The sequence below is a fragment of the Triticum urartu genome, chromosome 5 (assembly GCF_003073215.2).
Source record: "Triticum urartu cultivar G1812 chromosome 5, Tu2.1, whole genome shotgun sequence".
NCBI lineage: Eukaryota > Viridiplantae > Streptophyta > Magnoliopsida > Poales > Poaceae > Triticum > Triticum urartu.
Window position 1 is genome coordinate 249684204 of NC_053026.1, and position 144179 is coordinate 249828382.

A 144179-nucleotide genomic window follows, 5' to 3' on the forward strand; every position below is an offset into this window, starting at 1 on the left:
ACGGAGGGCTTCTACATCATCATCCAAGCCCCTTCGATGAAGTGTGAGTAGTTTACTTCGGACCTACGGGTCCATAGCTAGTAGCTAGATGGCTTCTTCTCTCTTTTTGGATCTCAATACAATGTTCTCCCCCTCTCTCGTGGAGATCTATTCGATGTAATCTTCTTTTTGTGGTGTGTTTGTTGAGACCGATGAATTGTGGGTTTATGATCAAGTCTATCTATGAATAATATTTGAATATTCTCTGAATTCTTTTATGTATGATTGGTTATCTTTGCAAGTCTCTTCGAATTATCAGTTTGGTTTGGCCTACTAGATTGGTTGTTCTTGCCATGGGAGAAGTGCTTAGCTTTGGGTTCGATCTTGCGGTGTCCTTTCCCAGTGACAGAAGGGGAAGCAAGGCACATAATGTATCGTTGCCATCGAGGATAACAAGATGGGGTTTTATCATATTGCATGAAACTATCCCTCTACATCATGTCATCTTGCTCAAGGCGTTACTCTGTTTTTAACTTAATACTCTAGATGCATGCTGGATAGCGGTCGATGAGTGGAGTAATAGTGATGAGGACATGACTACCTTGGATACGACCAAAAATATTGCATACATGCATATTTGTCAGGTGATTTCTAATGCAAACTATTCAATAATTGTCTAATTGCAGGTGTATGGGACATTTGTACAATCCACATATGAAGACAAGGGAAAAGGAGAAGTTTAGGTTGTGTTCAAAAAGTCCTCTCACGTCACTTTTGGGCCAAGAGAAGATAGAGTCCAAGTCTCTCACGTTTTGGATTCAGATTCGGACTGCACAGACATACCTGACTCAAAACGCCAACAACCTTTTCATACGGACTCCGAATTGGGTGATTCTTTTTTTGTTGGAAACTAGATTTCGTGATCTTTCCAACCCAATTGGATTCACCTTCAAATTCATCCGGAGCGTTGAGTTACGGACGAAACAATCTGACGTTGCAGCAGAATCCGAGTCAAACTACAAGCCCAAAGGTGTTGCATCACCTCCACTTGGGCCCATGAGCCTTGTACGACCTAGGGTTAGTTTTAGGCTGCCTTGGGACGTCCTCCCACCTCCTTGGCCGCCACCCCTTGCTCCTATATAAGTAGATCCATCTAGTAGCTTTTTCCTTGGGTTTTGTTTAGATTAAAAGTTCGCCATAGCTGCAACTTCTCGTACTTCGTTTGTGTCCAACGACCAGACCAAGACCACTTACGGATCCCCACCATTATCAATACTTCATATATATTTGCGATATTCAGATTGATTTATCATATTCTTGCTCGTTCTTCGATTGCTTGCAGGAATAGACCTTCGTGGTCAGGCTGACCGTGCTTCCAGCATCGTCAGTAACCTCAGGAGATTGGTTTAGCGGTTGCTAAGGTGCAACGTCGTGCACGTTTGTAGTCGGATCGTCAAAGTCGTCTCCACCAAATCGATAGTTATCATCTCATCGAAAGATCGGGACCCTCGCCTCTATCAAATAGTAGTAGATGCAGAATCGTTTTGGGTACTTGTCTCGGACGTGATGCCTATATACATGATCATACCTAGATATTCTCATAACTATGCTCAATTCTGTCAATTGCTCAACAGTAATTTGTTCACCCACTGTAGAATACTTATGCTCTTGAGAGAAGCCACTAGTGAAACCTATGGCCCCCGGGTCTCTTTCTCATCATATCAATCTCCATCACTTTATTATTGCTTTGCTTTTACTTTGCTTTTACTTTATTTACTTTGCATCTCTATACCAAAAATACCAAAAATATTATTTATCATCTCTATCAGATCTCACTTTCGTAAGTGAACGTGAAGGGATTGACAACCCCTAAGCGCGTTGGTTGCGTTGAGCTTTTTTTTTGTGTAGGTACGAGGGACTCGAGCGTAGCCTCCTACTGGATTGATACCTTGGTTCTCAAAAACTTAGGGAAATACTTACGCTACTTTGCTGCATCATCCCTTCCTCTTCGGGGAAATCCAACGCAGTGCTCAAGAGGTAGCAAGAAGAATTTCTGGCGCCGTTGCCGGGGAGTCTGCGCAAAAGTCAACATACCAAGTACCCATCACAATCCCTATCTCCCGCATTACATTATTTGCCATTTGCCTCTCGTTTTCCTCTCCCCCACTTTACCCTTGCCGTTTTATTCACCCTCTCTCTCTCTCCTTCCTCCCTCTCTATTTTCCTCTTTTGCCCATTTGCTTTTTGTTTGCTTGTTTGTCGCGATGGCTCTACCTAGATTTGGTGATCTCACCTTAAAAGGTTAGAGGAGATCGAAAACAATGTCAGGAAGTTTATGGTTTTGCAATTTGAGCATAATAATTTCTTTAGAAATGAGCTTAAGGAACAAAAAAGTTTCACGAATTATATGAATAAAGAGCTCGATGATATGTCTAAAGAATTTGATGGTATAAGATCCCAAATTGCCCATCTTGAAAAATTAACTGCTGAAATTTCGGATATGCAAGCTACCTTAGTCAATAAGATGGCCGCTAAACTGGATTCCTATGAATATAATGATGAAGATCTAAAAGTTATTGATGTGTCCCCTATTAAATATTTGTTTTGCAATACGAATCTTGATAATGATGGGACTGATTATGATCCACCTTTACCTAGAAGGCGTTCTAAGAATTCAGAATTTGTTGATCTTGATGCTAAATTTGATAAAAGTGGGATTAAAGAAATTAAAACCCTAGATGTTGCTAAACCCACTATTATGGATTTCAAGGAATTTAACTATGAAAATTGCTCTTTGATTGATTGTATTTCCTTGTTTCAATCCATGCTAAAATCTCCTCACGCTTATAGCCAAAATAAAGCGTTTACTAAACATATCGTTGATGCCTTGATGCCATCTTATGAAGAAAAACTTGAATTGGAAGTTTCTATCCCTAGAAAACTTTATTATGAGTGGGAACCAACTATTAAAATTAAAATTAAAAATTATGATTTTTATGCTTTGTGTGATTTGGGTGCTAGTGTCTCTACTATTCCCAAAACTTTGTGTGATTTACTAGATTTCCGTGATTTTGATGATTGCTCTCTAAACTTGCATCTTGCGGATTCCACTATTAAGAAACCTATGGGATGAATTAATGATGTTCTTATTGTTTCAAATAGGAATTATGTGCCCGTATATTTTATCGTTCTTGATATAGATTGCAATCCTTCTTGCCCTATTATTCTTGGTAGACCTTTCCTTAGAACGGTTGGTGCAATTATTGATATGAAGGAAGGGAATATTAGATTTCAATTTACATTAAAAAAGGGCATGGAACACTTCCCTAGAAAGAAAATAAAATTACCATATGAATCTATCATGGGAGTCACTTATGGATTGCCTACCAAAGATGGCAATACCTAGATCTATTCTTGCTTGTTATGCCTAGGTAGGGGCGTTAAACGATAGCGTTTGTTGGGAGGCAACCCAATTTTATTTTTATTCCTTGCTTTTTGCTCCTGTTTAGTAATAAATAAATTATCTAGCCTCTGTTTTGGTTGTGTTTTTTGTGTTTAATTAGTGTTTGTGCCAAGTAGAAACGTTGGGAAGACTTGGGGAAAGTCTTGTTGAACTTGCTGTAAAAAACAGAAACTTTAGCGCTCACGAGAACTGCTGTAATTTTTATTTGGAAAGTGATATTTAGTTAATTATTTTTGAAGATGATTAAAAGATAAATTACTCACGTCCAGCAATTTATTTTAGAATTTTTGGGGTTCCATATCTTGCGCTAGCTACAGATTACTACAGACTGTTCTGTTTTTGACAGATTCTGTTTTTCGTGTGTTGTTTGCTTATTTTGATGAATCTATGGCTAGTAAAATAGTTTATAATACATAGAGAAGTTGGAATACTGTAGGTATAACACCAGTATAAATAAATAATGAGTTCATTACAGTACCTTGAAGTGGTCTTTTGTTTTCTTTCGCTAACGGAGCTCATGAGTTTTCTACTTTAAGTTTTGTGTTGTGAAGTTTTCAAGTTTTGGGTAAAGATTTGATGGATTATGGAACAAGGAGTGGCAAGAGCCTAAGCTTGGGGATGCCCATGTCACCCCCAAAATAATCTAAGGACACCTAAATGCCAAAGCTTGGGGATGCCCTGGAAGGCATCCCCTCTTTCGTCTACTTCTATCGGTAACTTTACTTGGAGCTATATTTTTATTCACCACATGATATGTGTTTTGCTTGGAGCGTATTTTATGATTTGAGTCTTTGCTTGTTAGTCTACCACAATCATCCTTGCTGCACACACCTTTTGAGAGAGCCATACATGATTTGGAATTTGATAGAATACTCTATGTGCTTCACTTATATCTTTTGAGCTTTATAGTTTAGCTCTAGTGCTTCACTTATATCTTTTAGAGCACAGTGGTGAATTTTTTTTATAGAAACTATTGATCTCTCATGCTTCACTTAGATTATTTTGATAGTCTTAATAGCTTGGTAATTTGCTTAAAATCCTAATATGCTTGGTATGCAAGATTAATAATAAAACTTTCGTATGAGTGTGTTGAATACTAAGAAAAGTTTGATGCTTGATGATTGTTTTGAGATATGGAGGTAAGAATATCAAAGTCATGCTAGTTGAGTAGTTGTGAAATTGAGAAATACTTGTGTTGAAGTTTGCAAGTCCCGTAGCATGCACGTATGGTAAACGTTATGCAACAAATTTGAAACATGAGGTGTTATTTGATTGTCTTCCTTATGAGTGGCGGTCGGGGACGAGCGATGGTCTTTTCCTACCAATCTATCCCCCTAGGAGCATGCGCGTAGTGCCGAGGTTTTTGATGACTTGTAGATTTTTGCAATAAGTATGTGAGTTCTTTATGACTTGAGTCCATGGATTATACGCACTCTCAGCCTTCCATCCTTGCTAGCCTCTTCGGTACCGTGCATTGCCCTTTCTCACATTGAGAGTTGGCGCAAACTTCGCCGGTGCATCGAAACCCCGTGATATGATACGCTCTTTCACACATAAACCTCCTTATATCTTCCTCAAAACAGCCACCATACCTACCTATTATGGCATTTCCATAGCCATTCCGAGATATATTGCCATGCAACTTTCCATCATTCCGTTCATCATGACACACTCATCATTGTCATATTGCTTAGCATGATCATGTAGTTGACATAGTATTTGTGGCGAAGCCACCGTTCATAATTCTTTCATACATGTCACTCTTGGTTCATTGCATATCCCGGTACACCGCCGGAGGCATTCATATAGAGTCATCTTTGTTCTAGTATCGAGTTGTAATCATTGAGTTGTAAATAAATAGAAGTGTGATGATCATCATTATTAGAGCATTGTCCCAAGTGAGGAATAAATAAAAAAAGAAAGGCCATAAAAAAGAGAAGGCCCCAAAAAATGAAAGGCCATAAAAAAAGAAGGCCCAAAAAAATGAGAGAAAAAGAGAGAAGGGACAATGTTACTATCCTTTTACCACACTTGTGCTTCAAAGTAGCACCATGATCTTCATAGTAGAGAGTCTCTCATGTTATTACTTTCACATACTAGTGGGAATTTTTCCTTATAGAACTTGGCTTGTATATTCCAACAATGGGCCTCCTCAAGTGCCCTAGGTCTTCGTGAGCAAGCAAGTTGGATGCACACCCACTAGTTTCTTTTGTTGAGCTTTCATACATTTATAGCTCTAGTGCATCCGTTGCATGGAAATCCCTGCTCCTTGCATTAACATCAATCGGTGGGCATCTCCATAGCCCATTGATTAGCCTCGTTGATGTGAGACTTTCTCCTTTTTGTCTTCTCCACATAACCCCCTCCATTATATTCTATTCCACCCATAGTGCGATGTCCATGGCTCGCGCTCATATATTGCGTGAAAGTTTATAGGTTTGAGATTACTAAAGTATGAAAAAATTTCTTGGCATGTCATCGGGGTTGTGCATGATGATAGCATTCTTGTGTGACGAAAATGAAACATGAGTAAACTATATGATTTTGTAGGGATGAACTTTCTTTGGCCATGTTATTTTGAGAAGACATAATTGCTTAGTTAGTATGCTTGAAGTATTATCATTTTTATGTCAATATGAACTTTTGTCTTGAATCTTTCGGATCTGAATATTCATACCACAATTAAGAAGAAATAGATTAAAATTATGCCAAGTAGCACTCCGCATCAAAAATTCTGTTTTTATCATTTACCTACTCGAGGACGAGCAGGAATTAAGCTTGGGGATGCTTGATACGTCTCCAACGTATCTATAATTTTTGATTGCTCCATGCTATATTATCTACTGTTTTAGATATTATTGGGCTTTATTATCCACTTTTATATTATTTTTGGGACTAACCTATTAACCGGAGGCCCAGCCCAAAATTGTTGTTTTTTGCCTGTTTTAGGGTTTCGAAGAAAAGGAATATCAAATGGAGTCCAAACGGAATGAAACCTTCGAAAATGTGATTTTCTCATCAGATAAGATCTAGGAGACTTGGACCCTCCGTCAAGAAAGCCACGAGGTGGTCACGAGGGTGGAGGGCCCCCCAGGGCGCGCCCCTGCCTCGTGGGCCCCTCGAAGCTCCACCGACGTACTTCTTCCTCCTATATATATCCATGTACCACCAAATGATCGGGGACGGAGCCAAAAACCTAATTCCACTGCCGCAACTTTCTGTATCCACGAGATCACATCTTGGGGCCTGTTCCGGAGCTCCGCCGGAGGGGGCATCGATCACGGAGGGCTTATACATCATCATCCAAGCCCCTCCGATGAAGTGTGAGTAGTTTACTTCAGACCTACGGGGCCATAGCTAGTAGCTAGATGGCTTCTTCTCTCTTTTTGGATCTCAATACAATGTTCTCCCCCTCTCTCGTGGAGATCTATTCGATGTAATCTTCTTTTTGCAGTGTGTTTGTTGAGACCGATGAATTGTGGGTTTATGATCAAGTCTATCTATGAATAATATTTGAATCTTCTCTGAATTCTTTTATGTATGATTGGTTATCTTTGCAAGTCTCTTCGAATTATCAGTTTGGTTTGGCCTACTAGATTGGTTGTTCTTGCCATGGGAGAAGTGCTTAGCTTTGGGTTCGATCTTGCGGTGTCCTTTCCCAGTGACAGAAGGGGCAGCAAGGCACGTATTGTATCGTTGCCATCGAGGATAACAAGATGGGGTTTTTATCATATTGCATGAATCTATCCCTCTACATCATGTCATCTTGCTTAAGGCGTTACTCTGTTTTTAACTTAATACTCTAAATGCATGCTGGATAGCGGTCGATGAGTGGAGTAATAGTAGTAGATGCAGAATCGTTTCGGTCTACTTGTCTCAGATGTGATGCCTATATACATGATCATACCTAGATATTCTCATAACTATGCTCAATTCTGTCAATTTCTCAGTAGTAATTTGTTCACCCACCGTAGAATACTTATGCTCTTGAGAGAAGCCACTAGTGAAACCTATGGCCCCCGAGTCTCTTTCTCATCATATCAATCTCCATCAATTTATTATTGCTTTGATTTTACTTTGCTTTTACTTTATTTACTTTGCATCTCTATACCAAAAATACCAAAAATATTATTTATCATCTCTATCAGATCTCACTTTCATAAGTGACCGTGAAGGGATTGACAACCCCTAAGCACGTTGGTTGCGTTGAGCTATCGTTTTTGTGTAGGTACGAGGGACTCGAGCGTAGCCTCCTACTGCATTGATACCTTGGTTCTCAAAAACTGAGGGAAATACTTACGCTACTTTGCTGCATCATCCCTTCCTCTTCGGGGAAATCCAACGCAGTGCTCAAGAGGTAGCACATCTCCACCGTGTTCTTCACGTGTAATAAGAGCCAAAGTCTCCTCATCATAGTCACTAGCGGACTCATACCCACCATCCTCAGTAGCAATCATCACATGCTGAGATTTGCATTCTCTCGCCAAATGTCCTCTTCCCTTACAACGATGACAAATAATATCACTTGTGTGCCCCGTTGATGCCATGGAAGAAGAAGAACTCTGTGCAGGCCCGATAGGTGTGCTCTTGGCAGATAATGGTGGTTGTGCCTACTTCCTTGTATCACGGCAGGAGGTAATTGCTGATGGAGGTGTCAGTGTAGTAGAATGTGTGGAAGTAGAGGATGCATGGGGTGTCCATGATGAAGGTTGACCTACAAAAAAGTTAGTCCGCGCCAATGCATGTCGATCCTGCACTTCACGTTAAGCTTTACTAGCAAGATGGAATAAACGAGTGATATTATTATACTACTTATACTCTAGAATGGTCTGAATCTCTCTATTTAATCCACCCATAAAACGTGCAAGCATAGCTTCATTCTCCTCAACAATACCACATCGAATCATGCCAGTTTGTAATTCTTGATAATATTCTTCTACATAATTTTTTCCTTGTCTTAAGCACTGCAATTTTTGAAGTAATTCACGTTGATAATATGGTGGAGCCCTACAAGTACGCATAGCAGTTTTCAAAGCAGCCCAAGTAGCTGAAATAGGATATAATCTACAATGTTCAGACCACCAAACACATGCAAAACTAGTGAAAGCACAAACAGCAGCAGGAACACGTCTCTCCTCAGGATATTGTAAACATGTAAAACGTTGTTCAGTTTCTAACTCCCAAGTAAGATATATATCAGGAACATATCTACCCTCAAATGGTGGAATATTCAATTTCAGTTTAGGAAAAAGGTCATGATCTCGTACCTCGGGTGGTGGTGCAGCCCTACCGTTGCGATGATATACCTAAGGATGACCTGGTGGTGGTGGTGCTGGTGGTTGCATGTATTTCTGATTTTGATCGACCTCATCCTCGTAATGGTCCTCCGCCTTTGCAGTAGTAGCAGGAGCTATAGAAGCATCAACAATGGCACCAGAATTTTGCCCAGGGTCAATGGGAACGTGATGTGCTCATCCCACTTGATTTGGAAGGCGAGGTTGTTGTTGTTGTTGTTGTTGTTGTTGTAGAGGTGCTACAGGTGCAGCCGGCGGTGGTGGTGGAAAACGCGAAAGCAATTCAGTAAACTTGTTATCGAGCTTTGTTTCGAACGTCTTCTCCATGCTATCTATCTTCTCCATGACCTCTTCAAATCTGTTTAGCACATCTTGCACATGTCCACTCCTCACTTGCTGAAACTTATCATGAAGCTCCTTGCTCGTCAAGTTGTCCCAGCCAATCTCGTCGGCTTGTGATCCTGCCATGGTTAGCAGCAATAGAAACATACAAGAATATGATCCTACATACTACTAACAAATGGTGGTGGTGGATGTCACAAATCTGTCAAGCAAATCTCAAATTCTTACCAGTTCTTACCCAGCAGCAGGCGGTGATCGGCAACTGATGTAGTCAAAACTCTCAAAGCTTGGATAGAGCGATTACCAGGGAGAGTGAAACGCACGACGTAGGTTTATGTGGAGCTAGGAAGGCTTATAACATGGTAGCAAAAAGATTAGCAATAATCAATTCAGAGATGCAAAGTTGAATAAACGCTCAACGACGGTACTGTGCTGGTCCTAGGCTAGACCATGCTAGAGACGCGAGCCTAGAACACTAACAAAATCACGGCGCTGCACATAAACAAGGGAAAAGCACACTCTGGAAAAAAAATTGCTCTGTTTTTTTGCGCTCCTCTTTTTTTCCAAAAAATCAGTATAATGGCGAGTGTCTCAAAACTCTTCCCAGGTCAAACTGATAGGATGGACACGAAATTGCTTTTTGACTTTTTTTTAGAAATTAGGGCAGCGACGATGAAAAAGTGTGACAAAAAATCACTATGATGGAACGTGGCTCAAAAGACTCTGAAAAGCCTAAAAATTGGATAGGGAAAAAATTTGCCTGCGAAAATTTTGGCCTAAAAACTGCCCGGGTGTCTCCAGACTTGTTTTTTTCGAAACCTACTTAGGCAACGAAACACGAATCGGAAATTAGACGGATCTCAAAAACAAATCTAATATGAAAGAAACTCGGATTGGTGTTGGATATATGGTGGTAGGATATGGCAGCGGTGGTGGTATATGGAACTGATTGGTGGTGGTATATGGATACGGATTGGTGATGGTATATGGAGACGCATCGGTGGCGGATAAGCGGTTGTGGTAGATGGCAGGGGCGATGATGATGGTGTGGCGGCGGCGTGACAACTTATGACCAGAACTCGAAACTCTAAAAGACTAGACTCTAAGACCAGCAACTAGACACGATGATGCAACCGCAAATTGAACAAAGCAAAAAACTGAAAAGACTATGCAAAGGCTCAGACTGGTTCGGATATGATGAACTAACCCTAATTTTTTTGGGTTTTTCGTGGACTGTAGGTATGAAGAACAGACTCGATCTAAACTACGAAAAACTGTAAAATCTCACCGAGCAACCTGGAAATCTGATACCACTTGATAGAGGCAAAGGTGTCCCATCTTTCGATGAGATGGTGCCTATCGTTTTTGAGGAAGTCGACTTTGACGATCCGACTACGAACGTGCGAAGACATCGTGCCTTAGCAATCACTAAACCAACTTCGAGAGGTTATTGACCACACCGGAGCACAATCAATCTGACCACGAAGGTCTGTTTCCCGCAGGCAAACAAATAACAAGCAAGAAACTAAGATTGTAATCTGGATATTGTGAATATAAGAGGAAAGCTTTATTGATCAAGGTGGGGTTCTGTGACGTCTTGGTCTGGTCGTTGAACACAAATGAAGTACGCGAAGTTGCAGCTATGGCGAACTTTTAATCTAAACAAAACCCAAAGTCTAAATGATGCCCTAAGGGTTGTATATATGGAGGAGAGAGGGGGGATTTTCGTGGCCCTTGGCGGAGGGGTCCGAAACCAACCCTAACTCTTCTTTCCCCACACATACGGACTCTAAAAACTTCCTATAATCAAGTATTTCGAAATTACATGGGCCTGGCCCAAAATAAGGTGACGCCGCACCTAGAATAGCCTCTGGACGAAATGTATGAAGTGGCATCTTGTATATTTCGTCCAAGGCTTCATGCACTCATTATGGTGGCTTCAAAGTCCTAGAATCATCACTTGTAACTCCGTTCTTATCCCCCTTGCGCATGCCATAATCTCCATGCTTGAACTTGCTCCAAGGTTCATCTTTCTTGTCCAAGCTAGGCCCTTCATTTGTAATCAAAACAAATGTATCCAATTTAGGCAACATCATATTCTCATGAACATTAGAATCGTTACCAAGAAATGAAAGTACCTGATAATTCAATTGGCGTCCGCGAGCTCTAGTAATTGGTCCAATATGTATAGCAGGAGGGGCTGTGGGTGTAACAATGGTATTGATGTCCTCGTCAGATGAAGTAGAGCAAGAGTAGCACCAGCATGACGATGTCGTGCTCCTCGAGGAAGATCGTCTCCGGGCTGTTGTACGTGTTGCATGCTAGCAGCAAGCCTTGTGCCACTATCATAGCCGCAAGATTCATGCCCGGAGCCTTGAGGAAGGCGACCTTGTCCTTAGGCACATTCAATCCACCAAGGGTTCAAACAAGTTGACGCCGAAGTGGGAAGGCCCTTACCGGGTAGTGCGAGTCACCAGACCTGGCGCAGTCCATCTAGAGACCGAAGATGGCACTAAAGTGCAAAACTCATGGAATATTCAGCATCTTCGTAAGTTCTACCCATAAGGTTCGCCTGCCGGGTTCAGTTCCCACCAGCCACCTTTTGTACAAGCCTTGTCGATGTGCATGTAACCCTGCGTACAAAGCCAGGCGCAGACCATGTGCAAAGATAATAAAACAAAGCGTTGGTGCCTAAAAACTTGCATGCATGATCATTTTAGCTTAACTCTACCATGATCATTTAGAAAAGGTCGCATACCACTGATTTTACTCTTATACTAACTATAGGGCCCCTGCCATTGATACGATCACAAGGAAGAGAAGTAAGAATGAGCCTGCATTTCGATCCTCGACAATGCAAAACCGATAGTTCTCTTTAACATACCCATAGTGTGCCTCTGTGATCGAAAAATTTGTGCGTAGAAAAACCTTGTCGCCTTCACCACATTTGTGCTCCCATCCTTCGATTCGAAGTTTACTTCGGTCAGGACGGTCGCAGCTGCATCTGGAAAGAGAGGGTATGACAAGGGGCTAGTTTCCTTCCACACTCTTAAGCCCGCCAGGCCAAGCCTCGCGGCAACGATGGAAGGAACTGGCAAGATAGGTTGCCGGAAGAACTTGTTTACTTGAAAGTATAGAGGAGTCATTCCTCTACATGGATATGATACATGCACAACTACCTAAGAAACATATCTTCTTTTCATTAATATGCGAATAAACAAGTACAAACCATATAGAGTACAAAAATGGATAAAAAGATTACATATTCAAGACTAAAGTTTGACAAATGCCTACATGTTTTGGATTGAAAAAACAATAAGTGCCCCATAATCCTTTCTTGTCCCTCTCCTCATAGGGGCTACCATAGGAGGTGAAGAAGGCAAAAGGAGTGCCTGGACAGAAGCCCAACCTAACCCCTTCAGGGTCCGCAGGATGCAACCTGACAAGATCGGGAGGGGCGAGGGCAAAGACGACGGACAAAGAGAGTGGCTAGGCGATGCCCTTATCACCACCGCCAGGACCAGTGGGACACGGCAGGATGGACACCGGCAAGGTGGACGAAGCCGGAGCCCGCGAGGAAGCCCGCCGAGGCCCAGCTAGAAAACTGTTGGAGGAGGCAAAGGCATCCACGCCCAACACCCCGGCAAATCGCTCTGCCGGGGGAAGAAGACGCAGGTGCAGATGGTAGTGCCGCCAGCCCCTTGCTGATGGTGACCGTGCGACCAGCATTCAGCTGGAGTCTGAACCACCGTCCTCCAGCTCAGCAACATCGTCTTCATCGACACTGTCCTCTTCGTCGCTGTCGCTTGAGGAGGAGCTTTTGTTGTCGGTCGAGCTCTCCACGCAGCAACCTAAGCGAGCACCTGTACGCCCAAAGACCTTGACGGAGAGTAGGATGGCATCCATTAATTTGAAATGGAGAATCTGCCGCACCACCAAGCTATGGGTACGAGCAAAAGTTTTCCATCCGCGCCGGAGAACCATAACATGAGGTGCGGGGAACTCTACGTCCACCCGCATGCTGCCATTACAACAGCCCCTCATGTGCAGCCTCAATCCTGGCGGCTGTTCTATCTCCATCACCCTTGCGAAAGATGTGGGAAGCCGAAGACGGCTACGCGGAGGCATATGCATCGTGACGGTGAACTCCAACGGCTGGTCCCCAACATGGCCCTCCATCAGAGCCAAGGCGACCGGAGGAGGGGCAACCAGAGCGCTGCCGAGTCCTCCTCAGCTCCTGGCACAACGGCGACCACGCCCACGTCCTTTAGTGCCACCTTGCGCGCTGGACTCCGCCCCTGCATCCTCTGTAGGGGGAGGGAGGCGTTGCCAAGAAGAGACCCTCGTCGCCACAGCTGCAGTTCGACCACGACCTCTTCCCCTAACCATGGTGGAAGAGGGATGCAAGGAGAAGAAGAAGGATGATATGTGTGTGGGAAGCCCTCCATACATGCCCTCTTTTATAGGGAGGCATGGCCGAGGGCTGGCTCCTCACCACCCAGAGGGCAACCGCCCCGGGGGCTGACAATGTGCCGAATTGAGACTGCCCACTTGCGCCTATCCACAGTGGCTAGCTTTCTGCCATGGCACTCTTTCCTGCGCCTCGCGCATCCACCACCAAACCTGCGCAATGCATGCAGTGTACGTGGCAGAAACGGTAGGAGTGGTGGGAGGAGTAAAATGGCAGTTACCCCCAGGTAAACATGGGCAACCCGTGACCCACGACATGGATTGCCCCAGGCCGTTCCACACAACTCACGGAAAAACTAAAAATTGACTCAACCACAGGTTAATGAAGAAGCAAGGAGAAACATCAAGAGAGACTTGGATCCCTTAGTGGCATGGATCAGGTGCTCGCTTGTGTAGTTGTTGGGGCCTACCCCAACGATGCTCGGCAACACGTATGGGCCAGGCCCGGGGGCTCCTGTCGGTACAATAAACATTTACGATTGTTGCCCTGACTTATACTCAGATGTGATGGCATTAGATAGTTACACCAACATCCAAAGGAAAGCCAAGCCAGAGAAGTAGCTCTTAGTGAGATCAAAGAGCATATCAAGAAGACCAAGACAAGACAAGACAAGACAGAAGAGCATCACCTTGGGAAGGCCTCCCTTGCTGGGCAGGAGAGCCTGCCGGTTCGAGACCATCCCAGGGACAAGTCCAAGATTTCTCCGGCAAGCTTGCCGGGTCCACCGAGGGCGAATCACCCCGCCAAGGTGCCACCGCTCCACTACACCACAACGCAAATCAGTTGTCAATGTAGTGTCGAGCCCCCAAGTGATTAAGTGGCTTCCACTAGGCACGTGGCAGCCATTTGGAAGACAGATTACCTTCATATGACACCCGTCCAGAGGCGTATCAAGTAGATAAGCAAAAGATGATTAAGCGGCACGGGAGGCTTGCCGGGCTGCATCCTCAGCATGACACCTAGCGATGCATTTAACGCACTTTGTCCTAATTGCCAGAGTTAGGTATGATAGCATTGTTAGATATCTAATCATTAGATAAAGACTGTTTTGCCACTATGGTCACCCCTTAAGCTATAAAAGGAGGTCCAAGGCAACCAAGCAAAGAATTCGGACCCTTGCATCCTCTACTTCCACACATTCTACCACACTGACACCTCCATCGACTGTTACCTCCAGCTGTGATACAAGGAAGCAGGCACAACCACCATTATCTTCCAAGAGCACACCTATCGGGCCTGCACAGAGTTCTTCTTCTTCCATGGTATCAATAGGGCACACAAGTGATATTATTTGTCATCGTTGTAAGGGAAGAGGACATTTGGCGAGAGAATGCAAATATCATCATGTGATGATTGCTACTGAGGATGGTGGGTATGAGTCCGCCAGTGACTATGATGAGGAGACTTTGGCTCTTATTACATGTGAAGAACACAGTGGAGATGATTCTGATCATGAGACGCAATACATTGCTCCTGAAGATGCTGAAAGGTATGAATGTTTAGTTGCTCAATGTGTTTTGAGTGTGCAGGTCACACAAGCTGAGCAAAATCAGAGGTATAATTTGTTCCATACAAGGGGAGTTGTGAAGGAACGTTCTGTTTGCGTCATCATAGATGGAGGGAGCTGCAACAACTTGGCTAGCATGGAGATGGTGGAGAAGCTACCTCTCACCACAAGACCACATCCACATCCTTACTATATCCAATGGTTCAACAACAACGGCAAGGTTAAGGTAACACGTACTGTTCGTGTGCATTTTAGTATCTGTACATATGCTGATTATGTTGACTGTGATGTGGTACCCATGCAAGAATGTTCCTTATTACTTGGTGGACCATGGAAATTTGATAAAAATTATGTACACCATGGTAGAAATAATCAGTATACTCTTGTTCATAAGCATAGCCATATTACTATGCTTCCTAGGACTCCTGATTCCATTTTGAAAGATGATATTAATAGAGATAATAAAGCAAAACAGGAGAAAAATAAGAGTGAAAATCAGATTGTGGCAAAAGAATTTGAGCAACAAATGAAGCCTAATAATAAACCATCTAGTGTTGCTTCTAAAATTAAATTGAAAAGTGCATGTTTACTTGCCACAAAATCTGATATTGATGAGCTCGATTTTAGCAAATCTGTTTGCTATGCTTTTGTGTGCAAAGAGGCATTATTATCATTCAAGGACGTGCCTTCCTCTTTGCCCCCTGCTGTCACTAACATTTTGCAGGAGTTCGCTGACGTCTTCCCACAAGATGTGCCATCGGGATTACCACCTATTCGAGGGATTGAGCATCAAATTGACTTAATTCACGGTGCATCGCTACCCAACCGTGCACCATACCGTACCAATCGAGAGGAGACAAAGGAGATTATGTGTCAAGTACAGGAGCTACTTGATAAAGGTTATATACGCGAATCTCTTAGTCCTTGTGTTGTTCCTATACTAGTGCCAAAAAGGATGGTATGTCGTGTATGTGTGTTGATTGTAGAGGCATTAATAATATTACAATTCGTTATCGTCATCCTATTCCTAGGCTAGATGATATGCTTAATGAATTGAGTGGCTCTACAATATTCTCCAAAGTTGATTTGTGTAGTGGATATCATCAAATTCGTATGAAATTGGGAGATGAATGGAAACAACATTTAAAACTAAGTTTGGATTATATGAGTGGTTAGTCATGCCTTTTGGGTTAACTAATGCACCTAGTACTTTCATGAGACTAATGAATGAAGTTTTACGTGCTTTCATTGGACGATTTGTGGTGGTCTATTTTGATGACATACTGATTTATAGCAAATCTTTAGCAGGACATTTGGAACATTTACGTGTTGTTTTTATTGCTCTACGGGATGCACGTTTGTTTGGTAAACTTGGGAAGTGCACCTTTTGCACCGACCGAGTATCTTTTATTGGCTATGTTGTTACTCCATGGGGAATTGAAGTTGATAAAGCCAAGATTGAAGCTATTGAGAGTTGGTCGCAGCCCAAAACGGTCACACAAGTTAGGAGTTTTCTTGGCCTCACTGGATTCTATAGGCGTTTTGTGAGAGATTTCGGCACCATTGCTTCACCTCTCAATGAGCTTACAAAGAAGGATGTGCCTTTTGTTTGGGGTACCGCACAGGAACAAGCCTTCACGGTATTGAAAGATAAGTTGACACATGCTCCTTTACTCCAACTTGCTGATTTTAATCAGACTTTTGAGCTTGAATAAGATGCTAGTGGAATTGGATTAGGAGGTGTGTTATTACAAGATGGCAAACATGTTGCATACTTTTCTGAAAAATTGAGTGGGCCTAGTCTGAATTATTATACTTATGATAAAGAATTATATGCTCTTGTTCGAACTTTAGAGACATGCCAACATTATTTATGGCCCAAAGAATTTGTTATACATTCTGATCATGAATCTTTGAAACATATTAAATGTCAAGCTAAACTAAATCGTAGACATGTTAAATGGGTTGAATTCATTGAGACTTTCCCTTATGTTATTAAACACAAGAAGGGTAAAGAAAATGTTATTGCTGATGCATTGTGTCGTCGCTATACTATGATTTCACAACTTGACTTCAAAATATTTGGTTTGGAGAACATCAAAGATCAATATGTATATGATGATGATTTTAAAGATGTAATGCATAATTGTAAAGAAGGAAGAACATGGAATAAGTTCGTTGCTAATGATGGATTTGTGTTTCGTGCTAACAAGCTATGCATTCCAGCTAGCTATGTTCGTCTTTTGTTATTGCAGGAGGCGCATGAAGGAGGACGAATGGGACACTTTGGCATGAAGAAGACGAAGGACGTACTTGATACACATTTCTTTTGGCCAAAGATGAGACGGGATGTTGAGCGGTTTGTTGCTCGCTGCACTACATGTCAAAAAGCTAAGTCACGACTCAATCCTCATGGTTTATATATGCCTTTGCCTGTACCTAGTGTTCCTGGGGAGGATATATCTATGGACTTTGTTTTTGGTTTACCTCGAAAAAAGAAGGGGAGGGATAGCATATTTGTTGTCGTGGATAGATTCTAGAAAATGGCGCAATTTATACCATGTCATAAAAGCGATGATGCTGTTAATGTTGCTGATTTGTTCTTTCGTGAAATTATTTGCTTGCATGGTGAGCCAAATACTATTGTTTCAGATCGTGATACTAAATTTCTTAGCCACTTTTGGAGATGTTTATGGGCTAAGTTGGGGACTAAACTACTTTTTAGTACTACTTGTCACCCCAAACTAATGGACAAACAGAAGTAGTCAATAGAACATTGTCTACTATGCATAGGGCTATTTTAAAGAATAATAAGAAAATGTGGGAAGAATGCTAGCCTCATATTGAATTTGCTTATAATCGTTCATTGCATTCTACTACTAAGATGCACCCTTTTGAAATTGTCTATGGTTTCCTACCTCGTGCACCTATTGATTTGTTGCCTCTTCCATCTTCGGAGAAGGTTAATTTTGATGCTAAAGAACGTGTTGACTTGATTTTAAAAATGCATGAGTTAACTAAGGAAAACATTGAGCGTATGAATGTTAAATATAAACTTGCTGGAGATAAGGGTAGAAAACATGTTGTGTTTGCACCTGGAAATCTTGTTTGGTTACATTTGCGTAAGGATAGATTTCCTAATTTGCGCAAATCAAAGATAATGCCATGTGTTGATGGTCCTTTTAAGGTGTTAGAGAAAATAAATGATAATGCATATAAACTTGAGCTGCCTGCAGATTTTTGGGGTTAGTCCCACTTTTAACATTGTAGATTTGAAGCCTTATTTGGGCGAAGAAGATGAGCTTCCATCGTGGACGACTTCATTTCAAGAAGGGGAGGATGATGAGGACATCAATACCATTCTTACACCCACGGCCACTACTGCTACATATACTGGACCAATTACTAGAGCTCGCGCACGCCAATTAAATTATCAGGTACTTTTGTTTCTTGGTAATGATTCTAATATTCATGAGAATATGATGCTGCCTAAATTGGATACATTTGTTTTGCTTACAAATGAAAAACCTGGCATGGATAAGAGGGATGAACACTGGAGCAAGACCAAGCATGGAGATGATGGCATGCGCAAGGGGAACAAGAACGGAGTTGCAAGTGATGATTTCAGGACTTTGAAGCCACCATAAGGAGTGCATGAAGCCTTCGATGAAATATACAAGATGCCACTTCATAAATTTCGTCCAGAGGCTATTCTAGGTGCTGCGTCACCTTATTATTGGGCCAGGCCCATGTAATTTCGAAATACTTAAGTGTAGGCTATTTTTAGAGTCTGTATGTGTGGGGAAACAAGAGTTAGGGTTGGTTTCGAATCCCTCCTACAAGGGCCATGAAATTCCCCCCCTCTTCCTCCATATATACAACAATTAGGGCGTCGTTTAGACTTTGGGTTTTGTTTAGATTAAAAGTTCATCATAGCTGCAACTTCGCATACTTCGTTTGTGTCCAACGACCAGACCAAGACGTCACAGAACCCCACGTTGATCAATAAAGCTTTCATCTTATATGCGCAATATCCAGATTGCAATCTCAGTTTCTTTCTTGTTCTTCATCTGCTCGCAGGAAACAGACCCTCGTGGTCAGGTTGATCGTGCTCCGATGTGGTCAATAACCCCTCGGAAGTTGGTTTAGAGATTGCTAAGGCGTGACGTCTTGCACGTTCGTAGTCGGATCGTCAAGGTCGACTCCCATAGAAAACAATAGCCACCATCTCAACGAAACATCGGGACCTGATAGAGGCAAAGGTGTCCCGATGTTCCGATGAGATAGATATCGTTTTTTGTGGGAGTCGACTTTGACGATCCGACTACGAACGTGCGAAGACGTCGCGCCTTAGCAATCGCTAAACCAACTTCCAAGGGTTATTGACCACGCCGGAGCATGATCAACCTGACCACGAGGGTCTATTTCCTACAAGCAAACGAAGAACAAGCAAGAAACTGAGATTGCAATCTGGATATTGCGAATTAAAGAGGAAAACTTTATTAATGAAGGTGGTGTTCTGTGATGTCTTGGTCTGGTCGTTGGACACAAACGAAGTACGCGAAGTTGCAGCTATGGCGAACTTTTAATCTAAACAAAACCCAAAGTCTAAACGACGCCCTAAGGGTTGTATATATGGAGGAAGAGGGGGGAGATTTCGTGGCCCTTGGAGGAGGGGTCCGAAACCAACCCTAACTCTTGTTTTGCCACACATACGGACTCTAAAAATAGCCTACACTTAAGTATTTCGAAAATACATGGGCCTGGCCCAATAATAAGGTGACGCAGCACCTAGACTAGCCACTGGCCGAAATTTATGAAGTGACATCTTGTATATTTCGTCCAAGGCTTGATGCACTCCTTATGGTGGCTTCAAAGTCCTGAAATCATCACTTGTAACTCCATTCATGATCCCCTTGTGCATGCCATCATCTCCATGCTTGGTCTTGCTCCAGTGTTCATCCCTCTTATCCATGCCAGGCCCTTCATTTGTAAGCAAAACAAATGTATCCAAGTTAGGCAGCATCATATTTTCATGAACATTAGAATCATTACCAAGAAACGAAAGTACCTGATAATTTAATTAGCGTGGGCGAGCTCTAGTAATTGGTCCAGTATGTATAGCAGCAGGGGCTGTGGGTGTAACAATGGTATTGATGTCCTCATCATCCTGCCCTTCTTGAAATGAAGTCGTCCTCGACGGAAGCACATCTTCCTCACCCAAATAAGGCTTCAAATCTGCAATGTTAAAAGTGGGACTAACCCCAAAATCTGCAGACAACTCAAGTTTATATGCATTATCATTTATTTTCTCTAACACCTTAAAAGGACCATCAGCAAGTGGCATTAGCTTTGATTTGCGTAAATTAGGAAATCTATCCTTACGCAAATGTAACCAAACAAGATCTCCAGGTGCAAACACAACATGATTTCTACCCTTATCTCCAGCAAGTTTATATTTAGCATTCATACGCTCAATGTTTTCCTTAGTTAACTCATGCATTTTTAAAATCAATTCAGCACGTTCTTTAGCATCAAAATTAACCTTCTCCGAAGATGGAAGAGGCAACAAATCAATAGGTGCACGAGGTAGGAAACCATACACAATTTCAAAAGGGCACATCTTAGTAGTAGAATGCATTGAACGATTATAAGCAAATTCAATATGAGGCAAGCATTCTTCCAACATTTTCTTATTATTCTTCAAAACAGCCCTAAGCATAGTAGACAATGTTCTATTGACTACTTCAGTTTGTCCATCAGTTTGGGGGTGACAAGTAGTACTAAAAAGCAGTTTAGTCCCCAACTTAGCCCATAAACATCTCCAAAAGTGGCTAAGAAATTTAGTATCATGATCTGAAACAATAGTATTTGGCACACCATGCAAGCGAATAATTTCACGAAAGAACAAATCAGCAACATTAACAGCATCATAGCTTTTATGACATGGTATAAAGTGTGCCATTTTCGAGAACATATCCACGACAACAAATATGCTATCCCTCCCCTTCTTTGTTTGAGGTAAACCTAAAACAAAGTCCATAGATATATCCTCCCAAGGAACACTAGGTACAGGCAAAGGCATATATAAACCATGAGGATTGAGTCGTGACTTAGCTTTTTGACATGTAGTGCAGCGAGCAACAAAACGCTCAACATCCCATCTCATCTTTGGACAAAAGAATGTGTAGCAAGTATACCCTCTGTCTTCTTGACGCCAAAGTGTCCCATTAATCCTCCTCCATGTGCCTCCTGCAAAAACAAAAGACGAACGGAGCTAGCTGGAATGCATAGCTTGTTAGTACGAAACACAAATCCATCGTTGAGAACGAACTTGTTCCAAGTTCTCCCTTCCTTACAATTCTACAATACATCTTTAAATTCAGCATCATGCACATATTGATCTTTGATGGTCTCCAAACCAAAGATTTTAAAGTCAAGTTGTGAAAGCATAGTATAACGACGAGACAATGCATCAGCAATAACATTTTCTTTACCCTTCTTGTGTTTAATGACATAAGGGAAAGTCTCAATGAATTCAACCCATTTAGCATGTCTACGGTTCAGTTTTGCTTGACTTTTAATGTGTTTCAAAGATTCATGATCAGAATGTATAACAAATTCTTTGGGCCATAAATAATGTTGCCATGTTTCTAAGGTCCGAACAAGAGCATATAATTCTTTATCCTAAGTAGAATAGTTCAGACTAGGCCCACTCAATTTTTCAGAAAAGTATGCAACAGGTTTGCCATCTTGTAATAACACACCTCCTAATCCAATTCCACTAGCATCACATTCAAGCTCAAAAGTCTTATTAACATCAGGAAGTTGGAGTAAAGGAGCATGTGTCAACTTATCTTTCAATACCGTGAAGGCTTCTTCCTGTGCGGTACCCCAAAACAAAAGGCACATCCTTCTTTGTAAGCTCATTGAGAGGTGCAGCAATGGTCGTGAAATCTCTCACAAAACGCCTATAGAATCCAGCGAGACCAAGAAAACTCCTCAGTTGTGTGACCGTTTTGGGCTGCGGCCAACTCTCAATAGCTTCAATCTTGGCTTTATCAACTTCAATTCCCTGTGGAGTAACAACATAGCCCAGAAAAGATACTCGGTCGGTGCAGAAGGTGCACTTCCCAATGTTACCAAAAAAACGTGCATCACATAGAGCAATAAAAACAACACGTAAATGTTCCAAATGTTCCTCCAAAGATCTGCTATAAATCAGTATATCATCAAAATAGACTACCACAAATCGTCCAATGAAAACACGTAAAAGTTCGTTCATTAGTCTCATGAAAGTACTAGGTGCATTAGTTAACTCAAAAGGCATGACTAACCACTCATATAAACCAAACTTAGTTTTAAATGCCGTTTTCCATTCATCTCCCAATTTCATACGAATTTGATGGTATCCACTATGCAAATCAACTTTGGAGAATATTGTAGAGCCACTCAATTCATCAAGCATATCATCTAGCCTAGGAATAGGATGACGATAACAAATAGTAATATTATTAATGCCTCTACATTCAACGCACATACGCGACGTACCATCCTTTTTCGGCACTAGTATAATAGGAACAACACAAGGACTAAAATATTCGCGTATGTAACCTTTGTCGAGCAGTTCTTGTACTTGATGCATAATCTCCTTCGTTTCCTCTGGATTGGTACGGTATGGTGCACGGTTGGGTAATGATGCACCGGGAATTAAGTCAATTTGATGCTCAATCCCTCGAATAGGTGGTAATCCCGGTGGCACGTCTTGTGGAAAGACGTCAGCGAACTCCTGCAAGATGTTAGTGACAGCAGAAGGCAAAGAGGAAGGCACGTCCTCGAATGAAAATAATGCCTCTTTGCACACAAAAGCATAGCAAACAGATTTGCTAAAATCTAGATCATCAATATCAGATTTGGTGGCAAGTAAACATGCACTTTTCAATTTAATTTCAGAAGCAACAACTGATGGTTTATTATTAGGCTTCATTTGTTGCTCAAATTCTTTTTCCACAATCTGATTTTCACTCTTATTTTTCTCCTGTTTTGCTTTATTATCTCTCTTAATATCATCTTTCAAAATGGAATCAGGAGTCTTAGGAAGCAAAGTAATATTTTTATCCTTATGAACAAGAGTATACTGATTGTTTCTACCATGGTGTATAGATTTTTTATCAAATTTCCATGGTCTACCAAGTAATAAGGAACATGCTTGCATAGGTACCACATCACAATCAACATAATCAGCATATGTAGAGATACTAAAATGCACATGAACAGTACGTATTACCTTAACCTTGCCGTTGTTGTTGAACCATTGGATGTAGTATGGATGTGGATGTGGTCCTATGGTGAGAGATAGCTTCTCCACCATCTCCATGCTAGCCAAGTTATTGCAGCTCCCTCCGTCTATGATGACGCGAACAGAACGTTACTTCACAACTCCCTTTGTATGGAACAAATTATGCCTCTGATTTTGCTCAGCTTGTGTAACCTGCACACTCAAAACACGTTGAGCAACTAAACATTCATACCTGTCAGCATCTTCAGCAGCCATGTATTGCGTCTGATGATCAGAATCATCTCAACGGTGTTCTTCATGTGTAATAAGAACCAAAGTCTCCTCATCATAGTCACTAGCGGACTCATACCCACCATCCTCAGTAACAATCATCACACGCTGAGATTTGCATTAACTCGCAAAATGTCCTCTTCCCTTACAACGACGACAAATAATATCACCTGTGTGCCCAGTTGATGCCATGGAAGAAGAAGAGCTATGCGTAGGCCCAGCAGGTGTGCTCTTGGCAGATAGTGGTGGTTGTGCCTGCTTGTATCACGGGTGGAGGTGGCACCTGATGGAGGTGCTAGTCCAGTCGAAGTAGAGGATGCACGTGGTGTCCATGATGAAGATCGACCTGCAGAAAAGTAAGTTCGCGCCAATGCATGTCGATCCTGCACTTCACGTTCAGCTTTACAAGCAAGATGGAATAAACGAGTGATATTAGTATACTCCTTATACTCTAGAATGGTCTGAGTCTCTCTATTTAATCCACCCATAAAATGTGCAAGCATAGCTTCATTCTCCTCAACAATACCACATCTTATCATGCCAGTTTGTAATTCTTGATAATATTATTCTACAGAATTTTTTCCTTGTCTTAAACGCTGCAATTTTTTAAGTAATTCACGTTGATAATATGGTGGAACCCAACGAGTACGCATAGCAGTTTTCAAAGCAGCCCAAGTAGCTAGAATAGGATATAATCTACAATGTTCAGACCACCAAACACATGCAAAGCTAGTGAAAGCACAAACAGCAGCAGGAACGCGTCTCTCCTCAGGATATTGTAAACATGTAAATCGTTGTTCAGTTTCTAACTCCCAAGTAAGATATATATCAGGAACATATCTACCCTCAAATGGTGGAATATTCAATTTCGATATAGGGACATGGTCATGATCTTGTACCTGAGGGGGGGCCCTACCATTGTCATTATTTGCATGTGGACGGGCTGGTGGTTGTGGTGCTGGTGGTTTCACGTAGTTCTGATTTTGATCAACCTCATCCTCATAATCTCCCACATAATCATCCTCCTCCGCATCAGCAGCAGGAGCCACAAAGAATCAACAGCAGCACCAACAGTTGACTAGGCGCAAGAGGGACACGGCTCGCTCGGCGGAGGGCTATTTCGCGACATGGAGGTAGTCATTGTTGGTGTTGTTGTTGTTGCTGTAGAGGTGCGTTAGGTGCAGCCGGTGGTGGTGGTGGAAGACGCGCGAGCAATTCATTAAACTTGTTATCGATATTTGTTTCGAACGTCTTCTCCTTATTCGTCATGTTCTCCCAGTCAGTCTCATTGGCTTGTGATCCTGCCATGGTTAGCAGCAATAGAAACACACAAGAATATGATCCTACAAACTACTAACAAGAGGTGGTGGTGGGTGTCACAAATCCGTGAAGCAAATCTCAAATTCTTATGAGTTCTTACCCAGTAGCAGGCGGTGATCGGCAACCGTCATAGTCAAAACTCTCAAAGCATGGATAGAGCGATTACCAGGGAGAGTCAAACGCACGACGTAGATGTATGTGGAGCAGGGAAGGCTTATAATATGGTAGCAAAAAGGGTCAGCAATAATCAATTCAGAGATGCAAAGTTGAATAAACGCTCAACGACGGTATTGTGTTGGTCCTAGGCTAGACCGTGCTAGAGACGCGAGCCTAGAACACTAACAAAATCACGGCGCTGCACGTAAACAAGGGAAAAGCACACTCTGGATTTTTTTGCTCTGTTTTTTTTGGCGCTCCTCTTTTTTTTGCGCTCCTCTTTTTTTTGCAAAAAATCACTATAATGGTGAGTGTCTCAAAACTCTTCCCTCGTCAAACTGACAGGATGGGCACGACATTTTTTTTGACTTTTTCAGAAATCAGGGCAGCGACGACGAAAAAGTGCGAAAAAAAATCACTATGATGGCGAGTGTCTCAAAACGCTCCGTGGGACCTAAAAATAGGATAGGGAAAAATATTTTTGGTCGCCGAAATTTGGGCCTAAAAACTGCCCGGGGGTCTCCAGACTCTTTTTTTTGCAAGACCTACTCAGGCAAGGAAACACAAAACGAAAACTAGATGGATCTCGAAAACAAACCTAATATGAAAAGAACTCGGATTGGTGGTGGACAGGCAGATGTATATGTGGATTCGGATTGGTGGTGGACAGGCGGATGTATATGTGGACTCGGATTAGTGGTGGATAGACATATGTATATGTGGACTCGGATTGGTGGTGGACAGGCAGATGTATATGTGGACTCGGATTGGTGGTGGACAGGCGGATGTATATGGCAGCGGTAAGGAATAGGTTGGTGGTGGTGGTATATGGTAGGAACGATGATGATGGTGCGGCGGCGGCATGACAACTTATGACCAGAACTCGAAACTCTGAAAGACCTGACTCTAAGACCAGCAACTAGACACGATGATGCAACCGCAAATTCAACAAAGCAAAATACTGAAAAAACTATGCAAAGGTTCAGACTGGTTCGGATATGATGAACTAACCCTAATTTTTTTGGCTTTTTTGTGGACTGTAGGTATGAAGAACAGACTCGATCTAAACTAGGAAAAACTGTAAAATCTCAGTGAGGGAGTCCTGGATTAGGGGGTCTTCGGACAGCCGGACTATGTCCTTTGGTCGGACTGTTGGACTATGAAGATACGAGATTGACGACTTCGTCCCGTGTCCGGATGGGACTCTACTTGGCATGGAAGGAAAGCTAGGCAGTACGGATATGTATATCTCCTCCTTTGTAACCGACCTTGTGTAACCCTAGCCCCCTCCGGTGTCTATATAAACCGTAGGGTTTAGTCCGTAGGACAACAGACAATCATACCATAGGCTAGCTTCTAGGGTTTAGCCTCTTTGATCTCGTGGTAGATCAACTCTTGTAATACTCATATCATCAAGAACAATCAAGCAGGGCGTAGGGTATTACCTCCATCAAGAGGGCCCGAACCTGGGTAAACATCGTGTCCCCTGCCTCCTATTACTATCCGCCTTAGACGCACAGTTCGGGACCCCCTACCCGAGATCCGCCGGTTTTGACAGCAACATTGGTGCTTTCATTGAGAGTTCCACTGTGTCGTCACAATAAGGCTTGATGGCTCCTTCGATCATCGCTAGCGATGCGGTCCAGGGTGAGGCTTTCCACCCCGGACAGATCTTCATATTCGGTGGCTTTGCACTACGGGCCAATTCGCTTGGCCATCTGGAGCAGATCGAGAGCTACGCCCCTGGCCATCAGGTCAGATTTGGAAACTTGAACTACACGGCTGACATCCGCGGAGACTTGATCTTCGACGGATTCAAGCCCATGTCGGACGCGCCGCACAGTCGCGACGAGCATGACGTAACTCCGCCGTCGGACAATGTTCGGGAGATCGCATCCGTAACTACTCCGTCCATCAATCCGGAGCAAGTCGCGCCATCCGAGAGCGGAGGGATGGACCCCGCCATGGAGGCCGCACTCTTAGTGGTGATAGAGCTGGATACTAACTTCACCCCTTACGAGAGCCGTGTCGCCGAACCACTGGATTCATCTTCGGCCACGGACTCCGAGCCGCTCACATCCGTGCCCGTCGAGTCCGACTGGGCGCCGATCATGGAGTTCACCTCCGCGGATATCTTTCAACACTCACCTTTCGGAGATGTGCTAAATTCATTAAGGTCTCTCTCCCTGTCAGGAGAACCTTGGCCGAACTATGTCCGGCTAGAATGGGATGCGAACAACGAAGAAATTCGCTGCCGACCCACCACCCACTTAGTAGCCACTATCGATGACTTAACCGACATGCTCGACTTCGACTCCGAAGACTTTGATGGTATGGACGACGAAGCCGGAGACGAACAGGAACCACCGCCCTCAGGGCGCTGGACCGCCACCTCATCATATGATATATACATGGTGGACACCCCCAAAGAAGGCAATGGCGATGAGACAGCGGAGGATGACCCCTCCAAAAAGCAACCCAAGCGCCGACGTCAGCGGCGCCGCTCTAAGTCCCGCCACAGCAAGAGCAGTGATACCGGCACAGGAGATAATAACACTCCGGATAGCACCGAAGACAACAATCCCCTCTAGCACGGTGTAGAGCTAGAGGACGAACAAGCCAGCCCTCCAGAGCAGGCAGCAGATGGAGAACCGGAGGAGGACAATTACATGCCTCTCTCCGAAGACGAGGCGAGCCTCGGCGACGACGAGTTTATCGTGCCTGAGGACCCCGTCGAGCAAGAGTGCTTCAAGCGTCGGCTTATGGCCACGGCAAATAGCCTGAAGAAAAAACAGCAACAACTTCAAGCTGATCAAGACTTGCTAGCAGACAGGTGGACCGAAGTCCTTGCGGCCGAGGAGCATGAACTCGAGAGCCCGTCCAAGAGTTACCCAAAGCGCAGGTTGCTACCTCACCTGGAGGAGGAAGCATTGAAACCTCACTCATCGTGTATGATGCGGCTGACCGGCCACTACGCGGCCGAGCCAGAGAGGCGTTCCAGCCTAAAGTTCAGACCGCACCCCGTCGCCACTCAGTCAAAAATACTAAGGCCCGGGGCAACACATAGGACCTGCGAGACATCTTGGGCAGTAAGGCAAAAATTGCAAGGTCAATATACGGGACACAGGCACATGCGCCCACACGGGACGATGATCGTCGCGTCGGATACACCAAGAGTAAATCCGGCCGGGCCGATATAGCAGACAAGACTCATACGAACTATGTCGGGATATAGCCCGGCACAAAGGTGCCGCACACCCCCTATGATTCACTGATGAAGTTATGAATCATGAATTCCCGGAGGGTTTCAAACCCGTAAATATCGAATCATACGATGGCACAACAGATCCCGCTATATGGATTGAGGATTTCCTCCTTCACATCCACATGGCTCGCGGTGATGATCTACATGCCATCAAGTACCTCCCACTAAAACTCAAAGGACCAGATCGGCATTGGCTGAATAGCTTGCCAGCAGATTTCGTCGGCAATTGGGAGGATCTGGAAGATGCATTTCTTGACAACTTCCAGGGCACTTATGTGCAGCCACCGGATGCTGATGACTTGAGCCACATAACCCAGCAGCCAGGGGAATCGGCCAGACAATTCTGGACACGGTTCCTGACTAAGATAAATCAAATCGTAGACTGTCCGGATGCAGAGGCCTTAGCGGCATTCAAGCATAACATCCGCGATGAGTGGCTCGCCCACCGCCTCGGCCAGGAGAAGCCGAAATCTATGGCAGCCCTCACGACACTCATGACCCACTTTTGGGGCGAGGACAGCTGGCTGGCTCGCAGCAACAACACATCGAGGAATCCGGATACCTCGGATACCAAAGATGCTAACGGTAGGCAGCGTCGTAATAGACCAAAGCGCCGCAATAACGGCGATAACACCGAAGATATGACAGTCAATGCCGGATTCAGAGGCCCTAGATCCGGTCAGCGGAAAAAGCCATTTAAAAGAAATACTCCGGCTCCGTCCAGTCTGGATCACATACTGGATCGCTCGTGTCAAATCCACGGCACCCCTGACAAGCCAGCCAATCACACCAACAGAGAATGCTGGGTGTTCAAGCAGGCCGGCAAGTTAAATGCCGAGAACAAGGACAAGGGGCTGCATAGCAATGACGAGGAGGAGCCCCGGCGGCTGAACATAGGAGGACAGAAGGGGTTTCCCCCTCAAGTGAAGACGGTGAACATGATATACGCAACCCACATTCCCAAGAGGGAGCGGAAGCGTGCACTAAGGGACGTCTATGCGATGGAGCCCGTCGCCCCAAAGTTCAACCCATGGTCTGCTTGTCCGATCACCTTCGATCGCAGGGACCACCCCACTAGCATCCGTCATGGCGGATTCGCTGCACTGGTCCTAGACCCCATCATTGACGGATTTCACCTCACTCGAGTCCTTATGGACGGCGGCAGCAGCCTGAACCTGCTCTATCAGGATACAGTGTGAAAAATGGGTATCGATCCCTCGAGGATCAAACCCAGCAAAACCACCTTTAAAGGCGTCATCCCAGGTGTAGAGGCCCATTGCACAGGCTCAATCACACTGGAAGTGGTCTTTGGATCACCGGATAACTTCTAAAGCAAAGAGTTAATCTTCGACATCGTCCCGTTTCGCAGTGGTTATCATGCACTGCTCGGATGGACAGCATTTGCAAAATTCGATGTAGTGCCGCATTACGCGTTGATAGAGGGGGTGGCTGTCCTGATCTTTCGATGAGATGATAACTATCGATTTGGTGGAGACGACTTTGACGATCCGACTACAAACGTGCACGACGTTGCGCCTTAGCAATCGCTAAACCAACTCCGAGAGGTTATTGACCACGCTGGAGCACGATCAACCTGACCACGAAGGTCTATTCCTGCAAGCAATCAAAGAACGAGCAAGAATATGATAAAGCAATCTGAATATTGCGAATATATATGAAGTATTGATAATGGTGGGGATCCGTAAGCGGTCTTGGTCTGGTCGTTGGACACAAACGAAGTACACGAAGTTGCAATGGCTAACTTTTAACTAAACAAATCCCAAGGAAAAAGCTACTAGATGGATCTACTTATATAGGAGCAAGGGGTGGCGGCCAAGGAGGTGGGAGGACGTCCCAAGGCAGCCTAAAACTAACCCTAGGTCGTACAAGGCTCATGGGCCCAAGTGGAGGTGATGCAACACCTTTGGGCTTGTAGTTTGACTCGGATTCTGCTGCAACGTTAGATTGTTTCGTCTGTAACTCAACGCTCCGGACGAATTTGAAGGTGAATCCAATTGGGTTGGAAAGAGCACGAAATCTAGTTTCCAACAAAAAAAGAATCACCCAATTCGGAGTCCGTATGAAAAAGTTGTTGGCGTTTTGAGTCAGGTATGTCTGTGCAGTCCGAATCTGAATCCAGAACGTGAAAGACTTGGACTCTATCTTCTCTTGGCCCAAAAGTGACGTGAGAGGACTTTTTGAACACAACATAAACTTCTCCTTTTCCCTTATCTTCATATGTGGATTGTACAAATGTCCCATACACCTGCAATTAGACAAAACACAAAAGTGTGTGAAGTATTTTTGTTCTGGATAACATAAATAGATTATTGAATAGTTTGCATTAGAAATCACCTGACAAATATGCATGTATGCAATATTTTTGGTCGTATCCAAGGTAGTCATGTTCTCATCATCCTCCCCTTTTTGAAAACAAAGCCGTCCTCGGCGTTGCTTAATCTGAAATGTGGCTAACAAAAGAGACAAGGTGTACATGTTGTATATGTATATGTCATCCAGTTTAACTTCCCTTGATTTTTGCACGTATGACACATTTATACATGAGTAACTTTCATAGTTCATAAAAACTAAAGGCAAAAAATTATCACAAGAAGTAGAAGGCATGAAAATATTAGAACTCAGTTTGCACATATAAGTGAAGCTCTTATTCTCTTCAAAAGATTGGCAATGTTCATCATTAAACCATCCTAACTTCGATGAATAAACCTTACTTGCATCAAATTTACATGCTCCAACATGCTTAAATAAGCAAACATGCAATAAGTCATTGGACACAGAATCATCATCAAGATTTGAGGTCATATCAAAATGATTAAACATTGGTTCTTTTGCATCAACATTTAATTCAATGGGTGCACTCAAAATTGTTGATATTTCAGTTGTTTGATCACATGACGTATTCATGACAGTAACAAGAGTCTCTAAAATAGGTGGTGTGCTCAAATCAACAGGTAACTCAACACATGATGCATTCAAGTTAACTAGGCATGCTTCATTCTCATGTGAAGTTATATCATCAATACCTTTACTGTTACCTCGCAAAGATGTAGCTGATGTAGGTACGGACGTTGACAATGTACCATACTCTTGAGATGATATTGCGCTCACAATCCGAGGTGGGGCTGCTCTAGTAGGTGCAATAGTGGAGTAACCAACCGGCGATGGTGAGCATGAACTGGAATAGTAGTTGTTGTAGTCACCCAATGCATCCTCCTGTATCTGTCTCTCAAAGGTACAAGCACGGACATACATACCAGTAATGCAACGAGGAATATACCGAAATCTTGCCTGAATATCATGGTTCAAACCACCAAAAAATCTATTCATTGTATCATCCTCAGATTCTTCTATGTCACAATGATGCATATAAGATTTGAACTCTTGGTAGTAAGCATGAACATTGTTACTGCCTTGTTTTAATTGCTCCAATTTGCAACGCAATTCACGACGATAGTAAGGAGGAAAAAATTGTTGTCTCATTACAGCTTTCAAAACTTTCCAAGTTGTGGGTTGGTTATCAATGTTTTTCTTACAATGTACACTCCACCAAACAGAAGCAAAACCAGTAAATGCTCTAATGGTAGCTCGTACTCTCTCAAGTTCAGAAAAATCATGGTGACTAAAAACTTGTTCTACTTCAAGCTCCCAAGCTAGATAAATAGCAGGATTAAATCTACCCTCAAATGATGGTAAAGAGATAACCTGACCATATGCTTGTGTGTGTTGTCCCAACTCTCGTGATGGTGAAGATGTGTCCGTTATCCAAGAACTTCTATCTCTGGAACCTGTCATGATTAGTAGAAACAAGAACCAAAATTCGAGAATAATGTTCCTATGAACTACTAGGATGTGGTTGTAAAGTGCTCACAGTAAAGCAAATATCAATATCTTACAAGTTCTTACCATGCGACAGGTGGTGACAGGCAACCAGCGGTGTCAAATAACTCCGAAGATTGTGTAAAGCGATTGCCAGGGGAACGTGCGTATACACGGTGTAGAAATATGTGGAGCTGGGTTGGCTATATATGGTAGCAAAAGATTAGCAATAATCAATTCAGAGATGCAATGTTGAATAAACGCTCAATGACGGTACTGTGCTGGTCCTAGGCTAGACCGAACTAGAGACGCGAGCCTAGAACACTAATGAGGTCACGTCGTAGCACAACCAGCATCGATGAAGGATACTAAGTAGCTCTGGACAGCAAGATATAAGTGAAGATCACAACGGCAGTAAAGATAATGATGTGAAACAACAGCCAAGCTGTTTATATCAACAACTTTGTCTCCAACTTTCCTCTGAAAAAGTTTGTGCTGATTTTTTTGTTTTTTTTCTTCTCTCTTTTTTTCCTCACACTTTTTTTCTTTCTCTCCTTTTTTTCTATGACTTTTTTTCTCGTTTTTTTTCTCTCGTTTTTTTTCTCTCTTTTTTTTTCCCTCTTTCCAAAACAAACTAGATAAGATGCAGATTGGATCAAGTGAAGATGTGAACGATCTCAACTATTATTATGACAATGAATGGTGGGTAGCACGTGGTGGAAATTGATGGATGGGTCGTGGACAGCGGAAGAGATAATGATGCAGCGGTGGCGTGACTAATGTGAACAGAACTCGAAACTCTAAATGAACTAGACACTAAGACCAGCAACTCAACACGACGATGCAACCGATAATTCAACTATGCAAGCAATGAAAAGAAAATTGCAAAGGCTCAGACTGGCTTGGACCAAGGATGAATAGATCTAACTCTTTTTTGTGGCTTTTTCTTGGACAATAGGTAACAAAATAAATCTAATCTAGGAAAACTGGAAATTCTCACCGAGCAACCTGAAAACTGATACCACTTGATAGAGGGGGTGGCTGTCCCGATCTTTCGATGAGATGATAACTATCGATTTGGTGGAGACGACTTTGACGATCCGACTACAAACATACACGACGTTGCGCCTTAGCAATCGCTAAACCAACTCCGAGAGGTTATTGACCACGCTGGAGCACGATCAACCTGACCACGAAGGTCTATTCCTGCAAGCAATCGAAGAACAAGCAAGAATATGATAAAGCAATCTGAATATTGCGAATATATATGAAGTATTGATAATGGTGGGGATCCGTAAGCGGTCTTGGTCTGGTCGTTGGACACAAACGAAGTACACGAAGTTGAATGGCTAACTTTTAACTAAACAAATCCCAAGGAAAAAGCTACTAGATGGATCTACTTATATAGGAGCAAGGGGTGGCGGCCAAGGAGGTGGGAGGACGTCCCAAGGCAGCCTAAAACTAACCCTAGGTCGTACAAGGCTCATGGGCCCAAGTGGAGGTGATGCAACACCTTTGGGCTTGTAGTTTGACTCGGATTCTACTGCAACGTCAGATTGTTTCGTCTGTAACTCAACGCTCCGGACGAATTTGAAGGTGAATCCAATTGGGTTGGAAAGAGCACGAAATCTAGTTTCCAACAAAAAAATAATCACCCAATTCGGAGTCCGTATGAAAAAGTTGTTAGCGTTTTGAGTCAGGTATGTCTGTGCAGTCCGAATCTGAATCCAGAACGTGAAAGACTTGGACTCTATCTTCTCTTGGCCCAAAAGTGACGTGAGAGGACTTTTTGAACACAACATAAACTTCTCCTTTTCCCTTATCTTCATATGTGGATTGTACAAATGTCCCATACACCTGCAATTAGACAAAACACAAAAGTGTGTGAAGTATTTTTGTTCTGGATAACATAAATAGATTATTGAATAGTTTGCATTAGAAATCACCTGACAAATATGCATGTATGCAATATTTTTGGTCGTATCCAAGGTAGTCATGTTCTCATCACGCGTACCTCAAGCTCAAGATGCTAGGACCTCGCAGGGTCATAACAGTAAATGGAAACACAGAACGCTCGCTCCGTACGGAAGAGCACACTACGGCCCTTGCAGCAAAGGCACAAAGCAGCCTATTCAGGCAGACCACTCATTCGGCGTCACAGCCCCCGGACACCTTCAAGCGAGTCCGGAACAAGCTGCAACAGGATCGCCTGGCACGATTAGAGCTCGCCTAGCAATCCGGCCCCCGTCCCAGTCCCAGTGAAGCGACGAAATCCATGCCGCGCGTACATAACTACGCATTGAAAATACCATGGACATAGGTAGGGGCACAATCAGGACACGCCCCGCATTGTGGCTTAACCACACTAGGGGTTGTATACCTTTGACATTCCTTTTCTCTTTTAGGTCCTAACTCTTTGGAAGCCCTTTCCGGCAGTACGATTGTCGGACATATTCCGAAAGCAACAACCAAGGCGGCAAGAAGCTAAGATGAACACGGGAACCGCCAGGTGGTCTCTAGTAATACTTGATATACCCGCTTTTCACTATTTATGCGTAGCTTGCCCTGGGATAGGACATTTCGAATTGTCCTACTTTATGCTTATTGCACTACTTGTACCAGTACGCTTCAACGTATTATTCAAATAACAATGCATATCATTAATCTGTCATTGCATTATTTCTCTTTCTCTTATATGTCCATTTGCGACAATCCGCACCAGCACGTTCGGGTACGGTCAGTATGTCAGGGGCTCTCGTTTACCCCACAATACGGCGCAAGAAGTCCAAACACCTTCGACAGTGCGGCACCCCAAACTTATAGCATTATAGCATCAGCTCCGAATCATGTCTTTGGTCAAATGTTGGGTCGCTCGGCTCCCATGCTTTGGCACCTTACGTTCCGCTATATCGGCTAAGGTAGCGGTGGGAGAACTGCTGCGATTGTGTCCCGGTTCTTCCGGATGAGCACCTCTGTAGAGAAAGCCAAAAACTGACTGTCATGATAAGGCGAGAGACTGGTCGCTGTTCGAGAGGTCTCAAGTCCTTAAAGACTTTTTCCGCTTCGGGCGAGGAGTCAGCCTTGTCCGGCTTAGGTGTGTATAGCGCCCAAAATTCGGCCCTCCGAATACCAGGGGCTTCGCCAAAAATTTAAAATCATAGACTTCTATGGCTAAGTGAGAGTGATAAAGCATTATAGTCCGATTGCCTGGTTCGTTGCGCTGAACACCTCCCTTGAAGGACCCAAGATTGGGGTAAAGAGTGTTCAGATTTACCCCGAACACCCGAGTACTAGTTACATGGGGGTAGAAGCCGACGACTGGCCAACTCTCAGATTTTATAAGCGGCCGCACAGAAGGTAATATTTTAAATTAAGAAAGTGTCGCATGGCGCAAAAGAACTCATTTCATATTACAGGATCACATGGGCATGTTCGTTCAAAAATTACATCCTTGGCACACTCATCTGCCACTAAGCGGGAACCCTTCAGGACACTTTCATAGTAATTCTCGGGGCAGCGATGCTCCTTGCCCTCCGGCGGCCCCTCCCTCACCAGCTTCATAGCGTCCAGCTTCGCCCAGTGCACCTTCGCCCGGGCAAAAGCCCTGCGTGCACCCTCGATGCAGACGGACCGCTTGATGACTTCAAGCCGTGGGCAGGCTTCCACAAGCCGCCTCACCAGACCGAAGTAGCTGCTGGACAGGGGCTCGCCAGGCCACATCCAGACTATAAGGCCCCTCATGGCATGTTCAACCGCCTTGTGAAGTTCAACCAACTGCTTCAGCTGGTCGCTCAAGGACACGGGGTGTTCGGTCCCAGTATACTGAGACCAGAACAACTTCTCCGTTGAGCTCCCCTCCTTAGCCCGGTAAAACTTCGCGGCATCCAATACACTGCGAGGAAGATCTGCAAACGCTCCTGGAGAGCTCCGAACTCGGGTAAGAAAAAGGAAAGTCTCCTTCACATGCTTGCTTTGCATATTGAATGCCTTACCCGCTGCTATCTTCTTCACCACGTCAATCTCCTGGAGGGCCTTGTGGGCTTCGGCCTTGGCGCTCCGGACGCTTTCAAGCGCCTGCGCGAGCTTGGACTCTCGCGTCTTGGAGTCAAGCTCCAAGGACTCGTGCTTTTTGGCGAGAGCCTCGAGCTCTTGCTGCACCTCGCCTACTCGGGCTTCTTGTTTCTCCCGTTCCATGCGTTCTTTGGCCGCTTTGTCTTTGGCCTCGGACAACGCCTTCCTTAGGGTCTCCACCTCGGTTGTGGCCCCTGACAAATTCATGATGATCCTATTACTTTACACTGGAACTTCTTTTTAACTATATAGACAGGGGTATATCTTACCTTTGCTCTCTTCGAGCTGCCTCTTGGTAAGGCCGAGCTCGTCCTCGGACCGCTTCAGGGCCTGCTTCAGCGCAGAGACCTCCGCAGTACGTGCGGCGGCCAGCAGTGAAGCTTGCACATACACATAAACATACTCTAATTAGACTCTTGAGTTCTCATTTGATCCTCTATTCGGCTTTTCTTCACGAATGCCGAACAGAGCATCACGGGCTACTATCTATGCGGTAATATTTTCTTATATTTTGATTGCTTACCTCAAAGCCTGTTAGGAGGCTGGCGCAAGCTTCGGTCAGTCCGTTTTTGACGGACTGAACTTTCTCGACCACCGCACTCATAATAGTGTGGTGCTCTTATCGATGGAAGCGCTGTGAAGCGCTTCCAGCAACTTGTCCGGTGCCTCTGGTTGGACAGAGGACACCAACACGGATGGTTGGCCCCCCTTAATGGGGGACCGCCTGCCGGAGTCCGGAACCATCGAAGGTTCCGGCGCAGTGTCCAGCTGGGGCCCGAACTCGAAGCCCGTAGGAGCCTGATAACCCACAAGTATAGGGGATCGCAACAATTTTCGAGGGTAGAGTATTCAACCCAAATTTGTTGATTCGACACAAGGGGAGCCAAAGAATATTCTCGAGTATTAGCAGCTGAGTTGTCAATTCAACCACACCTGGAAACTTAATATCTGCAGCAAAGTATTCAGTAGCAAAGTAATATGATAGTAGTAGTAACGGTAGCAAAAGGTAACAGTAGTAAAAGTAATGTTTTTGGTATTTTGTAGTGATGATAGCAATAGCAACGGAAAAGTAAATAAGCGACGAACAATATATGAAAAGCTCGTAGGCAATGGACCAGTGATGGAGAATTATGCCGGATGTGGTTCATCATGTAACAGTCATAACCTAGGGTGACACAGAACTAGCTCCAGTTCATTGATATAATGTAGGCATGTATTCCAAATATAGTCATACGTGCTTATGGAAAAGAACTTGCATGACATCTTTTGTCCTGCCCTCCCGTGGCAGCGGGGTCCTTACGGAAACTAAGGGATATTAAGGCCTCCTCTCTTCTCAGCAAGCTGGAACTCATGAGTATTTAGCCTCTCGAGGATATCAGCGGGATCAAGTGACTTGTAATCAGCATGTTCTTGTATCATCAATGCTAGAGTATCAAATGAGGAATCAAGTGATCTCAACAATTTCTTCACCACCTCATGGTCGGTGATGTCAGTGGCACCAAGTGCTTGAAGCTCATTTGAGATGTCAGTGAGGTGATCGAAGGTTTGTTGAACATTTTCATTGTCGAGTCTTTTGAAGCAGTTGAAGAGATTGTGAAGAACATCAACTCGGGAGTCATGTTGTGTTGAGACTCCTTCATTGACCTTGGACAGCCTATCCCAGATAAGTTTAGCAGTTTCCAACGCACTCACTCTTCCATACTGTCCTTTGCTCAGATGGCCACATATGATATTCTTCGCTTAAGAGTCGAGTTGCTTGAATCTCTTCACATCAGCAGCATTCAGAGAAGGTGTGACTAAGGGAACACCATTTTCCACAACATACCAGAGATCGTTATCAATTGCCTCAATATGCATTCGCATCTTATTCTTCCAGTAGGGGTAGTCCGTCCCATCGAAGGTAGGACACCCAGCAGAGACCTTGATCATACCTGCGGTCGACATAACTGAAACTCCAGGCAGTTAAACCAAAATCACACAGAACAAGGGAGTACCTAGCTCTGATACCAATTGAAAGTGCATTATATTGACTAGAGGGGGGTGAATAGGCGATTTTTATGAATTCTTCACTGAGGAATTTGCAGGTGAGGAAATTCCTTAGCGAAGAACTACTAGCAGCGGAATAAGTACTCAAAAGTAAACATAATAGAGCACAAGCATAGTCATCATGATAAAATGAAGACAAGCACAGAGTACAGAAAGCGTAAACACAGGATAACACAGGATGAAGACAAACAGACTGAAGAAATTGAACTAAGGAAATTGAGAAATTCTTCAGTCAAAGTCTTCAAACACAGATACGAACAAGCACTCAACACAGTTATGAGGAAATGAAAGAGTTGAGGAAATAGAACCAGTGAGCTTGGTGAAGACAATGATTTGGTAGACCAGTTCCAACTGTTGTCTCAGTTGTACATCTGGTTGGAGCGGTTAGGTATTTAAACCTGAGGACACACAGTCCCAGACACACAATCCTCACCGTATTCTCCTTGAGCTAAGCTCACACAGACCTCGCCCAATCACTCGTGGTATGTCTTCAGGTGACTTCCGAACCTTCACAAACTTGGTCACTCGGCGATCCACAATTCCTCTTGGATGCTCTAGACCTTGACTCCCAACCGTCTGGAAGAAGCACAATATTCAAAGGTAATAAGCATCGGATCCACGCAGGATCAATCTCTTCGGTGATGCTCAATCACTTGGGGTTTGTAGGTGTTTGGGTTTGGGTTTTCCTCACTTGATGATTTTCGCTCAAAGTCCTCGGAGGATGGGATGCTCTCAAATGACAAGTGTCAGTTTCTCTTGGAGCAGCCAACCAGCTAGTGGTTGTAGGGGGAGGCTATTTATAGCCTAGGGAGCAGCCCGACATGATAAGACCTAAATGCCCTTCAATGATATGACCGTTAGGTGGGTAGATATTTTGGGACAGCTGGCACAAGGCACAGCAACGGTTGGAAATTTGAGTATCAAATTCCTCAGGGCTATCATGTTCCTCACTGTGTAGGCAATCCGCACTAGCGAATTCCTAACTCCTCAGTCAGAACAAATTCCTCAGAGACCAGAAGAACTTCGTCTCTGTCACTGAAGAATATGACTGAACTGTATGATATTTCCAATGGCTTCACTCGAAGGGATTGGTAGGTGTAGGATTTTGAGTTGAGCATCACATGGAAATTTTTCCTTAGTATTTCCTCGACCCCCTTTAATAGTACGGTGTTTCCTATGACTCAAGAAAGAGAAAATGAAACTACGAAAACAAAAGTCTTCATGCTTCATGTTCCTCGAATGAATACCAAGTCTTTAGGATTGCACCAATTTCTTCACTTTCAAAGTCTTCAGAAAGTCTTCAGAAATCCAAAGTCTTCAGTCAAAGAACTTCATTTTTAGGGGCCGACTTTCTCTGTAAATATCAAACTCCTCATAGACTTATAGACCTATGTACACTCAAAAACACATTAGTCCCTTAACCTATAAGTCTTCAATACATCAAAATCACTAAGGGGCACTAGATGCACTTACAATAAGTGCATATGATCCAAGTAGAGAAAGTATGTTAGCTTATGCCTCTCCCTCATATAAAATTGCAATAATGATTACCGGTCTAGTTATCGATTGCCTAGGGACAAATAACTTTCTCGTAACAAAAAGCTCTTTACTAAAACTAACTTAGTTGTGTCTTTACCTAAACAGCCCCTACTTTTTATTTACGCAATCTTTATTATCTTGCAAACCTATCCAACAACACCTACAAAGTACTTCTAGTTTCATACTTGTTCTAGGTAAAGCGAACATCAAGCGTGTGTAGAGTTGTATCGATGGTCGATAGAACTTGAGGGAATATTTGTTCTGCCTTTAGCTCCTCGTTGGGTTCGACGCTCTTACTTATCGAAAACTGTTGCGATCCCCTATACTTGTGGGTTATCAAGACCGATCCACTTTTTGGTGGATTTTCTAGATCCGTAGATGCAGTTCTTGAGAGTTTCGAATTCGTGCGGTACTACTGCCCCTCCTGGAGCGGTACTACCGCTTACCCGCTCAAGAACCGTCCCGTGCGGTACTACCGCTCCGCTGGAGGGGTACTACCGCCCAGGGCGCGGAAGTAAAAAAAATTACTTCCGCTCCAGGTGCGGTACTACCGTGCCACCCCGACATGTTACTACCGTGGCTCGAGAAGATGTACTTTTTTACGTTCGTGCGCTGGTCCAGTACTACCGTAGAATTAGAAATTATGCTGGTTTGTCCTTCCAAATCTCTTGTCTTCCTATTTCATTTGGTTTTGGCCCTCGTCTTTGCAATAACACTTCTCGGTTTTCTCGTGTGTGTGTGATGTGTGTCATAGTTGGTGGCTCCAGTTCCAAGGTTCGGTGCTCGAATCCCAGCCGTGATACAAGCTTGAAGCACCTGCGCAACCAAGAGACTCCAGAGGGCTCTAGTGCCCCACAACGTAGAACCAAGTCCACAGCTACCAAGGCCAAGGAGCTCACCATGGGAATGGATGAGATCCCTCAAGCGGAGTTTCTATTGCGAAGGAAGCTCAACCCTTACGTCAACCCTAGGGAGGTCACAAGGGGCAATGACTTGTTCTAGACCAAGCAACAAAACCTTATCTTCCTGGATGTGATCAAGTCTAAGCAGAACATTCATGTGCCAGTGCAGTGGATTGACATGCATCATATGAAGAAGGAGAGCAACAGGGCATACTTTGGTGAGCCTCTAGATTTGGTGGAGCAATTTGGAATTGAGGAGCTCATCACTTTTCACTTGGATTTGACCCGGAGATTATGGCTTAGTTCTTTGCTTCTGTCCACTTTCACACGGATGAGCAGCGGACAATGACTTGGATGACCAGTGGGAAGAGGATGTCTGCTAAGTGGAAGGAGTTCATGGATCTGTTGAACGTTCGTGATGAGGGGCTAAATGTGCCCGTTGGTGTCCGCCCACACGCCAACCTCGAGTCAGCCAACAAGAACAAGCTTCAACCCTACCTCGTTGAGAAGAATCTTGCTAATGACAAGAAGACTTGGGTGCTGAACCCGCTCCTTGACATCATGCATCGGATCTTCCGCAACACACTCTTTCCTCGCATAGGCGACAAGGACAAGGTGCATGCACATCTTGTGGATATGATGCTCATCTGTGAGAAGGTGCGTCTCCAACAGACGGCTCCACTTGATGTATCTCATATCATGTGGTGTGAGCTGCAGTTTGCTGTGTTCAACCGTAAGGTGCCCATCTATGGCCCTTACCTGTTTTTCTTGATCTCGAAGACTTGGGAGAAGCTTTTTCCGGTGAAGAATTTCATGCTCCCGACTGGACCCACCATGAGCCTATCAAGCTACGCATCAATAGCAAGTGGGCTAACACCACCACCCAGGCTGACGCAAAGGCTGCTAGGATGGATGTCGATGAGGATGATATTGAGGAGGAGGAGGAGGCGGCTGAGGACAGTTGTAAGGGATACACTCCTCCCTCCACTGAGCCCTCTTGGGATAAGGATCTCAAGGCCAAGATGAAGGCTCTATTCTGCATACAGGCCAAGGGTCAGTACCAGGCTCATGTGAATGCCAAGATGGCTCGTCGTCGTGACAAGGCCATTATGAGGCAGGTTGGCCTTGAGGTTCAGGATGGATCTGAGGAGAGGATCACAAATGAGGAGCCATGGATCAGATAGCACTATCGGTGGAGCGAGTCAGAGGAGGAGACTGGGTTTCCATCTACATCACGCGCTGCTGAGGAGTCTCCGGAGGATGAACATGACTGGTGATGCCTTGGAGTTATGCCACCACATGTGTCGTAGGTGTCCTCTCTGCCTTTTTGGTGTCTCGATGCCAAAGGGGGAGAGAGTGTAGGATTTGCGAGTCTTGTGTCGAGTCTTGTTTCGTTTTGCTTTCGCCTTGTTGAACCTTCGTTTGCTTTGGCTTGTCGGTTTGTGTTTGTGTTCGTGTGAGTCCAGGAGACTATCATATGGTGTAAGACATATGTCCTTAGTTTATCTTATTGTCTTATCATATTTTCTCATATGTTTAGTAGATTATGAGCTTATATTGTCTTGTGCTCTTTACTTCATGCTCATTTCTATACCTTGCCTCCATGCCTAGTATAATTCATATTGCTGCAAGGATTGCCTTGTTTATAAAATATAGGGGGAGTGTTGATCCTAGTATGTGTGTTGTGCAGTCCAAAGAATTTCTCTAGGGTGCACACATCTAGGGGAGCCTGTCTATATTTTATAAATGTTGGGTTTGCTTATGTCTCATTTTATATCCCTATGTGCAAATCCCATATTGTCATCAATCCACCAAAAAGGGGGATATTGTAAGAGCATATTTCACCCTAAGTGGTTTTGGTGATTGATGACAATGCATTTGCGGACTAATCATGTGCATTGAGCATTTCAGATATCTCATGTCCAGGCACAAGACGATTCGGTGCCCCTCAGAGCCTATCGAAGATGGCGTTTCTCTATGTTGCTTTTCGATGGATTTGAGTCATAGGAAAGCCGTACTATTAAGAGGGGGTCCGCTTCAGAAAGGTTAGGGTGGAATCATCACGTAGACATCTATTCCTTTGCACCACCTTTCCTTGCTTCATTGAATACCGGTGTTCCCCTTGTCACTGCGAAGATGAAGGCATCCTAGTGCTACTGGTCTACGGCGTGCGGTAGTACTGCTCAAGAGAGCAGTAGTACCGCAGCTGGCCATGGTAGTACTGCCCAAGGTAGCGATAGTACCGCACGTGCGGTAGTACCGTGGCCTCTATCCCAGCACCGTGGCGCGAGCGGATGTAGGGGCGGAAGTAAATTTTTACTTCCGCACCCTACGTGGTAGTACCGCTCCCTGTGAGCTGTAGTACCGTGTCAGATTTTTGCACTAACCGAAACTCAACGGAAGTAGCCATGGATGTAATTTTATTAGTCCATGCCTTCCCAGCCCGGGATGAGCTCTGCCTTGCCGTAGTACCGCAAGGATGCGCGGTAGTACCGCTCTGACGGTTCTACCGCTCGTTGCCTTGTGCAACAGAGCCTCACCTAGCTCCTGTCGCGCGAGCGGTAGTACTGCACCTCCCAGCGGTAGTATCGCGAGCCCGTGCGGTAGTATCGCTTGGATATGTGGTAGTATCGCATGTCGCGGGCTGAGTAGGTGGGTAATAGTTGGATTTATCCTCTCACTATATAAGGGGGTCTTCTTCGCCAAGTTGACCACCTCTTCCTCCCCTAAGCTCCATTGTTGCTCAAAACTCCATTTTCGCCCGATCTCTGTCCCTAGCCAATCAAACTTGTTGATTCTCTAGGGATTGGTTGAGAAGGCCCCGATCTACACTTCCACCAAGAGGAATTTGATTCCCCCCACTAATCCCTTGTGGATCTTGTTACTCTTGGGTGTTTGAGCACCTTAGACGGTTGAGGTCACCGCGGAGCCATGTTCCATTGTGGTGAAGCTTCATGGTGTCGTTGGGAGCCTCCAATTAAGTTGTGGAGATTGACCCAACCTTGTTCGTAAAGGCTCGGTCGCCGCCTTCAAGGGCACCAATAGTGGAATCACGGCATCTCGCATCGTGTGAGAGCGTGAGGAGAATACGGCGGCCCTAGTGGCTTCTTGGGGAGCATTGTTCCTCCACACCACTCCAACGGAGACATACTTCCTCTCAAAGGGAAGGAACTACGGTAACACATCCTCATCTCCACCATCTCCACTCTTGGTTACCTCTTACCTTTACTTGTGCAAGCTTATATTGTGTTGTATCCCTTGCTTGCTTGTGTGCTTGTTGTTGTTGCATCATATAGGTTGCTCACCTAGTTGCATATCTAGACAACCTACTTTGATGCAAAGTTTAAATTGGTAAAGAAAGGCTAAAAATCTAAAAATTGTTAGTTGCCTATTCACCCCCCCCCCTCTAGTCAACTATATCGATCCTTGCAAAGCTAATGCCATGTGTTGATGGTCCTTTTAGGGTGTTAGAGAAAATAAATGATAATGCATATAAATTTGAGCTGCCTGTAGATTTTGGGGTTAGTCCCACTTTTAACATTGCAGATTTGAAGCCTTATTTGGGTGAGGAAGTTGAGCTTCCATCGAGGACGACTTTATTTCAAGAAGGGGGGATGATGAGGACATCAATACCATTGTTACACCCACAACCCCTGCTGCTATACATACTAGACCAATCACTAGAGCTCGCGCATGCCAATTGAATTACCAGGTACTTTCATTTCTTGGTAACAATTCTAATGTTCATGAGAACATGATGCTGCCTAAATCGAATACATTTGTGTTGATTACTAATGAAGGGCTAGCATGGACAAGAGGGATGAACACTGGAGCAGAAACAAGCATGGAGATGAAGGCGCACGCGAAGGGAACCGGAACGGCGTTTCTAGTGCAGATTTCAGTACTTTGAAGCCTCCTTGATGACATACAAGGACATGGACGAAATATACAAGATGCCCTTTCATAAATTTAGTCCCTCGCTTATAATAGGTGCCACGCCACCTTATTTTTGGGTCAGGCCCATGTAATTTCGAAATACTTGAGTATAGGATATTTTTAGAGTCCGTGTGTGTGGGGAAACAAGAGTTAGGGTTGGTTTCAGACCCCTCCTCCAAGGGTCACAAAATTCCCCCCTCTTCCTCCATATATACAGCCATTAGGGCATCGTTTAGACTTTGGGTTTTGTTTGGATTAAAAGTTCACCATAGCTGCAACTTCGCGTACTTCGTTTGTGTTCAACAACCAGACCAAGACGTCAAAAAACCCACTTTCATTAATAAAGCTTTCCTCTTATATTCGCAATATCCAGACTGCAATCTCAGTTTCTTGCTTGTTCTTTGTTTGCTCGCAGGAAATAGACCCTCTAGGTGAGGTTGATCGTGCTCCGACGTGGTCAATAACCCCTCGGAAGTTGGTTTATCGATTGCTAAGGCGTGACATCTTCGCACGTTCGTAGTCAGATCGTCAAAGTCGATTCCCATAGAAAATGATAACTATCTCATTGAAACATTGGGACACCTTCGCCTCTATCAGAAGGCCTCTTGGGCCAATCTGTACGTAGGCAGGGTCTGGATGTCCGACCGTTGAAGGGTCGGATGTTTGGGTTCGCTCCAGGGGTTGTCATCCACATGTGAGTGCCCTAGGGACCGTCATCCAAGGAGAAGGCCAGGCGTCAGGATTGAGCAGAAACCTTCTGTTGGTTAGACGAATTTCTGGGTTTTAGGCCAGACATCCGGGCTGGCCGGCAAATCGTTTTCTGGCAACTTATCATACATTGTTTTTCAAGTAAATGGCATCTATATTCCCCGAACTCACCGATTACGTCTACAATGGTCCTCAAACTTGCAAAGTGCATCGCTATGGTCTTCATATTCATGAATACAATCCATATTAAGTATGAAACAACAAAACCGACGGAGATCATGTTGTTTGGTAAGTCTCAAGATATGAAACTTGGTATGTACATATGTTTTGTAACACAAGTTCTGGAGGACAAAAAATTAAACTTAAAGCTTAAGATACCATAACTTCAAAAAAGATCTACAAGGCTAGGAATAAGAATAAATTCAAATGAAATACCATTAAGGTTGGAAGAATGAAATCATAGTGGTATCGGTAACGATATTTTTAGAACGACAAGTATGTCCAGGATGACATAATGTGTCGTAACACAATGAGAACATCGAATGATGAGTTGATGATTTTGCGCTGCAAAAAAGCATGCCATGAATTTGAAATAGGCTAGAATAGAAAGACGAGGATAATTGAATGGACATAAAACAAATTAAGAAAGAAGACCGTCAAACGAGTGAAAGGAAGAACACAAATCATGTGAAAAAGAAGACTAGTGAAAGTTGACACTAAAGTAGATGCACCCAGGAAAAAGGTAAATAGTAACAATGGGGGGAAATACGATTGAAAACAATAACCGGTTGAATAATAAAGAGTGAACTGAAATATGATGAAAAGATGAAGAGAATCTACACGAACAATGACATGGAGAAACGGTTGGACTAAGTATTAGCACAAAATGAACACGTACATTGTGTTTCAAATAAAACATGTATATTTTGTTGTATTGACGGGGTTCAGATTTTTTATCTCTTTTTCACATAATTTATTCCAAAAGAAATTTCGGGATCACAACACAGATGAACACGGTTATATGCGGATATGCATATGCCTGCACCTGTGAATTTTGGGACTTATTTAATGTGGAACGAGTTTTTTAAAATTTTACAGCAGTGCGAACCACCTGTGAATTAGGAGGACAGTGGTATTCCTAGCCACTAGGGTTCATGTCCTAGACTTTCCATTGATGATAGTGGCGGAGCTTGACAAAGCTAGACGGGGGAGGAAGGGGCAAAACACAAAATCTGAATTTTATGGGGCGAAAAACACAAAACTATCACTAATGTGTGCTCTCTCTTGAAATTTTTCGTCACAAATGTGCGAAACTTGGAGGGGCCACTGATAACCCACAAGTATAGGGGATCGCAACAGTTTTCGAGGGTAGAGTATTCAACCCAAATTTATTGATCCGACACAAGGGGAGCCAAAGAATACTCTCAAGTATTAACAGTTGAGTTGTTAATTCAACCGCACATGAAAGACTTAATATCTGCAGCAAAGTATTTAGTAGCAAAGTAATATGGAAATAGTGGTAACGGCGGCAAAAGTAATAGTATTGGTTTTGTAGTGATTGTAACAGTAGCAACGGAAAAGTAACTAAGCAAAGATCAATATGTGAAAAGCTCGTAGGCAATGGATCGGTGATGGCTAATTATGTCGGATGTGATTCCTCATGCAACAGTTATAACATAGGGTGACACAAAATTAGCTCTAGTTCATCAATGTAGTGTAGGCATGTATTCCGAATGTAGTCATACATGCTTATGGAAAAGAACTTGCATGACATCTTTTGTCCTACCCTCTGATACGTCCATTTTGCATCATGCTTTTATATCAATATTTATTGCATTATGGGCTGTTATTACACATTATGTCACAATACTTATGCCTATTCTCTCTTATTTTACAAGGTTTACATAAAGAGGGAGAATACCGGCAACTGGGATTCTGGGCTGGAAAAGGAGCAAATATTAGAGACCTATTCTGCATAGCTCCAAAAGTCCTGAAACTTCACGGAAGATGTTTTCCAAATATATAAAAAATATTGAGAGCAAGAACTTCACCAGGGGGCCACACCCTGCCCACGAGGGTGGGGGCGCGCCCTACCCCCCTGCGCGCCCCCTACCTCGTGGGCCCCCTGGTGGCCCTCCGGTGGTCATCTTCTTCTATATGGAGTCTTTCGATGGGAAAAAATAATAAGCCATCTTCTCGGATGAAACTCCGCCGCCACGAGGAGGAACCTTGGCGGAACCAATCTAGGGCTCTGGCGAAGCTGTTCTGCCGGGGAAACTTCCCTCCCGAAGGGGGAAATCATCGCCATCGTCATCACCAATGCTCCTCTCATCGGGAGAGGGCAATCTCCATCAACATCTTCATGAGCACCATCTCATCTCAAAACCCTAGTTCATCTCTTGTATCCAATTCTTGTCTCCAAGTCCGGGATTGGTGCTAGTAGGTTGCTAGTAGTGTTAATTACTCCTTGTAGTTGATGCTAGTTGGTTTAATTGGTGGAAGATCATATGTTCAGATCCTATATGCATATTAATACCCCTCTGATTATGAACATGTTTATGCTTTGTGAGTAGTTACTTTTGTTCCTGAGGACATGGGAGAAGTCTTGCTATTAGTAGTCATGTGAATTTGGTATTCGTTCGATATTTTGATAAGACGTATGTTGTCTCTCCTATAGTGGTGTTATGTGAACGTCGACTACATGACACTTCACCATTATTTGGGCCTATAGGAAGGCATTGGGAAGTAATAAGTAGATGATGGGTTGCTAGAGTGACAGAAGCTTAAACCCTAGTTTATGCGTTGCTTCGTAAGGGGCTGATTTGGATCCATATGTTTCATGCTATGGTTAGGTTTACCTTAATACTTTTGTTGTAGTTGTGGATGCTTGCAATAGAGGTTAATCATAAGTGGGATGCTTGTCCAAGTAAGGGAAGCACCCAAGCACCGGTCCCCCCAAATACCAAATTATCAAAGTACCGAACGCGAATCATATAAATGTGATGAAAACTAGCTTGACGATATTCCCATGTGTCCTCGGGAGCGCTTTACATCTTATAAGAGTTTGTCTAGGCTTGTCCTTTTCTACAAAAAGGATTGGGCCACCTTGATGCACCTTATTTACTTTTGTTACTTGTTGCTCGTTACAAATTATCTTATCACAAAACTATCTGTTACCACTTATTTCAGTACTTGCAGAGAATACCTTGCTGGAAACCGCTTATCATTTCCTTCTGCTCCTCGTTGTGTTCGACACTCTTACTTATAGAAAGGACTACGATAGATCCCCTATACTTGTGGGTCATCAAGACTCTTTTCTGGCGCCGTTGCCGGGGAGTGAAGCGCCTTTGGTAGGTGGAATTTGGTAAGGAAAAATTTATATAGTGTGCTGAAATTTTCTATCACTTGTTACCATGGAAAGTAATCCTCTGAGGGGCTTGTTCGGGGTATCTTCACCCCGACCAGTAGAGCAAAGAGTTGCTCCTCAACCTACTGAACCTACTGAAAATGAAAATGAAAATGAAAATGCTTGCTTTGAAGTTCCTTCGGGTATGATAGAAAAACTGCTAGCTAATCCTTTTTTAGGAGATGGAACAAAACATCATGATGAACATTTTATATATGTGGACGAAGTTTGTGGATTATTTAAGCTTGCAGGTGTACCCGGAGATGTTGTTAAGAAGAAGGTCTTCCCTTTACCTTTGAGGGGAGATGCATCGACATGGTATAGGCTATGTGATGATATGAGGTCTTGAAATTACAAACGATTGAAATTGGAATTTCATCGGAAGTTTTATCCTATGCATCTTGTTCATCGTGATCGCAATTATATATATAATTTTTGGCCTCATGAAGGAGAAAGAATCGCTCAAGCTTGGGGAGGCTTAAGTCAATGTTATATTCATGCCCCAATCATGAGCTCTCAAGAGAAATGATTATTCAAAAAATTTATGCTCGGCTTTTTGGTAACAATCGCACCATGCTTGATACTTCTTGTGCTGGCTCTTTTATGATAAAGACTATTGAATTCAAATGGGATTTATTGGAAAGAATTAAACATAACTCTGAAGATTGGGACCTCGACAATGGTAAGGAGTCAGGTATGACACCTAGTTTTGATTGTGTTAAATCTTTTATGGATACCAATATTTTTCGTAAATTTAGCACTAAATATGGACTTGACTCTGAGATAGTAGCTTCTTTCTGTGAATCTTTTGCTGCTTATGTTGATCTCCCCAAGGAGAAGTGGTTTAAATATCATCCTCCCATAGAAGTAAAAGTAGTTGCACCTATTAAAGCTGAAGAAAAGACTATCACTTATAATGATCCTATTGTTCCTACTTCTTATGTTGAGAAACCACCTTTCCCTGTTAGGATAAAGGATCATGCTAAAGCTTCAACTGTGGTTCGTAAAAGCAATATTAAAACATATACACCTCCTGAGCAAGTTAAAGTTTAACCTAATATTGCTATTGTTAAAGATCTCTTGTCTGATAATATAGATGGGCATGTTATTTATTTCTGTAATGAAACTGCCAGAATTGCTAAACCCCGTGATAAAGATAAACCTAGACCTGTGGTAGGCATGCCTATTATTTCTGTTAAAATAGGAGATCATTGTTATCATGGCTTATGTGATATGGGTGCTAGTGTTAGTGCAATACCTTATCCCTTATACAAAGAAGTTATGCATGATATTGCACCTGCTGAGATGGAAGATATTGATGTCACAATTAAACTTGCTAATAGAGATACTATTTCACCAATGGGAATTGTTAGAGATGTTGAAGTCTTGTGTGGGAAAACTAAATACCCTGCTGATTTTGTTGTTCTTGGTTCCCCACAAGATAGCTTTTGTCCCATTATATTTGGTAGACCCTTCTTAAATACTGTTAATGCTACCATAGATTGCAAAAGAGATGTTGTTACTATCTGTTTAGATGATATGACTCATGAATTTAATTTTTCTAAATTTAGTAGACAACACCGCGAAGAAGAATTACCTAGCAAGGATGAAATTATTGGTCTTGCTTCTATTGCTGTACCTCCTAGTGATCCTTTAGAACAATACTTGCTAGACCATGAAAATGATATGTTTATGAATGAAAGAAGGGAATTAGATGAAGTATTCTTTATACAGGAACCTATTCTGAAAAACAATTTACCTGTTGAAATCCTAGGGGATCCTCCTCCACCCAAGGGTGATCTCGTGTTTGAGCTTAAATAGTTACCTGATACTCTTAAATATGCTTATCTTGATGAGAAAAAGATATATCCTGTTATTATTAGTGCTAACCTTTCAGAGCATGAGGAAGAGAGATTATTGAAAACTCTGAAGAAGCACCGCGCTGCTATTGGGTATACTCTTGATGATCTTAAGGGCATTAGTCCCACTCTATGTTAACATAGAATTAATTTGGAAGAAGATGCTAAACCAGTTCGTGATCATCAACGCCGACTGAATCCTAAAATGAAAGAAGTGGTAAGAAAGGAGATACTAAATCTCCGTGAGGCAGGTATAATTTATCCCGTTGCTGATAGTCAATGGGTAAGCCCTGTCCATTGTGTCCCTAAGAAGGGAGGTATTACTGTTGTTCCTAATGATAAGGATGAATTGATTCCTCAAAGAATTATTACAGGTTATAGGATGGTAATTTATTTCTGTAAATTAAATAAGGCTACTAAAAAGGATCATTACCCCTTACCTTTTATCGATCAAATGCTAGAAAGATTGTCCAAACATACACATTTTTGCTTTCTAGATGGTTATTCTGATTTCTCTCAAATACATGTGTCGTCCAAAGATCAATCAAAGACTACTTTTACATGCCCTTTTGGTAGTTTTTCTTATAGACGTATGCCTTTTGGTTTATGTAATGCACCTGCTACCTTTTAAAGATGCATGATGGCTATATTCTCTGACTTTTGTGAAAAGATTTGTGAGGTTTTCATGGATGACTTTTCCGTCTATGGATCTTCTTTTGATGATTGCTTGAGCAACCTTGATCGAGTTTTGCAGAGATGTGAAGAAACTAATCTTGTCTTGAATTGGGAAAAGTGCCACTTTATGGTTAATGAAGGTATTGTCTTGGGTCATAAAGTTTCTGAAAGAGGTATTGAAGTTGATAAAGCCAAGGTTGATGCTATTGAAAAGATGCCATGTGCCAAGGACATCAAAGGTATAATAAGTTTCCTTGGTCATGCCGGATTTTATAGGAGGTTCATTAAGGACTTCTCAAAAATTTCTCAGCCTCTGACTAATTTATTACAAAAAGATATACCATTTGCCTTTGATGATGATTGTGTAGAAGCATTTGAAATGCTTAAGAAAGCATTGATCTCTGCACCTATTGTTCAGCCACCTGATTGGAATTTACCCTTTGAAATTATGTGTGATGCTAGTGATTATGCTGTAGGTGCTGTTCTAGGACAAAGAGTTGATAAGAAACTAAATGTTATCCAATATGCTAGTAAAACTCTAGACAATGCTCAAAGAAATTATGCTACTACTGAAAAAGAATTCTTAGCAGTTGTATTTGCTTGTGATAAGTTTAGACCTTATATTTTTGATTCTAAAGTAACTATTCACACTGATCATAACACTTCTATTAAAATGCTTAAAGAAGTTATTTTTCCAATATTTGGAGTCCCTAGATATTTAATGACTGATGGTGGTTCACATTTTATTCATGGTACTTTCCGTAAAATGCTTGCTAAATATGATGTTAATCATAGAATTGCATCTCCTTATCACCCTCAGTCTAGTGGTCAAGTAGAATTGAGTAATAGAGAACTCAAATTAATTTTGCAAAAGACTGTTAATAGGTCTAGAAAGAATTGGTCCAAGAAACTTGATGATGCATTATGGGCCTATATAACTGCATATAAAAATCCTATGGGTATGTCTCCGTATAAAATGGTCTATGGAAAAGCATGTCACTTACCTCTCGAACTAGAACACAAGGCTTATTGGGCTATTAAAGAACTTAATTATGATTTTAAACTTGCCGGTGAGAAGAGGTCATTTGATATTAGCTCACTTGATGAATGGAGAACCCAAGCCTACGAAAATGCCAAGTTGTTTAAAGAAAAAGTTAAAAGATGGCATGACAAAAGGATACAAAAGCGTGAGTTTAATGTAGGTGATTATGTATTGCTATACAACTCTCGTTTAAGATTTTTTGCAGGAAAACTTCTCTCTAAATGGGAAGGTCCTGATGTTATCGAGGAGGTCTACCGTTCCGGTGCCATAAAAATCAACAACTTCGAAGGCACAAATCCGAAGGTGGTGAACGGTCAAGGAATCAAACATTATATCTCACGTAATCCCATAAATGTTGAAACCAATGTTATTGAAACCGTAACCCCGGAGGAATACGTAAGGGACACTTTCCGGAACGTTTCAGACTCCGAAAAGGAATAGGTATGTGGTACGGTAAGTAAACCGAATCCAAAACAGTTTTTAAGGCAATATTTCTCCATTTTGGAATATTTAGAAAAATAGAAAAATAAGCAGCAGTCCAGGAAGGACACGAGGGCTCCACGAGGGTGGAGGGTGCGCCCTACCCTACTAGGCGCGCCCCCCTACCTCGTGGGCACCTCATGTGCTCTCCGGACTCCATTTTCGTACACGACACGTATTTTGGTCGGTAAAAATTCATTACATAATCTCCCGGGGGTTTTGACTCCCGTATCACGCAAATATCTCTTGTCTTTGTTTTGAGCTGTCCTGCTGCAGACAGAGCAACATGTCATCCCAGGATTCGGAAGGAGAAAGCTACGTGGCTGATTACCTTGCAGATCCTAAGGTTTATGGGGATGTGGAGCATTGTGGTTGGACTACGGAAGAAGAAGAGAACTATGAACCCAAGGGAAAGGAGGAGACGAGCTCAGATGAAGATGAAGTCCCACTACCTCAACCTGGGGACATGCATGTGGAGTTCAAAAAGTCAAGCCTCCCGGATAGGGTAAAGAAACCTAAGATCGAGTTTATCCCTTTTCGCCTCTTGCGGGAGAATAAACAGGAACTATGCAAAAAGATACTAAGCTTGGAGCGGGAGATCGAGGACCTAAGGGACCAAAATTCTGTCCTCAAGCGCAAATAAAGGAAGAAGCCTACGCCATCAACAAAATCACCACCGTCTCCACCAACAAAGAAGAATTGAGTATCTGGTATGGGCACTCCACTTGGCAACTGCCAAGCTTGGGGGAGTGCCTCGGTATCGTATCACCATCACTTTTATCTTTACCGTTTTTCTTAGTTCGATCCTTTTGGTAATATCTTGATCTAGTAGAATGAAAGTTCTTAGTATGATCTAGTTGTGAGTTTTGCTTTATTATCCTTCTATGTAATCGAGTCCGTGAGCTATATAATAAAGATTAGTGTTGAGTCAAGGGCTTGATTATTTTGCCATGATCCTAAGTGAATAAAAGAAAAGAGAAAGAAATAAAAAGAAATAAAGAGATCATGTGAGTCTTATGGAGAGTAATGAGCTCACATAGAAAGAGTATGATGAATAAAAGTTGTTGAGGGTTGACAAACACAGTTTTGGTCACCGTTGCAATTAATAGGAAGTAATAAAGAAAGAGATGTCTTCACATATAAATATACTATCTTGGACATCTTTTATGATTGTGAGCACTCATTAAAATATGACATGCTAAAGAGTTGACATTGGACAAGACAGACAATGTAATGGCCTATGTTTTCTTACATCTGAGATGAATTATATTGTCTTGGATCTTCCACCATGATGAGCTTGCCTTTCCCCTCATGCTAGCCAAATTCATTGCACCAAGTAGAGATACTACTTGTGCCTCCAAACACCCTTGAACCAGTCTTGCCATAAGAGTCCACCATATCTACCTATGGATTGACTAAGATCCATCAAGTAAGTTGTCATCGGTGCAAGCAATAAAAATTGCTCTCTAAATATATATGATTGATTGGTGTGGAGGAAATAAGCTTTATACGATCGTCATATGGAAGTAATAAAAGCGACAGACTGCATAATAAAGGTCCATATCACAAGTGGCAATATAAAGTGACATTCTTTCGCATTAGGATTTTGTGCATCCAACCATAAAAGCGCATGACAACCTCTGCTTCCCTCTGCGAAGGGCCTATCTTTTACTTATATCTCCTACCTTGCATAAGAGTCATGGTGATTTTCACCCTTCCTTCTTACACTTTATCCTTTGGCAAGCACAATATGTTGGAAAGATCCTGGTATATATGGCTAATTGGATGTGAGTTTTCATGAACTATTACTGTTGACATTACCCTTGAGGTAAAACATTGGGAGGCAAAACTATAAGCCCCTATCTTTCTCTGTGTCCGATTAAAACTCCATACCCATAAGTATTGCGTGAGTGTCAGCAATTGTGAAAGATTATATGATAGTAGAGTATGTGGACTTGCTGAAAAGCTCTTATACATTGACTCTTTCCTATGTTATGATAAATTGCTTCAATGACTGAGATTGTAGTTTGTTAGTTTTCAATGAAGTTTACGATTCATACTTGATATTGTGATTGAATTATTACTCTAGCATTAGAGATCATATGACAAGAATTATATAAGTTGCTGTTCTAAGAATGATCATGATGCCCTCATGTCCGTATTTTATTTTTATCGACACCTCTATCTCTAAACATGTGGACTTATTTTTCGATTTCGGCTTTTCACTTGAGGACAAGCGAGGTCTAAGCATGGGGGAGTTGATACGTCCATTTTGCATCATGCTTTTATATCAATATTTATTGCATTATGGGCTGCTATTACACATTATGTCACAATACTTATGCCCATTCTCTCTTATTTTACAAGGTTTACATAAAGAGGGAGAATGCCGGCAGCTGGGATTCTGGGCTAGAAAAGGAGCAAATATTAGAGACCTATTCTGGACAGCTCCAAAAGTCCTGAAACTTCACGGAAGATGTTTTCCAAATATATAAAAAATACTGAGAGCAAGAACTTCACCAGGGGGTCCACACCCTGCCCATGAGGGTGGGGGCGCACCCTACCCCCCTGGGCGCCCCCCTACCTCGTGGGCCCCCTGGTGGCCATCTTCTGCTATATGGAGTCTTTCAATGGGAAAAATAATAAGCCATCTTCTCGGACGAAACTCTGCCGCCACGAGGAGGAACCTTGGCAGAACCAATCTAGGGCTCTGGCGGAGCTGTTCTGCCGGGGAAACTTCCCTCCCAAAGGGGGAAATCATCGCCATCGTCATCACCAACGCTCCTCTCACCGGGATCCTCCTAAACTACTCCTGGTCGTCGTCAGCGGGCTGCACGTAGTAGTAGGCACTTCCCGAGTAGTAGTAGTCATCGTCGACGGTGGCGTCTGGCTCCTGGACTCCATCGTCTGGTCGCAGCAATCGGGTATAGAAAGGGAGAAAAGAGGGAGCAAAGCAACCGTGAGTACTCATCCAAAGTACTCGCAAGCAAGGAGCTACACTACATATGTATGCATTGGTATCAAATGGAATAAGGCTATCATATGTGGACTGAACTGCAGAATGCCGGAATAAGAGGGGGATAGCTAGTCCTATCGAAGACTACGCTTCTGGCCAGCTCCATCTTGCAGCATGTAGAAGAGAGCAGAAGGTAAGTTCACCAAGTAGCATCGTGTAGCATAATCCTACCTGGCGATCCTCCCCTCATCGCCCTGTTGGAGAGCGATCACCGGGTTGTATCTGACACTTGAAAGGGTGTGTTTTATTAAGTATCCAGTTCTAGTTGTCATAAGGTCAAGGTACAACTCCAAGTCGTCTTGTTACCGAAGATCACGGCTATTCGAATAGATTAACTTCCCTGCAGGGGTGGACCACATTTCCCAACACGCTAGATCCCCTTTGTCCGGACACACTTTCCTGGGTCATGCCCGGTCTCGGAAGATCAACACGTCGCAGCCCTACCTAGGCACAACAGAGAGGTCAGCACGCCGGTCTAAATCCTATGGCGTAGGGGTCTGGGCCCATCGCCCATTGCACACCTGCACGTTGCGAGGGCGGCCGGTGAGCAGACCTAGCCTCCCTTATACAAGAGCAGGCGTTCCAGTCCAACCCGGCGCGCGCCGCTCAGTCACTGATGTCACGAAGGCTTCGGCTGATACCACGACGTCGAGTGCCCATAACTGTCCCCGCGTAGATGGTTAGTGCATATAGGCCAGAGTCCAGACTCAGATCAAATACCAAGATCTCGTTAAACGTGTTATCTTGAAATAACCGCGAACGCCGACTAGGGCCAGGACCACCTGTCTCCTAGGTGGTCTCAACCTGCCCTGTCGCTTCGCCACAAAGATCCACACAGAGGGCCGTCGGGAAAGTATGTCCTTCCAGCCCCCAATTTGTGAATCAACCACAGGTACTCCTCGAGCCAAACCGACTTTAGTCATCACATGTATCATGTATAAAGTATATAGTATATACCCGTGATCACCTCCCGGGTGATCACGGCCCGATAGTATAGCATGGCAGACGGACAAGAATGTAGGGCCACTGATGATAAACTAGCATCCTATACTAAGCATTAGGATTGCAGGTAAAGGTAACAACAGTAGTAGCAAGGACATGCTATGCATCAGGATAGGATTAACGGAAAGCAGTAACATGCTACACTACTCTAATGCAAGAAGTAGAGAGAAGAGTAGGCGATATCTGGTGATCAAAGGGGGGCTTGCCTGGTTGCTCTGGCAAGAAGTAGGGGTCATCTTCGATGTAGTCGAACACACGGACACCAGCAGCGGTCTCGGAGTCTACTGGAAATAAGTAACCGAGGGGGGAAACACAATAAATAACAGAGCAATCAAATGTAACACAAAGCAAGATGCGGCAATATGTTGTGCTAGGGTTGACCTAACGTAGGGACATGTGATACCGGTGAAGGGGGAAACATCCTGGAAAGTATCCCTGGTGTTTCGCATTTTCGGACAGGCGGACCGGAGGGGGAAAGTTGCATGTTCGCTATGCTAGGGGTGTGTGGCGGGCGAACGGGCTGCGTATTCGGATTCGTCTCGTCGTTCTGAGCAACTTTCATGTAGAAAGTATTTTCATCCGAGCTATGGATTATTTTATATTAATTTTTCAAAGTTTTAACATATTTGGAATTTAATTTAAATAGAGAGCAAAGGTGAAAATGCTATGGGTACACAAAGTGTACCCAGCATTTTACATAGTGAGCATGATAGGTGGGGCCAGGGGCGCTGACTCAGCATTCAACAGTCAACAGTCAACACTTTGACCGTTGACTAGTCAAATCTGGGCAGTGGGGGCCACTTGTCATTGGGTGTAATATCTAACCGAGGTTTTATCTTAAACTAAAAAATCCTAATTATTAGGTGGGGGCCCAGTAGTCATAGGGCAATCTAACTAATGAAATAAAACAAAACAAAACTAACAGGGGGCTAATCCCCCAACTACCTAGGCCGGCCCAACCATGCGGTGGCCCAAAGCCATAGCTGGGGCACGCACGGCAGCTCCCAGAGGAGCGCCGGCGGCCATCCCAGCACATGGTGCAGGGGGGCACGCAGGGAGAGGCCCCGAGCAGACGCGGCCTGGCCGAAGTGGCCACGCACCAGCGGTGCAAGGCAAGGCGGGCGGCGCAGGCGAGCGAAGCCGGTGGTAGCGGTAGCAGTCAGCAACAGCGGCAGGCGGGGAGGGAGCATGGCGCGAGCGGCAGGCAGTAGATTAGCAGAAGAGCAGCGAGCAGAGCCGCATCGGCAAAGCAGCATCAGCAGTAGGCGGACGCGCACGGGAGGTCAAGGGAGCGACGCGCGACAACCAACTAGCGAGGGCACACGTACAGGGAGCTCGGGCGCAGCCATGACGACCCCGGGTGAGCACGGGAACGGCGACTAACAGAGTAGATCGAGGGAGCAAACCAGGGGGGCGAAGAAGGAGCTCACAGAGGGCATCGTGGACATGTCCGGAAGGCGTGGGGGGTGGTCGGACGAGCAGATCGACGCGGCGGCCGAGGCAGATGCCCGCGAAGGGAACACACGTGCGGGGCATCGCAGGTGCTCCCCGCCGTCGACCTGGTGGTGCAGACGAAGTAGCGGAGCACGGCGGTCCTCCTGGACATCTTCCTTGCCGGCGAGAAGCACGGTGGCCGCGGGATTGACATGACGATGACGACCGCGGAGCTCGGGCGTGGTTCAGATCGAGGGAGAGAGACGAGGAAGAAGAATGAGGGGATTAGGGTTTGGGGTGTCGCGAGGCAGGTCTTGTAGGCGTCGGGGAGGCCGCGGGATGGCCTGCACGTCGATAGTCCCAGCCATGGTGGCCTGGATGGCTGCCACGCCCCTCCCCTACCTCCTGTAGCGGGAGGTGGGAGGAGAGGTGGCGGTGGGCTGGGCCGGAGGCACTGTGACCACATATGGTCCTGTGGCCCAGTAGTTTTAGGCCCCTTTTCATTTCTCCTTTTTTGTTTTGCAAAATGTTTGGCCACAAGATGTCTTTTGTAAAATATGAGGTTGTGCCACATAATTACCTTACAATAACTAGCAGTGTCAAAAAAGGTTTTGTGAGCATTATTATTCATTTGAATTTTGCATAAATGCGAATGCGTTAAAAAGGTTGTTTCGGGCACTGCTTTAAATAGGTTAGTGGCAATTCAATATCTCAAATAATATTGGTTTCTTCATGACGATTAACTAGTGAATTTTGCAACCCAGCGAACATTTTTGTTTTACCGCTTGAAGAAATGATAATCCGACTTTATTTTAATTTGAATTTGTATTCGGTTAGGAACAAGATGAGGTTTAGATAAATTAATTGCGATGACATGGCACCATTAGGGTGTGACTACTGTGGCTTAACTATCGGGGTGTTACACATGTGAACGTCGACTACATGACACTTCACCATTGTTTGGGCCTCGAGGAAGGCATTGAGAAGTAATAAGTAGATGATGGGTTGCTAGAGTGATAGAAGCTTAAACCCTAGTTTATGCGTTGCTTCGTAAGGGGCTGATTTGGATCCATATGTTTCATGCTATGGTTAGGTTTACCTTAATACTTTTGTTGTAGTTGTGGATGCTTGCAATAGAGGTTAATCATAAGTGGGATGCTTGTCCAAGTAAGGGCAGCACCCAAGCACCGGTCCACCCACATACCAAATTATCAAAGTACCGAACGTGAATCATATGAACGTGATGAAAACTAGCTTGACGATATTCCCATGTGTCCTCGGGGGCGCTTTACATCTTATAAGAGTTTGTCCAGGCTTGTCCTTTGCTACAAAAAGGATTGGGCCACCTTGCTGCACCTTATTTACTTTTGTTACTTGTTGCTCGTTACAAATTATCTTATCACAAAACTATCTGTTACCACTTATTTCAGTACTTGCAGAGAATACCTTGCTCGAAACTGCTTATCATTTCCTTCTGCTCCTCGTTGGGTTCGACACTCTTACTTATCGAAAGGACTACGATATATCCCCTATACTTGTGGGTCATCACCCTCCCGTGGCAGCGTGGTCCTATTGGAAACTAAGGGATATTAAGGCCTCCTTTTAATAGAGTATCAGAACAAAGCATTAACACTTAGTGAATACATGAACTCCTCAAACTATAGTCATCACCGGGAGTGGTCCCGATTATTGTCACTTCGGGGTTACCGAATTATAACACATAGTAGGTGAATATTGACTTGCAAAATAGGATCAAGAACTCACATATATTCATGAAAATATAATAGGTTCAGATCTGAAATCATGGCACTCGGGCCCTAGTGACAAGCATTAAGCATAGCAAAGTCATAGCAACATCAATCTCAGAACATAATGGATACTAGGGATCAAACCCTAACAAAACTAACTCGATTACATGATAAATCTCATCCAACCCATCACCGTCCAGCAAGCCTACGATGGAATTACTCACGCACGGCGGTGAGCATCATGAAATTGGTGATGGAGGAAGGTTGATGATGACGATGGCGATGAATTCCCCTCTCCGGAGCCCCGAACGGACTCCAGATCAGCCCTCCCGAGAGAGATTAGGGCTTGGCGGCGGCTCCGTATCGTAAAATGCAATGAATCCTTCTCTCTGAGTTTTTTCTCCCCGAACATGAATATATAGAGTTGGTGTTGATGTCGGTGGTGCCTCAGGGGGCCCACGAGGCAGGGGCGCGCCCCAGGGGGCACGCCCTACACCCTCGTGGATAGGGTGTGGGCCCCCTGATGTTGATTCTTTTCGCCAGTATTTTTTATTTATTCCAAAATGTGTCTCCGTTGATTTTTAGGTCATTCCGAGAACTTTTATTTCTGCACAAAAATAACACCATGGCAATTCTACTGAAAACAGCGTCAGTCCGGGTTAGTTCCATTCAAATCATGCAAGTTAGAGTCCAAAACAAGGTCAAAAGTGTTTGGAAAACTAGATACGATGGCGATGTATCAACTCCCCCAAGCTTAAACCTTTGCTTGTCCTCAAGCAATTCAGCTGAAAAACTGAAAGTGATAAAGAAAAACTTTTACAAACTCTGTTTGATCTTGTTGTTGCAAATATGTAAAGCCAGCATTCAAGTTTTTAGCAAAAATTATGAACTAACCATATTCACAATAGCATTTAGGTCTCATGTTTACTCATGTCAATGGCATAATCAACTAGCGAGTAATAATAATAAATCTCGGATGACAACACTTTCTCAAAACAATCATAATATGATATAACAAGATGGTATCTCGCTAGCCCTTTCTGAGACCGCAAAACATAAATGCAGAGCACCCCTGAAGATTCAAGGACTGACTAAACATTGTAATTCATGGTAAAAGAGATCCAGTCACAGTCATACTCAATGTAAATTAATAGTAATGTGTGCACATGACAGCGGTGCTCTCCAACTGGTGCTTTTTAATAAGAGGATGATGACTCAACATAAAAGTAAATAGATATAGGCCCTTCTTAGAGGGAAGCAGAGATTTGTAGAGGTGCCAAAGCTCGAGTTTTGAAATAGAGATGAATAATATTTTGAGTGGTATACTTTCATTGTCAACATAACAACCAAGAGATCTCGATATCTTCCATGCTACACACATTATAGGCGGTTCCCAAACAAAATGGTAAAGTTTATACTCCCCCACCACCAACAAACATCAATCCATGGCTTGTCTGAAACAACGGGTGCCTCCAACTAAAAACTATCCTGGGGGAGTTTAGTTTGCAATTATTTTAATTTAAGCATGGGACTGGGCATCCCGGTTACCAGCCATTTTCTCGTGAATGATGAGCGGAGTCCACTCATCTTGAGAATAACCCACCTAGCATGGAATATATAGATAGCCCTAGTTGATACATGAGCTATTCGAGTATACAAAACAGAATTTCATTTGAAGGTTTAGAGTTTGGCACATGCAAATTTACTTGGAACGGCAGGTAGATACCGCTTATAGGAAGGTATGGTGGACTCATACGGAATAACTTTGGGGTTTATGGAAGTGGATGCACAAGCAGTATTCCCTCTTAGTACAAGTGAAGGCTAGAAAAAGACTGGGAAGCGACCAACTAGAGAGCGACAACAGTCATGAACATGCATTAAAATTAATCAACACTGAGTGCAAGCATGAGTAGGATATAATTCACCATGAACATAAATATCGTGGAGGCCATGTTGATTTTGTTTCAACTACATGCGTGAACATGTGCCAAGTCAAGACACTCGAATCGTTCAAAGGAGGATACCACCCTATCATACCACATCACAACCATTTTAATAACATGTTGGCACACAAGGTAAACCATTATAAACTCCTAGCTAATAAAGCATGGCATGAGCAACTATAATCTCTAATTGTCATTGCAAACATGTTTCATTCATAATAGGCTGAATCAGGGACAATGAACTAATCATATTTACAAAAACAAAATAGGTCGAGTTCATACCAGCTTTTCTCATCTCAATCAGTCCATCATATATCGTCATTATTGCCTTTCACTTGCACGACCGAACGGTGTGGATAATAATAATAGTGCGCGTGCATTGGACTAAGCTGGAATCTGCAAGCATTTAATACAAGGGAGAAGACAAGGTAATATGAGCTCTTGGTTAGATCAACAATAATGCATATGAGAGCCACTCAACATTTTCATCATGGTCTTCTCCTCTCGACCCCCAAAGAAAAGAAAATAAACAAAACTATTTACACGGGAAAGTTCCCAACAAGCAAAAGAAGAATGAGAAATCTTTTGGGTTTTCTTTTAATTACTACTACTGCATGCATGTAAAGTAAACTAGCTAAAATCTACAACTATTTTTTTTGGTTTTAATAAGGTTTTTTCAAACACACAAGAAGAATGCTGGAAAAGAAAATAAACTAGCATGGATGGTACTATGAAAAAGTATGAGCACCGACAACTAGAATGAGTGTGTGAACATGAATGTAATGTAGGTGAGAAATACGTACTCCCCCAAGCTTAGGCTTTTGGCCTAAGTTGGTCTATGGCCACTGCTGGCCCGGTGGATATCCAAAGCTGTAGCTGGGGTCGTACTAAGATGCAGCAGCTACTGCCTGACGAGCTGCAGCTTGAGGCGAGTTGCCTCCGTCCTCCTCTCATATTCGTTCGCTTCCTCCCTGGTTATAACATATCTCCTTTTTGCCTGAAAGTCAAAGAAAGTAGGAACAGGGAGGGCAACATGGACAGTGCACCGTCTGTCAAAGATTAGTCGGTACTAGAGGAACTGTTCATTCCTCTCAACAAACTGATGGCGGACCATAGCATTATATCTAGATAAGCAGGTGGCAGTTCCATATCATTTCCATGTATGGGTATATTAAGATAATTAGCTACACGAGTTGCATAAATTCCACCAAACAAATCTCCACTTATACTGTTGTGATGCAACCTTCGTGCAACAATGGCCCCCAAGTTATATTGTTTATCACCTAATTCCGCACTCTTGAGGACACTAAGATCTGGAACGCACATGTGACAAGCTTCATCTTTACCGTTAATGCATCTACCAATGAAGATAGCAAAATAATGTACGGAAGGGAAATGAGCGCTCCCTATGGTAGCTTGTGTGATTTCCCTAGATTCCCCCACAGTAATACTAGCAAGAAAGTATTTATATTCAGATTTGCGAGGTTCACTAACATTGCCCCACTGTGGAAGTTTACAAGCAATATTAAAATCTTCTAGGTCCATGGTATACGATTTATCATAAAGATCAAATAAAATAGTGTGAGAATTGCGCGAGGATGTAAATTTAAACCTTCTCACAAAGGAATCAGTTAGATAGCGGTATTGCCGGCACTTATCTGACACGAAGCCCTCAAGATCAGCGTTACACACATACGCGTCAAATTTATCCTTGATGCTTGCCTGGACCATAAATTCCTCCGACGGCCATTCACAAGGCCGCACTTGAGCATCCCTTGGTGGTTCATCGTCTGGCTCATGTATCGCGAGCCTTGGTCCTTGCTTCCTTGAGGAACCACCTTGGTACATTTTCCTAAACATTTTCTTTCTCTGAAAAATTTATGAAATTTTAGTGACTCAAAAATAAAAAGTGAATCAAACTCAACAAGATTGATAGCAACTACTCCTACAAGTGCCTAGAGGCCATATCATGCATTAAAACTACTTTTGACCACATAAATTTGACATGCAAGCTCAAGAACATGGTCGCCTAAGCAGCAAAAATTTGCAATAAATAAAGCACTAGAACAAAAACTAATTGGACCATTGGAGGAGTCACATACCAAAGAACAATCCCCCAAAGCAGTTTTGTGAATGGAGCTTTGAGCTAGGAGATCGAAAATGGCAGCAAGATGAGCTAGAACTCGGGTTTGAGCTGTGGGGTGATTTTTCTGTAGGAAGATGAAGTGTGTGGGTGCTGGAATAAGTGAAGGGGGCCCATGTGGGGTCCACGAGGCTGGGGGCGCGCCCTAGGGGGTGGGTGCGCCCTGGACCCTCGTGGCCAGGTGGTGTGGCCCCCTGGTGTGTTCTCAGTGCCAATAATTCTTAAATATTCTAAAAAATCATATTTCATTTTCAGGACATTTGGAGAACTTTTATTTTCGGGGTATTTTTTATTGCAAGGATAATTCAGAAAACAGATAGCAATTATTATTTTTGCTTTATTTAATCTAAATAACAGAAAGTAAAAGGAGGGTACAGAGGGTCATGCTTTCTAACTTCATCCATCTCATGCTCATCAAAAGGAATCCACTAACAAGGTTGATCAAGTCTTGTTAACAAACTCTTTCCGAATAACATGAAACCGGAGAATTTTTGAATAACACTAAGTTACCTCAATGGGGATATGCATGTTCCCAACAATAAGAATATCATATTTCTTCTTGATAGTAGGAAGAGGGAATTCAAAACCTCCAATAGTAATCATTGAAATTTTTCCAATAGAATTGATACTGTTGACTTGAGGCTATTTCCTCAGAAAGTGTACCGTATGCTCATTACCATTAACATGAAAAGTGGCATTGCCTTTGTTGCAATCAATAAAAGCCCCTGCAGTATTCAAAAAGGGTCTACCAAGGATAATAGACATACTATCGTCCTCGGGAATATCAAGGATAACAAAGTCCATTAAAATAGTAACGTTTGCAACCACAACAGGCACATCCTCACAAATACCGACAGGTATAGCAGTTGATTTATCAGCCATTTGCAAAGATATTTCAGTAGGTGTCAACTTATTCAAATCAAGTCTATGATATAAAGAGAGAGGCATAACACTAACATCGGCTCCAAGATCACATAAAGCAGTTTTAACATAGTTTCTTTTAATGGAGCATGGTATAGTTGATACTCCTGGATCTCCTAGTTTCTTAGGTATTCCACCTTTAAAAGTATATTGGCAAGCATGGTGGAAATTTCAGCTTCCGGTATCTTTCCTTTATTTGTAACAATATCTTTCATATACTTAGCATAAGGATTCATTTTAAGCATATCAGTCAAACGCATATGCAAAAAGATAGGTCTAATCATTTCAGCAAAGCGCTCAAAATCCTCATCATCCTTTTTTCTTGGATGGTTTAGGAGGAAAAGGCATGGGTTTCTGAAACCATGGTTCTCTTTCTTTACCATGCTTCCTAGCAACGAAGTCTCTCTTATCATAACGTTGATTCTTTGATTGTGGGTTATCAAGATCAACAGCAGGTTCAATCTCTACATCATTGTTATTGCTAGGTTGAGCATCAACATGAACATCATCATTAACATTATCACTAGGTTCATGTTCATTACCAGATTGTGTTTCAGCATCAGAAATAGAAATATCATTGGGATTCTCAGGTGTGTCAACAACAGGTTCACTAGAAGCATGCAAAGTCTTATAATTTTTCTCTTTCTTCTTTTTAGAAGGACTAGGTGCATCAACATTAGTTCTCTGAGAATCTTGCTCAACTCTCTTAGGGGGGCCCTCAGGATATAGAGGTTCCTGAGTCATTTTACCCCCTCTAGTCACAACTCTAACAGCATTATCATTTTTCTTATTATTTAATTCATTGAGCAAATCATCTTGTGCTTTAAGCACTTGTTCTGCTTGAGTGGTAATCATAGAAGCATGTTTACTAATAAGTTTAAGTTCACCTTTAACTCTAGACATATAATCACTCAAGTGTTCAATCATATAAGCATTACGTTTCAATTGTCTACCAACATAAGCATTGAAGTCTTCTTGTTTAACAATGAAATTATCGAACTCATCCAAGTATTGGCTAGCAAACTTAGTAGATGGGATTTCAACCTTATTAAATCTATAGAGAGAATTTACCTTTGCTACCTGTGTCGGGTTATCAAGACCATGTATTTCTTCAATAGGTGGTAAATTCTTAACATCTTCAGCTTTAATACCCTTTTCTTTCATAGATTTCTTTGACTCTTGCATATCTTTATGACTGAGAAATAGAATACCCCTTTTCTTCGGAGTTAGCTTGGGAGTTGGTTCAGGAAGTGTCCAATCATTATCATTACTCAACATATTATTCAATAGCAATTCAGCTTGATCAACAGTTCTTTCCCTGAAAACACAACCAGCACAACTATCCAGGTGGTCTCTGGAAGCATCGGCTAGTCCATTATAAAAGATATCAAGTATTTCACTTTTCTTGAGAGGATGATCAGGCAAAGCATTAAGTAATCAGAGAAGCCTCCCCCAAGCTTGTGGGAGACTCTCTTCTTCAATTTGCACAAAGTTATATATTTCCCTTAAGGCAGCTTGTTTCTTATGAGCGGGGAAATATTTAGCAGAGAAGTAATAAATCATACCCTGGGGACTACGCACACAACCAGGATCAAGAGAATTAAACCATGTTTTAGCATCACCCTTTAATGAGAACGGAAATAACTTAAGGATATAGTAGTAACGGATTTTTTCCTCATTAGTGAATAGGGTGGCTATATCATTCAATTTAGTAAGATGTACCACAACAGTTTCAGATTCATAGCCATAAAAAGGATCATATTCAACCAAAGTAATTATCCCAGGATCGACAGAGAAATCATAATCCTTATCAGAAATACAGATAGGTGAAGTAGCAAAAGCAGGGTCATATTTCATTCTAGCATTCAAAGATTTTTCTTTCAGCTTAGCTAACAATTTCTTAAGACATATCTATCTTTGCAAGCTAAAAAATCTCTAACAATTTCTTCATCCATAACATAACCCTCAGGCACATCAGGCAATTCATATCTAGGGGGAGAATCTTCATCATCACTTTCATCAATATTATCAGTTTCAATAATTTCATTCTCTCTAACCCTAGCAAGTTGTTCATCAAGAAATTCACCTAATGATACAGTATTATCAAGTATAGAAGTAGTTTCATCATAAGCATCATGCATAGCAGAAGTGGCATCATCAATAACATGCGACATATCAGAATCAATAGAGGAGTAGGTGTCGCAAGTTTACTCAAAACAGAAGGTGAATCAAGTGCAGAGCTAGATGGCAGTTCCTTACCTCCCCTCGTAGTTGAGGGAAAAATCTTGGTTCTTTCATCTTTCAAGTTCCTCATAGTGATCAACAGATATAATTCCCAAGTGACTCAAAGAATAAAGCTATGCTCCCAGGCAACGCCGCCAGAAAATAGTCTTGATAACCCACAAGTATAGGGGATCGCAACAGTTTTTGAGGGTAGAGTATTCAACCCAAATTTATTGATTCGACACAAGGGGAGCCAAAGAATATTCTAAAGTACTAACAGTTGAGTTTTCAATTCAACCGCACCTAAAAGACTTAATATCCGCAGCAAAGTATTTAGTAGCAAAGTAATATGGAAATAGTGGCAACGGTGGCAAAAGTAATAGTATTGCTTTTGTAGTGATTGTAACAGTAGCAATGGAAAAGTAACTAAGCAAAGATCAATATGTGAAAAGCTCGTAGGTAATGGATCGATGATGGATAATTATGTCGGATGCGATTCGTCATGCAACAGTTATAACATAGGGTGACACAAAACTAGCTCCAGTTCATGAATGTTATGTAGGCATGTATTCCCAATATAGTCATACGTGCTTATGGAAAAGAACTTGCATGGCATCTTTTGTCCTACCCTCCCGTGGCAGCGGGTCCTATTGGAAACTAAGGGATATTAAGGCCTCCTTTTAATAGAGTACCGAACAAAGCATTAACACTTAGTGAATACATGAACTCCTCAAACTATAGTCATTACCGGGAGTGGTCCCGATTATTGTCACTTCGGGGTTACCGGATCATAACACATAGTAGGTGACTATTGACTTGCAAAATAGGATCAAGAACTCACATATATTCATGAAAACATAATCGGTTCAGATCTGAAATCATGGCACGCGGGCCCTAGTGACAAGCATTAAGCATAGCAAAGTCATAGCAACATCAATCTCAGAACATAATGGATACTAGGGATCAAACCCTAACAAAACTAACTCGACTACATGATAAATCTCATCCAACCCATCACCGTCCAGCAAGCCTACGATGGAATTACTCACGCACAGCGGTGAGCATCATGAAATTGGTGATGGAGGAAGGTTGATGATGACGATGGCGATGGATTCCCCTCTCCGGAGCCCCGAACGGACTCCCGAATAGCCCTCGCGATAGAGATTAGGGCTTGGCGGCGACTCCGTATCGTAAAACGCGATGAATCCTTCTCTCTGATTTTTTTTCTCCCCGAACGTGAATACATAGAGTTGGAGTTGACGTCAGTGGAGCCTCAGGGGGCCCACGAGGCAGGGGGCGCGCCCTGCACCCTCGTGGACAGGGCGTGGGCCCCCTGATGTTGATTATTTTCGCCAGTATTTTTTATTTATTCCAAAACATGTCTTCATTGATTTTCAAGTCATTCCGAGAACTTTCATTTCTGCACAAAAATAACACCATGGCAATTCTGCTGAAAACAGCGTCAGTCCGGGTTAGTTCCATTCAAATCATGCAAGTTAGAGTCCAAAACAAGGTCAAAAGTGTTTGGAAAAGTAGATACAATGGAGACGTATCATGCTCTGCCAGTGATTAGTGCTCGCATTTTCTAGATTTATTTCAGACCTTTCGGTGATGTGGGTTCAGTGGGAGGAGACGTTTCCGTCAACTACGAAGGCGTCTGTGATGATTTTGTCAATTTTAAGATGATGTGTGCATTGAGTCTTTTCAAGGTGCTAGTAGACAACCTACTTTGATGCAAAGTTTAAATTGGTAAAGAAAAGCTAAAAATTGTTAGTTGCCTATTCACCCCCCCCCTCTAGTCAACTATATCGATCCTTGAAAAGCTAATGCCATGTGTTGATGGTCCTTTTAAGGTGTTAGAGAAAATAAATGATAATGCATATAAATTTGAGCTGCATGTAGATTTTGGGGTTAGTCCCACTTTTAACGTTGCAGATTTGAAGCCTTATTTGGGTGAGGAAGATGAGCTTCCATCGAGGACAACTTTATTTCAAGAAGGGGCGGATGATGAGGACATCAATACCATTGTTACACCCACAGCCCCTGCTGCTATACATACTAGACCAATCATTAGAGCTCGCGCACGCCAATTGAATTACCAGGTACTTTCGTTTCTTGGTAACAATTCTAATGTTCATGAGAATATGATGCTGCCTAAATTGAATACATTTGTGTTGATTACTAATGAAGGGGCTAGCATGGACAAGAGGAATGAACACTAGAGTAGAAACAAGCATGGAGATGAAGGCGCGCGCGAAGGGAACCGGAACAGCGTTTCTAGTGTAGATTTCAGTACTTTGAAGCCTCCTTGATGACATACAAGGACATGGACGAAATATACAAGATGCCCTTTCATAAATTTCATCCATAGCTTATAGGGTCTTTTACATTTGTGTCCCTAACTCGAACCCACTACTTAAATTTACCCCTAATTTCGAAGGGTGCTCAAATTTACCCCTCTGCCATTAGGTGTCCTTATAGAAATGCCATTCCGTGCCGTTACCGTCCAGTTAAAGGGCTTTGACCGCTATTTGATCGTTTCTTTGACATTTTCGCCCCTGTCTCCATGTGCCACTTACTGATGGGACCGACTCTCAAAAAATAAAATGGAAAAATGCCTTTCTCTCACCCCTCTCTCTCACACACTTACATGTGGGGCCCCTCATCCATAAAAAACTCTCTCTCACCTCCCCCTCTCTTTATCTCTCCCCCTGCCGAACGACAGCCCGACGGCCGGTACCTCTCAACTCCGGCGAGAGTGTCGACGGGCGCTGCGTTGGCCACTGGCCTCCCTTGACGCGGCAACCCTCTCTCCCTTGTTCTCTCTCTGTCGCTTGCCTTCGTTCTTGTCCCGCCCTCTAGCCCTGTCACGCAAGCACGCCAGAGAGCACCGCGTCACCGGCGTCTATCAAGTACATGGCCAACGGTGACCCGAAGCGCCGCCACCTTGCCAGGAATCTCATACACCATGATCTCGTCCTACCAGCCTATGATATTGACAAGAGACGTCCAGGACAGAGCGCCACAACACATCTGCCCTGCCGCCGAGCTCGGACTGCCTCCTTCGATTCAACGCCGTTGGAGCACGTCGGCCGATCCCAGCGGTTCCTCTGGCATCTTGATGTACTAAAGAAGACCTAGGAGTCCTCCATAGCAAGCTCCATGGCCTTGGGCCGTCTTCCCCATGAGCTCCGAGCTCTGCCATGGCCGCCATCGTCGAAGTCGTCGCTCCAGTCTTCCCCGAACCCCAGGGACATCGCCATCATGCTCCTAGTCGGCTCCTTAAGTTCACACAGGCAGTTTTCCTCTCACTCCCCCTTGCATGGTAGTTGCCGCACTTGCGCCGCCCGGAGCCGTCGCAGGAATGGTCACTGTCGTTCGCTCCGGCGACCATATGGTCCGAAGAGCACATTCCTGGACGCGGTAGAGTAATGGCTATCGCCTAGTTCCCTCGACCAGCCTCCTCATGGCCTCCCAGCGTGGCTCTGCCGTGGGATTTGGTCGTCGCCGGCAACCGTCGGACTAGTTTGAATAGTCATGTTCTTTTTTCTTTTTTTCTAGACTGGCCCCACATGTAAGTGTGTCCGAGAGAGAAAGTGTTTTTTCGTTTTATTTTTTAAGAGTGGGACCCACAAGTAAGTGGCACATGGACACAAGGGTAAAACTGTCAAAGAAACGGCCAAATAACGGCCAAACAACTTTGACTGGACGGAAATGGCACGGAGGAGCATTTCTATAAGTGCAACTAACGGCACGAGGGCAAATTTGAGCAGGCTTCGAAATTAGGGGCAAATCTGAGTAGGTGGTTCGAGTTAGGGACACAAATGCAAATGGCCCTAGCTTATAATAGGTGCTATGCCACCTTATTTTTGGGTCAGGCCCATGTAATTTCGAAATACTTGAGTATAGGATATTTTTAGAGTCCTGTGTGTGGGGAAACAAGAGTTAGGGTTGGTTTCAGACCCCTCCTCCAAGGGTCATAAAATCCCCCCCCCCTCTTCCTCCATATATACAACCCTTAGGGCGTCGTTTAGACTTTGGGTTTGTTTAGATTAAAAGTTTGTCATAGTTGCAACTTCGCGTACTTCGTGTGTGTTCAATGACCAGACCAAGCGTCACAAAACCCCACTTTCATCAATAAAGCTTTCCTCTTATATTCGCAATATCCAGATTGCAATCTCAGTTTCTTGCTTGTTCTTCGTTTGCTCGCAGGAAATAGACCCTCCTGGTGAGGTTGATCATGCTTCGGCGTGGTCAATAACCCCTTGAAAGTTGGTTTAGCGATTGCTAAGGCGTGACGTCTTCGCACGTTCGTAGTCGGATCGTCAAAGTCGATTACCATAGAAAATGATAGCTATCTCATCGAAACATCGGGACACCTTCGCCTCTATTAAAGGCCTCTTGGGCCAATCTGTTCGTAGGCAGGGTCCGGATGTCTGACCGTTGAAGGGTCGGATGTTTGGGTTCGCTCTAGGGGTTGTCTTCCACATGTGAGTGCTCTAGGGAGCGGCATCCAAGAAGCAGGCCAGGCATCAGGCTTGAGCAGAAACCTTCTGTTGGTTAGCCGAATTTCTGGGCTTTAGGCCAGACATCCAGGCTGGCTGGCAAATCGTTTTCTGACAACTTATCATACATTGTTTTCCAAGTCAATTGCATCTATATTCCCCGAACTCACCGGTTACGTCTACAATGGTCCTCAAACTTGCAAAGTGCATCGCTATGGTCTTCATATTCATGAATACAGTGCATATTAAGTATGAAACAACAAAATCGACGGAGATCATGCTGTTTGGTAAGTCTCAAGAGATGAAACTTGGTATGTACATATGTTTTGTAACACAAGTTTTGGAGGACAAAAAATTAAACTTAAAGCTTAAGATAACATAACTTAAAAAAAGATCTACAAGGCTAGGAGTAAGAATAAAATCAAATGGAAGACCATTAAGGTTGGAAGAATGAAATCTTTTTTCTCGAATATGCACGAGTGTGCATATCATATATTAAAGAAGAAAGGCAAAGAAAGCCTCAACCACAATTACACAGTATTTAGTACATATCACTCTTCACTAACCTCCCACCTCTCCACCCTACTAAAGAAGGGAGCTACATTCCTGTCGGTGTCAAAACCGGCGGACCTCGGGTAGGGGGTCCCGAACTGTGCGTCTAGGATCGATGGTAACAGGAGACAAGGGACACAATGTTTTACCCAGGTTCGGGCCCTCTTGATGGAGGTAAAACCCTACGTCCTGCTCGATTAATATTGATGATATGGGTAGTACAAGAGTAGATCTACCACGAGATCAAGGAGGCTAAACCCTAGAAGCTAGCCTATGGTATGATTGTTGTATATATTGTATATCTATCGACTAGCCTAGCCTTGGTTTATATAATGCACCGGAGGCCTAGGATAACAAGAGTCCTAGCTGAATACGCCGGTGGGGAGAAGTCCTTGTCTTGATCGCCAAGTCTTGTGGAATCTTCCTTGTATGCGGCAGCCGTCCGAACTGGCCCATGAGTATACGGCCACGGGGGTCCTCGGCCCAATCTAATAGATCGGGAGACGACGTGGTGAGTACCCCCTAGTCCAGGACACCGTCAGTAGCCCCCTGAACCGGTCTTCAAGTTAGGGACGCTCCTTGATTCTTCCGAACTGTTCTTCATCTTCGGTTGCCGGTCTTGAAAACTGGTTCAACAAATCTTCTTTATCTTCGATCTTGAGGATCGCCGAAATGCATTCGACGAGTTTACACGTCGGGTATCCGAGGAGCCCCTTTAAGTTTCCGGCCTTTATCAATGCCTTGTTTATTTTTATGCCACACCTCGGGTTTGAAGCTGTTCCCGGGAGGCAGGGTCCTCTTGCGTCCGAGCTCCAACGCCGGACTGCATTCGAGGTATCTTTTGCAGCCGAGCACCAACGCCGGACCGCTTTCCAGCTCTAGCGCCGGAATGTATCCGAGCTCCAATGTCGGACTATGTATCCGAGCTCCAACGCCGGACTGTATATCCGAGCTCCAACGCCGAAATATATCCGAGCTCCAACGCCGGACTGTGTCCAGGCTCCAATGCCGGACTATATCCGAGGTGTCATATCACCTTGGTTCAAAAAAGTTGAAGGAGTTTAGCCGAGCTTAATGCCGGAAATGCCCTCTATGGAGCCAGCCACTAGCGCCCGAGCTTTATGCCAGACTGTGTATCCGAGGTGGTGCACCACCCCGACTGCGGGCCGATTTTTTGTCAATATTTTTGATTGGTGCAATTTATTCTTTGCCGAGATATATAGCCAGTAGCCCTCAAGGTGTGTATCGGTCTAAAACCCGAGATGCACATGAAGGATGACATAAGACCGCTGATCCCAGTAGCCGCTGAGACTCAGGTTGATTTGCAAAATCGGCCTGAGGATCAAGTCCTAGCTCGGCAGAATACTTCGGGACACAAAAGCGGCATGCTCAGTCCTCAAGACTCAGGTTGGGTGCGGCCGACCAACCTGAGGATCAAAATCTCCTCGGAAACTATATTGCACATAAAATTTTCTGCATTGGACAAGCAATGCAGTAGCCCCCGAGACACTGGTCGGGTGGCAACACCAGATCAGGGGATCGATGTGCCCCTTTAATATTTGTAAATAATAAGCCCGAAGCCCAGTAGCCCCCGAGCCTTAATGCGGGCACGGGTGGCCGAATTAAGGATCAATATCCATAGTAAAGTCACAAATTATGTGTAATGACTCTATGTATCCAAGTACTTTACGTCATTAATGCTCGGATCCGCATTGTACAAAACTTTGTTGACCAACCATCGGCTTCCACCTCCTTGGCCAGTAGCCGAGGAGTGTTTGTCCTACTTTATAAAGCCTTTATGAGGGCAAAGATTTATGACAAACAAGGCAATCTGGCCACACGGTTTTATAAACAAAGGTACGCAGAGAGATATGTTATATTACTGTTTAACAGAAGAAATGTATTCCAAAGAAAATAGTCCCGCTATCGGTTCCTTTCTTTGGGTTGTCATGCTAAGCATGATCATGAAACCTCAGCTCGAATGTACGAGCAAAAAATCGAGGATTTAGTTTGGGAGGCCAGTTAATAGCCCCCGGTAGTGTTCGGCGACAGTCGAGGTCAAGCCGTAAACACTTCGGCCAATGTTATGAATGGCCTGTCATAGTCATCGGATCGCTGACCACTTTACGCTTATTGTGACAGTCAGTTTTCGGCTTTCTCCACTAAGGTGCTTAACCATGTGAGCTGGAAGCACAATCGCAGTGGTTCTCCCTTTGCACGCCTAGCCGAACAAAAGGGAACGTAGGAAGCAAGTGCAGGAGCCGGGCAACCAAACTATTGACCAAAGACACAATTCGAAACCGATGCATATATAGCAATATCTGAGAATGTTTTTGCCGAATCCCTAAAGGTGTCCGGCGTTGCACTGCGAGACTAATGATGGAAAAACACAAATAGTTTAAAAGTGCCAAAAAGCTTGGAAAACCAAGAAACGTCAGTAAAAACATGACGTCCGAACAAGATCAAGTGTTCGGTGCCAATCCGAAAATTGGTCTTAGAAAAAAGTAGTGCTTCTATCGTCCTTTAACATGACACATCCTATCTCAAGACTTCGAGCGGGTCAGCCTACGGCTTCAACCTCCTATCCCGAGGGCGGAGTACTTCTCATTAGGCCAGTTTAGCAAACTAAACTCTAGCAGCTTTGAGAGAGAAATTAGGCTCCCCGGCTAGTGACCGCACACTCGCGTCGAAAAAAGGAGTGATAAATAATAATAATAGAACTTTGCAACGACTGAGAAGAAGAACACTTATTATAAAACGGCTCAAATAAACTTAAGAGCCCCCAAGTGACTTGGGTAGAAGAATGATTGCATGTACCGAAGTACTTATATCATATCTATGTTCAACCGAACTTTAAATGCGTCTTAACCGACCGTCGGCTTCTCCCTCTTCGGTTAAGGACCGAAAAGTGTTATGTACTCCATCGGTCGAGAATATCGACGGTGTTTCCAATAACCAGGCAATCAGGCCTTAAGGCTGTAACAGACAAAGCGCGCTCAGGGAACTTATGCTATATTACTGCGAAGAGTAAGAAGCATCTTCGAAGAAAATAGTACCCCCACCGATACCTTTCTTCGGTGCTCATTGTTATTATGAGACTTGTGCAATAGATTTTTTGTACTCATGAGTTCCGTTGTGTGCCGACCATCATTGAATAACTATAAGAGCGCTAGCTTTCGGCTTCACCCAGTCTGAGGTCCGGCTCGGGTGACCCGATCGTGACAATCGCAGAGGTGCTCCCTTTACTCCCTAGCCGAACAATCGGGAACGTAGGGGTAAACACAGGAGAGAGGCAACCTAGCTTGCAAATCGCTTAAGTCAATGTGGTGCATATTGTGGCGTAATACACGAACAAGGAATGAAGCCGTACAAGTATAATCATATGCAATAGGAAAAGCTTCATAAAGGAAGCCCCAAAGTAAACGGGGTATTTGAATTTATGCGTCACAAACAAAGTTTGGACAAGGAAATTTTTTAGAAGCAACTTTTTTCCAAAAAAGTATAATGCTTGGTCGAACCGAACGCAAGTTAGAAATTAAAGCTTTGAGCATGAAAGCAACTTAGCTGGTTAATGTGTTCGGCATTGATGACGCGGTCCGAGCTTGATGCGGGGCAAGGTTCCATCCCTCAAGCCGGTCCCGAGGTGGCGGAGCGGAGAGCTTGACACGCCGAAGTGGTGACATAGCACGATCAATGCAGACCGGCAGAGTGACGCCAAAGTCCCTGGATCATTTTTCTGTGCACAAAAAATAGTGCAAACCGGAGATAATAGTAATAATGATAATTAAAAAAATCGTTGCATAATAAATAATTTATGCAAAGTGAGTAATAAAAGAAATATGGCCTGGCGCCGAAGTCAAGTCGATGCAGGGCGTCGGCGTGATGCGGTAAAGGCGTGGCAAAGCCTGAATTCGCAGGTCGGTCCGAGCTCCGAGTGCGGCGTTCGCCGGACTATGTATGGAAACTGACCGAACCACCATGCGACTGTCGTTAATGCAGCCACCATTTGATAGACCTGTGTACATATGACGGACAAACCAGAGTAATAATTCCTTGGAAAAAATGAACCCAAACAAGCAAAAAATATTGGGATTAATAGCACCTGGTTTATTTGTTGTAGCAATCCGAAGGAAGGTGATTCCTAAAATTGGGACCCGCTCCGCACACCCATTGCCTGATGGGTGATAAACCGACGGCATGGCAATGCTGGTAAAGGTTGACTCGCCGAGGCAAAGCCCTCGGCCCAGCTAATGTGATGGAGCTGGTCGGCTAGTGACGCCGAAGTGTCCGGAGTAGGTTGATGAAGAGATGGCGAAGCCCTCGATCTAGCCGAGATGTCGAAGCCTCGATGTCAGCCGATGAGTCGAAGTAGGTCGGCGTGATGGACACCAGCTTGAAGAAGCAATAGTGCAGCCCTGTCGATGCAGGTCGTGACGTGGTCGATGCCGGCTTGATGAAGCGACCGTGCGGCGATGCCGGTATGCCCGCTCCGTGTAATCCGTGGGGCGGCGATGTTGGTGATGATTTATCCTTCGCGATGCCGGGCTTTTGTTCGGCTTGCCGAGATGATGATCCGAAGAAGTTGAGCTCGGCTCAATAAAGTGACGCCGTGTCTAGCGCAAATCGGCAGCCGTGGAGTAATATTGCCGGACTGGTTTGACACCAGCATGATGTTGAAGATCATGTTCAAAAGATCTTACAGTTAGTGGGATGTGTTCGAGAACAAAACACAATACCCCATACAAAACTTCCTTCAAAAGGGATGTCCGAAATCCTGTTCATAAAAAAGATGAACTCGGGTCGGATTCGTTTTCACGCAGAAAACAGATCCGAAAAGTAATGCACTAATCGGAAGGTTCCCGGAGTTTGGACGGTCGGATCGAGCTCAAATTTTGAGAGGTGGTAGATATTGGAATTCCGCAGCCTATCAACGGTTGGATCTTCCAAAGGACGTCTGAGCTAGAAGCTGGACACCACGCCCTAAAATCATCCAAATTCCCATCCAGATTTGACAGGGCTCCGGTATATCGTGGATTTCCAGAGATTCCTCCATCGGAACTCGACGAAATTTTCCAGGGTTGTTGTAGACTCAATTCCGCACAATTCCACCAAAGCGATCGTCAAAGCGATACTCGAGGAGGTGGTGGTGGCAGATACGAGTTCGCTGTCCAGAAAAACAGCACGGTCGCTTGAGGGCAATGTTGACGTTGAGCCCCCGAGCTCCATAGATGATTCCTCCGTGATCTTGATAGAGATCGAAGTTGATGTTTGATGAAGGCCCTCGTCCGGACATGGTGATCCGAACACGGGGCGCAATTCTTGGTCGAACCAAGGTGACCAGTCGAGCTGGTGACGAAGATGCCAAAGTCGCAGTTGATCTGCAGGCGAGCCATCGATCCTTTTGTCGATCACACAGCGGAACTCTTAATGAAAGCACCAATGTCGGTGTCAAAACCGGCGGACCTCGGATAGGGGGTCCCGAACTGTGCGTCTAGGATCGATGGTAACAGGAGACAAGAGACACAATGTTTTACCCAGGTTCGGGCCCTCTTGATGGAGGTAAAACCCTACGTCCTGCTCGATTAATATTGATGATATGGGTAGTACAAGAGTAGATCTACCACGAGATCAAGGAGGCTAAACCCTAGAAGCTAGCCTATGATATGATTGTTGTATATATTGTATATCTATCGACTAGCCTGACCTTAGTTTATATAATGCACCGGAGGCCTAGGATAACAAGAGTCCTAGCCGAATACGCCGGTGGGGAGAAGTCCTTGTCTTGATCGCCAAGTCTTGTGGAATCTTCCTTGTATGCGGCAGCCGTCCGAACTGGCCCATGAGTATACGGCCACGGGGGTCCTCGGCCCAATCTAATAGATTGGGAGACGACGTGGTGAGTACCCCCTAGTCCAGGACACCGTCAATTCCCTTTCATTAGCCCGGCAGATGCCCACACTTGACTCTCTTGCCTCACTCTTCCTAGTAGAAACTCTATTGAAGGGCGCGCTGAAATCATAGTGGTATATGTAATGATATTTTTAGAACGACAAGTATGTCCAAGATGACATAATGTGTCGTAACACAATGAGAACACCGAATAATGAGTTGATGATTTTGCACTGCGAAAAAGCATGCCATGAATTTGAAATAGGCTAGAACAGAAAGACGAGGATAATTGAATGGACATAAACCAAATTAAGAAAGAAGACGTCAAACGAGTGAAAGGAAGAACACAAATCATGTGAAAAAAGAAGACTAGTGAAAGTTGACACTGAAGTAGATGCACCCAGGAAAAAGGTAAATAGTAACAATGGAGGGGGGGGGGCGGGAATACAATTGAAAACAATAACCGGTTGAATAATAAAGAATAAATTGAAATATGATGAAAAGATGAAGAGAATGTACACGAACAATGACATGGAGAAAGCGGTTGGACTAAGTATTAGCACAAAATGAACACGTACATTGTGTTTCAAATAAAACATGTATATTTCGTTGTATTGATGGGTTTAAATTTTTTTATCTCTTTTTCACATAATTTATTCCAAAAAAAAATTCATGATCACAACACAGATGAACACGGTTATGTGCTATTTAATGTGGAACGTGTTTTTTAAAATTTTACAGAAGTGTGAACCACCTGTGAATTAGAAGGACAGTGGTATTCCTAGCCACTAGGGTTCATGTCCTAGACTTGCCATTGGTGATTGTGGCGGAGCTTGACAAAGCTAGACGGGGAGGAAGGGGCAAAACACAAAATCTGAATTTTATGGGGCGCAAAACACAGAACTGTCACTAATGTGTGCTCTCTCTTGAATTTTTTCGTCACAAATATGCAAAACTTGAAGGGGTCACGACCACTATGCTTCGTCAGTGATTAGTGCTCATATTTTTTGAATTTATTTCAGATCTTTCGGCCATGTGGGTTCAATGGAAGGAAACGTTTTTTTTCAACTATGAAGACGTCTAGCGAATCAATCTGTGGTTGAGTTGATTAGGTGGACAGTGGTATCCCCAACCCAGTAGGGTTCAAATCCTGGTGATCGCATTATTCTTGGATTTATTTCAGGATTTCCGGCGATGCGCTTTCAGTGGGAGGAGACGTTCCCGTCGACGATGAGGCGCCTACGGTGACTTCGTAAATCTCAAGATGATATGCCGGCTCAGTCTCTCGGAGGTGCTCGTAGGGGTAGGATGTGCGTGTGTGCGTTCATAGGGGTGAGTGTATGCGCGTGTATATGAGCGCTTGTGTCTGTACTGATGCTCAAAAAAAACTATGAAGACGTCTATAATGATTTTGTTAATTTTAAGATGATGTATGGATTGAGTCTTTTTAAGGTGCTAGTAGGTATGGGTTGCGTGCATACGAGCGGCTGCGTAAAAAAGAATTCACAGAAGTTAAATTAACGCATGCAAGAGCAATACTGGCGTGGTTGGAGAGGAAGCCGAGGCACCACTTTTCAACGGTGAACCCACCCACAGCTCATTCTGCATAACCCAACAAACCAAGCAACACAAATCCGATTCATTCCCCTCCCAAGCTCCAATCCCGCGAATTCTCAAGCGTGGTCGTCATCATCATCACCCAGCATGGTACGGATCGTTCTCGCGTTCCACTCCGCCGGGTTTCCTCTCCGGGATCTGACATTCTTCCGTCCGATCTTTGCTCGCCTCTTTGCAGATCCGTTTCATCCTGTTGCAGAATCGGCAGGGGAAGACGCGGCTGGCCAAGTACTACGTCCCGCTCGAGGACTCAGAGAAGCACAAGGTTGAGTATGAGGTGAGCGGAGCCAGGGCCAGCCCATTTAGCCGTAGAGAAAGATTCTATCTGATTAGGGTGTTGTTGATCTGTGTTGTTCCTCTGTATCCCAGGTGCATCGGCTGGTCGTCAACAGGGACCCCAAGTTCACTAACTTCGTTGAGGTGATTGAATTCTTGATCCTGATTTGAGGCCAAACAGCTGTATATGCGCAAGCGAAATTAGCTTAGATATCGTTTTTTTTGCTTTGGTCTGAAGCAATTTAGACCAGGGCTCTGAGTTCTTGATCTGATCAAAAGGTAGAATAAGTTTAGTCGCTGTAGAATTGTGGATACTGTTGTACTCCCTCCGTTCCGAATTACTTGTCGCAGGTATGGATGTATCTAGATGTATTTTAGTTCTAGATACATCCATTTCTGCGATGAGTAATTTGGAATGGAGGGAGTACAAAGGTACATTGAATCGCGGTTAGAAAAGGTTGTGCCTTGTGGCCTAGCTGTTCTTTGGTTAGATGCAACTACACAAGCATCTGCAGGTTGAATGCAGTAGTTGTAGAGAAGACACTGAATGCTATACTGCTGGGTTCATAGTTCATACTACATCTGTTGTTGTTTGCACATTTTGCTGGGTTTGCTAAAAGCGTAATTTTTATCATTATAGTTGGTACATAGTTTGTGAGTGGTTCCTGATATATGCTATTGCTAGATGTCAAGCTAATGGGTTCTTGATACTTGCTTATTGTAAATTTTCCTTTAGTGAATCCATTCTAATTCCTTTGCTGCCATGCGTGCATCGGTGAATAGCAGGATAACTGTAGGATCCAAATTGAGATGGCATGTCCAGTTTCCAAATTTACATACGCAGAAGATCTTTCAGGAGCATCAATTGTGTTGTCTTACACTGATAGATATGTGAATATCCGATGAAAACAGTTGTATATTGTATCCGTGTACAACCTCTGTTCTGGATCACGAAGACGGGGCTTTTACCTTTATACTGCATGCGTGTTTTTCATTTGTTGTTATGATCCCCTTGGCTGCTCGTCCTTAATCCGTTCATATCCCACTTATAATTACAAAGTCAGTAGTATGGTAAGCTTGGAAAGGAAACCCCTAAAAACAGGGTGAAGAGATAGATAGGTTTGGCTCTGAAATTTTGAAAGATAAAGAGTCATCTGCTAACTGATTTCAAACAGTCAAAGAATCCAAGTAATAAAATACCATAAATGCCTTGGGCATTATCTTGAATGATAATTTGTTCATTTCGTTGACGATTCTCAGTTACCACTAGGTACGTTTACTTAATGAGGTAGTGTTTGGTTTCGACAATGAGTAACATTCTGAATATGCAAGTTAATAATAATACTGTTAGATGACTAAGGTAGAAATTCTAAGCCTCTTAAACACCACACTGTATATGCTCCTAGTGAATTAACCTATTCAATCTATGGACATATCTGTAAGAAACTGCTATCAAGTGGGGAGCAGGCAAAATCTAATTGGATGTTTTTTCATGCAGTTCCGTACGCACAAAGTTATCTACAGGAGATATGCAGGACTATTTTTCTCAATATGTGTAGATATCACGGATAATGAGTTGGTATACTTGGAATGTATCCACTTATTTGTGGAGATATTGGACCATTTCTTCAGCAACGTGTGTGAACTTGATTTAGTATTTAACTTCCACAAGGTAACATGGGAATAGCTATTTCAAAACTGTTTATATTACCTCACTCGTGTTGAAAGAAAAAGATGGAAGTTACTCAGCTGGTAGTGTATTTGTTTAAATATTCATTTACTGGGCAAGTTTTGCCTTGAAACATAGCTTTTTTTTTTTGCCGGAAACCATGAAACATAACTTGACAAGGGTAGGCAGCTATTCTATAGTTGGATACAGATTTGTCCTTCTGCTCGCATGATTTCAAATTCCTTCCTGTCAGCCATATAGTTTACACTCAACCCTTGGTAAATTTGGTCAAGATTCAAACTGTATTTGCATTAGACAGTAATCCATTCTAAAGTCTAAACTGGACCTGGAAAGAGGAAACATTTTAAAGTTGATTTTAGGTGTAATCTGAACCAAGTTTGACCGATTATACTTCTAATTTCTTTATATTTTTAAATCGAACATATTTGAAGATCTTCTAAATTTTGAATAAATTGTTCTTGTGGCTGGGAATCATTTATAATTTTGAATTCATTATTTATCATGTTTTCTCTAGGTTTACTTGATATTGGATGAGTTTATTCTCGCTGGAGAGCTGCAAGAAACAAGCAAAAAGGTACCTCATCTATCATCTCTTATCTTACTCCTATAAAAAGCTGAGTCGGTGATGATGGCCATCCTTCATTTACAACCGTTCGATTTACATCCAACGCATCTGAGACAAACTATGTCAGTTTTACAAAAAGACCTCCGCACTCCACTACTCGTTTGTAGATAACCCCCTGCCTCTCACCTCATCTAGCCATCTCATGACAAAATAAGAAGAATCTGGAGAGGTCGCTGCTCTTGGTGTCGTCTGCCCCCAACGCCTCTCATGCCTTCGCTTGGGCCGCATTGCCGACCACCACCATGACCCCCTCCTCCTCGCCATCTCCTCTGCCCCCTTCCAAGTCATCCCGAGTTACATTCATAGCTGTCTAGAAAAAATAAACAAGATCAATACTCAAAAAATATTTTTTGAAGATCATTTTTTGCAAAGCACAATAAGTGTTATTTCTTCATGAAGTTTTGGGTGCAGGTTGAACACTTGAACGCTTTTGTTTGCAAAAGATATTTTTTTAATCTATTTTCGTACATTTACTATTCACCCGTATGCTTGTGAGCTCTAGAGAAGAATGAATATCTGAAGAAACCTATCGATATTTGTTAAACATGAGATGACCCGGATCAATGCATTTCGGTGTTGCGTGCAACGCACGGGCATCTTACTAGTAATATTATATATTTGGTGACGGAAATCAACTAGCAATTACTGCACACATTTTTAGTGGCTTAATTCCCTAGCTATCTTCTTAGCACCGACAACGGTTTTTAGAATGTTTTGTTACACTGCATTTTGTGCTGAGTCGACATACTCTGATACTAAATCCCCCTATTTGTAAGATGCATGTTAAAGTACACTAACACTACAGTTGCATCTGTATTATATCATCACAGAATGAACAATAAGCAAAAGTACGGTTTGATTGAAAGTACTCCCTCTGTAAACAAATATAAGAGCGTTTAGATCACTAAAATAGTTATCTATATGCTCTTATATTTCTTTGCGGAGGAAGTATCTATGTAGCCTCACATCGATGCTTTCTTGTTTACACCTTGTCTTCTGAGAGCTTGTGGGACGCCAAACTTGACATCGAAAATGATAAGATACTCTTTTTATCTGTACGGAGAACTCAGATGCTGCTTGACATCGCTTGTGTTTTCTTCAGGCGATTATAGAGAGAATGGGTGAACTTGAGAAGCTGGATTAAGAAGAAACTGTGTTGCCAGCGTGCATGGGGAGATAACTAAACGCAAGAGCAAAACCCATTCCTTCTGCCATGTCGAAGAATTTTCTCCGTTTGTACAATTCTGTTGTAGCTGTTATTATGATTACCCCTGGTTCACCAACTTTCTTTATGGCTGCCTTCTAGAAAAAACATTATGATGGTTGCTTGGTGGGGTTCGTTGTGGATCGTTCTGTAACTAGGTGCCATGGAATTCCTTGCCATCTTTGCGCATTTCATTAGCAATCATGATGGCAGTCTTTTTTCCAATCATTAGAGCATGCATGTCTAGAGCACCCACGATGTTTGAAGCAATCTGTTGCACTATTCCTTGGGCTAAAGATCGCAATGATGTCGTTTCACCACTTGGGAATAGTATCACAGATCGTCAAAACACCTTATCTTACTTATCTTATTAGATGGTTCAGAGCGTCTCAAGCTGTGAACATGCATATACAGGCTCAAGCAATAACATCGATTGCATCAATCTCTTTCTGTTTCCTTCTAACACGGTATCAGCCTAATCGATCCAAATCCTAGCCATCGCTGTCGCTTCCACTTCGTGCCGCCCCGGGGCGGTCGATCTCCCATGATCGTCACCGGGGGCCACACAACCCGTAACCAGGGTTCATCCGTCGACCGCGTTGATTGTCTGTCCTAAAGAGTCATTTTCCCAATGTTTTGATTAGGGTTTTGTCTCTCGCCGATTGATTGATCTGTATTCTTTTTTGGTTTTCTTGATTCGTAGATCGGTTTGCGCCGCCCGCAGTCGTCCGTCGTCTACAACACTTCTACTTCATCGACATCTTCATGGTCTCGTGCTAAAAAGTGCCCCGGGCTCCATGCATGTCGCGTGAGCGTCCTGGTACGGCAGCGGCGCCCATCATCTGCCCAGATCAGCTGCATCACGGCGTCCCCGGCTGATCGTCATCGCATCAGCTACGGCGGCCGCTCGCACCATTATGTGCGCCTCGTGGCTTTGTTGCTAGCACGTCAAGTTGTGCATGATGACTCGCGTCATGGCCTGGACAACCACACGTGTTGCATTGTGTGCTGGTGTACGTTGCAGCCCGGCGTGTACGTGTTTTCGTTCGGCCGCATGAGTCCGTGAAGATCGTTCCCAGTACACGTGTCTCTACATCGATCGAGCAACGGGCTGTAGCTGCATCATCTCTTCGACTGCAATGTCGCCGTCCCATGATTCTTTCCATGACTGCATCGACCCTCGTGCTCATTGTATTTCTATATATATATGCCAATAAGGCTTAAGCAATAACATCGATTCCACCAATTTCTTTCTATTCCCTTCTAACAGACTGGAGAGAATCGCTAGAGGGACCCGTTTGATGACGATGGAGCATGTGAATGCTTTTTACATTGGATTCACTACTTCTTTTATGCTTCACCATTGCCTCGATGGTCTGTCTTGTTGTATGGAAGCAAAGTCGAACTATGTTGGTTGCAAAATTGATGTAGGTAGAGACCTAAAGCAACACAAAGTTTTGGAGGAGCAACTCCACCCTGCTGCTATAAAGTGTACAACACTAGAGTTGAAGGTTCAACGTGTTGCGCCAGAAATCGCTCTAGAGGTGGATGCAGGCCAATATGGCAACATGAGTTCAATTCAGAACTCCTAGAGCACAAAATCTACTCCAAGATCTTAGATAAGAACACCAAGTTCTATTATACGCAGTGGGGGTACATAGTCTGATTACAAACTTGAGAAGAGGACCTCTATTTATATTAGGGAAAACCTTCACATACTTCTACTTATGGCTAGAACACTCTAAAAAACATTACTTAAGATTCACCATTCTACTCATAGCTAGAAGACTCTCGAAAACTGTAGCCAGGGTTGAGAAAAGAAAAGAAATACTAGAATACAATAGAAGTATCTAGAAGTAGCCAAACAATTTTGACAAATGATTATATTTTTATTTTCCTCATCTATTGTTCCTCATCATTCTCCCTTGGATGTTTCGAACTCGCCCTCGAGTTATCTTCATAGAGCGCTTCTTTTGGACGGTAGAGGGTCAAGTCTGCAACATTAAAAGTGTTGGATATACCCATGTCGCTTGGAAGATCCATCACATAATCATTATCATTTATCTTGCTCATGATAGAGAAGGGCCCATACTTTCGCTGCCTAAGCTTTCCTTTAACACCTAAAGGCAGTCTCTTTTTTCGAAGGTAGACCATCACCTTATCACCAATTTGGAATGATTTCGGCCTTCTTTTGCAGTCAGCAAGTTGTTTATATTTCTGATTTTGTGCTTCCAAAACACCACAAATCTCTTCAAATAACTCAATGTAATTATTAGCAAAGGATAATGCTGATTTTGGGTTTTCCTTTGATGGTAGCTTCACAAGGTCCACCACTTATGTTGGAACTTTAGTGTAGACAATGGAAAAAGGACTCCTTCCCATGGATCTATACTTGGAGTTATTGTAGGAGAACTTTGCAAGAGATAAAGCCAAATTCCATTGTCCCTTTCTTTCTCCACAGATGCAACGGATTAGAATACTGATGTCTACTACACAATTTATTCTTGTAGACTCGTGTTGGGCCTCCAAGCACAGAGTTTTTTTAGGACAATAGCAATTTTTCATCAAGTGGATGACCTAAGGCTTATCAATCTGTGAGAGGCATAGGATAAAAATGGTCTCTTTGAAACAACCCTGCAATCAAATATAAGAAATCTCTTGTGTCCTCAACACACCAAATATAATAGTAAATTGTATAGGTGCACTAGTTCGGCGAAGAGATGGTGATACAAGTGTAGTATGGATATTACATATAGGTTTTTTGTGTTGGGGAACGTAGCATGCAATTTCAAAAATTTACCTACGATCACACAAGATCTATCTAGGAGATGCATATCAACGAGAGGGGGAGAGTGTGTCCACGTACCCTCGTAGACCGAAAGCGGAAGCGTTAGTTTAACACAGTTGATGTAGTCGAACGTCTTCTCGATTCAACCCATCAAGTATCGAACGTACGACACCTCTAAGTTCTGCACACGTTCAGCTCGATGACGTCCCTCGAACTCTTGATCCAGCAAGGTGTCAAGGGAGAGTTCCGTCAGCACGACGGCGTGATGACGATGATGGTGAAGTGATCCACGCAGAGCTTTGCCTAAGCACTACGACAATATGACCGGAGGAGTAAACGGTGGAGGGGGGCGCCGCACACGGCTTGAAACAATTGATGTGTGTTAGAGGCGCCCCCGTCTCAGTATATAAAGGAGGGAAAGGGGAGGAGGCCGGCGTAGGGGCGCCCCAAGTGGGAGGAGTCCCACTTGGGCTCCTAGTCCAATTCGCCCCCCTTCCTTTTATCGAAGGGGGAAAGGGGGAAGGAGAGGGAGAGGGAGAAGGAGAAGGAAAGGGGGGGCGCCGCCCCCTCCCCTAGTCCAATTCAGACTCCTCCCTTGGGGGGGGGGAGGGCGCCACCCTTGTGAGCTAGCTTGACTCCCTTCTATGGCCCATGTGACCCATATCTTCCCCCCGGGGGGGGGGGGGTTCAGTAACCCCCCGATACTCCGTTACGTACCCGATACATTCTGAAACACTTTCGGTGTCCGAATACTATCGTCCAATATATCAATATTTACCTCTCGACCATTTTGAGACTCCTCGTCATGTCCGTGATCTCATCGGGGACTCTGAATAATCTTCGGTCACCAAAACACATAACTCATAATACAAATCGTCATCGAACATTAAGCGTGCGGACCCTACGGGTTCGAGAATTATGTAAACATGACCGAGACACTTCCCTAGTCAGTAACGAATAGTGGAACCTGTTTGCTCATATTGGTTCCTACATATTCTACGAAGATCTTTATCGGTAAAACCGTAATGACAACATACGTCATTCCCTTTGTCATCGGTATGTTACTTGCCCGAGATTCGATAGTCGGTATCTTCATACCTAGTTCAATCTCGTTACCGGCAAGTCTCTTTACTCGTTTCGTAATGCATCATCCCATAACTAACTCATTAGTCATATTGCTTGCAAGGCTTATTATGATGTGCATTACCGAGAGGGCCCAGAGATACCTCTCCGGTACTTGGAGTGACAAATGCTAATCTCGATCTATGCCAACCCAACAAACACCTTCGGAGATACCTGTAGAGCATCTTTATAATCACCCAGTTACGTTGTGGCATTTGATAGCACACAAGGTATTCCTCCGGTATCTGAGAGTTGCATAATCTCATAGTCAAAGGAATATGTATAAGTCATGAAGAAAGCAATAGCAATAAAACTTAACGATCATTATGCTAAGCTAACGGATGGGTCTTGTCCATCACATCATTCTCCTAATGATGTGATCCCGTTCATCAAATGACAACACATGTCCATGGTTAGGAAACTTAACCATCTTTGATTAACAAGCTAGTTATCGGAGTTATTGGCGACGGGTACCCTGTAGACGGCAAGACGATATTTCAAGACATCGGGGCTAGCAAAGCCCCTCAGTACGACTGCTCAGGCCGCCCCAGACGCCCCCTGTCCTACTGCTTCACATGGCCGACTACCTGGCCAGCTGCCGGCTGCGCCAACCAGCCGGCTGCCGACTGCAGCTCGACCCGACACCGACGAGACGGCCGTACCGCAACATCATCTACAGTGTACCGTGTCCTCTGAACATTGATTTATAAAGTATTCCAGGGGACAAGCATAGCATGCACCATGCCTCACACATGGCTTGGTTTGTAAGCTACCCAAGGTAGCTTACAACCAACGCCACCATGCCCATGCCTACCTAGCTTACTCTCTAAGCTAGCCACACTATATATATGAGCATCCATCCATCCATCCAAGATGGACTCTCTCTCACACACACAAGCAAACTAGCTAGCAAGAGAGCTAGCTAGCCAGCCATCCACATACTCACACAAGCATGAGCACACACATGCTCATGTCCGGCCACATACCACTCGGCCACTAGAGCTTGCATGCTTATTCGGCCACCCGCATATATACGAGATCAGATGCACTTGGTACTGATCTCAGATACAACTCCAGGAGCACTTTGTACTACCCGATGTACACCCCAGATATATACTCAGACATGCAGGAGTAGGGGTATTCTCTCTCCGGAGAGCCCCGAACCTGGGTAAACTACCGCGTGATACTCGCATACCCGTCCCTGGATATTTCGGCAGCAGTCTTGCCCTCACACGAAGCCACCCTGTGGCATCTGTCGTCTTGCACCCCCCTTGAGAATACCATGACAATTGGCGCCCACCGTGGGGTAGTACTATGCTACCGCGCTGCTGCTGGTTTCGCAGTCCGGGTGGGACCATTTTCGTCATCACCGCGACGTCGCCGTCGTCTCTCCGGTAGCACTCGGGGGCCCGACATCGACGCGCCCTCAAAGCGGCTGCGAGGGGCGGCACGTCCTCGCCGTCGGCCTCTTCGGTTTCACCACCACGGCGTCACACCGTCTCTCCGATAGCGGTCGGGGGCTCGGCATCGACATGCCCCCAGAATGGCCCTGAGGGGCGGCGCGTCCTCGCCGTCGGCCTTGCCTTCTTCACCACCACCGCAACGCCGCCCGCCCGTCCGCGCGTGCGCCGCGCGCGGGGCCTCGTTTCGGTCGGCCATGGCCATCCACGCGCCGCTCGCGTCTACTTCCCTTCGCGTTGCGCCTTGCTCCGGCCGAAACACGCGTTTGTTCCTCCACATACCATCTATTGAAGCTAGCTAGATACAAGTCAAACCATGGTCAAACCATTGGCCATACACTACACACATACTAACCAGACAATCCCCATACACTAGCCGGATGCAAGTCGGACCCTCCGCTGTTCTCCGCCCGGGCACGCGCGCGGCGCTCGCCTCTGTTCTGACCCTCCTGCTCGCTTGTCTGCTGCGGCGCCTGCCCGCTGCTCCAGCTGCGTGGCTCTATAAGACAATAGGTTTTGGGGGAACTGGCACAACCCTCTAGGGGTGGCCTATCACATATATATAATGAGATGATATACAACATTACAATATACACATGTAAATATAGAGGCAACATAGTCTAACTTCCTCCCTCAATCTTAGCCACTTCCTAAAGAAACGAGAAGGGTAAGATTGCGTCGACAAGCCTCAAACTGTGGTAGAGGCAATGGTTTGGTGAAGATGTCTGCAAGTTGATCCTTGGAAGAGATGAACTTGATTTGTAGCTGCTTCTGAGAGACACGTTCACGCACAAAATGATATTCAACTTCAGTGTGTTTCGTTCGGGCATGGAATACCGGATTTGCAGAAAGGTATGTAGCACGGATGTTATCACACCAAAGAACAGAGACTGTGGTTGGGATATACCCAATTCCTGAAGCAAAGACTGTACCCAGATAATCTCCGAAGTGGCATTGGCCACAACCTTATACTCAGCTTCAGTACTGCTACGTGAGACAGTGGCCTGTTTCCGAGCACTCCAGGCGATCAGATTAGAGCCAAAGAACACAGCATAGCCCCCCGTAGATCGCCTATTGATAACCCACAAGTATAGGGGATTGCAACAGCTTTCGAGGGTAGAGTATTCAACCCAAATTTATTGATTCGACACAAGGGGAGCCAAAGAATATTCTCAAGTATTAGCAGCTGAGTTGTCAATTCAACCACACCTGGAAACTTAGTATCTGCAGCAAAGTGTTTAGTAGCAAAGTAATATAATAGTGATGGTAACGGTAACAAAAGAGTAATGAAAGCAAAGTAATGTTTTTGGTATTTTGTAGTGATTGTAACAATAGCAACGGGAAAGTAAATAAACGTAAACCAATATATGGAAAGCTCGTAGGCATTGGATCAATGATGGATAATTATGCCAGATGCGGTTCATCATGTAACAGTCATAACATAGGGTGACACAGAACTAGCTCCAATTCGTCAATGTAATGTAGGCATGTATTCCGAATATAGTCATACGTGCTTATGGAAAAGAACTTGCATGCCATATTTTGTCCTACCCTCCCGTGGCAGCGGGGTCCTAATGGAAACTAAAGGATATTAAGGCATCCTTTTAATAGAGAACCGGAACAAAGCATTAGCACATAGTGAATACATGAACTCCTCAAACTACGGTCATCACCGGTAAGTATCCCGATTATTGTCACTTCAGGGTTAACGGATCATAACACATAATAGGTGACTATAGACTTGCAAGATAGGATCTAGAACTCTCATATATTGATGAAAACATAATAGGTTCAGACCGGAAATCATGGCACTCGGGCCCTAGTGACAAGCATTAAGCATAGCAAAGTCATAGCAACATCAATCTCAGAACATAGTGGATACTAGGGATCAAACCCTAACAAAACTAACTCGATTACATGGTGAATCTCATCCAACCCATCACCGTCCAGCAAGCCTACGATGGAATTACTCATGCACGGCGGTGAGCATCATGAAATTGGTGATGGAGGATGGTTGATGATGACGACGGCGACGAATCCCCCTCTCCGTAGCCCCGAACGGACTCCAGATCAGCCCTCCCGAGAGGTTTTAGGGCTTGGCGGCGGCTCCGTATCGTAAAACGCGATGATTTCTTCTCTCCTATTTTTTTCTCCCCGAAAGCAGTTATATAGAGTTGGAGTAGGAGTTGGGGGTCTCCAGGGGGCCCACGAGGTAGGGGCGCGCCCTAGGGGGGCGCCCCCACCCTCGTGAGAAGGGTGTGGGACCCCTGATCTTCATCTTTGGTGAGGATTTTTTTATTATTTATTGTAAGGTATTCCGTGGAGTTTCAGGTCATTCCGAGAACTTTTGTTTTCTGCACATAAAACAACATCATGGCAATTCTGCTGAAAACAGCGTCAGTCCGGGTTAGTTCCATTCAAATCATACAAGTTATAGTCCAAAACAAGGGCAAAAGTGTTTGGAAAAGTAGATACGACGGAGACGTATCAACTCCCCCAAGCTTAAACCCTTGCTTGTCCTCAAGCAATTCAGTTGACAGACTGAAAGAAATAAAGAAAAACTTTTACAAACTCTGTTTGCTCTTGTTGTTGTAAATATATCAAGCTAGCATTCATGTTTTCAGCAAAGATTATAACTAACCACATTTGCAATAATTCTTAGGTCTCATGATTACTCATATCAATAACATAATCAACTAGCAAGCCATAATAATAAATCTTGGATGACAACACTTTCTCAAAACAATCATAATATGATATAACAAGATGGTATCTCGCTAGCCCTTTCTGAGACCGCAAAACATAAATGCAGAGCACCTTTAAAGATCAAGGACTGACTAGACATTGTAATTCATGGTAAAAGAGATCCAATCATAGTCACACCCAATGTAAACTAACAGTAATGAATGCAAATGACAGCTGCGCTCTCCAGCTAGTGCTTTTTTATAAGAGGGTGATGACTCAACATAAAAGTAAATAGATAGGCCCTTTGCAGAGGGAAGCAGGGATTTGTAGAGGTGCCAGAGCTCGGTTTTGAAATAGAGGTGAATAACATTTTGAGCAGTATATTTTCATTGTCAACATAACAACCAAGAGATGGCGATATCTTCCATGCTACACACATTATAGGCGGTTCCCAAATAGAATGGTAAAGTTTATACTCCCCCTCCACCAACAAACATCAATCCATGGCTTGCTCGAAACAACGAGTGCCTCCAACATACATCAGGTCCCAGGGGGAGTTTTGTTTGCAATTATTTTGATTTAGTTTGCATAAAGCATGGGACTAGGCATCTCGGTGACCAGCCCTTAATCTCGTGAGTGAGGAGCGGAGTCCACTCCTCTTGAGAATAACCCGCCTAACATGGAAGATATAGACAACCCTAGTTGATACATGAGCTATTCGAGCATACAAAACAGGATGATTATTTGAAGGTTTAGAGGTTGGCACATACAAATTTATTTGGAACGGCAGGTAGATACCACATATAGGAAGGTATAGTGGACTCATGTGTAATAACTTTGGGGTTTAAGGAGTTTGGATGCACAAGCAGTATTCCCGCTTAGTACATGTGAAGGCTAGCAAAAGACTGGGAAGCGACCAACTAGAGAGCGACAACAGCCATGTACATGCATTAAAATTAATAAACATTGGATGCAAGCATGAGTAGGATATAATCCACCATTGACATAAATATCGTGAAGGCTATGTTGATTTGTTTCAACTACATGCATGAACATGTGCCAGGTCAAGTCACTTAAATCATTCAGAGGAGGATACCACCCTATCATACCACATCATAACCATTTTAATAGCATGTTGGCACGCAAGGTAAATCATTATAACTCATAGCTAATCAAGCATGACACAAGCAACTATGATCTCTAATTGTCATTGCAAACATGTTTATTCATAACAAGCTGAATCAAGAATGATGAACTCATCATATTTACAAAAACAAAAGAGGTCAAGTTCATACCAGCTTTTCTCATCTCAGTCAGTCCATCATATATCATCATAATTGCCTTTGACTCGCACAACCGAACGATGTGAATAATAATAAGAGTGCACGTGCAGTGGACTAAGCTGGAATCTGCGAGCATTCAATAAACAAGAGAAGACAAGGCAATATGGGCTCTTTTGTCAGATAAACAATAATGCATATAAGAGCCACTTCAACAATTTAATCATGGTCTTCTCCTACTGACCCCCAAAGAAAAGAAAAGAAATAAAACTATTTACACGGGAAAGCTCCCAACAAGAAAAAGAAGAACAAGAAATATTTTTGTGTTTTCTTTTTAATTACTACTACAAGCATGGAAAGTAAATTAATTAAAAGCTACAACTAATTTTTTTGGTTTTTCTTAAGGTTTCTTAAACACACAAGAAGAAAGCATAAAAGGAAATAAACTAGCATGGATGATACAATAAAAAAGTATGAGCACCAACATCTGGAAATGAGTGTGTGTGAACATAAATGTAATGTCGGTGAGAAATACGTACTCCCCCAAGCTTAGGCTTTTGGCCAAAGTTGGCCTATGGCTACGGCTGGCCTGGCTGATATCCATAATAATAGTTGTTGGGGTCGTACTGTGATGCAGCAGCTATCGCCTCCCGAGCTGCAGTGTGGCGACGAGCGGCCTCCGCTCTCCTCTCGTACTCATCTGCCTCCTCTCTGGTAATAGCATATCCTCCTCTTGCCTGATAATCAAAGAAAGTAGGAGCAGGAAGAGTAATATGGACAGCACGGCGTCTGTCAAAGATTAGTCGGTACTGGAGAGGTGATTCGTTCCTCTTGATAAAATGGTGGGAAACCATAGAATCAAAATCTAAATAACCAGGAGGCAACTCCATGTCTCCTTCACGAACGTCTATCTCAAGAAATTTAGCTAAGCGGGTTGCATAAATTCCTCCAAAGAAATCTCCATTATGTTTATTATGATGCAACCTACGAGCTACAATGGCTCCCATATGACAAGATTGGTCTCCTGACACAGCACTCCTGAGAATGCTAAGGTCAGGGACACACATGTGACATGCTTCATCCTTAGCATTTATGCACCTACCTATGAAGAGAGCAAAATAATGTATAGCAGGAAAGTGAATGCTCCCTATGGTAGCTTGCGTTATATCTCTAGATTCCCCTACAGTTATACTAGCAAAAAAGTTTCTAAATTCAGATTTAGGGGGATCCCTGACACTACCCCATTGTGGAAGTTTGCAAGGAAAAGTGAAATCCTCTAAGTCCATGGTATAAGATTTATCATAAAGATCAAACATGACTGAAGGAGAATTACGCGAAGATGAATACTCAAACCTCCTCACAAAAGAGCTTGTGAGCTCATGATACTAGGGGCATTTGTCTGCCTCAAAGTCCTCAAGATCGGCATTACGCAAATATGCGTTAAATTCTTCTTTAATTCCCGCTCGATCCATAAAATTTTCAGAAGGCCACTCACAAGGACGCACTGGAGCGTCTCTTGGTGGCTCTTCGTCAGCATCACGCATTGCAAGCCTGGGTCCTTGCTTCTTAGAAGAACCACCTTGGAACATTTTCCTAAGCATATTTCTTCCTCAAGGAACAATCTCCCCAAGCAGTTTTGTGAGAGGCGCTTTGAGCAAGGAGATCGAAAATGGCAGCAAAACGAGCTTGGACTCGGGTTTGAGTTGTTTTTTCGTGTTTGGGGGAGGAAGATGAAGTGTGTGGCTGAAAGAATAAGTGGAGGAGGGCCACTGTGGGCCCACGAGGCAGGGGGCGCACCCTAGGGGGGTGGGCGCGCCCTCCACCCTCGTGGCAAGGTGGTTGGCCCCCTGGTGTGATCTTTGTTCCATAAATCCTCAAATATTCTATAAAAATCATATTTAATTCTCAGGGCATTTGGAGAACTTTTATTTTCGAGGTATTTTTATATTGCACAGATAATCAGATAACAGACAGAAAATTATTTATTTTAATTTTATTTCAACTAAATAACAGAAAGTAAAAGTGAGGGTACAGAAGGTTGTCCTTCTAGTTTCATCCATCTCATGCTTATCAAAAGGAATCCACTAACAAGGTTGATCAAGTCTTGTTAACAAACTCATTCCGATTAACATGAAACATGAGAACTTTCGAATAACACTAGGTTACCTCAACGGGGATATGCACATCCCGAATAATAAGTATATCATATTTCTTCTTGACAGTAGGAAGAGGAAATTCAAAACCTCCAAATATAATCGATGGAATTTTTCCGATAGAATTGATACTATGAACTTGAGGTTGTTTTGTCGGAAAGTGTACCGTATGCTCATTACCATTAACATGAAAAGTGACATTGCCTTTGATGCAATCAATAACAGCCCCTGCAGTATTAAGAAAAGGTCTTCCAAGAATAATAGACATACTATCGTCCTCGGGAATATCAAGAATAACAAAGTCTGTTAAAATAGTAACGTTTGCAACCACAACAGGCACGTCCTCAGAAATACCGATAGGTATAGCAGTTGATTTATCAGCCATTTGCAAAGATATTTCAGTAGGTGTCAACTTATTCAAGTCAAGTCTACGATATAAAGAGAGAGGCATAACACTAACACCGGCTCCAAGATCACATAAAGCAGTTTTAACATAGTTTCTTTTAATGGAGCATGGTATAGTAGGTACTCCTGGATCTCCAAGTTTCTTTGGTATTCTACCCTTAAAAGTATAATTAGCAAGCATGGTGGAAATTTAAGCTTCCGGTATCTTTCTCTTATTTGTAATAATATCTTTCATGTACTTAGCATAAGGATTCATTTTGAGCATATCAGTCAATCGCATACATAAAAAGATAGGTCTAATCATTTCAGCAAAGCTCTCAAAATCCTCATCATCCTTTTTCTTGGATGGTTTGGGAGGAAAAGGCATGGGTTTATGAACCCAAGGCTCTATTTCTTTACCATGCTTCCTAGCAACAAAGTCTTTCTTATCATAACGTTGATTCTTTGATTGTGGGTTATCAAGATCAACAGCAGGTTCAATTTCTACATCATTATCATTACTAGGTTGAGCATCATTATGAACATCATCATTAACATTTTCATTAGGTTCGTGTTCATTACTAGATTGAGTTTCAGCATCAGAAATAGAAATATCATTTGGATTATCAGGTGGTCCAGCAATAAGTTCACTAGAAGTTTGCACAGTTCTATCATTTTACTTTTTCTTCTTTTTAGAAGAACTAGGTGCATCAATTTTATTTCTCTAAGAATCTTGCTCAATTCTCTTAGGGTGGCCTTCAGGATACAAAGGTTCCTGAGTCATTCTACCAGTTCTAGTAGCCACTTTAACAGCATAATCATTTTTCTTACTATTCATCTCATTGAGCAATTCCTTTTGAGCTTTAAGTACTTGCTCTACTTGAGTGGTAACCACAGAAGCATGTTTGCTAACAAGTTTAAGTTCACCTCTAATAGTAGCCATATAGTCACCCAAGTATTTAATCATATCAGCATCTTGTTTTAATTGTCTACCAAAATAAGCATTGAAGTCTTCTTGTTTAAACATAAAATTATCAAACTCATCCAAGAATTGGCTAGCAATTTTAGTAGGAGGGATTTCAGCTTTATCATATCTATAGAGAGAATTTACCTTTACTACCTGTGTCGAGTTATCGAGGTCTGGAGGTTCTTCAATAAATAAAGGATTAAGATCATATATTTCTTCATCAGGCGGTAAATTGAGACCATGTATTTCTTCAATAGGAGGTAAATTCTTAACATCTTCAGCTTTAATACCTTTTTCTTTCATAGATTTCTTTGCCTCTTGCATATCTTCAGGACTGAGAAATAGAACACCCCTCTTCTTTGGAGTTGGTTTAGGAATAGGCTCATTAATTGGAGCAGGAGCTGGCTCAGGAGGTGCCCAATTATTTTCATTTGCCAACATATTATTCAATAAGATTTCAGCTTCATCCGGTGTTCTTTCCCTGAAAAGAGAACCAGCACAACTATACAGGTAATCTCTGGAAGCATCGGTTAGTCCATTATAAAAGATATCAAGTATTTCATTTTTCTTAAGAGGATGATCAGGCAAAGCATTAAGTAACTTGAGAAGCCTCCCCCAAGCTTGTGGGAGACTCTCTTCTTTAATTTGCACAAAGTTGTATATTTCCTTTAAAGCAGCTTGTTTCTTATGAGCAGGGAAATATTTAGCAGAGAAGTAGTAAATCATATCCTGGGGACTACGCACACAACCAGGATCAAGAGAATTAAACCATATCTTAGCATCACCCTTTAATGAGAACGGAAATATTTTAAGGATATAAAAGTAGCAAGATCTCTCATCATTAGTGAACAGGGTGGCTATATCATTTAATTTAGTAAGATGTGCTACAACAGTTTCAGATTCATAGCCATGAAAAGGATCAGATTCAACCAAAGTAATTATATCAGGATCAACAGAGAATTCATAATCCTTATCAGCAACACATATAGGTGAAGTAGCAAAAGCAGGGTCAGGTCTCATCCTAGCATTTGGAGATTGCTTATTCCATTTAGCTAATAACCTTTTGAGTTCATATCTATCTTTGCAGGCTAAAATAGCTAAAGAAGCATCTTGATCAAATAAATAACCCTCAGGAATAACAAGTGATTCTTCATCACCACTTTCATCTTCATAATCAGATTCAATATTTTCAATCTCTCTAGCCCTAGCAAGTCGTTCCTCGAGAAAATCACTAAGTGTCATAGTAGTATCAGGCATAGAGGTAGTTTGATCACAAGTATCATGTATAGTAGAAGTAGCATCATCAATAACATGCAACATATCAGAACGAATAGCAGAAGCAGGTGTAGGTGTCGCAAGCTTACTCATAACAGAAGGTGAATCAAGTGCAGAGCTAGATGGCAGTTCCTTACCTCCCCTCGTAGTTGAGGGACAGATCTTGGTTTTTGGATCTCTTAAGTTCTTCATAGTGTCCAGCAGATATAAATCCCAAGTGACTCAAAGAATAGAGCTATGCTCCCCGGCAACGGCGCTAGAAATTAGTCTTGATAACCCACAAGTATAGGGGATCGCAACAGCTTTCGAGGGTAGAGTATTCAACCCAAATTTATTGATTCGACACAAGGGGAGCCAAAGAATATTCTCAAGTATTAGCAGCCGAGTTGTCAATTCAACCACACCTGGAAACTTAGTATCTGCAGCAAAGTGTTTAGTAGCAAAGTAATATAATAGTGATGGTAACGGTAACAAAAGAGTAATGAAAGCAAAGTAATGTTTTTGGTATTTTGTAGTGATTGTAACAATAGCAACGGGAAAGTAAATAAACGTAAACCAGTATATGGAAAGCTCATAGGCATTGGATCAATGATGGATAATTATGCCGGATGCGGTTCATCATGTAACAGTCATAACATAGGGTGACACAGAACTAGCTCCAATTCGTCAATGTAATGTAGGCATGTATTCCGAATATAGTCATACGTGCTTATGGAAAAGAACTTGCATGACATCTTTTGTCCTACCCTCCCGTGGCAGCGGGGTCCTAATGGAAACTAAGGGATATTAAGGCGTCCTTTTAATAGAGAACCGGAACAAAGCATTAGCACATAGTGAATACATGAACTCCTCAAACTACGGTCATCACCGATAAGTATCCCGATTATTGTCACTTCGGGGTTAACGGATCAAAACACATAATAGGTGACCATAGACTTGCAAGATAGGATCTAGAACTCTCATATATTGATGAAAACATAATAGGTTCAGATCTGAAATCATGGCACTCGAGCCCTAGTGACAAGCATTAAGCATAGCAAAGTCATAGCAACATCAATCTCAGAACATAGTGGATACTAGGGATCAAACCCTAACAAAACTAACTCGATTACATGGTGAATCTCATCCAGCCCATCACCGTCCAGCAAGCCTACGATGGAATTACTCACGCACGGCGGTGAGCATCATGAAATTGGTGATGGAGGATGGTTGATGATGACGACGGCGACGAATCCCCGTCTCCGGAGCCCCGAACGGACTCCAGATCAGCCCTCCCGAGAGGTTTTAGGGCTTGGCGACGGCTTCATATCGTAAAACGCGATGATTTCTTCTCTCCTATTTTTTCCTCCCCAAAAGCAGTTATATAGAGTTGGAGTTGGAGTTGGGGGGTCTCCAGGGGGCCCACGAGGTAGGGGGTGCGCCCTAGGGGGGGCACCCTCATGAGAAGGGTGTGGGCCCCCCGGTCTTCATCTTTGGCGAGGATTCTTTATTATTTATTGTAAGGTATTCCGTGGAGTTTCAGGTCATTCCGAGAACTTTTGTTTTCTGCACATAAAACAACATCATGGCAATTCTGCTGAAAACAGCGCCAGTCCGGGTTAGTTCCATTCAAATCATACAAGTTAGAGTCCAAAACAAGGGCAAAAGTGTTTGAAAAAGTAGATACGACGGAGACGTATCACCTGTCATCTAGATTGCCAGCCCAATCCGCGTCAGAATATGCTGAGAGACATCGAGAGGAGGTCGGTCGAATATGCAAGCCATGAGACACCGTGAATCGAATGTAGCACAAGATACGCTTAACAGCAGACCAATGAGGATCACAGGGTGACTGCAGATACTGACAGACTCAGTTAACAACAAAAGAGATGTCCGGTCGTGTGATTGTCAAGTACTGAAGACCACCAACAATACTCATGTATTCCGTCGCATCAGCAGAAGACAGAAGCTCACCATCAACAACAGTAATCTTGTCAGTGGTAGACATGGGTGTAGTCGTCGGTTTGCACTTAAGCATCCCAGCCCGCTGCAACAAATCCAAAGAGTACTTCCTCTACATCATAACAAGTCCATCAGCCTGAGAAGTAACCTCCACATCAAGGAAGTAGTGAAGCTTCACAAGGTCCTTGATCGCAAAATCATCACCAAGAGAGCAAACAAGAGCAGTAGCAGCAGACTGAGAGGAACTGACCAGAATGATATCATCCACATAGACCAACAAGTACATAGTAACCTCAGGCCTCTGTAGAAGAAATAGTGAGGAGTCAGCAGTTGACGATGTAAAACCATGAGCACGAAGGGCCAGTGCAAGACAAGCATGCCAAGCACGAGGGGCTTGCTTCAGACCATAAAGTGCCTTAGACAGACGACTGAGATGATCAGGACAGTCCGGATTAGAAAAACCCGGAGGCTGACGCATATAGACCTCCTCATCCAACACACCATGGAGGAAGGCATTCTGGACATCAAGCTAACGAAGAAACCAACCTCAAGTAACTGCAAGAGAGAGAAGAAGCCTGATGGTAGTAGGCTTGACCACTGGACTGAAGGTGTCTTCATAGTCAAGGCCAAAACGTTGTCGAAAACCACGAGCAACAAGACGAGCTTTGTAGCGCTCAATGGACCCATCAGAATTCTTCTTCACTTTGAAAACCCATTTAGAATCAATGAGATTAGCCCGTGATGGTGGAGGAACAAGAGTCCATGTCTCATTGCGGATGAGAGCTTGATACTCCTGTTCCATGGCTTCTCTCCAATGAGGAATGCGCATAGCAGCTTGATACGTGCGCGGCTCGGAGGAGGGATCCGCAAGGGCAGCAATCATGCATGCAACTAACCAGGCAACCGTACCATCATGACGTTGCTTAGGCTGAAAAATGCCACTACGGCTGCGCGTATGTGGACGTAGAGCAGCAGCCGGAGCCATCGAAGTTGTTGATGAGGACGGAGAGGCAGCAGAAGAGCCCGCAGCAGGAGCCGAGTTGGGCAAATGCGACGGGAGTGACCCAGTCAATAGGGGACCAGGCGACGGCTGCGGCGCCACGGTGCCAGGCGAGCCAGGCGACTCGGGAGGCGACCCAGGGCCAGGCGAGCCGGGCGACTCGGGAGTCCCGGAGCCGGGCGATGGGCCTGGAGAGGCCGGCCCCGGAGACAGCGGCCTGGCCACCAGGGGCGAGGCAGGGGCGGAGAAAGCCGGCCCAGGCGCGGTCGGTGTGATTGGTGTCACAGGCCGAGCGGGCGACGAAGCCGACCCGGGCGATGAAGCGGGCAGGCGTAGAGGGCCATCACATGATCGTGCATGGGTACGAGACCCAAGGCCATGCAGCGGTGCCATGCGATCGATGTGATCACCTAAGGACACCAACGACGAAGGCAAGGGCGACGAAGAAGGTGATGGCGCCTCTAAAATCTCCAAGCGAGCCCCATGTCCAGTGCCTGCACCATGGTTAGGTAACAATATAGGAGAATATGCAACATCATCAACTTGGTCAAAGGCAATAGAGGATGAATGCATAGATGGTGGATCGTCGGTGGACACGGGAAGTTTGGCAAAGGGAAAAACATGCTCATCAAACACGACATCCCGAGATATATAAACACAATTAGTGGGAACATGAAGACATTTATATCCTTTATGAAGAGAGCTGTAACCAAGAAAAACACACTTCTTGGAGCGAAACTCAAGCTTGCGCTTGTTATATGGATGGAGATGCGGCCAGCAGGCGCACCCAAAAACATTAAAGAAGGTGTAATCGGGTTGTTCATTAAGGAGAACTTCAATGGGAGTCCTCATATTCAAAACATGGGTGGGAGTACAGTTGATGAGAAAACATGCAGTGGTGAAAGCATCACTCCAAAACCGAAACGAGACAGATGCATGGGCCAAAAGAGTAAGACCAGATTCAACAATGTGACGATGCTTACGTTCTACTGAACCATTCTGCTGATGTGTGTGTGGACATGCTAAATGGTGAGCGACCCCAAGCGACTGAAAAAAGGAGTTGAGGTTGCGATACTCGCCCCCCCCCCAGTCCGACTGGATATGAACAATTTTGTGCTTGAGAAGGCGTTCAACATGTTTTTGAAACTGAACAAAAATGTCGAACACATCAGATTTAAGTTTAATAAGATAAAGCCAGGTAAATCAACTATAAGCATCAACAAAACTGATATAATAATTGTGACCACTGACAGAAGTCTGAGCAAGACCCCATACATCTGAAAACACAAGTTCTAAAGGATGTTTCACCTCATGACTGGACTCCGAAAAAGGAAGTTGATGACTCTTCCCCTACTGACAAGCATCACACACTGCTACATCTTTATTACTAGACACGCTAGGAAGCTCATGACGATGCAAAACATGACGGACAATAGGTGTGGCCGGGTGACCAAGACAAGCATGCCACTGTGACGGAGATACCCGAACTCCACTGAAAACGCGAGCGACGCGAGGATGCTCCAGACGGTAGAGGCCCTGGCACAGCCGTCCACTAAAAAGAATGTCCCTCATGCCCCGATCCTTAATAAAAAGATCAAAAGGATGAAATTCACAAAGCACATTATTATCACGTGTGAGTTTAGGAACTGAAAGAACATTACGTGTCACAGATGGAACTCTAAGAACATTGCGAAGCTGAAGACTCCTATTGGCATGTCTAGTGAGAAGAGATGCTTGACCAATATGAGAGATGTGCATACCTGCTCCATTGGCGGTGTGGATCTTGTCGGAGCCATTATTGGGTTCACGAGTGTGAAGCTTCCCCATCTCGCTTGTTAGGTGCTCCGTCGCCCCAGAGTCCATGTACCAGTGAGGATCGATGGAGTAGGACTGAGTGTGCCCCTGTTGCTTCGGCGGCGCCGGACGATCAGTCATGGCAACCTGATGAGCAAAGTTGCGTGTGTCCTTGCCATCATTTCCAAGACCAAGAAAACTCTGCTGAAAGCGTTTGTGGCACTTGGAGGACCAGTGCCCATCAATACCACACAGCTGGCACACGCGTTGACCACCGGCACCTGGTAGGGTTGCGGACGCGGGGGAGCCGAAGATGATGAAGCAGGGGGCAGCCCCTTGGACGAGTTGCGGCCCCCCTTAGTGGCGGCGTTCGCGGAGAGGGAGCCGTGACTGGACTTGGAGCGGCGCGCCTCGACACGCTGCTCAGTGAGGAGAAGGCGGGAGTAGACCTCATGTGCCATCATGGGAGTCGAGTTTCCCCGCTCGTTGATGATCTCGACCAAAGCATCATACTCCTCGCCGAGCCCGTTGACAATGAAGGAATTGAACTCGGAGTCGGTGAGCGGATGGCCAATGGAGGCCAACATGTCAGCAAGGCCCTTGACCTTGTTGTAGAACTCCGTGGCCGTGGAGTCAAGTTTCTCGCACTCGCCTAGCTGACGACGGAGCGCAGAGACACGAGCCTAAGACTGCGCCGAAAACGAGCGCTCAAGGATGATCCATGCCTCATGAGACGTCTTGGCGAAGACAACAAGCCCGGCGACAGCCGGAGAGAGCGACCCCTGGATGGAGGAGAGGTTCGCCTGGTCCTGCCCCGTCCAAACGTGGTGGGACGGATTGTAGACCGGACCGTGCATGCTGTCCACCAGTGCACGAGGGGGGGGGGGCAGGGAAGAGAGCCGTCGACGTAGCCGAGCAGATAGTGGCTCCCCAGGAGCGGGAGAACCTGCGCATGCCAGAAGATGTAGTTGTCGGCGGACAACTTCATAGTGATGAGGTGGCCGAAGTGGAACGGCGACGGCGGTGACGATCCCATCGAGGAGGCTGCCTGGGGCGCGAGCACCATGGAGATAGTCGGGGGTACCGGGGTTGCGGCCGAAGGCGGCCCGGGGGCAGACAGCGCCGCGGCCGGCGCCGACGCCGCAAGGCCCGTCATCAAGGAGGACTCAGACATCCCTCGGTACAGCGGCGGGACGAGGCCCGCACCAGGGGAAACAGACAACGCAACACCTGTGTGTACCATGTGCTCGTGACCGAGGGACGCCGCCACCGGTGGTGTCGAGAAGAACGAGCCAATGCTCCGTGTGCCGAGCGGAGATGGGATGGCAGACGCATCCAGCGGGCAGGACAAGAGCGCCGCTAGGGATGATGGCAGAAACCCCGCAGTGGCGGAACCGGAGGCGGAAGGACTCGTCATGACAGCGACGTGATCGGGCGAAGGCACGATCGGGGCGGCGGCAGCGGCGGTGATGGCGGCCGCGGGGGCGGTGCCAGGGGGTTTTAGGGTTTAGCAGAAGCGATCGGAACCTAGCGTGATACCATGTAAGACAATAGGTTTTGGGGGAACTGGCACAACCCTCTAGGGGTGGCCTATCACATATATATAATGAGATGATATACAACGTTACAATATACACGTGTAAATACAGAGGCAACATAGTCTAACAGGCTCCCGCCGACCACATCCGCCCGAGCGGTTCCATCCGCTGCGTTCAGGCCTAAGCATCCCGCAGCTGTAGCTCTGCTCCCTTGCACGCACCGCTCCACCAACAGCGCGGGCCGGCGTCGCCGCACCTCATCCCGTGGCCTACTCCGCTCGGCTGCGCCCCGATGGCCCTCCGAGGTCGCGCGCTCGTGTCGGGTCGCCGCGACCCGGCCTCGCCGCCTCCCGCATTCGCCTGCGCGCGGCTCCGCATCCTCGCCCACAGGCCCTAGCCTCCCTGCTGTGCCGGTTTCGCACGCCCGCCGGCTTGCCACCTGCCCGGCCGGCTCCGGGTCGCTGTGCCCCTGGCCGCATGCAACGCCTTTGCCCGCACCCGGACCACCAGTCGTCGTCCCGCTCGCGTCTCAGTCATCCCGCACCCGACCGTCCTCACCCGTGGGCGCCTCGCCGGCTCCGGCCGCGTTGCCATCCAGCACCCGGCCTCCCGCGGCCGCGCCCCCGCCGGCTCCCCGCCCCGCGCTGTCCGGCTTCCGCATCAGCCCCGTTCAGCTCCGGGTCCCGTTCCACCTCCTCGACGCACCCGCGGTGCCCGGGACGGCTCTGCCACTTGCCCCCGGACTCACACAAGGGCTACTCCTCGCTCCGGCCTCGGCTGCTCGCCCCGGCCTCCGCGCAGCTCCGCCTCCTCCGCCCGTGGCCCGGCCTCCCGCGCCGCCTCTGCCGAGTCCGGCTCCTCCCGCGCGCATCGTGCGGCTCTGGGTTGCCGATGCCTCCATCCGACTCCCCTGCGCCGCTTGGCCTCACGTCTGCCTCGTGCATGCCGACTGCGACCATCCGGCCGGCCTGGCCGGCTGCCGGCGCACCCCGCTCCCGCTCCCCCACTGATGTGGTCGGCTGCCCACACGGGAACGTGCAGGGAGAAAGAAGGAGAAAAGAAAAAGGGTTGTCTGCCCGCTGTGGCCGGCTGCTTGTGCAAAGGAAAAGAGGTCCGACTGACCAGGGCAACAGCCGGCTTGCTGCAAAAGAGAGAGAGAGAGAGAGAGAGAGAGAAAGAAGTCGGCTGGGACAAAGAGAAGAAAAGAAAAACCCGTCCGAATGACCCGTCTGCCTGCTTCGCCACTCGGGCGGTCAGTCATGACCCGTGCTGCCGGCTGTGCCAAGCCGGCTGGACTGCCTCTTGCTCTGACGACACACCCAGCGGGTGCGCTGATGTGTCCCCGCGAAGAAAGAGAAGACAAAGTAGTTGCCGGGAGATCCGGCCCGACTGTTCAGTAGTCGGCCCGAATCTCGGGGGCTACACCCAGCGGGTGCATTGACGCGCCCCCGCGAAGAAAGAGAAGACAAAGTAGTTGCTGGGAGATCTGGCCCGACTGCTCAGCAGTCGGCCCAAATCTCGGGGGCTACACCCAGCGGGTGCGCCCCCGCGCCCCCGCGAAGAAGAAGACAAAGAAGTTGTCGGGAGATCCGGTCCGACTGCTCAGCAGTCGGCCCAAATCTCGGGGGATACACCCAGCGGTTGCGCCGACGCACCCCCGCGAAGAAGAAGACAAAGTAGTTACCGGAAAATCCGGCCTGACTGCTCAGCAGTCGGCCCGAATCTCGGGGGCTACACCCAGTGGGTGCGCTGGCGCGCCTCCACGGAAGATTGCAGACAAGAGAAGAGTTTTGTCTGGCTTCTAGCAGCCGGCAGAAGAGAAAAAAGAAGAAAAAGGGCGCCGCCTGGCCGGACGAGCCTGACCGGCCGGGACCCCCTTCGAGCACCCGAAGGCTACACCCAGCGGGTGCGCTGGCGTGCTCCGCAAGCGCCAAGCCGCGCCGGCTGTCTTCCACAAACTCCGCCTCGGCTACATGAAAACCAATATGAGCTCCTCACCCGCATATTTTGGCACCACGCAAGCACGGATAACCCCGAGCGATGCTCGGGGGACTATCTCCGCATTTTATTACAGTTGCATCACTATTCGCCCCGGCGCCAGCCAGAGTTGGCTCGGGGGCTGGCCGCTTGGCCTGAGACGTTAGTTCCCGCAGATGGCTTAGTAGCGTGAGCGGTACCAAAGGCCCACTCTTAGTCATAGACCGCGGAGCTGCTATCCGGCTAGCAAGAGTGAACGCTGGAGGCCACCCACGCGAAAAACATCCGGGAAGACAAACGGTTTGGGCGACCCGACCGTTTCCTTTACGAGTATCTGCTCGGCTAAATCCGCTCCGAGAGTCTGAGTACTATACACTCCACTCTGCGGCCCACTCTCAGCCACAGACCGCAGAGCGACTGTCTGGCAGGCGAGAGCACAAGCCAAAGAGGGGAGGGAACATTAAAAAGATTGAAGGGGCTCGGACAAAACCGAGTCGGCACCCTTCGCATAAAACTTGCAATACTAAAAGCAAACATTTGATATATCCACATGGACTAAATTTGTCTTTTGCATGATTATTTCCGTGGGGAACCCCCCCCCCCTTCTCGCAGTGAGGCTCGGAGACTACATTAACACCTGCCAAGGAACCTCCGCCCAACTTTGCCAAGTTGCCCAGAGGCTCGGGGGCTACTGTCAGAGTTATTGGCGACGGGTACCCCGAAGACGGCAAGACGGTATTTCAAGACATCGGGGCTAGCAAAGCCCCTCAGTCTGTCTGCTCAGGTCGCCCCAGACGGCCCCCTGTCCTACTGCTTTACGCGGCCGACTACCTGGCCGGCTGCCGACTGCAGCTCGACCCGACACCGACAAGACACCGACGAGACGGCCATACCGCAACGTCATCTACAGTGTACCGTGTCCCCTGGGCATTAATTTATAAAGTGCCCCAGGGGACAAGCATAACATGCACCATGCCTCACACATGGCTTGGTTTGTAAGCTACCCAAGGTAGCTTACAACTAGCGCCACCATGCCCATGCCTACCTAGCTTACTCTCTAAGCTAGCCACACTACATATATGAGCATCCATCCATCCATCCAGGATGGACTCTCATGCACACACACAAGCAAACTAGCTAGCAAGAGAGCTAGCTAGCCAGCCATCCACATACTCACACAAGCATGAGCACACACATGCTCATGTCCAGCCACATACCACTCAGCCACTAGAGCTTGCATGCTCATCCGGCCACCAACATATATACGAGATCAGAAACACTTGGTACTGATCTCAGATACAGCTCCAGGAGCACTCTGTACTGCCCGATGTACACCCCAGATATATACTCAGACATGCAGGAGTAGGGGTATTATCTCTCCGGAGAGCCCCGAACCTGGGTAAACTACCACGTGATACTCGCATACCCATCCCTGGATATTCCGGCAGCATTCTTGCCCTCACACGAAGCCACCCTGTGGCATCTGTCATCTTGCACCCCCGTGAGAATACCACGACACTAGTCTAGTAGGGGCATACTAGGGACACTGTTTTTGTCTATGTATTCACACATGTATCAAGTTTCCAGTTAATACAATTCTAGCATGAATAATAAACATTATCATGATATAAGGAAATATAAATAACAACTTTATTATTTCCTCTAGGGCATATTTCCTTCAGTCTCCCACTTGCACTAGAGTCAATAATCTAGATTAAATTGCAATTATTCTAACACCCATGGAGTCTTGGTGTTGATCATGTTTTGCTTGTGGAAGAGGCTTAGTCAATGGGTCTGCCACATTCAGATCCGTATGTATTTTGCAAATCTCTATGTCTCCCTCCTTGACTTGATCACGGATGGAGTTGAAGTGTCTCTTGATGTGTTTGGTTCTCTTGTGAAATCTGGATTTCTTTGCTAAGGCAATTGCTCCAGTATTGTCACAAAAGATTTTCATTGGACACGATGCACTAGGTATTACACTTAGATTGGATATGAACTCCTTCATTCGCTGCTTCCAAAGCAGCTATGTACTCCGCTTCACACGTAGATCCCGCCACGACGCTTTGCTTGGAACTGCACCAACTGACTGCTCCACCATTCAATATAAATACGTATCCGGTTTGTGACTTAGAGTCATCCAGATCAATGTCAAAACTAGCATCGATGTAACCATTTATGATGAGCTGTTTGTCACCTCCATAAATGAGAAACATATCCTTCATCCTTTTCAGGTATTTCAGGATGTTCTTGACCGTTGTCCAGTGATCCACTCCTGGATTACTTTGGTACCTCCCTGCTAAACTTATAGCAAGGCATGAAGGAAATATGCCCTAGAGGCAATAATAAAGTTGTTATTTATATTTCCTTATATCATGATAGATTTTTATTATTCATGCTAGAATTGTATTAACTGGAAACTTAGTACATGTGTGAATACATAGACAAACAGAGTGTCACTAGTATGCCTCTAGTTGACTAGCTCGTTAATCAAAGCTGGTTAAGTTTCCTAGCCATAGACATGAGTTGTCATTTGATGAACGGGATCACATCATTAGAGAATGATGTGATTGACTTAACCAATCCGTTAGCTTAGCACTATGATCGTTTAGTTTATTGCTATTGCTTTCTCCATAACTTATACAAGTTCCTATGACTATGAGATTATGCAACTCCCGAATACCGGAGGAACACTTAGTGTGCTATCAAACGTCACAACGTAACCGGGTGATTATAAAGATGCTCTACAGGTGTCTCCACTGGTGTTTGTTGAGTTGGCATAGATCGAGATTAGGATTTGTCACTCCGATTGTCGGAGAGGTATCTCTGGGCCCTCTTGGTAATGCACATCACTATAAGCCTTGCAAGCAATGTGACTAATGAGTTAGTTACGGGATGTTGCATTACGGAATGAGTAAATAGACTTGCTGGCAATGAGATTGAACAAGGTATGATGATACCGACGATCGGATCTCGAGCAAGTAACATACCGATGACAAAGGGAACAATGTATGTTGTTATGCGGTTTGACCGATAAAGATCTTCGTAGAATATATAGGAACCAATATGAGCATCCAGGTTCCGCTATTGGTTATTGACCGGAGATGAGTCTCGGTCATGTGTACATAGTTCTTGAACCCGTAGGGTCTGCACGCTTAATGTTCAATGACGACCGGTATTATGAGTTTATGTGTTTTGATGTACTGTAGGTAGTTCGGAGTCCCGGATGTGATCACAAACATGACGAGGAGTCTCGAAATGGTCGAGACATGAAGATTGATATATTGAAAGGTTATGTCTGGACACTGGAATGGTTTCGGATGAGTTCGGGCATATACCGGAGTACCAGGGGGTTACCGAAACCCCCCGGGGGCTTAATGGGCCTACATGGGCTTTAGTGGAAGACAGAGGAGGCGGCCAAGAGGTGGGGGGCGCCCTCACAAGCCAAATCTGAATTGGGAGGGGGCCGGCCCCCCTTTCCTTCTTCTCTTCTTCCCCTTCCTTCCCCCTCCTATTAGGACTAGGAAAGGGGGGAAACCCACTCCTAATAGGAGTAGGAATCCCCCCTTGGGGGCGCACCATGAGGCCGTCCGGTACCCTCCTCCCCTCCTTTATATTCAGGGGAGGAGGCACCCCATAGACACACAAGTTGACAATTGTTTTAGCCGTGTGCGGTGCCCCCCTCCACAGATACACACCTCGGTCATATCGTTGTAGTGCTTAGGCGAAGCCCGGCGCTAGTAATTTTATCATCACCGTCAGCACGCCGTCGTGCTGACGAAACTCTCCCTCGGCCTCAACTGGATCAAGAGTACAAGGGACGTCACCGAGCTGAACATGTGCAGATCGCGGAGGTGCCGTGCGTTCGGTACTTGATCGGTTGGATCGCGAAGACGTTCGACTACATCAACCGCGTTTCTTAACGCTTTCGCTTTCGGTCTACGAGGGTACGTAGACATACTCTCCCCTCTCGTTGCTATGCATCCCTAGATAGATCTTGCGTGATCGTAGGAAAAAATTGAAATACTGCGTTCCCCAACAAGGCACAGATCAGGTCTGGTACACATCATTGCATACATGATAGAACCTATGGCTGAGGCATAGGGAATGACTTTCATTTTCTCTCTATCTTCTGCAGTGGTCGGGCATTGAGTCTGACTCAACTTCACACCTTGTAACACAGGCAAGAACCCTTTCTTTGACTGATCCATTTTGAACTTCTTCAAAACTTTATCAAGGTATGTGCTTTGTGAAAGTCCAATTAAGCGTCTTGATCTATCTCTATAGGTCTTTATGCCCAATATATAAGCAGCTTCATCGAGGTCTTTCATTGAAAAATTCTTATTCAAGTATCCTTTTATGCTATCCAAACATTCTATATCATTTCCAATCAATAATATGTCATCCACATATAATATTAGAAATGCTACAGGGCTCCCACTCACTTTCTTGTAAATACAGACTTCTCCAAAAGTTTATATAAAACCATATGCTTTGATCACACTATCAAAGCGTACATTCCAACTCCGGGATGCTTGCACCAGTCCATAAATGGATCGATGGAGATTACACACTTTGTTAGTACCTTTAGGATCGATAAAACCTTCTAGTTGCATCATATACAACTCTTCTTTGAGAAATCCATTAAGGAATGCAGTTTTGACGTCTATTTGCCAGATTTCATAATCATAAAATGCGGCAATTTCTATCATGATTCAGATAGACTTAAGCATCGCTACCGGTGAGAAGGTCTCATCGCAGTCAACTCCTTGAACTTGTCGAAAACCTTTCGCAACAAGTTGAGCTTTGTAGACAATAACATTACCATCAACATCAGTCTTCTTCTTGAAAATCCGTTTATTCTCTATGGCTTGCCGATCATCGGGCAAGTCAACCAAAGTCCATACTTTGTTTTCATACATGGATGCCATCTCAGATTTCATGGCCTGAAGCCATTTCATGGAATCTGGGCTCATCATCGCTTCCTCATAGTTCGTAGGTTCGTCATGGTCTAGTAACATGACTTCCAGAACAAGATTACCGTACCTCTCTGGTGCGGAACACACTCTGGTTGACCTACGAGGTTCGGTAGTAACTTGATCTGAAGTTTCGTGATCATCATCATTAACTTCCTTGCTAGTTGGTGTAGGCATCATGGGAATGGTTTTCTATGATGAGCTACTTTCTAATTCGAGAGAAGGTACAATTACCTCATCAAGTTCTACTTTCCTCCCACTCACTTCTTTCGAGAGAAACTCCTTCTTTAGAAAGGATCCATTCTTAGAAACAAATATCTTGCCTTCGGATCTGTGATAGAAGGTGTACCCAACAGTTTGTTTTGGGTATCCTATGAAGACACACTTTTCTGATTTGGGTTCGAGCTTACCAGGCTGAAGCTTTTTCACATAAGCATCGCAACCCTAAACTTTAAGAAACGACATCTGATGTCTACTACGCAACCTTCTTCTTGTAGACGTTGTTGGGCCTCCAAGTGCAGAGGTTTGTAGGACAGTAGCAAATTTCCCTCAAGTGGATGACCTAAGGTTTATCAATCCGTGGGAGGCGTAGGATGCAGATGGTCTCTCTCAAACAACCCTGCAACCAAATAACAAAGAGTCTCTTGTGTCCCCAACACACCCAATACAATGGCAAATTGTATAGGTGCACTAGTTCGGCGAAGAGATGGTGATACAAGTGCAATATGGATGGTATATATAGGTTTTTGTAATCTGAAAATATAAAAACAACAAGGTAACTAATGATAAAAGTGAGCACAAGCGGTATTGCAATGCTTCGAAACAAGGTCTAGGGTTCATACTTTCACTAGTGCAAGTTCTCTCAACAAGGATAACATAATTAGATCATATAACTATCCCTCAACATGCAACAAAGAGTCACTCCAAAGTCACTAATAGTGGAGAACAAACGAAGAGATTATTGTAGGGTACGAAACCACCTCAAAGTTATTCTTTTCGATCAATCCATTGGGCTATTCCTATAAGTGTCACAAACAGCCCTAGAGTTCGTAGTAAAATAACACCGTAAGACACAAATAAACCAAAACCCTAATGTCACCTAGATACTCCAATGTCACCTCAAGTATCCGTGGGTATGATTATACGATATGCATCACACAATCTTAGATTCATCTATTCAACCAACACAAAGAACTTCAAAGAGTGCCCCAATGTTTCTACCAGAGAGTCAAGACGAAAACGTGTGCAAACCCCTATGCATAAGTTCACAAGGTCACAAAACTCGCAAGTTGATCACCAAAACATACATCAAGTGGATCACGTGAATATCCCATTGTCACCACAGATAAGCACATGCAAGACATACATAAAGTGTTCTCAAATCCTTAAAGACTTAATCCGATAAGATAACTTCAAAGGGAAACTCAATTCATCACAAGGAGATAGAGGGGGAGAAACATCATAAGATCCAACTATAATAGCAAAGCTCGCGGTACATCAAGATCGTGCCATATCAAGAACACGAGAGAGAGAGAGATAAAACACATAGCTACTAGTACATACCCTCAGCCCCGAGGGTGAACTACTCCCTCCTCATCATGGAGAGCACCGGGATGATGAAGATGGACACCGGTGATGATTCCCCCCTCCGGCAGGGTGCCGGAACAGGGTCCCGATTGGTTTTTGGTGGCTACAGAGGCTTGCGGCGGTGGAACTCCCGATCTAGGTTATTTTCTAAAGGTTTGGGGATTTATAGGAGTGGTTGACGTCGAGAACAAGTCAGGGGCCCCCACGGAGAGTCCATGAGGCACAGGGGCGCGCCCTCCACCCTCGTGGGGCCCATGGAACTCCCCTCCGGTAACTCTTCGTTCCAGTATTTTTTATATTTTCTAGAAAAAATCACCGTTGATTTTCAGCGCATTCCGAGAACTTTTATTTCCGCACAAAAACAACACCAAGATAGTTCTGCTGAAAACAACGTCAGTCCGGGTTATTTCTAACCAACTCATACCAAAATCATGTGAAAATATTATAAACATGGCATGAATACATCAAAAATTATAGAAACGTTGGAGCATCGCCAAGCTTAATTCCTGCTCATCCTCGAGTAGGTAAATGATAAAAATAGAATTTTTGATGTGGAATGTGCTACCTCTTGAGCATGCATTGGTTTCCCTTGAAGAGGAAAGGGTGATGCAGCAAAGTAGCGTAAGTATTTCCCTTAGTTTTTGAGAACCAAGGTATCAATCCAGTAGGAGACTACACGCAAGTCCCTCGTACCTGCACAAACAATCAAGAACCGTGCAACCAACGCGATAAAGGGGTTGTCAGTCCCTTCACGGCCACTTGCAAAAGTGAGATCTGATAAAGATAGTAAGACAAATATTTTTGGTATTTTTGTTGTATAGATTGAAAAGTAAAGATTGCAAAATAAACAGTAACAGAAATTGGCAAGTTGACGGGAAAATAATATAATGGAGAATAGACCCGGGGGCCATAGGTTTCACTAGTGGTTTCTCTCAAGATAGCATAATATACGGTGGGTGAACAAATTACTGTCGAGCAATTGATAGAAAAGAGAATAGTTATGCGAATATCTAGGCATGATCATGTATATAGGCATCACGTCCGTGACAAGTGGGCCGAAATGATTCTGCATCTACTACTATTACTCCACACATCGACCGCTATCCAGCATGCATCTAGAGTATTAAGTTCATAAGAACAGAGTAATGCATTAGGCAAGATGACATGATGTAGAGGGATAAACTCAAGCAATATGATATAAACCCCATCTTTTTATCCTCGATGGCAACAATACAATACGTGCCTTGCTGCCCCTGCTGTCACTGGGAAAGGACACCGCAAGATTGAACCCAAAGCTAAGCACTTCTCCCGTTGCAAGAAAGATCAATCTAGTAGGCCAAACCAAACTGATAATTCGAAGAGACTTGCAAAGATATTTAAATCATGCATAAAAGAATTTAGAGAAGAATCAAATATTGTTCATAGATAATCTTGATCATAAACCCACAATTCATCAGATCTCAACAAACACACCGCAAAAAGAATTACATCGAATAGATCTCCAAGAGAATCGAGGAGAACTTTGTATTGAGATCCAAAGAGAGAGAAGAAGCCATCTACCTAATAACTATGGATCCGAAGGTCTGTGGTAAACTACTCACACATCATCGGAGAGGCTATGGTGTTGATGTAGAAGCCCTCCGTGATCGATTCGCCCTCCGGCGGAGCACCGAAAAAGGCCCCAAGATGGGATCTCGTGGGTACGGAAGGTTGCAGCGGTGGAAATAGGGTTTCATGGTGCTCCTGGATGTTTTCAGGGTATATGAGTATATATAGGCGAAAGAAGTAGGTCGGTGGAGCTACGAGTGGCCCATGAGGGTGGGGGGCGCGCCCTCCTGCCTCGTGGCTTCCTTACTGCTTCCTTGACATCCACTCCAAGTCTCCTGGATTGCGTTTGTTCCAAAAAAGATCCTCGGGAAGGTTTCATTCCGTTTGGATTCTGTTTTATATTCCTTTTCTGCGAAACACTGAAATAGGCAAAAAACAGCAATTTGCACTGGGCATTCGGTTAATAGGTTAGTCCAAAAAATAATATAAAAGTGCATAATAAAGCCCATTAAACATCCAAAACAGATAATATAATAGCATGGAACAATCAAAAATTATAGATACGTTGGAGACGTATTAGAATGCTACCTGACATATTTATCCATGTAATTCTCTTTATTGTGGCAAGAATATTCAGATCCATAAGATTCAAAACAGAAGTTTAATATTGACATAAAAACAATAATACTTCGATCATACTAACAAAGCAATCCTGTCTTCTCAAAATAACATGGCCAAAGAAAGCTATCCCTACAAAATCATATAGTCTGGCTATGCTCTATCTTCATCACACAAAATATTCAAATCATGCACAACCCTGATGACAAGCCAAGCAATTGTTTCATACTTTTGATGTTCTCAAACTTTTTCAATCTTCACACAACACATGAGCGTGAGCCATGGATATAGCACCAAAGGTGGAATATAATGGTGGTTGTGGAGAAGACAAAAGGAGAAGATTGTCTCACATCAACTAGGCGTATCAACAAGCTATGGAGTTGCCCATCAATAGATATCAATGTGAGTGAGTAGGGATTGCCATGCTACGGATGCAGTAGAGCTATAAGTGTATGAAAGCTCAAAAAGAAACTAAGTGGGTGTGCATCCAACTTGCTTGCTCACGAAGACCTAGGGCATTTTGAGGAAGCCCATCATTGGAATATACAAGCCAAGTTCTATAATGAAAAATTCCCAGTAGTATAAGAAAGTGACAAAATAGGAGACTCTCTATCATGAAGATCATGGTGATACTTTGAAGCACAAGTGTGGAAAAAGGATAGTAACATTGTCCCTTCTCTCTTTTTCTCTCATTTTTTATTTTTTTATTTGGGCCTTTTCTCCCTTTTTATGGTGTCTTTTTTTTTTCTTTTTTCCGTCCGGAGTCTCATCCCGACTTGTGGGGGAATCATAGTCCCCATCATCCTTTCCTCACTGGGACAATGCTTTAATAATGATGATAATCACACTTTTATTTACTTACAACTCAAGAATTACAACTCGATACTTAGAACAAAATATGACTATGTGAATGCCTCCGGCGGTGTACCGGGATGTGCAATGAATCAAGAGTGACATGTATAAAAGAATTATGAATGGTGGCTTTGCCACAAATACGATGTCAACTACATGATCATGCAAAGCAATATGACAATGGTGGAGCGTGTCATAATAAACGAAACGGTGGAAAGTTGCATGGCAATATATCTCGGAATGGCTATGGAAATGCCATAATAGGTAGGTATGGTGGCTGTCTTGAGGAAGGTATATGGTGGGTGTATGGTACCGGAGAAAGTTGCGAGGCTAGCAATGGTGGAAGGGTGAGAGTGCGTATAATCCATGGACTCAACATTAATCATAAAGAACTCATATACTTATTGCAAAAATCTATTAGTCATCGAAACGAAGTACTACACGCATGCTCCTAGGGTGATAGATTGGTAGTAAAAGACCATCGCTCGTTGTTGGTGTCAAAACCGGCGGATCTCGGGTAGGGGGTCCCGAACTATGCGTCTAGGATCGATGGCAACAGGAGACAGGGGACACAATGTTTACCCAGGTTCGGGCCCTCTCTATGGAGGTAATACCCTACTTCCTGCTTGATTGATCTTGATGAATATGAGTATTACAAGAGTTGATCTACCATGAGATCGTAATGGCTAAACCCTAAAAGTCTAGCATGACTATGATTATGAGGATGTATCTACGGACCTAGCCCTCCGGTTTATATAGACACAAGAGGGATCTAGGGTTACACAATTTCGGTTACAGAGAAAGGAATCTTCATAGTTGGTCACCAAGCTTGCCTTCCACGCCAAGGAGAGTCCCATCCGGACACGGGTAGAGTCTTCGGTCTTCCTATCTTCACGGCCTAATAGTCCGGCCCATATCCAATAGGTCGGATGCCCGAGGACCCCTTAGTCCAGGACTCCCTCAGTAGCCCCTGAACCAGGCTTCAATGACGAGGTGTCCGGCACGCAGATTGTCTTCGACATTGCAAGGCGGGTTCCCCTTCCTGAATACTCCAAAACAGTCTTCGGACGAAACAAAACGTGTCCGGATCTACAACACAAGTACCTCACGCAACCGAGGAGAGCATAATATTTCACGAGTCCAACTTGCTGACAACTTTTGTAACGTGACATCATGTTTGCCTGGTTGTTATTTCAAACCATTCCATGTTCCACGTTTTGAGGCATGGTTTTTATTTGCTCGTTCTGTCGAAGCAGAGATCGTGTCCCCTTATTGTGGGATCCTCATTAATACGAGCGTGGGTAACCCACCGTTCCACTGGAAAGACTCCTTGGGAATAGGCAGATTTTTCAGGCTTGGGAGGAGGCGTTCAATACCCGTTGCCTTTATAAAGGAACCAAGGGCCATCCTTTTACGCCAAACCTATCCTCATCCTTTCCAACCTCGAGTTCTAGCACCCAAGGTTCGACTTCGTTGCTTCAAGCTTCCCCATCATGTCCGGACCCATCCCTCAAGGCCGATAGGTGGCTTCCTCCGTCACATAGGAGGATATTGCAAAGCTTTGGGGGGCCAGATACCTGATCACGGAGATCCACCACAGGCTCCCTGCTCAAGGACAGGTTATTCCGACCCCCAGATCTGGTGAGATGGTCGTATTCATCTCTCACCTCCTCCGAGGGCTAGGGTTCACTCTCCACCCCTTTGTCCGGGGGATAACGTTTTATTACGGACTAGATTTTCACGATCTAGCTCCGGATTCGTTCCTTCACGTCTCGGCGTTTATTGTCACGTGCGAGGCCTTCCTCCGAATCCCCCCACACTTCGGCTTATGGCTCAAGACCTTTAGTGTGAAGCCAAAGGTAGTCGACGGGGAACAGGTGGAGTGAGGCGGTGCTGTAGTAAGCCAGCTTACCAACACTCCCTGGCCAAAAGGCCCTTTCACCGAGACTTCCAATCAATGGCAGCGAGAGTGGTTTTATGTTACGGAACCCCATAGCACCAAGTGGGCAGCTACACCTGCATTCCGTTCCGGCCCTCCGTTACGGCCCTCTGTTACGGCTTGCATCATGGATCAATAGTTGATGAAGTGCGGACTCTACAGAGCCACATCCGAACCCTCCTCGAGAGGGACATCGATCTTGTAAACGTGATTCAAGTAATGCTAATCCACCGAATCCTGCCATGCCAGCGTAGGCCTCTCCGCATGTGGGAGTTTAATCTGGAAGGGCTACGAACCCTCCAACACTTCTTCGGCTCTACGCACAAAGGAATGTGGAAGATGTTTTTTTGGGAAACGGAAACATTGGCCGGACACCACTGAAGACGTCGGCCTTGACTGCAACCGTCCGGATACCCCAGTAAGCACTCGTCTTCCGAACACTTTGTAGCTAAGTATATCCTAATACATTACTGAGCAAACCATCTTCTTTCAAGGCTGGATAAAGAAAGCGGAACTAATTAGGTGGTTGGCCCCCCTTCCAGAAGCCTCAGCTGATCCCGTATTAACAAGGATGCTGGCCCCGGCACCATACCAGATGTCTGTGAAGGAGGACAAGACGAAGAGCGGGAGGACCAAAGAGGGCCTCTGTCCCGAAGATATTTTAGACGCCGTGTCCGGGGAGATGAAAATCCCATCGCCCGAAGGCAAAAGTAAAGGAGAAGCCAACATTCATTCCTCCTATGGTAAGAAAAGGGCCGTCTCCGAAGATTGGGGAGAAAAGGATCCCAAGCGAGGCAAGATGCCCCTGTCGGGTGGCTCGGGCTTGAAGGACGACATTATCATGCAGTCCTCCAGTGAGGACAAGCCTAAATCGTAAGCGAACAAGGGTGTTTTACACATACCCCGTTCCTTTCATGTGACCAGGGTAACATCTAAAATGTATGTTTTTTGCAGCTCGACGCACAATCTTTCTCAACAATCATCTTCCTCGAGAGATCTTCTCCCAGAGATGATGGAAAGCGAGATGCCTCCACCAGTCTCCTCGCCCAATAAGGCGGATGACTTCGAGGTGCCAGCCCGGAGGGTCTCTCCTGATCCGCAAGTGATGCGAGGGGTGACGAAAACACGAACCGAAGATGATACTTTGGTAGCCCAGGGTCCAGGGACCAACAATAAAGGCCCTGGACTATCCGTCTTTTAGCCGAGGACAACTCTAGGGGCGAATGAACGGATCCCTTTGAAGGGGGGCCGTGCTGCTATGACTGCTTCCAGAGACCTAGAAACGCTGGATATATTGACAAACATGCTGCAACAAGCGTCCGTCTCTGAAGACCATCGTACCTTGATGGGTACGGTAGTTAAAAAGGTCATGTCCATGAAAAGAGGATTGAATGAGGCCTTCACAAGCCTGCTAAGAGGTTTCGAGGTCTGTGTTGTAATGCTTTCAATTGTGTTTTATTCACAAAATACTCCTATGTATAGATAGTAGGCCCTGAGACTCTAATAGGCTACCCAAGGGAGGCAATCAGAGGATCAAAAATATTTATCCAGGAAATAATCTGACTACTTGGAACACAGGCTATTACCTTCCCTGCAACTGCCCGATCCATGGAGGCTGCGGATCTGCAGCGGAAGATTGATGAGGCGGATGATGACATCATGCTGATCAATAGGCCTCTTGACGAGGCGCAAGGTATGTTTTTGGGTCAGCCAATATATTTATGCATGATAACATGAGCATGAAGCTAGAATTGTATACTGAGACATGCATAACTACAGATGGTGCTGCTGCGCTAGAGGCCCTTCGGGCTGAGCTTGTCCTTGCCAAGGAACAAACCCGGATGAGTAATTTGGCTGCCCATAAGGCGACTGAAGAGTTAAAAACCGAACAGGTTGTTCGGTGCCAGTGTGAGGAAAGAATTACTACCATGGCACGCAAGCTGGAGGAGACCACCGTCCGGTGCGAACTCCTTGAGAAGGATAACAAGGCCAAAGCGGACGATCTCAACAAGGCCTTATAAGAGGTGAAAGAAGCACGATCTGAGTCCAGAGCGGCTCGGGAAGAGATCCGGCAAGCTGGGGAGATAGTGGCTGGTAAGCCTTTCTTATTACAGATGAAGTTCGGCGATCCGAAGTATTCCCTGCTTAACCAAATGTGGAGTTCTCCGGACACCTTTTTGGACCTGCCAAAGAGTGCCTCCGATGCATCGCAATTTTACCAAGTGTAGGAAGGGTATGCCACGGAGAAGCTTTTTTGGTCACAGTTCGGCGCTCCAAAGCGTCAGTTGTTACTAAATGAAAAGATGGCCTAGTGGGCCGAGCTCCACAGGATGTCTGGTTCTGCCATGAAGGACGTCATAGTCTGGTTGTGGCCTACTGAGCCCATTCTGAATAGTTACTTCGGTTTTGTGCAGCGGCTTGTGGGATGCAGTGTCGTGTATCGACGCCGTTAAGCGTTCAACGTGCATTGAAGGTGCACGGATGGCCTTTTCCCATGTCAAAACATACCGGGCCAAGATGAAGGCCACTGACGTTGTAGCGAGGAGTCCCCTTAAGGGTAAGGACCATCACGCACCCGAACACTATTTCGAGGACATCTTAGAGGGTGCCCGCTTGATAGAGGGTTAGTGCTCGAAAGATATGATATTTGAATGAAATGAATTGAATTGTAAAAGACAATATGATGATAATATTATGATTTTTGCTTAAAAGCTTTTGGTTCCTCCTATGCGATCGTTTTCGCATAATCTGAAAGTTTTCTAGTCGTCGGCTTCAGCCCCCATGTGGAAAATACGGGGGTGTTCCGAAAAGCACATGATCACTCTTAACCCAGCGTCTTGGTCCATGAAGGAGGTGTCAACGCGGTGAACGAGGCAATCAGACTATAGGGTGTTAACACTTTCACTTAGCCATAGGAGTTTTATGGTGGGTCTACGATATAAACCTTGGTATGTAAGCTGTTATCCCAATGTGGTGCGTTTACATGTATGACCTCAAGAAAGGTCCTTCGTGTAATACGGAGGGAATCGCGAAAGATTCTGATAAGTCGTCGAGTGGTTGACCAGCTCTCGCCGCATCATGATAGTCAGTTTTCAGCTTTCTCTACTGAGGTGCTCGCCTGGGTAAACCAGGGCACAATCACAGTAGTTCTCCCTTTACTACCTTAGCCGATAGAGCGGAACGTAACGTAGCAAGCACAGGAGCCGGGTAACCCAACTATTGACCCAAGACATGATTCGAAGCTGATGCATATAAGGCCAAACTCGCGACGCCGAAGTATACTATAAAGCTGTTCGGACTTATTGGTAATTTAGTTGTTCCCATATCGAGCCCTTGTCAGGGCGTGTGAAATAACACAAGGAGCAAAATATAGTTTTTTAGAGAAAAGTGAATACATGATATAGATTATATTCACTAGAACTTGAATGACATGCCGATCGTTGTTTTTTATATAATAACGCCACGAACTTGGCTATTTGTCATGCCAAGGGTCGACGGATGAGGTAGAAGGCACTTTACAGGCTCACAAAATAGAGAGTACGGTCTAAAAAGGTTGTTTTGGACCTCCTGTCGCACGTCTGCGCCGCCTTTCCTCAATGAAGGGGCTCCTTAAAGGGAGTAACTTTTGGATGAATGTACAAACCAGAACTCTGATGGAGTCGGTGAGATGACCAGCCTACGAGTCACCTATGATAAAGGATAAAGAAAAAAGAAGAAAAAGTGGTCAGAAAAGAATTGAAAAGAAGGGGGTTATAGAGGTACTTGTAGGCCCGTCCGTATTATGCCTCCGCCGATGCCCATGGTATTTTAAGTGCATATTTATGTATACGCGGTATGGATTTCGCAGGTGTATGAGGCGGATGGAGGAGGCCGAACTGCTTGTCCAACTCCATAATTGGTCGGTCTTGCTGAATGGATATCGGCGGCTTAATGGCCGACAAGGTATGCGGTTTAATAAGGCCGACTTGTACTCCGACTGGAGGGAACGTAGTATGATCCTCAGTCCGGAGGGCGTACGTCTCATGCTCCTCTGTAGGGGCGTGCGTCATGTATACCATGTTCACTGCTTTTACCTCAGGGGGAAATTGCTTCTGACTCCCGGTATTTGGGTGGTGAATCTCTTCGCCATCGCTATCACTGGCGGTCTTTTCCCCTTGTGTTCAGCGTTGAGCTTGCCGGCCTGCTTGAAGACCCAACAGCTTCTGTTGGTGTGACTAGCTGGTTTATCGGGGTTGCCATGAATCTGGCAGGGTCGATCCAATATCTTGTCTAAGGTGGATGGTTCATCTCTGTTTGCCTTGAATGGCTTTTTCCGCTGACCGGATTTGGGGCCGCTGAATCCGGCGTTGACCGTTGTGTCGCGTATTCTTTCATTATCATTGTGTCGTTTGTGTTTGCTGCGTCGAGGTTTGCCATTGCCGTTTCGGACTTCGGAAGTGCCCGGATTGTTGGCGCTATTGCTTCTACGAGCGAGCCATATGTCTTCTCCCGCGCAAAAGCGGGTCATCAAAGCAGTAAGGGCTGACATGGATTCTGGTTTTTCTTGACTGATGTGGCAGGTGACGGTGTCCTAGACTAGGGGGTACTCAACACGTCATCTCCCGAACAGGTGTATCGGGCTGAGGACCGCCATGGTGGTTCACTATTGGGCCAGTTCGGATAACCCATGCCGCATACAAGGAAGACTCCACAAGACTTGGCGCCCAAGACAAGGACTCTCCTAAAACCCTAGGCCTTCGGTGTCTTATATAAACCGAGGCCAGGCTAGTCAATAGACAATCTTATATGCATTAGATCAATCTCATGGTAGATACATGTACCCTATACTATGCCCCATATGACTATAATAAAAAGCAGGACGTAGGGTTTTACCTCCATCAAGAGGGCCCGAACCTGGGTAAAATCCCGTGTCCATGTTACCATCGCTCCAAGACGCCTAGCTTAGGACCCCTACTATGAGATACGCCAGATATTGAACCGACATTGGTGCTTTCATTGAGAGCCTGCTGGGCGTCGGCCACGGTTCGTTGGGATTCTCATCTACATTGATTCTGACCTAGCTGATCAAGATTGAAAGAAAGTTCGGTGACGGCATGAACAAGGTGATATTCTTCTGATTAGATGGTTCTGCAATGAATAATTTATTTCAAACCATATTGCTGGTCCGCACTAAATCTTTGCAGATCAGAAGTTTAGGTGGCCGTGTCCATGAGCGGCAGGCGCCACCGATCCCTCACTGGTAGAAAAAGGGCCTTTAGTCCCAGTTCGTAAGGGTACTAATGCCCCGACCCTTTAGTCTCGGTTCAATCCAGAACCGGGACTAAAGGCCCTCCACGTGGCCGGTCCACCTTTAGTCCCGGTTGGTGTTACCAACCGGGACTAAAGGAAATTTCCTGATTTTTTTTGAAATTTTTTTGGAATTTTTTTATTTTCAAATTTCTGAATTATTTTAACCTCTAATCTCTAATCACCCCTCATCATTGCTCAATTTAATCTCTAATCATCCCTCATCATTCCAAATCATCTCACTTCCCGAATGGTCACCCATCCTCTCACTACTCCAGCCTGAGCACGCTTAACTTTCGGGTTCTATTCTCCCTCGTTTCCAAGTCTGCACTTGTTGTTTTCCTGACAATAGTAAGATGTCAATCCTATTAACCCTCAGGAATTTAGCTTGAGCATGAAGTCACATATTTCACTGTTTGAGTTTAAAACTATTGTTCTAAAAAAACAATAATTTTTTAGTAACACTAATATTTTTGAATAAGTAGTTTGACCATTGTTTGACCACAGTTTGACCATAGTTTGACCAAATTTGATCAAAATTCAAAAAAGGTGAAATAATTATTTAATAACACTAATATTCTTGAATAATTATTTAGTAACGCTAATACTTCTTGAATAAGTAGTTTGACCATAGTTTGACCAGATTTACTGAAAATTTAAAAAAATTGAAATTTGAGCATAACTTTTTTTCCTTTTGGAATTTGAGGATTCTAAAAATTTGCAAACAGGCCGTATGCAAACTTTTTCATTCGAGTTCGTATGCAAAAGTTATGCCCATTTTACAAATTCCAGAGAGATTTTGTAAATAAAGTCGAAATTCATATTTGTAAATTTTCCCAACAACTAGACCACATATCACATGTGAAACTTATTTTCTTTTATTTTTTTGACATTTCCATCATTTTCTTTTATTTTTTTTAAAACTGAAAAGGCGATCCACAGGGGAGGGGGGGGGATAGTTTGAAAATGGGACCTTTAGTACCGGTTCATGGCACGAACCGGGACTAAAGGTCTCATCCCCATTAGTCCCAATTCGTGCCTCAAACCGGGACTAAAGGTCTAATCTTTAGTCCCGGTTTGTGGCACGAACCGGGACCAATGGTTGTGGGCCAGGAGCGAGGCCCATTGGTCCCGGTTCATCCCACCAACCGGGACCAAAAGGTCTAGATGAACCAGGACTAATGCCTTAGCCGCACGAACCGGGACCAATGCTCACATTAGTCCCGGTTCTAGACTGAACCGGGACTAATGGGCTGAGCCGGCCTGGACCATAGCCCTGTTTTCTATTAGTGCCCTGATTGTCCAGTCATCCACATGTTGTGGCCGGATGGTCGCGAAGAGCGCAAGTGCACCAGCCGAATACTATCACAACTAGTGGTCAAATCGGAGATGATCAGCCGCCACCTTTTTTTCCTCCACCGGCTGAAGTCCGAGGCCAAGTTCCTTGGCCGATCTCCTGCTGCTAGTATGATTCCCATAAAAAGGGAATCCACTCCACATAAAGCATCAGGGAAGTTATTCTATTTTGGTATTATTAGTATAACCGCAACACGTTCTTCGAGATCTAATCTAATCAATGCATAGTGTGTCTTAGCTTGTCTTTTCTAATTCATGTAAGGCCAAATCTAATGCTTGATTTTCTGGTTGATTCTTTGTCAATTGCCGCAGCAACTTGTCTTGGAGGACGGTCTGGTTTAGTATTAGGTCATCTGGGATCTTGAAGAATTTCCTCTTCGGTCTACTACATGCAAAATAGTTCCACGATGGCTTTGTCCGCTGCCTAGCAATGCGCCAGGTCCGAGGTCTGCTGCTATTGGCAGCACACCCATAGGCGAACTATACCCCGTGCTATGTGTTGGAAATATGCCCTAGAGGCAATAATAAAAGCATTATTATTATATTTCCTTGTTCATGATAATTGTCTTTATTCATGCTATTATTGTGTTATCCGGAAATCGTAATGCATGTGTGAATAACAGACACCAACATGTCCCTAGTAAGCCTTTAGTTGACTAGCTCGTTGATCAATAGATAGTCATGGTTTCCTGACTATGGACATTGGATGTCATTGATAACGAGATCACATCATTAGGAGAATGATGTGATGGACAAGACCCAATCCTAAACATAGCATAAGATCGTATAGTTCGTTTGCTAGAGTTTTCCAATGTCAAAGTATCTTTTCCTTAGACCATGAGATCGTGTAACTCCCGGATATCGTAGGAGTGCTTTGGGTATACCAAACGTCACAACATAACTGGGTGACTATAAAGGTATACTACGGGTATCTCCGAAAGTGTCTGTTGGGTTGACACGGATCAAGACTGGGATTTGTCACTCCGTATGACGGAGAGGTATCACTGGGCCCACTCGGTAATGCATCATCATTATGAGCTCAAAGTGACCAAGTGTTTGGTCACGGGATCATGCATTACGGTACGAGTAAAGTGACTTGCCGGTAACGAGATTGAACGAGGTATTGGGATACCGACGATCGAATCTCGGGCAAGTAACATATCGATTGACAAAGGGAATTGTATACGGTGTTGCTTGAATCCTCGACATCATGGTTCATCCGATGAGATCATCGAGGAGCATGTGGGAGCCAACATGGGTATCCAGATCCGGCTGTTGGTTATTGACCGGAGAGTCGTCTCGGTCATGTCTGCATGTCTCCCGAACCCGTAGGGTCTACACACTTAAGGTTCGGTGACGCTAGGGTTGTAGGGATATGTATATGCAGTAACCCGAATGTTGTTCGGAGTCCCGGATGAGATCCCGGACGTCACGAGCAGTTCCGGAATGGTCCGGAGGTAAAGAATTATATATAGGAAGTGCTATTTCGGCCATCGGGACAAGTTTCGGGGTTATCGGTATTGTACCGGGACCACCGGAAGGGTCCCGGGGGTCCACCGGGTGGGGCCACCTGTCCCGGGGGGCCACATGGGCTATAGGGGGTGCGCCTTGGCCTACATGGGCCAAGGGCACCTGCCCCAAGAGGCCCATGCGCCTAGGGTTTCAAGGAGGAAGAGTCCTAGGAGGGGAAGGCACCTCCTAGGTGCCTTGGGGAGGAAGGATTCCTCCCCCTTGGCCGCAACCCCCTAGGAGATTGGATCTCCTAGGGCCGGCGCCCCCCCCTTGGCCATCCTATATATAGTGGGGGAAGGAGGGCTCTTCATCCACGCCTTTGGTTGCCTCCTTCTCCCTCTCCAACACCTCCTCCTCCTCCATAGTGCTTGGCGAAGCCCTGACGGAGTACTGCAGCTTCACCATCACCACGCCGTCGTGCTGCTGCTGGAGCCATCTTCCTCAACCTCTCCTTCCCTCTTGCTGGATCAAGAAGAAGGAGACGTTACGCTGACCGTACGTGTGTTGAACGCGGAGGTGCCGTCCGTTCGGTGCTAGGATCTCCGGTGATTTGGATCACGTCATGTTCGACTACCTCATCCCCGTTCTTTGAACGCTTCCGCTCGCGATCTACAAGGTACGTAGATGCATCTAATCACTCGTTGCTATATGAACTCCTAGATGGATCTTGGTGAAACCATAGGAAAATTTTGTTTTTCTGCTACGTTCCCCAACAGTGGCATCATGAGCTAGGTCTATGCGTAGTTCTTCTTGCGCGAGTAGAACACAATTTGTTGTGGGCGTAGATGTTGTCAAATTTCTTGCCGCTACTAGTCTTATCTTGCTTCAACGGTATTGTGGGATGAAGCGGCCCGGACCAACCTTACACGTACGCTTACGTGAGACCGGTTCCACCGACTAACATGCACTAGTTGCATAAGGTGGCTGGCGGGTGTCTGTCTCTCCTACTTTACTTGGAGCGGATTCGATGAAAAGGGTCCTTATGAAGGGTAAATAGAAGTTGAAAAATCACGTTGTGGTTTCACGTAGGTAAGAAAACGTTCTTGCTAGAACCCTACTTCAGCCATGTAAAACATGCAACAACAATTAGAGGACGTCTAACTTGTTTTTGCAGGAAGTGCTTTGTGATATGATATGGCCAAAGTTGTGATGAATGATGAATGATCTATATGTGATGTATGAGATGTTCATGCTATTGTAATAGGAATCACGACTTGCATGTCGATGAGTATGACAACCGGCAGGAGCCATAGGAGTTGTCTTTATTTTTGTATGACCTGCGTGTCATTGAGAAATGCCATGTAGATTACTTTACTTTATTGCTAAAAGCGTTAGCCATAGTAGTAGAAGTAAAGTTGGCGAGCAACTTCATGGAGACACGATGATGGGGATCATGATGATGGAGATCATGGTGTCAAGCCGGTGACAAGATGATCATGGAGCCCCAAGATGGAGATCAAAGGAGCTATGTGATATTGGCCATATCATGTCACTATTATTATTTGATTGCATTTGATGTTTATCATGTTTTGCATCTTGTTTACTTAGAACGACAGTAGTAAATAAGATGGCCCCTCATAATAATTTCAAGAAAGTGTTCCCCCTAACTGTGCACCGTTGCGACAGTTCGTTGTTTCAATGCACCACGTGATGATCGGGTGTTTGATTCAAAACGTTCACATACAACGGGTGTAAGACAGATTTACACATGCAAACACTTAGGTTGACTTGACGAGCCTAGCATGTGTATAGACATGGCCTCGGAACACAGAACACCGAAAGGTCGAGCATGAGTCGTATAGAAGATACGGTCAACATGAAGATGTTCACCGACGTTGACTAGTCCGTCTCACGTGATGATCGGACATGGCCTAGTTGACTCGGATCATGTTATACTTAGATGACTAGAAGAGGGATGTCTATCTAAGTGGGAGTTCATTGAATAATTTGATTAGATGAACTTAATTATCATGAACTTAGTCTAAAATCTTTACAATATGTCTTGTAGATCAAATGGCCAACGTAGTCCTCAACTTCAACGCGTTCCTAGAGAAAACCAAGCTGAAAGACGATGGCAGCAACTATACGGACTGGGTCCGGAACCTGAGAATCATCCTCATAGCTGCCAAGAAAGATTATGTCCTACAAGCACCGCTGGGTGACGCACATGTTCTCCCTGCAGAACAAGACGTTATGAACGCTTGGCAGGCACGTACCGATGACTACTCCCTCGTTCAGTGCGGCATGCTTTACAGCCTAGAGCTGGGGCTCCAAAAGCGTTTTGAGAGACATGGAGCATATGAGATGTTCGAAGAGCTGAAAATGGTTTTCCAAGCTCATGCCCGGGTCGAGAGATATGAAGTCTCCGACAAATTCTTCAGCTGTAAGATGGAGGAAAATAGTTCTGTCAGTGAGCACATACTCACTATGTCTGGGTTACATAACCGCTTGACTCAGCTGGGAGTTAATCTCCCGGATGATGCGGTCATTGACAGAATCCTCCAGTTGCTTCCACCGAGCTACAAGAGCTTTGTGATGAACTTGAATATGCAGGGGATGGAAAAGACCATTCCTGAAGTATTCGCTATGCTGAAATCAGCAGAGGTAGAAGTCAAGAAGGAACATCAAGTGTTGATGGTCAATAAAACCACTAAGTTCAAGAAGGGCAAAGGTGAAAAGAACTTCAAGAAGGACGGCAAGGGAGTTGCCACGCCCGGCAAGCAAGCTGCCGGGAAGAAGCCAAAGAATGGACCCAAGCCCGAGACTGAGTGCTTTTATTGCAAGGGAAGTGGTCACTGGAAGCGGAACTGCCCCAAATACTTAGCGGACAAGAAGGCCGGCAAAACAAAAGGTATATATGATATACATGTAATTGATGTGTACCTTACTAGTACCCGTAGTAGCTCCTGGGTATTTGATACCGGTGCAGTTTCTCACATTTGTAACTCAAAGTAGGGGCTGTGGAATAAGCGGAGACTGGCAAAGGACGAGGTGACGATGCGCGTCGGGAATGGTTCCAAGGTCAATGTGATCGCCGTCGGCACACTACCTCTATATTTACCTTTGGGATTAGTTTTAAACCTTAATAATTGTTATTTAGTGCCAGCTTTGAGCATGAACATTGTATCGGGATCTCGTTTAATTCGAGATGGCTACTCATTTAAATCCGAGAATAATGGTTGTTCTATTTATATGAGAGATATGTTTTATGGCCATGCTCCTATGGTGAATGGTTTATTCTTAATGAATCTCGAGCGTAATGCTACACATATTCATAGTGTGAGTACCAAAAGATGTAAAGTTGATAATGATAGTCCCACATACTTGTGGCACTGCCGCCTTGGTCACATAGGTGTCAAACGCATGAAGAAGCTCCATGCAGATGGACTTTTAGAGTCTCTTGATTACGAATCATTTGACTCGTGCGAACCATGCCTCATGGGTAAGATGACCAAGACCCCGTTCTCAGGAACAATGGAGCGAGCAACCAACTTATTGGAAATCATACATACTGATGTGTGCGGTCCAATGAGTGTTGAGGCTCGCGGTGGCTATCGTTATGTTCTCACCCTCACTGATGACTTGAGTAGATATGGGTATGTCTACTTAATGAAACACAAGTCTGAAACCTTTGAAAAGTTCAAGGAATTTCAGAGTGAAGTTGAGAATCAACGTGACAGGAAAATCAAGTTTCTACGATCAGATCGTGGAGGAGAATACTTGAGTCACGAATTTGGCACACACTTAAGAAAATGTGGAATAGTTTCACAACTCACGCCGCCTGGAACACCTCAGTTTAATGGTGTGTCCAAACATCGTAATCGCACTCTATTAGATATGGTACGATCTATGATGTCTCTTACCGATTTACCGCTATCTTTTTGGGGCTATGCTTTAGAGACTGCCGCAATCACTTTAAATAGGGCTCCGTCGAAATCCGTTGAGACGACACCGTTTGAATTATGGTTTGGGAAGAAACCTAAGCTGTCGTTTCTGAAAGTTTGGGGATGCGATGCTTATGTCAAGAAACTTCAACCTGAAAAGCTCGAACCCAAGTCGGAAAAATGCGTCTTCATAGGATACCCTAAAGAAACTGTTGGGTATACCTTCTACCTCAAATCCGAAGGCAAGATCTTTGTTGCCAAGAATGGGTCCTTTCTAGAGAAAGAGTTTCTCTCGAAAGAAGTAAGTGGGAGGAAAGTAGAGCTTGATGAAGTATTACCTCTTGAACCGGAAAATGGCGCAACTCAAGAAAATGTTCCTGAGGCGCCTGCACCGACTAGAGAGGAAGTTAATGATGATGATCAAGATACTTCTGATCAAGCTCCTACTGAAATTCGAAGGTCCACAAGGACACGTTCCGCACCAGAGTGGTACGGCAACCCTGTCTTGGAAATCATGTTGTTAGACAACGGTGAACCTTCGAACTATGAAGAAGCGATGGCGGGCCCGGATTCCGACAAATGGCTAGAAGCCATGAAATCCGAGATAGGATCCATGTATGAAAACGAAGTATGGACTTTGAATGACTTGCCCGTTGAACGGCGAGCCATAGAAAATAAATGGATCTTTAAGAAGAAGACAGACGCGGATGGTAATGTGACCATCTATAAAGCTCGGCTTGTCGCTAAGGGTTATCGACAAGTTCAAGGGGTTGACTACGATGAGACTTTCTCACCGGTAGCGAAGCTGAAGTCCGTCCGAATCATGTTAGCAATTGCCGCATTCTACAATTATGAGATATGGCAAATGGACGTCAAAACGACATTCCTCAATGGTTTCCTTAAGGAAGAATTGTATATGATGCAGCCGGAAGGTTTTGTCGATCCTAAGAATGCTAACGAGGTGTGCAAGCTCCAACGCTCGATTTATGGGCTGGTGCAAGCTTCTCAGAGTTGGAACATTCGCTTTGATGAGATGATCAAAGCGTTTGGGTTTACGCAGACTTATGGAGAAGCCTGCGTTTACAAGAAAGTGAGTGGGAGCTCTGTAGCATTTCTCATACTATATGTAGATGACATACTTTTGATGGGAAATGATATAGAACTCTTGGACAGCATCAAGGCCTATTTGAATAAGAGTTTTTCAATGAAGGACCTTGGAGAAGCTGCTTATATATTAGGCATCAAGATCTATAGAGATAGATCAAGACGCCTCATAGGTCTTTCACAAAGCACATACCTTGATAAGATATTGAAGAAGTTCAATATGGATCAGTCTAAGAAGGGGTTCTTGCCTGTGTTGCAAGGTGTGAAATTGAGCTCAGCTCAATGTCCGACCACGGCAGAAGATATAGAAGAGATGAGCGCCATCCCCTATGCCTCAGCCATAGGTTCTATTATGTATGCCATGCTGTGTACCAGACCTGATGTAAACCTTGCCGTAAGTTTTGTAGGAAGGTACCAAAGTAATCCCGGCAAGGAACACTGGACAGCGGTCAAGAATATCCTGAAGTACCTGAAAAGGACTAAGGAAATGTTTCTCGTTTATGGAGGTGACGAAGAGCTCGTCGTAAAGGGTTACGTCGACGCTAGCTTCGACACAGATCTGGATGACTCTAAGTCACAGACCGGATACGTGTATATTTTGAATGGTGGGGCAGTAAGCTGGTGCAGTTGCAAGCAGAGCGTCGTGGCGGGATCTACATGTGAAGCGGAGTACATGGCAGCCTCAGAGGCAGCACATGAAGCAATATGGGTGAAGGAGTTCATCACCGACCTAGGAGTCATACCCAATGCGTCGGGGCCAATCAAACTCTTCTGTGACAACACTGGAGCTATTGCACTTGCCAAGGAGCCCAGGTTTCACAAGAAGACCAGGCACATCAAGCGTCGCTTCAACTCCATTCGTGAAAATGTTCAAGATGGAGACATAGAAATTTGTAAAGTACATACGGACCAGAATGTAGCAGATCCGTTGACTAAACCTCTCCCTAGGGCAAAACATGATCAACACCAGAATTCCATGGGTGTTCGATTCATCACAATGTAACTAGATTATTGACTCTAGTGCAAGTGGGAGACTGTTGGAAATATGCCCTAGAGGCAATAATAAAAGCATTATTATTATATTTCCTTGTTCATGATAATTGTCTTTATTCATGCTATAATTGTGTTATCCGGAAATCGTAATACATGTGTGAATAACAGACACCAACATGTCCCTAGTAAGCCTCTAGTTGACTAGCTCGTTGATCAATAGATAGTCATGGTTTCCTGACTATGGACATTGGATGTCATTGATAACGAGATCACATCATTAGGAGAATGATGTGATGGACAAGACCCAATCCTAAACATAGCATAAGATCGTATAGTTCGTTTGCTAGAGTTTTCCAATGTCAAGTATCTTTTCCTTAGACCATGAGATCGTGTAACTCCCGGATACCGTAGGAGTGCTTTGGGTATCCAAACGTCACAACGTAACTGGGTGACTATAAAGGTATACTACGGGTATCTCCGAAAGTGTCTGTTGGGTTGACACGGATCAAGACTGGGATATTTGTCACTCCGTATGACGGAGAGGTATCTCTGGGCCCACTCGTAATGCATCATCCATAATGAGCTCAAAGTGACCAAGTGTTGGTCACAGGATTCATGCATTACGGTACGAGTAAAGTGACTTGCCGGTAACGAGATTTGAACGAGGTATTGGGGATACCGACGATCGAATCTCGGGCAAGTAACGTACCGAATTGACAAAGGAATTGTATACGGGGTTGCGTGAATCCTCGACATCGTGGTTCATCCGATGAGATCATCGAGGAGCATGTGGAGCCAACATGGGTATTCCAGATCCCGCTTGTTGGTTTATTGACCAGAAGAGCTATCGTCATGTCTGCGTCTCCCGAACCCGTAGGTCTACACATTAGGTTCGGTGACGCTAGGTTATATGGATATGAGTATGCAGTAATCTGAAAGTTGTTCGGAGTCCCGGATAAAATCACGGACGTCACGAAGAGTTCCGAAATGGTCCGGAGGTGAAGAATTATATATAGGAAGTGCAGTTTCGGCCATCGGGACAAGTTTCGGGGTCATCGGTATTGTACCGGGACCACCGGAAGGGTCCCGGGGGTCCACCGGGTGGGGCCACCTGTCCCGGGGGGCCACATGGGCTGTAGGGGGTGCGCCTTGGCCTACATGGGCCAAGGGCACCAGCCCCAAGAGGCCCGGCGCATGCGCCTAGGGTTTCAAGGAGGAAGAGTCCTAGGAGGGGAAGGCACCTCCTAGGTGCCTTGGGGAGGAAGGATTCCTCCCCCTTGGCCGCAACCCCCTAGGAGATTGGATCTCCTAGGGCCGGCGCCCCCCCTTGGCCATCCTATATATAGTGGGGGAAGGAGGGCTCTTCATCCATGCCTTTGGTTGCCTCCTTCTCCCTCTCCAACACCTCCTCCTCCATAGTGCTTGGCGAAGCCCTGACGGAGTACTGCAGCTTCACCATCACCACGCCGTCGTGCTGCTGCTAGAGCCATCTTCCTCAACCTCTCCTTCCCTCTTGCTGGATCAAGAAGAAGGAGACGTTACGCTGACCGTACGTGTGTTGAACGCGGAGGTGCCGTCCGTTCGGTGCTAGGATCTCCGGTGATTTGGATCACGTCGTGTTCGACTACCTCATCCCCGTTCTTTGAACGCTTCCGCTCGCGATCTACAAGGTACGTAGATGCATCTAATCACTCGTTGCTAGATGAACTCCTATATGGATCTTGGTGAAACCGTAGGAAAATTTTTGTTTTCTGCTACGTTCCCCAACACTATGGAGGCGATCCGACCAGCAGCGCTCCATCCATGGAGATCACGCACGCACAAGTACTTTTCCCGCAGAGCAGTAACACCAGGCTAGCATGGGTCGTCTATGCGGCAACTTACAGGGAGATTCAATCTTTCCTTTTTCCTCTTTGTTTAATATTTATTTAATTAAAGATGAGGCAATCTACGCTTTTTAACTCGTGATCTGTCTCGCATGTACCTTTTCACGTGCTGAATTGATTTGACCTTTGCAAGAGAAGGAGTACTATACTACTGCTTGCTACTACCTACATTGCGCCGAAGAGATAGTGCAGAAGCAGTACCCTAACAGGGACATGGCACCATGGCAGCACACGACACATGTTCGGCACGGCTCAGGTCGTCCGTTTGCTTCGGTCTGCTACAGTCGTCGCTGCTGGCGTTCAGGTTCTATTTTTCCAAATTATTCGTTTAGCACTATTATACATAGAATATTTTCTATTGGCGTATACTACATTATTTTGGCAGAGAAATTCTACCGACGTTGTACCTAGCGTCGATACGGCCAGCTCCTCCATGTCACTTGGGCAGGCCGACCTTCGTCGACATCGCCGTGCCACAACACCGTCGCGCCGTCGAGCTAGCCTCAGTGCCCAGGCCATATTTACCAAACTTTTTCACTTTGCATAAATTAATTATGCACCTTTTTTCATTACTATTATTTCTTGGTTGCACTACTTTGTGTGTGCAGGCAATCTATGTAGGTTGGGTGTCGCTAACACCTCGGCAAGCCGAAGTCGTCGTCCCGCCAATGTCGACCAACGCGCCCCTGTGTCGGCTTTTTCGCGTTGCCACTCCGCTGGGCTGACCTTGTCGCCCAGGCCATATTCATTCCATTTTTTGCTTCACTTAAATTAACTAAGTAGAAGAATTATATATATATATTATCATTACCTTTGTCTGTTGTTATTTTTGGCTTGCCATATATTATGTGTGTAGACAATTAATTTTTGCTGCGTCACGCAGTCACGTCGGCGTACGGAGTCGTCCTCTCGGCTCCATCAACCAAATTCCACCGTCACCATGGTGTGATACCCTGTGTTGCCATTATCGCGTCGTTGCTTTATCAAACTGACGTCCACCATGCCGACCTGTGATGTGGGGGCTTCATTATCACGCTGCCAAACTACTCTGCCTCCTCGGCGGGACCGGGGGCTTTGCCTCGACACTTCGGCACTATCGTGCTATCACTTCATCAAGCCAAGATCTTCGCTCGGGTACGTCAAGACCGGTTTGGGGGTTGGGACCTTGAGCCGCTACAAGCTCGTCCACGTCACACCAAGAACATTAACCAGCTAAGTCGCTTTCATGCTCAACAATTTTCTGTTTTAAATTATGTTTGGTTCGACCAAGCTTTATACTTTTTTGACAAAAAGTCGTTTGCGAAAAACTTTCTTTGTCAAAACCTTGTTTGTTACAAACAAATTCAAATACCCCGTTTACTTGGGGGCTTCCTTTCTGAAGCCTTTCCTCTTGCATATGATTATACTTGTATGGCTTCGTTCCTTGTTCATGTATTACGCCACAATATGCACCATGTTGATTTAAGTGTTCCGCAAGCTGGGTTGCCTTACTCCTGTGTTTACCCCTACGTTCCCGATTGTTCGGCTAGGGAGTAAAGGGAGCACCTATGCGATTGTCACGATTGGGTCATCCGAGCTCGGACCTCAGACTGGGTGAAGCCGAAAGCTAGCGCTCTTATTGTTTTCAACCATGGTCGGCACACAACGGAACTCATGAATACAAAAAATCTATTGCACAAGTCTCATAGTAACAATGAGCAATCGAAGAAAGGTATCGGTGGAGGTACTATTTTCTTCAAAGATGCTTCTTACACTTCGTCAGTAATATGGCATAAGTTCCCCGAGCGCGCTTTGTCTGTTACAGCCTTATGGCCTGATTGCCTGGTTATCGGAAACACCGTCGATATTCTCGACAGGTGGAGTACATAACACTTTTCGGCCCTTGACCAAAGAGGGAGAAGCCGACGGTCGGTTAAGACACATTTAAACTTCGGATGAACACATATATGATATAAGTACTTCGGTACATACACTCATTATAGATAAAATTCTTTTAGCCAAGTCGCTCGGGGGCTCTTGAATTAGTATGAGCCATTTTTATTAGTCACTGCACAGTCTTTTTCTACCACTCCTTTCTCGACTCAGGTGTATGATCAATAGCCGGGTAGCCTGGTTTCTCTCTAAAGCTGCTCGCGTTTAGTTTGCTAAACTGGCCTGAGAAACACTCCGCCTTCGGGATAGGGAGGTTGAAGCCGAGGGCTGACCCACTTGAAGTCTAGAGATTAGATGTGTCATGTCAAAGCATGACGAAAGTATAATTTTAAGACCAATTTCATATTGGCACCAAAACATCTTGATTCAATCTAGACGTAAAGTTTTTTAAGCATGTTCGTTGGCCTTTTTTTGAGCTTATAACATCTTTCACCTATTTTATGTTTCAGGAAGAGGGACATTCTCTTGGTTGAGGTGTTCGGCGTGAAACTCTTTTCTAAAACTATAGTTCGGCATCTTTCCTACTGAACTCCACCTCGGTGTTGTGAAAACATACATGACAGTTGAACTTGTTCCTGAGGAGGTATGATCCTAGGGTCGGCCATTTTTCCCAACCCAATTCTCGGGGGGGCTGTTGCATTGACAATCCAATCCAGACAATTTAAGTGCAATATAGTTTTCGAGGAGATTATGATCCTCAGGTTGGTCGGCCGCACCCAACCTGAGTCTCGGGGACTTTGCACACCACTTTTTGTGTCCCGAAGTATTCCACCGAGCTAGGAGTTGATCCTCGGGCCGATTTTCAGGTGCATCTCAGGGGCTACTGGGATCAGCGGTCTGGGATCAGCGGTCTTATGTCATCCTTCAGGTGCATCTCGGGTTTTAGACCGATACACACCTTGAGGGCTACTGGCTATATATCTCGGCAAAATAAATTGCACCAATCAAAAATATTGACAAAAAATCGGCCCGCAGTCGGGGTGGTGCACCACCTCAGAAGCAGTCCGGCATAAAGCTCGTGCGCCAGTGGCTGGCTCCATAGAGGGCATTTCCGGCATTAAGCTCGGCTAAACTCCTTCAACTTTTTTGAACCAAGGTGATCTATGACACCTCGGATATAGTCCGGCGTTGGACTTCGGATACAGTCTAGCGCTGGAGCTCGGATGCAGTTCGACGTTGGAGCTCAGCTGTAACAATACTCTTCGGATACAATCTGATGTTGGAGCTCGGATACATCCCAACGTTGGAGCTCGGAAGCGGTCCGGCGTTGGTGCTCGGCTGCAAAAGATACCTTGAATACAGTCCGGCGTTGGAGCTCGGACGCAAGAGGACACTGCCGCCCGGGAACAACTTCAAACCCGAGGTGTGGCCTAAAAATAACAAGGCATTGATAAAGGCCGAAAACTTAAAGGGGCTCTTGGGATACCCGACGTGTAAACTCTTCGGATTTACTTTGGTGATCCTCAAGATCGAATATGAGAAGATTTATTGAACCAGTTTTCAAGACCGACGATCGAAGATGAAGAACAGTTCAGAAGAATCGAGGAGCGTCCCCAACTTGAAGACCGGTTCAGGGGGCTACTGACGGTGTCCTGGACTAGGGGGTACTCAACACGTCGTCTCCCGAACAGGTGTATCGGGCGGAGGACCCCCATGGTGGTTCACTATTGGGCCAGTTCGGACAACCCATGCCGCATACAAGGAAGACTCCACAAGACTTGGCGCCCAAGACAAGGACTCTCCTAAAACCCTAGGCCTCCGGTGTCTTATATAAACCGAGGCCAGGCTAGTCAATAGACAATCTTATATGCATTAGATCAATCTCGTGGTAGATACATGTACCCTCTAGTATACCCCATATGAATACAATAAAAAGGAGGACGTAGGGTTTTACCTCCATCAGGAGGGCCCGAACCTGGGTAAAATCCCGTGTCCATGTTACCATCGCTCCAAGACGCCTAGCTTAGGACCCCTACTACGAGATACGCCGAATATTGATCTAACAACGGGTGAGCCACTCGTCCCGTACGTTGTGTTTGAAGGCTGCTAGGGCTTCCGCGTCCGGACAATCGATGATTTGGTTCTTTTTAACTAAGAACCTAGTCCAGAGCTTCCTGGCTGATTCTCCGGGCTGTTGAACTATATGGCTGAAGTCATCGGCGTCTGGTGGCTGGACATATGTGCCCTGGAATTTGTCGTGAAATGCGTCTTCCAAATCCTCCCAGCTGCCAATAGATTTTTCGGGCAGACTGTTTAACCAGTGCCGAGCTGGACCTTTGAGTTTTAACGGGAGGTATTTGATGGCATGAAGGTCATCGTCGCGGGCGATATGGATATGGAGAAGGAAATCCTCAATCCATACCGCGGGATCAGTTGTTCCATCATATGATTCAACATTTATGGGTTTAAACCCGTCTAGGAATTCATGCTCCATTACTTCGTCTGTGAAGCAAAGAGGTTGTGTGGCGCCTCTATGTTGGGCCACATTGCGACGTAGCTCCGATGGAGTCGGTCTGCGGTTTTCGGCCCGAGAGTGACTAGGCTTGTTACGTCCGACTAGATAGCCGACGTCGTGTGTCGGGGCACGTCCTCGCGATCCGTAGATCGATATGGTATGTCATGTTTTGTTGTCCAGGTCTTGTCTAAGGTCATATGTATGACCTCGAGTTGTTTTGCCTCTGCCTTTATGATGAGGCGGGGCTGGCTGGTGTTTGGCTTGGGTTGCCGCTTTATCCTGACCACGTAGTGGTTGGTCAGCCGCATTGTGCGATGGTGGTATGTGCTCAGGCGCCTCGTCGTCGAACTGAGGCAGTAATTTGCGCTTCGGGTAGCTTTTGGCTAGGCGCTTGAGGCCATGTTCTTCGGCTGCCAGGACATCAGTCCATCTATCATTGAGCAGATCTTGGTCAGCTTGAAGCTGCTGCTGCTTCTTTTTCAGGCTCCTTGCAGTTGCTATTAGCCAGCGTTTAAAGCTCTCCTACTCCTGAGGTTCCTCCGGCACGACGAAATCCTCGCTGCCGAGGCTCGCCTCATCCTTGGAGAGCGGAAGATAATTACTGTTCTCCGAGTCTTTGTACATGGCCTATCCATCAGGGCTAACTTGCCCGTCTTCCCGTTCGTTTTGTACAGCAGTTGCATCGACGGGGTCTTTGTTGCCTTCGGCACCTTCCGGAGTGTTATTTTCCCCTATGCCAGTATTGTTGTCTATTCCATGATGTGACTTAGAGTGATGCCGCTGACGTCGGTGTTTTGGTTGTATCACAGGAGGTTCGTCCTCAACTGGATCTTGTTTCTCATCGTCGTTAGTTCTTTTAGGTGTATCCACCATGTACACGTCGTAGGAAGAGGTGGTCGTCCAGCATTCGGTAAACGGCGGGTCTTGGCCCGGTTCCAAATCGGCATCGTCGTCCATACCATCGATATCTTCAGAGCCGTAGTTGAGCGTGTCGGTTAAGTCTTCAACAGTGTGTATGAAGTGGGCAGTGGGTGGGAAGCAAAATTCTTCGTTATCAATCTCCAGTTCGAACCGGACACAGTTCAGCTACGAGCCCCCCGCTAAGGATAGTGCTCTTAACGAGTTTAGCACGTCGCCCAAGGGCGAGTGTCGGAAGATGTCCGTGGAGCTAAATTTGACGATCGATGACCGATCAAGCTCGACGTACGCGGATGCACAAGGTTCAGAACCTGTAGCCTGAGACGAGTCCGTAGCTCCGATGATATAGATGTCACATGGAGTTATGTTTGTGTGCGGCTCCAACACCGCTGAGTCTGTGGCTTCCGCGACGGGTCGAGCTTCCCGTCTTCGGATGGCGCAATCTGCTCCGGATCTATGGCTAGAGCAGCTACAGGTACTACCTCCTGGGTATGGAGTGATGACAAATCTAGGTCATGTTCATCGTGGTGACAGGGAGCAGCTGTCGTGGTCTCGAATTCGTCAAAGATCAAGTCTCCATGGATATCTGCGACGTAGTTCAAGATTCCAAATCTGCCTGGTGGCCAGGGGCGTAGCTTTCGATCTGCTCCAGATGGCCAAGCGAGTTAGCCCGCAGTGTGAAGCCGCCGAACACGAAGATCTGTACGGGGAGAAAGACTTCCCCTTGGACAACATCGTTGTAGATGATTGAAGGAGCCATCAAACCTTTTGAGGACAGCACAGTGGAACTCTCAATGAAAGCACCAATGTCGGTGTCAAAACCGGTGGATCTCGGGTAGGGGGTCCCGAATTATGCGTCTAGGATCGATGGTAATAGGAGACGGGGGACACAATGTTTACCCAGGTTCGGGCCCTCTCTATGAGGTAATACCCTACTTCCTGCTTGATTGATCTTGATGAATATGAGTATTACAAGAGTTGATCTACCACGAGATCGTAATGGCTAAACCCTAAAAGTCTAGCCTGACTATGATTATGAGGATGTATCTACGGACCTAGCCCTCCGGTTTATATAGACACAAGAGGGATCTAGGGTTACACAAGGTCGATTATAGAGAAAGGAATCTTCATAGTTGGTTGCCAAGGTTGCCTTCCACGCCAAGGAGAGTCCCATCCGGACACGGGTAGAGTCTTCGGTCTTCATATCTTCACCACCCAACAGTCCGGCCCATATCCAATAGGTTGGAAGCCCGAGGACCCCTTAGTCCAGGACTCCCTCACTCGTCCCCGACCGCCACTCATAAGGAAGACAATAAAAAAAAATTATTCTCCGGCTTCATCACATAACGGCTCACCATACGTGCATGCTACAGGAATCACAAACTTTAACACAAGTATCTCTCAACTTCACAACTACTCACTAGCATGACTCTAATATTACCATCCTAATATCTCAAAACAATCATAAGGAATCAAACTTCATATAGTATTCAATGCACTTTATATGAAAGTTTTTATTATATCCCTCTTGGATGCCCATCATATTAGGACTAAATTTATAACCAATGAAAATTACCATGCTGTTTAAGACTCTCAAAATAATATAAGTGAAGCATGTGAGTTCATCTATTTCTTCAAAATAAAACCACCGCCGTGCTCTAAAAAGATATAAGTGAAGCAGTAGAGCAAATGACAAACTACTCCAAAAAGATGTAAGCGAAGAACAATGAGTAGTTGAATAATTATGCAACTATGTGAAGACTCCTTCTCATAAATAAAATTTCAGATCTTAAGTACTTTATTCAAAAAGCAAGCAAAACAAAATAAAATGGCATTGCAACTATAGCACATATCATGTGAAGAAGCAAAAACTTAGGCTCAACCAAAACTGACTGATAGTTGTTGAAGAAGAAAGGTGGGATGCCAACCGGGGCATCCCCAAGCTTAGATGCTTGAGACTTCTTGAAATATTTACTAGGGATGCCTTGGGCATCCCCAAGTTTGAGCTTTTGTGTCTCCTTAATTCCTTTCATCTCGCGGTTTCCCTAAATCTTAAAAAACTTCATCCACATAAAACTCAACAAGAACTCGTGAGATAAGTTAGTATAAATCCATGCTAAACCTTATCATTCTCTACTGTATAAAATCACTAAAATTATAATTTGACATTGCGTACTAAATGCCTCTACATATTTAAGAGTCCTATCATTAAATAGAATCATTAAACAAGCAAACATATGCAAACAATGCAAACATAACAGCAAGCTGTCTAAACAAGATAGTCTGTAAGGAATGCAAGAGGAATCATACTTCCCTAACTCCAAAAATTCTGAAAAAATTACCACACTGTAGATAATTTGTTGTTGCTAATTGTGTAAAAATTTGAAGATTTTATCATGTTCTGACTATTCACAAATATTCAAAACATAACAACAAACTTTCTTTTTTCTAAATTAGGAACATAAGGACTTGAAAAATAAGCATGGTAAAGGCTATACTTGACCTTTTTATTGAACTAAAAGATGAAAAACATTACTCTAAATAGAAGCAAGCAAATACTAATAAAATAAAATGACGCTCCAAGCAAAACACATATCATGTGGTGAATAAAAATATAGCTCCAAGTAAGGTTACCAATGAACTAAGACGAAAGAGGGGATGCCATCTGGGGCATCCCCAACTTAGGCTCTTGCCACTCCTTATTCCGTAGTCCATCAAAACTTTACCCAAAACTTGAAAACTTCACGACACAAAACTCAACAGAAAACTCGTAAGCTCCGTTAGTATAAGAAAGCAAATCACCACATAGGTACAGTCAAGACAAGATTCATAATTTTTCTCACATGATGCCTACTGTACCATATCATTTCTACAATTTATATTAAGCAATATAAGCCATAGAAACTAGAAAACAATAAAATTATGCATCGAAAACAGAATCTGTCAAAAACAGAACAGTCTGTAGTAATCTGCAACTCACGAATACTTCTATAACTCCCAAATCCTGAGAAATTAGGAAGTCCTAGTAAATTTGTTTACTGCAAAAAGAATTAGTATTTTATGGCGCTTCTTCTAAAAATGAAAACTAATCTCCTGGGCACAAAAGTTTCTGTTTTTCAGCAAGATCAAATCAACTATCACCGTAAGCCATCCCAAAGGTCTTACTTGGCACTTTATTGAAACAAAAGCTATAAAACATGATTACTACAGTAGCTTAATCATGTGGACACACAAAAACAGTAGGGGTAAATATTGGGTTTTCTCCCAACAAGTGCTTTTCTTTAATGCCTTTCTAGCTAGGCATGATGATTTCAATGATGCTCGCATAAAAGATAAGATTTGAAATATAAAGAGAGCATCATGAAGAATATAACTAGTACATTTAATCCTAACCCACTTCCTATGCATAGGGATTTTGTGAGCAAACAATTTATAGGAACAAGAATCAACTAGCATAGGAAGACAAAACAAGAATAACTTCAAAACTTTTAACACATAGAGAGGAAACTTGATATTATTGCAATTCCTCCAAGCATATATACCCCCCTCATAATAATTTTCAGTAGCATCATGAATAAATTCAACAATATAACCATCACATAAAGCATTATTTTCATGATGCACAAGCATAGAAATTTTACTACTCTCTACATAAGCAAAATTCTTCTCATTCATAGTAGTAGGAGGAGAAAATTCAAAAAAAATAGCTATTATGGGATTGAAAATTAAAATCAAGATGACAAGTTTCATGGTTATAATTATTATTTATAGCATACGTGTCATCACAATAATCATCATAGATAGGTGGCATGCTTTCATCATAATAAATTTTCTCATCAAAACTTGGGGGAGAGAAAATATCATCTTCATCAAACATAGCATCCCCAAGCTTGTGGCTTTGCATATCATTAGCATCATGGATATTCAAAGAATTCATACTAACAACATTGCAATCATGCTCATCATTCGAAGATTTAGTTCCAAACATTTTAGTGCATTCTTCTTCTAACACTTTGGCACAATTATCAGAATCCTTATTTTCACGAAAGACATTAAAAAGATGAAGTATATGAGGCAACCTCAATTCCATTTTTTTGTAATTTTCTTTTATAAACTAAACTAGTGATAAAACAAGAAACTAAAAAATTCGATTTGTAAGATCTAATGATATAGCTTCGAGCGCTAACCTCCCCGGCAACGGCGCCAGAAAAGAACTTGATGTCTACTACGCAACCTTCTTCTTGTAGACGTTGTTGGGCCTCCAAGTGCAGAGGTTTGTAGGACAGTAGCAAATTTCCCTCAAGTGGATGACCTAAGGTTTATCAATCCGTGGGAGGCGTAGGATGAAGATGGTCTCTCTCAAACAACCCTGCAACCAAATAACGAAGAGTCTCTTGTGTCCCCAACACACCCAATAGAATGGCAAATTGTATAGGTGACTAGTTCGGCAAAGAGATGGTGATACAAGTGCAATATGGATGGTAGATATAGGTTTTTGTAATCTTAAAATATAAAAACAACAAGGTAACTAATGATAAAAGTGAGCACAAACGGTATTGCAATGCTTCAAAACAAGGCCTGGGTTTCATACTTTCACTAGTGCAAGTTCTCTCAACAAGGATAACATAATTAGATCATATAACTATCCCTTAACATGCAACAAAGAGTCACTCCAAAGTCACTAATAGCGGAGAACAAACGAAGAGATTATTGTAGGGTACGAAACCACCTCAAAGTTATTCTTTCCGATCAATCGATTCGGCTATTCCTATAAGTGTCATAAACAACCCTAGAGTTCGTAGTAAAATAACACCTTAAGACACAAATCAATGAAAACCCTAATGTCACCTAGATACTCCAATGTCACCTCAAGTATCTGCGGGTATGATTATACGATATGCATCACAAAATCTCAGATTCATCTATTCAACCAACACAAAGAACTTCGAAGAGTGCCCCAAAGTTTCTACCGGAGAGTTAAGACGAAAACGTGTGCCAACCCCTATGCATAAGTTCACAAGGTCACCGAACTCGCAAGTTGATCACCAAATCATACATCAAGTGGATCACGTGAATATCCCATTGTCACCACAGATAAGCACATGCAAGAATACATTAAGTGTTCTCAAATCCTTAAAGACTCAATCCGATAAGATAAATTCAAAGGGAAAACTCAATTCATCACAAGGAGATAGAGGGGGAGAAACATCATAAGATCCAACTATAATAGAAAATCTCACAGTACTTCAAGATTGTGCCATATCAAGAACACGAGAGAGAGAGAGAGATCAAACACATAACTACTGGTACATAC

At 44.5% G+C, this 144179-nt stretch overlaps 1 protein-coding gene across 1 annotated transcript; it reads left to right on the top strand.

The window, feature by feature from the left end:
- The first annotated feature begins 79708 nt into the window (after positions 1 to 79708).
- On the top strand, positions 79709 to 83880 carry LOC125508515 (AP-2 complex subunit sigma). The gene is made up of 6 exons (XM_048673242.1): positions 79709 to 79950; positions 80039 to 80137; positions 80230 to 80280; positions 81635 to 81808; positions 82341 to 82400; positions 83554 to 83880. The coding sequence occupies exons 1-6, from the start codon at positions 79948 to 79950 to the stop codon at positions 83593 to 83595; spliced, it is 429 nt and encodes a 142-aa protein (XP_048529199.1). The 5' UTR covers positions 79709 to 79947; the 3' UTR covers positions 83596 to 83880.
- Positions 83881 to 144179: the final 60299 nt, after the last annotated feature.

Coding starts and splice junctions, on each gene's coding strand:
- LOC125508515 (XM_048673242.1), top strand. Junction 80,138..80,229: donor AGCACAAGGTTGAGTATGAG/GTGAGCGGAGCC, acceptor TCTGTATCCCAG/GTGCATCGGCTGGTCGTCAA. Junction 80,281..81,634: donor AGTTCACTAACTTCGTTGAG/GTGATTGAATTC, acceptor TTTTTCATGCAG/TTCCGTACGCACAAAGTTAT.